Source organism: Cygnus olor, chromosome 1, assembly GCF_009769625.2.
Source record: "Cygnus olor isolate bCygOlo1 chromosome 1, bCygOlo1.pri.v2, whole genome shotgun sequence".
In the NCBI taxonomy this organism is placed as follows: Eukaryota; Metazoa; Chordata; class Aves; order Anseriformes; family Anatidae; genus Cygnus; species Cygnus olor.
This window is the reverse complement of record NC_049169.1, coordinates 110102040-110217279: the sequence shown is the minus strand read 5'-3', so window position 1 is coordinate 110217279 and position 115240 is coordinate 110102040. Positions and strand designations below refer to the sequence as shown.

Below are 115240 nucleotides of genomic sequence, written 5' to 3'. Positions count from 1 at the left end.
TTGACTGCTATCACAGACATTAAAACAAATGGAGAGAAATGGAAAACAATTACAAAATGATTAGACACCGTATCTTTATATTTATTGTTATGTGATTGAAAAAGGAGTTCTTTTTTTTTTAATTTATTTATTTCAAAATATGTTTTGAAGATCAATTTGTTTTTAAATTCCATATGGAAGTTTTATCTAGCCCAAACCTCCTGTGTAGGGACACTGCTAGATTCTTCTGTTGGCTCAGCCAAGACAGACAAAGGTTGCAGGACAGATTGACAAGTAAAGGTTGTCTGAAGTCAAATTTTCATCCTCACCCTCTCACCCTTCCTCACCTTCTGGCCCCAGGCCAGGACTGGTCTAATCAGTGCAAATCTCAGGAACCCAGCAGTTGCCCTTGTGGCCTCAAAAGACCTTTTTCATACTTTGAAATGACTAAACTGCAAAGATATTCTACCCACACTGTCTTTCCGCCTTTCCAGCAATGACCCGGGAGGGCATCAGACAGCTACACCATTAACTAGGTATCTGGTGAGGCCAGCTTTTTAACTGCACTGTGAATTCAGAGCAAGGTATAGGCTCTGGCCCAAAAAGTTACTCAAAAGCAGGCATTTTCTCTTCTCTTGATGTGTTTGTGAAAAAAAAATAAATAAAAAATTGAGGGTTCCTCCCTGTATGTCTCCTTTGGAAGGGGAAGGAAAGAGATTTGTCTCCGATCACAGCCATTATTGCTGATAACATTCTACAGCTCAATACCATCAGCAGTTGATGTTGATCTCCAGCTCTTGGTCCAACTACTGTGAAAGTATTTGTTTGAAGATACAGAAAATTCTGGGTCCACTGAAGTTAGTAAAAAATATTTTGCTTCTGTTTCCATGTAGCCAGGGTTTCCCTCAAATCATATATCCTCTTCTCCCTTGTGTGGACAGATGGTATTTAGATGGTATGAGAGGCTTCATTACATGCCATGACAGTAAAGCCTAAAAAAAGGCTCTCGATGTAAAATCTTAAGTCGTGCAAGATCTTCAATAGCCATAACAGCAAGGGTCTTGGACAGAAATGATGGCTGAATAGTTCAGGAGTGTTTTTCCCAGATGGCTCTGACACTCCACATTTCCAAACTGACACTTCAGTTGTACTCAGTTTAAACTGTATATGCATTTGGAAATCGAGTTCATAATCATTTGTATCCATTGTGCATATATTTTTTACATCGGTGTTTCTAGTTAAATCTGTATTATTATACACACTTTCCAAAAAGAAAAAAAAAAAAGATGAAATCACCTGTGCTTCACTTAATATGTGCACTCCTCTTCTAAGGAGGCTGCTGCTTCAGAAGACTGAATCATGAGCTAAGATACCAAAACTGCACAAACCAAAAAGCCCCTGATTTGCATTTAAATATCAGTTCCGTGCTTTACACAAGAATTAGTCACCTGTATGGAAGGTAGTGTATTTTAAGACTGAGAACATTATGGCATTCAGTATATAGAACATTAAATCTGAAACATCAGGATAAATGATTTGGCTGTAACCATTTTATCATCTGTTTACTACTGGGGATATGGTAGTAAAAATAAAAATATGGATTTAAACAGCACATTTCAAAAAGTTTTCTAAAAAACTTTATAGCAATAAACTGGGGAAGAGCTCTGTTTTAAGCAAGGGGGAAATTGAAGTCCAGGGTACTGCGATTTGCTGAAGCTAGTAGTCGAAGACATTGTAAATTTGGGGAAGACATAAATCCCACTTGTTCACTCTGTAGGCTAATTATGCATCTAAGAAACTTATTCTCCCATTTATCACAAAACAAAAAATACTTTTTATAACAGTCTGTACATACACCTGCTAGTCATCTTTGTGAAATTACAGGATGCTGTTAACTCCTTTATCTACAATTTTTTTTTTTTTTTTTTTTTTTTTTTTTTTAGTGCAGGAGCACAGTCTGCCCTGTTTCCTTTCCAGCATACTCTTAGTCATCAGATGCCTGGTACCCAAGCAAAATTTTTTTTAATCCTGTGTCACATTATGGAACTGGTGATAAACTAGAAGAGGATATGATGTTTTATTCATCAAAAACACCTTAAAAAAAAGCTTGTGCTAAATTAGGAACACTAGGACTTGTTGATATTCTGTAGCAGAAACATGCAAATTTGTAACAACTTTTAGGGTGAAGTATAAGTTACTCTACAGATGTAAAAAACCAGTATCTGCTGTCTAATAAAACACCTGTTGCCTTACTTTTTTTAGTTGTGCTACTCTCGATTCATCTCAGTTTCCTAATATAAGTGGTATTTTAGTAACATATGACCTCATTCATGCTAAAATGGTGTTTCACAGATTGTCAGTCACTATTTAAAAATACACTTTAAATATTCCAACATATGGAAGATGTTCCAAGGAGAAATTAAAAAAAAATGCTTTCCCTAAAACTGTACATAGAGTGAAATCTTCATTTTAATAATTCCCCTGAGTACTAACAGAATCACATTTTTGTCAATTTCTGATTTTGTTGCAGATTATTTTTGCAGGAAAAAAAATGTTTAAAACAAACCATTGCAGGAGGCATTTGGTCCACTTTACTCACATTGAGGCTGATCAGGGTGAAGCTCCTCCATGCCATAGAAAATTGACTTTAAAGGCATAAGCATTGGTGAGCTACATCCTTTAGCTTCACATTACCTGTAGAATTTCCAAAAACACCTAGATTGTAAAGGTCAGAATTTGTCAGATATTAAAATCTAGATGGTATATTCCATTTGTCTGTCATGGTAATTAAAAAAGTGCCTTCACACCAGCCACAAAAATAAGTTATTTGTTGATCCAATCTCATCTTGCAGTCAATAAGGATAACCATCTCAACTCTGCATGGAACTGAGTACAGAAGTGTTTTTTTCTTCAGTAGGTGTCATCCTCGGTGAGATCAGAACATCCAATATGATGAATTCAAACTACAATTTTTCCAGACAGAAATCCAAAGGCAGAGGTCAATACTTCTCTTTTGTCTTTTGGATGATAGGAAGGTATAGATAAAATATGCATTAGTTTCATCTCATTCACAACCGTATATCCCAAGTTCTAACGACTGGAGCAGACAACAGAATACTTCATTACTCTTCTTAGATACTGCCTCCAGTCTCCTTCCCTGGGTAGTATTTTAACGTGGGTAAAATAACATACTTTCCCCCAAGCTCTACAATCATAAATGTCTGAACCCTATCAGATGAAATTAATTAATTAAAAACAACCTGACGCAGACATTGAACAGTGACAAAAAATAGCACATAAATGTTATAATTAACAGTAAATTGACATGCAGTAGCTGAATTCAGTTATATAGGGTCATACCGATCTAATGAAGGAGATTGTTCCAGAGAAATTTAAAAAATTGGTTTAGTCAAGGTGATGTGGAATTACCGGAGCTTACTCAACATTTTTTCACCTGCTTTATGACCATCTGGAAATAACTGCATCTTGAATCATTTGAAAGTCTAACTGGTGAAAAGCTCTGTCTCTTCCACAGCAACCTCTAGAGAAAAACTGTGGGATGCTAATGCTGCTTACAGGAAGAAAACTTAAGACTTTGAGATAGGATGCTGCTTTGGCATCCTCTTATATCTCCTGGGTGGAAAATAAGATGAAAGCTGAAGTTAGAAATATTATTGGAAAAGGATCACTGTTGTCAGAAATCAACAGGTGCAAACTTACACACTTCACTCACATCAGCATAGAGATGCAAATAACCTTTAGAAACTAAATACAGGAAGAATGGTGGCAGGTCATCTCAACAGGGAATGATGGAGGATATGGAAAGACAGGGTGCAATGCACTAGGAGATCACCAGCCAAATGTTCAAAGCTAGCACTGGCTAGTACTGGTTAGCTGGAAACACCAGAACTTTCTTGAAAGAACTAAAACCAAAAGACATCAATTTTGTTTATTGATTTTGTCACTAAACCACATCCAACTGTTCTAGTACAGAAAGATAATTCTCTTACAGCCGCATAAAAGTAAAGTAGTCACTCCATTTCAATTGGACTTGCCATGTCCCGAAGGCATGTTTAGTTTACCTTGCATAAGAACTTACCGGAAGGGAATACTGCAAGACATTACAGCCTCACTTGTTGATGACGGCTGAGGTCATCATACTCTTATGGATATAGGCATGAGACTTCTAAACTAACACACTTTTTCATCAAACTTTCCTGCTATCAGGAAGAAATCAGCCTCCAGAAGAACCTGTGGCAAAATTCCCACCTGCAAACATGGAGGAGAAATTAAGAAACAATACACTCTAGAATATTTATTAGCAAAACTTGTTCATTATGAAGCACTGCTTATAATAGTCTAGAAAGTCCTCACACCTCCTCTAGATATTTATTTTCCCTCTCTCCTCGAAGAGAAAGCATATGGTACTATAACCAGCAAGAATACAGAAGACAGTTCTGCAGTGGTGTGCATGTATCAGGCCCAGGACTATCACACAATGACAGGATGCGTGTGCATGAATTTATCTGGATCTATAGAATGAGCTACACTAAACAGGATATCATTATTGTTACAAAGTCAAACACTTTCAGGCTTATGAACTGCCTGCCTATTCACATGTGGTTCAGAACCCTTGTGCATCTCTGATATGATCTTTAACAATGGATGTTTACATCACTTCCCCCCAGCAACCCAAATTCAGCCAAAATGGCTTGTTCCAATGAAAGGTATTATATTTTTAAAAAGGCACACTGGGAAAAAAAAAAGTGTTTGCTCTGGCAGATGAATTGTACAAGACACATTCAAAGGCCAGCTTACCTGGGGATGGCTCTTTCCCAGAAAATAAGGCTGTTTGCACTGGGACACTGGCACGACCAAGTGGGGTAAGGACAGTAAACCGCTTCTTTATTTGGTGGGGAAGAAGGTACTTGAACATCATTCTTCCTAAAAGATGACCCGTGTGCCTGAGGCTGACTCTAAGTGAAGGACCAACCACAACCATTTTATCATTATTAATGCCATACTCTTCCTCATCTCACCAAATTTTAATAATGAACAAGCAGAAATTTTTGTGATTTAATATAGAGGATTAAGCCAGTGATATTAATACTTCAGAATATTCCCATATTAAGACACCTACACAATACTAAGTATAACTATACTGCCAGGAAAGCTTGGCATTACCTTATTAACATTAGTCAAGATGACATATTGCTTCTAGAAATGACATAATATTGATATTTCTCACATGAGAGAAATGTGCTGGATCTGTCATCAGTTTCTCTTTCGCTCTCCATCAAAGATTAACAAAATACCCAAATTGCTCATATGATTGTGAGTACTCCACAGGTGAGAATGCCAATGGTTTTAGCACTTTAATTAAAACGTGTCTGCTACAGGATTTTTGTCAGATTGGCAGTAATGACCCCCAAACATATTGTTTACCTTTAAAAACCCACGGTTTCAGACAACGGAGAATAATCACTGATTTGGTAGTTATTCACTTACACCTACCTCTTATTACGAATAGAAGCCGACGTTTACGGAGAGATACCTGCTCTTCAATGCTGCCCCTTAGAGGACACATTCAAGAAATTCATCCATTTCCTGTAAAAGAGCCTATGAAGACAAGACAGAGAGAACTGTATCGAGACAACGTAATGTTGCACTATTTGAAACCTACTAATTATTAACCTATTAACCACTATGGCATATTAACTTGCAAAACTCCTTAATCACTTTTAGAAATTGTTTTTGCTACAGCTGTGTTTGTCAAAAAACAAGCTTGATTCCCCATAGCACTTTTATGCAAGTCCTTTAATGGCATCCCAGTTTTAACTTTATGATTTTCTTCATATGGTCATCCACAATAATTCAGGAATAAAATGAAATTTCCAAGCTAAACATGTACTGAGTCTTTTTCTTTTCGTTTTACTTTTTACTTTTTAAACTTTTTTCCCTTTTTCTCCTTTTTCTTTTTTTTCTTCTTTTTTCTCTTTCTTTTTCTTTCTTCTTCTTTTTCTTCTTCTTTTTCTTTTCCTTGTTCTTATTCCTTTCCCTTTCCCTTTCCCTTTCCCTTTCCCTTTCTCTCTCTTTCTCCTTCTCTCTCTTTCTCCTTCTCTCTCTTTCTCCTTTTCCTTTTCCTTTTCCTTTTCCTTTTCCTTTTCCTTTTCCTTTTCCTTTTCCTTTTCCTTTTCCTTTTCCTTTTCCTTTTCCTTTTCCTTTTCCTTTCCTTTTCATTTTCCTTTTCCTTTTCCTTTTCTCTTTTTTTCTTTTTCTTTCTTTTTCTTTTTCTTTTTCTTTTTCTTTTTCTTTTTCTTTTTCTTTTTCTTTTTCTTTTTCTTTTTCTTTTTCTTTTCCTTTTTCTTTTTCTTTTTCTTTCTTTTTCTGTTTCTTTTTTTTTCTTTCTTTTTCTTTCTTTTTCTTTTTCTTTTTCTTTTTCTTTTTCTTTTTCTTTTTCTTTTTCTTTTTCTTTTTCTTTTTCTTTTTCTTTTTTTTTCTTTCTTTTTCTTTCTTTTTCTTTTTCTTTTTCTTTTTCTTTTTCTTTTTCTTTTTTTTTCTTTTTCTTTCTTTTTCTTTTTCTTTTTCTTTTTTTCTTTTTCTTTTTTTCTTTCTTTTTCTTTCTTTTTCTTTTTTTTTCTTTTTCTTTTTTTCTTTTTTCTTTTTCTTTTTCTTTTTCTTTCTTTTTTTTCTTTTTCTTTTTCTTTTTCTTTTTCTTTTTCTTTTTCTTTTTCTTTTTCTTTTTCTTTTTTTTTTCTTTTTCTTTTTCTTTTTCTTTTTCTTTTTCTTTTTCTTTTTCTTTTTCTTTTTCTTTTTCTTTTTCTTTTTCTTTTTCTTTTTCTTTTTCTTTTTCTTTTTCTTTTTCTCCCTTCCTTTTATTAAGGTTTGTTGGTGGTACCAACTAATTGTTTTAATACCATGAACTATACACAGGCTGCCACAGCTCCTGCTTGAGCTCTCTAAATCCTGATTCTCTTGTGAAAGTGACAGCAATGCCACTTTAGCAGGGCAGCAGCAGGGAATACTCATCTCTAAATTATCTGAATTAGGAGATCCTGATAAAAATGTTTAAGAATCTCATCTTGCAGAATGCATGATCTCTATCCATGTGTGATGCTTCATCGTACCTTGAATACATACAGAAGAGCACAGTGAGATCTTAATATCTGGTAGCCATCCATTTCAGATGAAACATTATGAAACCCAAGACTGCAGTCTCAAGTATTCTCCAATGGCATCAAAAGAAAAGCTGTAAGGTACATGCTGTAGCACATTTGAGAGGACAAATTGCTCATTCCAGGTTACAGCTTAGATCATCAATCTGTCTACCATTTGAGCATTATGCCTTCAAACATAGTGCAAAACTAAAAAATTGCTATTGAAATACATAAAATGAAAATTACTCCTGTTCTATTCTTTTGGCTCCTACAGTTTTACAGCCATAAATAAAATGACACTGGTTTAAAATGAGTAAAACCAGCTCTCAATAGAGTCCACATTTCTTGAAATGTTAAATCCAGTACAAGAGTGTTCTTTAGTAGTACCAGACCATTTCCATTACCACAGCTTCGTGGTTGATGAGATTGCAATTTTAAAACATTACTTTAAAGAGTTACAAAAAATATGGCATATAGACGTGACAGACTGTTTTTGAATTTTAAAAATGCAAAAGAGTAAGAAAAAGAAACTTGCTTCATGTATTTGTTATCTTAAAACCATATTTACTAGACAAATTATGTCATTATTGCCATAGCAATTACAAAATACTGATTTTTTTAAAAAGATTGTCTAATTTCACTTGCTGAGAAGAATCCTTTTTTAACATTCTGAATATTCAAATATTACTAGGTTTTTGCTATTCATCTTCACATTGCCACTCACAGTTTTCACCATAAACTCATTTACTTCTCTTAAAACCAAGAAACACACAAAAATTTTAAGCAGTAAGCTTCTATGAGACTGTATGATGACAAAGGAGTCATTCTTTAATGGATTTAAGGGAGAAATATTGAAAGTATTTATCTGGAATCCTTTAGCACAGGCATCTAGTGATAAAGCACAATAATTTATTTTTATTTGTTTTTACAGAAAAAATGCTGTACTTGGCATCCTGAAAAAACATACACTCTGTGTTTTACTGTTTTTGTTTGGGCTGTGATTCCAGTATGTAAAATCAATTATTAGCTCTCAAATTCATAATGTTTCGTAAGTCTCATCAGAACAGCACATTTTCTGTCATAGTTCTTCTGTACATGCCAGTGATAATGGGAATTCAAGACTGAAGAGAAATTGCTGGTTAGACCATATCATAGAGGACTGGAGACATGGAAACATAATGAAGTACCCCATTAAGTGTGAGAGATCAAACTTCAGGACTCTGAAGGCTTGAAAAGCAGACATCAGGCTGTCTGTGAGAGCAAAAGAAGTTACACTTGTGTCTTCAAAAGCATTGTAGATGGAATCACATACTGCTGAATGAATACTATGTTTTCCATCTTTTCCACAGATTCCTTGCTGAACCCTTAGTTGTCAAATGTCTTCTTTTATTTACAAAGAAAATGAAATTTAAATGAAGCAAAAAAGTAGCACCGTGGTTTGGAGTCCTGTAGACTCTGCCTTCCACCACTCCCTTCTGTGAAGATGGTGTCTTCTGGGCCAACCTACCAAAAGCCTTTGTAAGTGATCAAACAAGCCAACTGCTTTCTCAGACCTTCTGCAGGTGTTTGGAAAGATGACTTCCTCCTAAATCCATGGCATGCTGATGTTCAAAGTAAGAGAGAAAGCGGTAGTATGGCTTGCTGCCATATATTGTCTTACTTCAAGCACTGGTTTAAAGTCTTCTGTTGTTTCTTTGCCAGTTGGCTGACAACAAGGACATCTGTTAGTGGATCAAAATAACCAGTGTGAAGCTTTAACATATGTTTTGGACCATTTTTACACAAGAGAATGATTAACAGAGAATCTGTTGTGAATCTCACATGTGGCTTACTGATGCCCAAATTTTAGTCCATAGAATTCAGAACCTAGACCATAAAGATTCATAACAAACATTTAGACATTCATTTCACTGTATTACATTTAAAAATGAATAAATGATAGAAAGGAAGAAGCTCAAATGCATCACAGATAAAATCAAGAGTTGGTAGCATATGCAATATCGGGGATGAAAAGAAGTGACAATTATCCTTCAAAAGCAAAAAAAAAAAAAAAAAAAAAAAAAGCAGAGATTTCTTTACTGCTTGATTACTGTTTCAAGAACCTTAACCCCAAAAGAGGATTCAGAACTAAATCTGAATGATAGCCAACACGGAAAACTACTGACACTGCTGAGTTGGGGATGTGTTTTTGCCACCTTTGCCTTGGAACTTCAATGTCCAGTAACATCCTTTTGCTTCCCTAAGCCTAGTTCTCTAGTTCTCATGTCACCCATTCATTGTGTAGTACACAAAGCTTCCAGAGACCAAATGTTTAATAAATACACACAAATCCATGTGAAAAAAGGAATTCAGTGTTTTGGTAGCTTTACATATTGTCACAACACAGTACAAACACTGGTTACTGCTGATCAGATGTACACTAGGGAGATTTTCTTGTTAAGTAAACCACCAGAACATTAATTTTGTGGACTATTACTTTTCTTTTAGATAGATTGAAGCACTGGACAATTGGCAACCTTATGAAGTTCCAGAAAGGCAAATGCCAGGAGCTGCACCTGGGACGGAGAAGCACTGGCCACAGGCACAGCCTGGGAGAGGAGTGGCTGGGGAGAGGCTCAGCAGAAAAGGACCTGGGGGTGCTGGTCGACAGCTGGCTCAGTGTGAGCCAACAGTGAGCCCTGGCAGCCAGGAGGGCAAATTGCATTTTGGGGTGTGTTAAACACAGCACAGCCAGCCGGTCAAAAGGGGCGATTCTCCCGCTATATTTAGTGTTGGTGTAGCCTCACCTTGAATACTCTGTGCCATTCTGGGCTCCACAATATAAAAAGGATGTTAAGTTCCTTGAAAGTATCCAGAGGAGGGCAACAAAGCTGGTAGAAGGGCTGGAAAGCATGTCCTGTGAGGGACAGGTTCCTTGCAATTGAAGCTATTCTATGATTCCATGGTTTAGAGATAACTGGGCAAGAAGTCTTCCATTGACCTGAGTTCTGGAGAATTTATGGATTTCTAAATGGGTATATTTGGATGATGTATAGTCAAGAAACCTAAGATTAATCCCCAAATAAGAATGGGGACAATACAAGAAACAAAATTTGCAGTTACTTGGACAAGGTCTTTAAAATTGTTTGGGTAGAGAAACAAAGTATAAAAAAATTGGAAAAAAACTCTGTCCTTGTTCTAAAGATCTAGTACTGTTTTAGACCATCCTTAGAAAATTCCAGGTTGGTCAAGGCATGACACAATGAAGAAAGATTACAGACTTCTGTGGTCCAAGCACCAGCAAATGTAAGTTCTGGTCTTGATCTCAGAATCCTACCTCTACATTTTTTCTACTTTGTGTCTGCAGAGCTGAAAGAAATGCAGATCAGGTGTAATAGTAACTTGCTTCTACAAGTCTACAAACAGTTGTGATTTCATTTACTCTTCATGACTTCTTTTGTGTATTATTTCTGCAGAAGTCTTTAGCTATTAGCTGAAAGCTCATATACTGGGGTAAGAATACACAAATGGTAAGAAGATTTTGCTTTCCTGTCTAGCTTGCTCCAACAAGTGAGATAAGCCCAGGATGCTAGCAGCGCTTAGCCCAGGAGCTGTGCACTAATGGCCTAAGAAGTATTCATAGTTTATTAGAGTGCTCCTTTTCACTCTGTGACAGGTGAGATAAGCACAATCTGAGAAAAGCTGAAGTAACTACTGCTGTTGTTACATACAGAATAATTTTCGTCCTGATTGCTCAGCCCTATGTGGTTCACACTTCCGTTTGTCAGGTATAAGCATGATTCTCTGCAAACTAGGTATGGTCCTCAGGCTTCCCTCAACATGGCACCCACATTTTTTCATTGGCCAAACATCAATGTTGTTTGACAAACACAATCAGATATTAGTTACACTCACAGTTTCACCAAATACTTTTCTATTCCTTATTTTTCCAATTGTTTATGTTCCCACTGCTGAATAAGTAAATAGAAATTAAGCCCTTTAACATTCTGTCCTTTGTACAAACTTCCCAAGACCTTGTTAAATTTTACCATCCCAGAATTTGACAAACATGTGCCCATAGACAAGCTGGGGATTTCCATGTGTACAGTAATAGATTTTGGCTGATGAAAGGACAGCCAACTGCCAATGGCCAACCCTCTGACCTTTGGATGGTCCTTTAGCATGGCAATATCTGTGCAGAATATAAATGGTGTATATGAATAGCTAAAAAAAGATCAAGGCCAAGTCAAAGTCATGCTTAGGCATCGAGTCCCAAGTAACTCCTGATTATAACAGAAGAGATGCTTCAGTGACAGTTTAATACAAATTAATATATGTATGTATATATTCATAATAATGCACATACGTATAGCACATACATATATATTCTAGCTTTAGTGGTATTCTAGCTTTAAAAAAAAAAAAGGAAAAAAAAGGAATCACTATAAGCTTCACTGAAGGCATTGTACCAACAGGGCAGTTCCTGAAATAACTGAAGATAGGGTAAAGCAGCACTGCCACAGAGAGACTCTGCCCTGTTTCCCTTCAGGTCTCCTCGTGCCAGCCCAAGATTTTGCACACCTATGTAAGTGAGCAGGAAAGCTGAAAGATGGCCAAGCTCTATTGGGGTTAGTTTTAGTGCAGATCAGTTCTCTAATTTGCTTCACTGCTTGGGTGATCAAAAATTTGGCAAGAGAGGATTTGAGTGGAGGAGAAGGGGAATGCAGAGGTGAAAGAAGCAGGCAGACATGGGACTGCCTTTTTAGCCATTGTCCTTCAAAATAATGGACCTGGAGTGTGAAATCATTGACCAGCAGCAACTTCCTTTAGGAACCTGCAATATTATAAGTAGAAACAAACACTGAATAAATTTTCTTCTCCAAAAAAAAGCAGCACTTAGGAAAATGCCTAAACTGAAGTAAACTGGACTGCTGAAGTGCTGAGTAAGAAAAGGGGTTTTCACCCCCAGGTTGCTTATTTAATTCAAGAAGAGTTGACCTAATAGCAAGCACCATGCAATGTTGCAACTGTGGGCCTGCATGAGCTGTCTTTGCTTTTTGCTGTAGTTCCAACATGACACAAGCTACACTTCCTGTATATAATCATAACATCACAGAATATCCTGAGTTGGAAGCAACCCACAAGAATCATCAAGTCCAATTCTTTGCTCCATACAGGCCCACCCAAAATCCAGACCATGTGTCTGAGAGCGTTGTCCAAACACTCCTTGAACTCCTTCAGACTCGGTGCCGTGATCAGTGCCCTGGGGAGCCTCTCCCAGTGCCCGACCACCCTCTGGGCGCAGAACCTTTCCCTAACTCCAAGCCTGACGCTCCCCTGTCCCAGCTCCATGCCGTTCCCTCAGGTCCTGTCGCTGTCCCCAGACAGCAGAGCTCAGCGCCTGCCCTTCCGCTCCCCTCGTGAGGGAGCTGCCGGCTGCCACGAGGCCCCCCCTCAGCCTGCTGTGCTCTGGGCTGAGCAAACCGAGGGACCTCAGCCGCTCCTCATATGTCTTGCCCTCCAGACCTTTTACCATTTTCGTAGTTTCCTTTGGACACTCTCTAATAGCTCTGTGTACTTCTTATTTTGTGGCACCCAAAACTGCACACAGTGCTTGAGGTGAAGCCACATCAGTGCAGAGCAGAGCAGGACAATCCTTTCCCTCAACTGGCTAGGAATGCTTTGCCTGATGCACCCCGGGGTACGGGTGGCCCTCCTGGCTGCAGGGTACACTGCTGATATATATTCAACTTGCCACTGACCACAATGCCCAGATCCCTTTCTGCAGGGCTGCTCATCCCCCACTCTGTATGTATAGGCAATGTTGCCCCCACCTAGGTGAAGAATCCATCACTTATTCCTGTTAAATTTCGTACAGCAGTGATTGCCCGGCACTCTAACTTGTCAAGATCTCCCCACAAGGCCTGTCTATACTCAAGGGAGTTAACATCGCCTCATATTTAGTATAATCTGCAAACTTAGTATGCATTCCAGTCCTGCATCCAGACACTACCTCCACATCGAACCTTTCCTTTGCAAAAAGAAACCCGCTTGACCCTGTAGAGAGGGGTGTGATTTAAAAGGCTTGGAGAACATCACTGATTTTGTTGAGTTGCTTCCTAAATTTCTAAAATATCGAATCAAAGCATAGGAACCAAATCAAAGAAACAAGGGGTTGTACATCTACCGTTTTATGTCATTAGCAAAATCTATATAGGTTTTATTCTGGTTGGACCTGCAGAGCAGCCTCTGGGAGACTGCTGGCCTTAAGGAGCCTCACCTGGGTACATAGCTACTCCCTTGCAAAAGCAGTGCTATGGAAATCACAGAGCATTTACAGGAAGTGGCAGCAAACTAGGAAGAGATTGCTACATTCTTTAGTTAACATTGCTTGGGAAACTGATTTCCCTCCCCAGATGGAAAACGCAGAGGGACATCAAGGAGGCCAGAAGAGAGCTATCACACAGGGAAGGGGAAGCAAGGTCTAGGTAAGAAGTGATCCCCTTTAAACACAGCTTTATGTGCTTCTTTTGAGTCGAAACACCCGCGGTACAGCACCAGCAACAAGTGCTGGACAGCAACATCTGGCTGTTCCACTGTGATGTCACTCTGACGACGTGTGGGTGTCATGGTGATGCTCAAGCATCTCCCACCAGAACGCCCAGGCAGACCAGCTGGGTCTCACTTGCTGACTGGCAGGACGAAGACTAAGCCGGCCACTGAAATGGCTTCAGGCGGAAACTTCAGTGAAAATGAGACAAAAGAAATTAAAAGGGAGCCGCTTCCAGCAGAAACTTCACCTGTTTCTGCTCCAGACAAGCTGGTTGAATCCTCAGAGTCCCCTTCTGCTGAGCCTCTGGGACAGGATAGAGGAACAGCTTGTGATGGTGCTGCAGCATCAATAAAGGAAGAAAAGGATTGCCCAGCTTCCACTGATAACTGTGAGAGCAAACCCTGTAGTTCTTCCGAGGAGAGCGCTGTCAAAGCCAATGTCTTCTCCTTCCTCAGTTTCCCAAAGAAACTGTGGCAACTAGTTGAAAGCAACGAGTTTAAGACCATTTGGTGGGGTCGCTGCGGAAGCTGTATTGTGATTGATGAGGAAATATTTAAAGTGGAAGTGCTGGGAAGGACCGGGCCTCAGAAAATTTTTGAGACTGAGAGCATGAAAAGTTTCATTCGTCAGCTTAACCTGTACGGATTCACCAAAATGCAACAGGACTTCCAAAGATCTGCCTCACTTCCTGAATTCCTGGCAGAAGAAGATGCATTTTCTGCTCACAGGAAGGTACATCACTTGCTCCACACACGAACCAACACTCACAATATTCTAGTGGGAGATACGGGTGTAGGCCTTGGCAATATAGGAGATGAGGATGACAGTAAATGTTCTAAATTTAATGTCTTTCTCAGGCTGGTGGGGAGGTATTTTTCAGGTGGCGTTGATGAGTGGTAGAAATGTGGATACAATATATTTGGGCTATACTCAATGAGTTTAAATTCATGGAATGGAAAGATAAATAAATCAGGCTATGATGAGTCTACTCAGTTTAATATATTCGCAAGAAATCTTGCTGTGCCACATCTGAATTCTTTTTTCAACTGTGGGATGCATATTAGCAGTGTAGTGTTACCTACATGTTAATTCTACCCAGAAGCATCTGAAAAGTTATGGTATCTGGGTTTCTTGATCAATTATTTTTTATTGTTTTTGGAAAATGTTAGCAACTAACTTTCCTCCTTTGCATTTTTTAGTTACTCCTCTACCACAACCCCAACTTCAAGAGAGATTCTCCCCACCTGCTCGTCAACTGCAAGCGCCGTGCTGCCCTGAAGAGGAAAGCCACGGCTGCCCCTGCAACGCAGGCGGATCTGTATGGAAACTGCCCCGGCAGCAGCCCAGGCATCCAGCATGGGTGGGGAGCAGATGCCGGGCAGGAGAAGGACGTGATGGCAGCAGCTCCAGCAGAAGACACGCAGACAGCAGCCCCCACAGGGTCCCCACTCCCAAAGCGCCAGGCAAAAGCCACCCCCCAGGCTAGCGGTGCCCATCCAGCCTCGTGCGCGGATGCTCCCTCCCTGCCAGGCCCCGCTGCAGACGCAGCAGGCAGGGACAAGCAACAGCCTCCAGCCTCCTCCCAGCTGCCACCACGCAGCAGCCAGAGCCCATCTGCCTCTCCTACTCCCACACGGTACTACTTTCTGCCTCTCATGGGAGCCGGCTCGGCACCTACGCACCAAAACGCGCCAGCTCCACGGTTTCCCTGGGCCGCCATACCTCCCTTCCGTCCATTTGCAATTCCTGAGCCGGCAGCAGCCTCCGCCACGGCCATGCCGAATCCAGCCGACTGGCAGCCCTCAGCAGCCCCACACTGCCCAACTTGCACCTGCAGCCCAAACAAGGCAGCTGCAGGCGATGGGCTGGAACCCTAGTGCAGGACCCATTGGAGACAGTGGGGAGAGCGGCACCCAGTTACAGGTTCCTAGTTGTTCCTAGTTGTTCCTAGTTATTCATAGTTCATAGGCTGATTGTTTTGAAAATAATTGTTTGCGTAATAAACCTTTTACAGTTCTCCTGTGTCTTTTTATTATTATTCCTATATACATTTTTATGGTGTAATCTCAGATTGAGTTTGTAGTTCATTTCTCAGAAGGAAGGAGAAGCAACTGTTCTCACATCAACGTAATGGTTTTCTCTAACAGTCAAGCTCCAGGTACTTAGACATAGAGAGTAAAAGACTGGGTAATGTCGGCATGCTGCATGCACCGAGGATGCTCTTCCTAATGATGACTTCTGAGGGCAAGTTGAGAAAGTCTAAATAACAGCATTTTAATTATAGAAGACTCAGACAGGGAACGTCACCTTCGTAGTAGGATGAATGCTCACAAGGGTAACACTCTACATTGCCAGGCGGTAACAACCTGTGCTGTAATTTCTGAGCTAACATTCATGAGGGTGCTGAGAAATCAAGTGCTTTGGAGAGGCATCCCTGAAAAGCAAGAGAACAGAGTTCAGAAATGATGAAAATATATATATTTAAAATATTTATGTTTATAGAAATGTTGGACCACTTGCTGGGTAAGGAATTGGCTGGATGGTTGCACTCAAAGAATTGCAGTCGATGTAACAGTACTGAGCGGTGTTCCTCAGGGGCCAATATTGGGACCAGTGCTTTTTAACATCTTTGACAGTGTCATAGACAGTGGGATCAAGTGCACCCGCAGTAAGTTTTCTGACGACACCAAGTTGTGTGGTGTGGTCGACACACTGGAGGGAAGGGATGCCGGCCAGGGGAACCTGGCTCAAGAGCTGGGCCTGTGAGAACCTCATGGAGTTCAACAAGGCCAAGTGCAAGGTCCTGCACCTGGGCCAGGGCACTCCCAAGCACAAATATGGACTGGGTGGAGAATGGACTGAGGGCAGCCCTGAGGAGAAGGCCCTGGGGGTGTTGGTTGATGAGAAGCTCAACATGAGCCAGCAATGTGTGCTTAAGGCACAGAAAGCCAACTGTATCCTGGGCTGCATCAAAAGCAGGGTGGCCGGCAGGGCGAGGGAGGTGATTCTCCCCTCTGCTCTGCTCTCGTGAGATCCCACCTGGATCTCCGCATTCAGCCCTGGGGCTCCCAGCACAAGAAGGACACAGAAGTATTACAATGAGTCCAGAGCAGGGCCCCAAGGATGGATCAAGGGGCTGGAGCACCTCTCCTGTGAAGACAGGCTGAGGGAGTTGGCGTTGTTCAGCCTGGAGAAGAGAAGGCTCCAGGGAGACCTTACAGCGGCCTGCCAGTACCTGAAGGGGGCCTACAGGAAAGCTGGGGAGGGACTCTTTGTCAGGGAGTGTAGTGACAGAACAAGGAATAACGGTTTTAAAATAAAAGAGGGTAGAATTAGATTAGATATAAGGAGGAAATTCCTTACCATGAGGGTGGTGAGGCACTGGAACAGGTTGCCCAGAGAAGCTGTGGATGCCCCATCCCTGGACGTGTTCAAGGCCAGGCTGGAAGGGGCTTTGAGCAACCTGGTCTGGTGGGAGGTGTCTCTGCCCATGGCAGGGGGGTTTGTTCATCATTATAAAAGAACTGATATTGTTGTGGCTCGTTTGGAAGTAATAACATTTATTTGTAGCAGGAATGGGAAAATAATTGAATTTTATCTACTGAAACTTGGTAATGCTTCAATTTAAATGAGTAGAGAATAAAATACAACCTAAGTACAAGCTTTTGAAGATTAACTTGTAGAGCTGAGTCATTTATGGACATCTAAGGTTGGCAGTCTTAAAAGACTTGATTTTCCACGGTTCTGTGCTTACAGTTTTCTGAGCATCCTTTTCAAGTGTTACCAAATTGGTCACCATTTTCTAGTCACCATTTCAAAGTTTTGACTATTTTCGTAAGAGTTAAAACATTGATTTTGCCGCTAAACTTTAAAATGTAAGTGCTACGCTGTTGTTTTTTCTTCTCTCCAATGTGAAACGTACCTAAAGTTCATATAAATTGCATTAGGTAAGATCGGAATAGAACTTGATGCCTCCTGAAGTTTTAAGAGATGCACATTTAGATAAATCTGATTCATTAACACTTTGTTAGCCTAGAAAATGTCGTTATTTTTATTAGCTTTCGCAGGTTTGCACTCTAGTAATAGATCCACACAGAGAAGGCTTTCACAACTAGGAAATTGTTTCATGACAAAATACGATCTTGACAATCTGAAGATGTGTAAAGACTTCCAGAAATTGCTTTGGAATGGGTATCAGCGATCCAGGGAAGCAAGCCACTGAAGGTATTGCATTTTATTTGAAGTCCATAACATAACACTAGAATGATTTTATCTCCAACCCTCTCCAGAATAGGGGCAGGGGATGAGAGGGGAAGGATGCTCTCCGTGTTCTCGTTAGCAGAACTGAAATTGGATTTCATGAGCTTGAACAAAACGCTGTTCAGGGAGAACAGCGGACAAACAGAATGAGATCTACACAGGCTTGAAAAGAGTTAGTTGTTAAGAGGGGGTGACAGGAATGTCAGTTAAGAAAGGAAATAGAAGAATCTGGAGAATTCTTATATACTTGAATTTGTATTTAGTCCAGTAATGATAATTATGTTGATTAAATCTCAGTTGTATTTATGGAGAAAGTCTTTACTGAACAGTTTATCTTCGATTGCTGATGTTGCGGGGGAGGGAGGTAGAAGGAGAAGATCATTGAGTTTAGGGACTTTTTTTTTATCTCAGCCTACTTTTAATTTTTTTCCGTAAAATTGTACCTTGTCTGATTGTTAGGATGACGCTAAACTTAATGAGGAGTTTAAAACAAAACAAACAAACAAATAATAATAATAATAAAAAAACTCTTCTAAATGAAATCAACTAGAAAAGATGAGAAGGAAAATGAGGTCACACCAGCCAGTTGTTCACCCATCATATAATATACTTGTCTATCTGTGTGGTGGGCATTTTGTCCAAAAAGGTTGCAGTGAGAAAAAGTATTGAAAGCATTGCTGGAATGCAAAAAAGACTACATCAACTGGCTTCCCTTGGTCAACTAGGTGGGTGACCTTGTCAAAAAAAGGAAATTCAGATAAACAGGACTTTTCCCTCATGAATTTTTGTTGGCTATGACCAATGACTGCATTGTCTTTCAAGTGTTTTTTTTAGTAACTCCCAGAATAATCTTCTCTGTAATTTTACCAGGCACTGAAGTGAGACCAATGGGCGTGTGTTCTCCAGGTCTTGGGCATGGGCTTGAGCAGCCTGCTCTAGGTGGCCTTGCTTGAGCAGGGGGGTTGGACCAGGTGGCCTACAAGGTCCCTTTGAACCTCAACCAGTCTGTTGTTCTATTTCTGGAAAATGCTCCTCAGTTCTGCGGCAGCAGTGCATGCAGCACTCTGTGCTGATGTGCGCCCACAAAGTCCTGCACAGATACTCAAGGACACTCAAGCGTTAGTTCACATGAACAATTTATCGGCATCTGTGCACAGGCTGAAGCTCCTGGTGGGAATGGACTCTCTCCAAGAGTTTGAGTGGTCACTGCCTCGGTGCTAACAGCTGTCTCTGTTGCAAACCTGCATGCACCATCTTCTTCCACTGCATGGAGTAAGGCTCCTCAAACTGTGGTTTGGCTGTGGAGAAAATGTGTGGGAGCAACTGCCACTGCTCGTTGAGCAGTGTCTTCTGCATGTCTGATGTGCCCAAAGGTGTACCCCTTGGGCACAGGATTGCCTGGCCCTCGGCAAGCACACCAGGGCTTATCAGCAGTACCTCTCGCTTGGTCCCTGCGCAGCCACAGCTGCGAGGGGAAATGTCTGAACCTGTGCAAAATGGCCACTCAGGCCGTGCCAGGCTGTGTGAGGGGAAGGCAGGGTAAAAACTGATGACTATGCTGGCTATAAGACCACAGCCATCACCAGCTTCTGCACAGGGGAGACTGTCCTGAGGAGAACGTTGCCTCTCTTGTCAGCAGGCTTCTGCACAGGGCTTTCCCTCTCCTTTCTGTCTCCCTTATCCTGCCCTCTTCTTCCTCTGGTAGCAGGTCATCATCTGCCACCAGCTGTGAGCCCTGCAAACCCAGCTCTATGTGAGAGGACCTTTTCCAATGTCATTGGAGGAGGAGGAACCTTCTGGTGAGCCCAGCTCCAGGAGCCAGGAGCTAGAAGAAGTTGAGTGGGCCATTTGATCAGAAGGCTGGGGACAAGACCATCTCCTCAGACACCCTTTCACTGCCTAAGAGCAAGTGGCCAAGGTGGTTCTTCTCCAGGCAAGAGCAGAGGTGCCACAGGAGGATCAACCAGCCACAAGGGGCAATCTCTCCTGCACCAGGCTTGACAGAGCTCTGCGCATCAGGTGGTGAATCCCAACCGTCTTCAAGGCATGGGGGGGGAAAAGCCTTTGGCCACCAGAATACAGGTGCAGATCTGCAGACATTTGAGGTGGAAGCAGTGGTGGGGGGCATGCCTGGCCGTGTGCTTGACAAATTGCATCTCTGCTGCAGAACAACTCTTTGGTGGCGCCGTGCTGCTCGTGAAGCTGGCTGCAGCCTACTCGATGCTCATGAAGGTGCCCGAGCCATCTAGCTGCACCCCAAGCATCATTTCGATGGAGTGCTCTTGGAGGCACTGATCAGCCTGAGCCTGCAGGAGCAGTGGGAGGGCAGCACCATCAGGCAGCAGTGGCGTGACTGTGGAAGAAGATCCTAGCTGCTTTCACTGAGGTCTGGAACCAGCAGATGGTTTCCTCCACATCCAGGTAGGAGCCGGTGCAGAGGGTGCGTAGCAGGCTGGGCTTCTGTCCTCTCCTCAGCTTGTCCTCGGGGTGGTGGAGGAAGTACAGCATGTCCCCCACCAGCCGCTCCCTTGGGCAGGCGCACTCCAGCTCCATGCGCAGGCAGGAGTTCCTCGCTGGCGTCTCCCCCGCGGCACCCAGCTCCGGGTGCAAGGTGTGCCCGGGGGGAGGCCTCAGGGGCATGAGCAGGTGGCAGAGGATGTTGTCCTCCCAGGCACTCCAACCTTTGTAGAGGCAGCCCACGCCGATGGCTGGCTGCATCTGTGGCTTGAAGGTGTTCCTGGAGAGCCCTCAGCAGGCACCAAGAAGCTCATCCACCAGCTTCTCCATCACCTTACATGTGTCAACCATGTATGGTGCTGGCCACTGGAGGCGATCAGCCCAAACTCTGCCCACATGACAGGTGTCATCACAGTCACTACATTCTTTGACCTCTTCTTCCTCCTCCTTCTGCTTCCCCTTACTTGTGGAGCTGCCCTGCTTGCTGCTGCTGCCCAGCTCACGGCTCCTCTTCCTGAGCCACCAGCAGAGCCCAAAGAGCAGGACAAGGAGGCCAGCAAAAGCCCAGAGCTGCCACTGCTGCAAGGCAGTGAAGAAGAGGGCTCCTGGGGCCACCCCGCTCTGCTCCTGGCTCCTCTCCTCCACCTCGTGCAGCAGCTGAGACATGTCCTGTCTCAGCAGCTCTGCACACTGCTGCATGTGCTCGTGCACATCCACATCCATGTGGTCAGCCACCAACCACGGCCTCTGGGCAATGCCCAGCACAGCTAGCGCAAGGAAAATCACTCGAATCATGGCCTGCAGGAACTGTGTGCCACACTCACAGGTGGCCAAGGCCACAGTGTGGCAACGCTACCAGCTGGTGTCCCTGATGACAGCCCCCCTGCTGTGACTTGTCCTCTGTGCTCTCATGGGCCCCACAGCTGCATCACACCAGTCCCTCTTGCCTCGCCTCACACCTGCTCAGATCACTTACATCCAAAACTGAACGTCCTCTGATGAACTTTTTGCTAATATCTCGGGTCCTGTGGCTGTCCCCAGAGAGCAGAGCTCAGCGCCTGCCCCTCCGCTCCCCTTGTGAGGGAGCTGCAGGCTGCCATGAGGCCCCCCCTCAGCCTGCTCTGCTCAGGGCTGAGCAAGCCGAGGGACCTCAGCTGCTCTTCATATGTCTTGCCCTCCAGACCCTTCACCATCTTTGTAGCCCTCCTTTAGACGTTCTCTAATAGTTTTATGTCCTTATATTGTGGTGCCCAAAATTGCACACAGTACTTGAGGGGAGGCCACGCCAGTGCAGTTATTGCAGAACTGATTTTACGTAACTTAGCAGCAATTCAGGATTTATTTTATACTTTTACAGTAAATAACAAGGTTAGATTGCATTTTTAACAGCGCTTAAACAGCATTAAATTATCAGCCAACTTACCACAATGATTTCGACAGGACTTGCTACAATAGGAAGAGCGACTTCTATTAGTCCTTCTATATTCATAGCCTACTCCCACACAGACATTCTGTATAAGCAGGTTAAAGAGTTGGTGTGTAGTAAAGAATGAGTATTTTAAGTTTGGTTGCAGAAGGGTGATGCACAGCTTGATCTTTCTTTGAAAATTTGTCCTTGACTTAGATTGTCATGAGAAGCAAATAAACTGTGGGAGAACACAGAACAGGGAAATGAAAAGAGAGTTCAGAGCTCTGTCCTGTCTTTCTTAACCTACTCAACTTTCAGACAAAAAGGCAGAAAATAAAATAATCACTAACTTACATCTCAAGACTACATGCATTTGAAAAGTTGCCTAGGTAGAAATTCTGTTACCAGATAGGCTTTCCTTTCCTGTCAATAGGCTGTGACAAAGCTTTTTCCTGGAAGCATCTATTATTGTGTACACTTATACTCAAAACAAAAAAAAAACAACTGTGTTCATAAAATAACCTTTAGGAGCCTGAGAATATTTAGAAGCTGCTTTTCCTACATGGTTCCAGATTCGCCTTGAGTGTGCACAGATTAGTCATAACTGTTCTAAGATCATTAATAACTTGTGTCACAGCTCACCAGCAGCTGTCATCTTGTACACTGGGGAAAGTGTGTTTTTCCTGTAAAGTAATAATTGCTTTTATGCTGGCAGGCATTCTTTCTAAATTTTTCCTGAACACTTAAAAAGAAACCAGTAAATAATAGAAAAAAGTTTCTAAGCAGAGTTGTTTAGGATAATAGCTAATGCTGCTAAAGCTGTTACAGTAAGTTCAGGAAAAAATCACGAAGTGACACATATATATTGTATATAGGAAAAGAAAAGTAAAGGAAATCCTAATTTTTTTTTTGTTTGTTTGTTTTGTTTTGAAAAGTTTAGGAAGTATTACAGGGAGGAATTAAAATAGAAAATTCATTTCTATATATAGAATTTTCCACTGAATGAAAAAAAGTTTGTATTTTAAGCAAGTATTTTTACTTGCTTAAGTAACCTGTAAACCTTTTCTCCAGTTTAGAAGTTTTCTAAGACTCCTTTTCTGAATTAGCGTTAGAGATGTGTTTGTTTTTTTTTTAGTGTATAAACTTCTGTTTAATCTTGTTTTCAAGATAACATAAACAAGATTGATTTTTTTTTTAGAGTTTACTGATGATTTATATTCTTATCTAATATTTTAATAGATAGAACTTAATGCCTTTTATTTATTTTTTTAATATATTTGGAAAGACAACACCCTTTCCTTATCACATGGCAGAGTTCAAGTTCCTTTGTGAGAAAAGTTTCCTGACTTCCCCTTGTGATTATCGTTCACTTTCAAATGTTTTTGATTTCTGGGCTGCTACTGTATTTATTTGTCTGATATCAGTATGGTCTTTTCCAGGAGTGATTTTTATTTTATTTTTCCCTCTACTTGCTATTCCCCTCCTCTTTTATATACGTTCCTCATAATTAAAAGTTTTCTTCTTTCCTTCAAAAGTTTTCTTCTCACCTGATAAGTTTCCAATTGGTTCTCAAACAACTGTCTTACAAATCAGTGATGAAATGTCTTTCAGTCAAAAACTTAAGCAAATGAAACTAAGATGCTGGCATGGAGAATGTAAACTTTATGTTAAAAAAGGACAACATTTTAAGTGCTGATGAATCAATAGAGACTTGTCTGAGGTCATTCAGGGTGTTAGTCGCAGAGAACTGAAATGCAGCCTGTCGTTACTGATCAGCCATCTAACCACTTGAACCATCTTTATTCTGTGCCCTAAAATGGATGTCTCTAACTAGATGCATACAACTATTGATAATAATGCCCCTGACTTCAGTCTCATAACTATGAAAAGTCTTCTGCATTGACTTAGTAGCAAGCGCCTCCTCTAAACTCCAGGGCTAAGAATATCTTACAGAAGTTGCTTTATAAAGTGCAATTCCTGGTATCTTGGCTGCAGAACAAGAATACATTCATTTCCTTATTCCCTAGCTGCACTGTGGTGTAGATACACTGGAAAGGGGAAGAAAGCAATAAATGGGGTGATGACCCTTTTGCCAAATCTGAGCATTTTCTTTTGCAGTGCCCACATCCCTTGCTCACAACAGTCAGGGCTGAATAGATCCCCTCTACTGCTTCTAGTGGCATCTGCCTTTAAGTACTTCTAGCAAAACTGCATATAGATTTTTGGAAGCTGATTCATGGGGTGCTTTATGTAGTTTTGCTTTCCAACACCACTTTTTTTTTTTTTTTTTTTTACTGTGCCATGATGTGTTACAAGTTAAGAGTGACTAAGTTTTAAGAATTACAGGATGGTGAAACTAAACGAAGTTTGTTCTCTTGAGGTTGCTTAAACAGCATGTATCAAGTGATGTCATTAACCTGCAGATGGTCTGTCTGTGCTGCAGAGGTGACACAGCTCTGTCTCTGCTGGGTTACAGGCTCATATATTGTGTGGCCTAAAGGCAGCAGTTATTAAATCTAAGGCCTTGAAGTTCTCAGCTTGAAAAAGCACATTTGATTTTGTGTGGCACAAACTTAATAAAACTTACCAAACCTAAAGCAGCTCCATACAGAAGCAGCTCCGCTGTCTCTTGTCTGGACACCAGCTACTTGTAGAGATGTCAAGGTGAGCTTCCATAGTACTCCTGAGTGTGTCCTCTAGCACACACGCTACCTGGGATTACCCTGGATAATGAGGACTTGACTGTACACACCCTTCCTATCAGTACATTTCCCTTTCTTTTGAACAAGTCAGATGTGTACCAAGCCAAATACAAGACTGGAGTCAGCAAAGCTGTATGACCAATTTTTGCCCTCAGTGGCAATGATGGGATGTGCCTCACTAAACGTGCTCAGTGAAATGCCTGGGAGGTTGTATGCTGATCTCAACAGTGAAAGATTCTAAAGGACCCACCACTCCAGTACTGCACATCACTTTACAACATGGACAACATTCCCTGGGAAAATCCACTGCCATGAAGCACCCTTGTGTAGTGGGTTTATGTGGCAAGGTTTGGTGGTGGTGGTGGGGGCTGCCAGGGTGGCTTCTATGAGAAGAATCGAGCAGCGGCCCCATGTTAGATAAGGACCAGTTTCAGTCAGCTCCAAAGGGACCCGCTGCTGGCCAGAGCTGAGCCAGTAGGCGATATTGTCTGCGCCTCTGTGAGAGCAGATTTAAGAAAGGGGAACAAAAAATCTGCACAACAGCAACTGGGGAAGAGAGGAGTGAGAAGCAGCCGTGCAGCCCTCAAGGTCAGAGCAGAAGGAGGGCAGGAGGTGCTCCAGGCATGCAGCAGAAGTTCCCCTGTGGCCTGTGGACAGGCCCCTGGTGGAGCAGGCTGTCCCCCTGCAGCCCATGGGTCCCACATGGAGCAGATCTCCACGCTGCAGCCCGTGGAGGAGCCCCCGGTGGAGCAGGTGGATGTGGCCTGGAGGAGGCTGTGGCCCATGGAGAGCCCCCGCAGGAGCAGGCCCCGGGCCGGAGCTGCAGCCCGTGGAGAGGAGCCCACGCAGGAGCAGGGGGTCTGGGGGGAGCTGCCGCCCGTGGGGGATCCAGGTTGGAGCAGTTTGCTCCTGAGGGATGGACCCCGTGGTACAGATCCATATCTGGACCAGTGCTTGAAGAGCTGCTGCCTGTGGGCAGCCCCCACAGGCTCAGTTCGGGAAGGACAGCATCCTGTGGGAGGGACCCCACGTGGAGTGGGCAGAGAGTGACCGTGAAGGACCGGTGGAGATGAAGTGTCAGGGACTGACTGCAGCCCCCATTCCCCGTTCCCCTGCACTGCTGGGGTGTCTTTAGTTTGCTTTCCTTGTTTCTCACTTCTGTATCTTGTTAGCAATAGGCAATAAATTTTACAAATCTCTCTATGCTGAGTCTGTTTTGCCCATGACAATAATTGTTGAGTGATCTCCCAGTCCTTCGCTGCATTTTCTTCCCCTTTCCATTTGAGGAGGGGGAGTGAGAGAGTGGTTCTGGTGGATCTCGGCTGCCCACCTGTGTAAAACCACCACACCTCTGCAAACGGGTGAACTGGAAATAGTGCAATGAACCAGGATACACTCTCCACTGTATTTAATAAAAATACGAATAGGGCTCTTTTCCTCTTTACGAACGCAACACAGACTTCAAATATTGTAAAAGTGAGATGAATCAGCTGTGGTTGGTTTAATTTATAAAGGCAACCCATGGAGGACACGCCAGCCCCTTCCAAGTCCCACTGCTCCCTCCCCTCACAGCACCGCCACCGCCGCCATGACTGGGGCTGAGCCCGCCCGGCCCCTCCCCGCCTCCCACCGCGCATGCGCCTGGCCCCGCTCCCGTCGTGCGCGTTGCGGCGGTTTCCGTCCTGATCGGAGCGGCCATGGCGCTGCACGTCCCCAAGGCCCCGGGCTTCGCCCAGATGCTCAAAGAGGGCGCCAAGGTAGCGGCGGCACCGGGCGGGAGCCGTTGCCGGCCGTTAACGGCGGCACCGGGGCTGAGGGGGCGGGAGGGGGAGGGGAAGGGGGAGGGGGGCGTCTCGGCGTGGCGGCGCGGGGAAGGTTCTGGAAGGGCGGGGCGGAGCGGCGGCATGGCGGGTCGGGAGTCCCGCTAAACCCCGTTAAACCCTGTCCCCAACACCGCGTCCAGCCTCTCCTGGAACACCCCCGGGGCGGTGATTCCACCACCTCCCCGGGCAACCCGTCCCAATGCCTGGCTGCTCCTTCTGAGGAGAAATGTCTCCTAATTTCCAATCCAAGTGTCTGGAAATGGGTTCAGGAAGGCATTTTGGCTGGGGAGGTTCTGTAGGTGGTGGTCAGCGAACTTAAACTGGACCCTGCAGTACTATTATGTGTATTTTTTGAGTATTTTTTGTTATTGGGCCTGTAGAAAAATATCCTTGTCAGTGCTGTAAAGCAACATGATGCTTTACCATATATAGCATTAATATAACGTAGGTCCTGATAGTAGTCAAGGACTGTGCCCGATTGAGGAGATGCTTTCTGCAAAAGAGGGAGCAGAAAGGAATTAGGTTATCTTTTTTTTTGTGAGGGAAAACGGGAGGAAAATTTGGTAGCTGCTGCTTGATGGAAAGTGAAGTTAAGCACCTTGGCTCCCTTTGCTCCTTTCAAAATCTTCCTTGTCTACAAGGAATGGCCTATTTCAAGTGTGGGGAGAGAGTAGGGAAGCAGAATGGCACAAATGCTGATTATCTAAAAGAATCAAGTCAAAGGCAAGGCCAGAATGTCCAGGGCTACATTCTCCCAAACAGGAAGGCAGCTGGTGGTCTGAGATGCTTGTTTTGCATTTAGAGAGTAAGTATTGTTAGAGAACATCTTTCTCTTTCCTATCATAGGGTATGAATATGGTGTACCTGTTTTTTAAGTAAGGCCCTTTTGGGGGTTCTGTTCTTACAAATGGAAGCTGGCTGATTAGCTTCTCAAACGCAAATCTTTTCTGAATCATTGTGCTTCTGAATTTTCAAACCACGTGTTTGAATGTAGAACCAAGTTAAATGATTTGGTGGAATACAGACTTGTGAGTAAAGAAGCACATGAAAAACCCTCATCCTCCCCCTCCATCACCAAGTTAATATTGGTTATTCTTTATCTACCTTTGGTATGCCACTAATATGTTTTAGAGCAGTTAAGAGGTGCAAACTGTTAAAAACTGAGTCTCTTCTAAAATGTTCTGTTCAGAAGCTTATTGTGCTTGTTGAGCTGACTAGTTCAGTAGGAGGACATGCTAGTTCTTGTCTTGTCTTTGGTTAAAGTTTAGTTTCCTTTTAAACTTTTTTTTTTTTGAAATACCAGCACTAAATCTATCAGGAACTTCAGTGAACTTGTTAGATTACTGCTTCTTTGCTGAGAAGTGAGTAGTTCATCATCTCTTGTGTTAGAAAGCCTAATTCTGATCAGAACGTTTTTTAATTTTTTTTTTAGCATTATTCAGGACTAGAAGAAGCTGTCTATAGGAATATCCAAGCATGCAAAGAACTTGCTCAAACCACCCGTACAGCTTATGGACCAAATGGTAAGTAAATTCTAAAACTGTTGTAGTGATGTTGATCAAAATGGTATGTTTAAAGGCCTTGACCAAGAATCATCCGTTTCTTTCTTGAGGAGACACATTGGACTTGCTACAGACTTCCTGATACAGTAATTGCAGCTATAACGTTCACAGGATTTTGTTGGGTTAGTTCTTAAGTTATACACAAAATACCTGCTTTTGCCAGGTTTTTGTATCTGCCTGGAGACAGTTACTGTGTCCTCTTTGCTGTCTTACTGCTAAATGGAAGACCTACAAAAGTTAAAGGAAAGACAGTAACTTGGTAGGTGGTCATAATAAGTGTAACCATACTACGTCCTGACAGATACACCAAGACAAATTGCGTTCTCCAAGATTGATTAATTAAATTATGTATCAATATTTATGAAGAGAAAACTGCTTATTCAGAAATGAATGTGTTCTCCTTAATGGAACACACTTCTAAGTGTTATTTCACAAAAATATTTTAGATTCTTAAGTTGTAAGCAGCGGTAACGTTTTGATGTGTGAGATAAATCCAAAAGCTATGGAAACAGTATTTCTGTGCAAAGCAACCCTTGCCTAATAAATAATTTTATTTCCCCCCCCCCCCACCCTTAGGAATGAACAAAATGGTTATCAATCATCTGGAGAAGCTTTTTGTTACAAATGATGCTGCTACTATCTTGAGAGAGCTGGAGGTGAGTGAATGAAATAGCTGCTGTGTTAAAAACACAGCTGGAAGGCTTAATTTCAGGCTTCTCTCATGTTGCAGAATGTGATAGTGAAACCTTTGCATGCTGTAAAAGTAGCACAGAACCAGTGAGAAAGATGTCTGATTTATGTTGTAGGGGAGCTGTTCAGTTCTTTGTGATTTTTTTCCATAGATATTTATAGTCGTGCTTATTACAGAAATTACCTAATTAAATTAATTGTACTGCTTTCTTTTTCATACTTTGTGCATACAGTGTATCTTTAGATAGAGCTTGGAGTAAGAGCGCTTATACTGGATGCACAGGAAAACCTGGAGCTGCAGTCTAGGTGGGATGTTAGTGACTAAGATGTGCAACTTTTTTTCTACAGGTCCAGCATCCGGCTGCAAAAATGCTTGTGATGGCTTCCCATATGCAAGAGCAAGAAGTTGGAGATGGAACCAACTTTGTCCTTGTTTTTGCTGGGGTCCTTCTGGAGTTAGCTGAAGACCTTCTGAGGATGGGATTATCAGTCTCAGAAGTAAATTCTGTTATTGCAGTTCATGGAGCTTGAGTTCAGATTGCTATTAGTCAGTGTTCATGGGTCGTAGAACTGTGAATAGTCTGCTTCCTTCCAAATTAATTTTTAGTCAGAGGTGTACAAAGAAGAACAATATATGCTTTGCTGCTTGTGATTGCTTGCTTCCCTTGCAAGCTTTTTCATTTGTTTATGTTTTATGTCCCTTTTAAATGGAGGTAGAAGCAGTTTGAATGCATACCTAGGTAAAATAGTAAGTCTGTTATTTGCTGCACAGGTGATTGAAGGATATGAAAAAGCTTGCAAAAAAGCCCTGGAAATTCTTCCGGACTTGGTGTGCTGTTCTGCAAAGAACCTTAGAGATGTTGAAGAAGTGGCATCTTTGTTGCATACTTCAGTAATGAGCAAACAGTATGGCAACGAAAGTTTCTTGTCGAAGCTCATTGCTCAGGCCTGCGGTAAGTGGATAAGAACACTTCTGTGCATGCGTCTAAGAAACTGAGTGGGTTTGCTTATGATTAACATCTTCATACAAAAAAAAAAAGGCATGGTTAGTTTATCAGGTTAAATTGGTGGAATAGATTAGCCTCTGAAATAGTATAGCCTTCTTTCTCATGTCGAACTCTTCACTGACGTAGCTGAGAAAAAGTCTGTGCTTTCTACTAAATGTTTATAGAAATAGGTTACTACTTTTATCTTTCAAGCAGAAAACTGTACTTTTTTTGTCATTAAGAGGATTGTTACACTTCAGAAAAGTCGTTGCTAGTCTCAGCTACAGAACAGTGAAGGCAAGATTGCAGTTGTATTGAGCTGTTGGTTTCTCCCTGTAAAGAAAAAACTTTAACATTTGGTTTAAGTGCTTTCTGAAATACTATGGGTCAAGCTTCACTCTTGAAATATGAATGTGTAAATGGATGTTTGAACTTTATTCAGGCCTGACATATTAATGTTGCTTTCTGTTTATTACATTTTAAAAACAATTTAAAACGGTAAATTAGAGAGAAAAGGAAACTTACTTGGTGCAAGTTATCAGCAGATTATTATTACCTTAAACTAAGTGGGCAGTCAAACTGTAAAATTCTAGCACTTAAAAAAAACTCCAGGCAGTATTTATGGTGTCATAGTTTTTACTTTATTCATTAAGCAACAAAAATACATTGTTTTATTTTCCTCCCAAACAGTCTCTATTCTTCCTGATTCTGGTCATTTCAACGTTGATAATATCAGAGTGTGCAAGATTGTGGTAAGTTGGGCATAGCTAGCTTTACTGTTTTCTAAAAAGTTTAATGAAAGGAGTTTAATTTTTAGATCTTTAAACTTTTGAAAGTGCCTTTTCATACCTTTTCATACGTCACATACCTTACTTTTGACCACCAACTGATCTTAAGATGGGAACCTGTAAGATAATGTTTGTTGCTAAATCAGCTTAAGACTTTTGTTGGTGTGACAATGAAGGTTGCCAGGCTCAGATGGATGTAGGGACTGCTTTTTGTAAAGGGTACTGCAGCTTTCTGGCAGTAAATGGTCAGTAATACGACTTCCACCCATTCCATCTTCTTTTCTGCCAGGGTGCTGGTATCTCTGCTTCATCAGTGCTGCATGGCATGGTTTTTAAAAAAGAAACTGAAGGAGATGTTACTTCTGTCAAAGATGCAAAAATAGCTGTGTATTCCTGCCCTTTTGATGGTATGATAACTGAAACTAAGGTATGTAGGAGCTTAAAATAAATTATGTATCTATATGTGCTTATATGTGGTTCTTAATCTCTCATTTTTAGCTTTAACTATAAATATTTTTGACACTTGGTGATTAAGATATATTTGATAAGATTGAGTTCATTAGTTTAAAAAAGTTCATAGAAAACTTCTGAAGCTAATTTTGCTTTATGGGGTTTTTGGAGGTGTGGGTGTGATTTTTATTTTTACTTTTTTTTAAGACCAGCTATGTGCTACAATGTCTGTATCTTATGATTCTCTAGAAATGCTAGAATTGCCTGTTTTTTTTTTTTATTTGGTTTTGTTTTTTTAACTTGTTTTACTGACATTGCCTGAGAAGGGTGGTGGTGTGATCAAATAGGATGACTTGAGGTTTACAGATAGGTTGTGAGATAAAACGGATTGTCAAAAACTTTTAGGCAAGTAGCTAACACCGAACTGATAAATGTATGTGTTTTACTAGGGCACCGTACTTATAAAGAATGCTGAAGAGCTGATGAACTTCAGTAAGGGAGAAGAGAATCTGATGGATTTGCAAGTCAAAGCTATAGCTGACAGTGGTGCAAATGTAGTAGTAACGGGTGGCAAAGTGGCAGACATGGCACTTCATTATGCCAACAAATACAATCTTATGTTAGTCAGGTAAGTACTGGAAGAGCATAAAACATTTGGTCTACCAGGTTTATGAAATTGGTGTATTGTTTCTTGCCTCTCAAATGACTTATAATACAGAGTATTGCAGACTGGCTTTCTAGTAGATCAAAACCTGAGCTGCAAAGTGGTGGTTTCATAGCTTATGTTTCTTGATAGTATTTCACCTCTATATGGAAACTAACTGGGGAGTAATTTGTGTATATGATACTGTTACTTTGGCATAAGGGTCTTTACAGCTTAACTGAAATGAACTGTGTCAAAATTTGTTGATTATGTGGCCACAAAGATTCATTATACCATAAGGGGTACTCCCTGGTCGCAGTTGTCATGTGATACTTTAGCAATGGTGAGGTGCCTGTTTTCCCTACTTATCACCATTACATTGATGGATGGAATAACTAATTCTTAATACTCTTCAGTCACTTCTGTGGGCCTTCAATCTTTTTGTGTATAAATAAGGCATATTTGAATAGCTTTGGTAATTTCCATGTATTTGGACTGCTTGTTTTAAAATTATTACAGAAATCATTGTATAGAGTCTTTTTAATTTGATGCAGTAAATTTTGATGGATGTCTTTAGTTACAAAATGCTTGCTAAGTTAAGGAGAGAATGCTTACTTGTGTATACTAACATTTGTTCTGGAGACCTGTGAATAGAAAAACTGTTTCTGTTTTTTAAAGGTTGAACTCAAAGTGGGATCTGAGAAGACTCTGCAAAACTGTTGGTGCAACAGCCCTACCCAGACTGGTACGGAGTCCTCAAATGAGGAGCAGGTGGGAGGGAACTGATGAGCAGGTTCATCTCTTGACCTTTCTTTTTCTTTTCAGACTCCCCCAACTCTAGAAGAAATGGGTCACTGCGACAGTGTATATTTATCAGAGGTTGGAGATACTCAAGTTGTTGTATTTAAGCATGGTACGTATGTATGTTCTATAGAAATCCTAATGCCACTGTTCTGCAAGTATGAAACACACATTTTTACATCCAAAAACTTAATTCAGTAATGAGCATCTGCCTCTTTAACAGAAAAGGAGGATGGTGCTATTTCTACTATACTCATTCGTGGATCGACAGACAATCTGATGGATGATATAGAGAGAGCAGTGGATGATGGTGTAAATACTTTTAAAGTACTTACAAGGGTAAGTAACCAGAACGTTTCAGTTACCAAAACTGAGATATGGACCAGTTAGAGGAAAGATCCCTGCTTGCTTTGGGCTCATTTGCTGTAGGGCTGTAACAGGTGCTTACATTGCCAGTTTTGGAGAGTTCCTGATATGTAGGAGAAGCTGTGTAGGGAAATGGCTGCAGATGTCCTTGTGAGCACAGTGTACGTACAGTGCTCAACATGCACTGAATTCAGTTTTTCAGGAATGAGGCAAGTCCTTGAAGATAGATTAGTTTGTACTGCTTTCTAATGGCGGTCAGCTCTTTGACCTCTTTGTAAGCCTTTTGTTTCAACATTCCTTGAAAACCAGGCACGGAAGAAAAGCTAGATGGCTTGTTTTTCTCTGGGAATCAAGAGGAAGTGACTGGTTGCAAACAATATTTTCTGGTTTATTAGTGACAAGATGCTTTCTCCACATACCACAGATATATTTCATAAATAGAGAAACTTAATTCATTTTTTTTTGTGATCAGCTTTTCTGTGTTTTTTTTGTTGTTGTTTTGTTTTTGAGGGAGAAAGGAAATGTTTGAATATTTACTTGGAACCTGGCATGCAAAAAAGAAAAGTAAAACTCTTGCCACTGTTTGTATCTGTATGCATCAACAGATGCACATTGATACAGAGTACAGAAACACCCATAAATTGTGCATTTATGTTCGTCTCCTGAAGTTGTCTGAAGATATACTTTGTGTGTCTGTTAAAAAGACTGGGTGTTCTTAAGCGAACACTGGTTTGCCGAAGGATATGCAAAGTTCTTAATTGTTTTTAAAGCAAAAATACTCCCCTTGTGATACCTGCTGATACATTAAACTTAGAGTAGATTAGTTTCATTCATGTTGTCTCCAAACTACTTAGCAGTTAATAGAAAAGGTTCAAAAAATAAAAAATAAAAAATAATTCAACTCTTGGCTTATGAGTAATAGAAGTGACTTCTATAAATAGAAAGTATCTGCATTGTTTTTTTTGATTTTTGATTTTCTTTTTACAAAAGAAGCTAATTTTTTTCAGAGACATTTGTAAGGAATAAATAAATTCTGTTAAACTGATAAAGTCTTCTAAAAAGTAAAAAATGAACGTGGTATTTTAAGCAAAGGTTCATTTTGGTGTGGTTTGCTTGCTTGCAGGATAAACGTCTCGTTCCTGGAGGCGGTGCCACAGAGATTGAATTAGCCAAGCAGATCACATCTTATGGAGAGGTACAGCAATTTTTTTTTACTTTATATATAATGTAATTACATATATTTTAATTTATATAGATACACGCACTTTTATACAAAGATATGTATGTATATTAGTGCATATAAATCAATAGTAAAATGTGAAAAAAGTACCTTCCTATCTTACTGTTTCTTTCAAATGCTTATGTGGTTTTCAACTTCGCTTTAGACTTGTCCTGGACTTGACCAGTACGCCATCAAGAAGTTTGCAGAAGCATTTGAAGCCATTCCTCGGGCACTGGCAGAAAACTCTGGCATAAAGGCTAACGAAGTCATTTCCAAACTTTATGCTGTGCATCAGGAAGGCAACAAAAATGTTGGCTTTGATATTGAGGTAAGAAGTTCCTCACATTACTTGCTGCTCAGCAGGGTTATATTTAAAAGTACTTCTATTGCAGTACTTATAGATAAATGCAAATCATCGAAGCTCTGTGTTTCACAGGGCTAGAAGAATACTTCTATTAGAATTCTAATACTGAAGTTTTTTTCATCAGCAGGCAGTTAAAGCGAATATAGTATAGCAGCTTTATGTAGCAGGTGGAGAGAGGTACTGAACTAGTATGTTACAGAACAAATCTTCAGTGATTACTTATTTTGACTTCCTGCTAATGGATTAGAAATGAAAATCTTGTAAAGAGAGAAAACAAGATCAGAAAAGTGGTACTTTGTTGTAAGCTTAAAAACCTAATAACTTGTTAGGTAGAAGCCTGAGAAAACTTAAATAAATTCCTCCTGCCTGATAGGCTGAAGCTGCTGCTGTGAAGGATATGTTGGAAGCTGGTATATTAGACACATACCTTGGAAAATCCTGGGGTATCAAGCTGGCTACAAATGCAGCAGTAACCGTCCTACGGGTCGATCAGGTAAGCATAGAAATAATTTGGGTGAAAAACTGAAACCTCTGCTTTAACTCAAGGTTTAGAACACTAATGCGAAGTATGCGGATGGTCTGGGAATACAAAGCATAAAAATTGATGTTGGAATGTTAGCTTAGAACTAAGAAGATCAGGAATTTAGGTTTTTTTTTGGAGCTCATATTTTGGAATATGAGTTGTGATATTGCTGCTTCCATACAAGTGTTACAGTGTTCATTTTTTAAGATTTGACAAGGATAATTGATACCCATGCCAATAAAAGAACTTCCTGTAGGAGCAAGGTTTATCACAACAAAACCTTCTCATGTATGTTGGTTTATTTTTAACATGGAAAATCCCACTTAAGTAAAATGGGGGTTATAATCTTAATGGCAAAAATCTTTTTATATATTTTGTGGAATTCCAGCAAAAGTGTATTTGCATGTAAAATTTCTGTAGATTATTATGGCAAAAACAGCAGGCGGTCCAAAAGCTCCTAAACAACAAGGACATTGGGATAAGGATGACTGGAAAGATGAGCCTGAAAAGTAGTATGCAGTAAGCTGATTCTATAGCAGCGAAGTATCAGTGTGTGAGTGCATGCATGACAATCACGTGTGGCAGATCTGCGTTTTTCTTGAGGGCACATAACACTGCTGGTCTTGTGCTGATTGCTGCATTTCTTACTGGTGCCACTGCAAGTTAATCTTACTCCTAAAACCAAACTTTCATTGCAGTTTGTTTCATTGTACTCAAGAGTTCGGTTTTAGTTTTACTTTGTCACTATAACAAGTGCAGAAATGAGCCTCTAACAAGGTAGGATTAGTGGACCTTGTGCCTTAAATGTGTGATGTCTAGGCTGGAGTGCAGAACAACAGCTCTGATAATTCTGCTTTCTGTTGTATGCATCCTGTGCAGCAGTCACTGGCTAGTTTATTTAAGCACTCACTTTTTCTTAGACTAACTGAAGTCATAATTTGCATGCAAAGTGAGGTAAAGTCCTTTGTATATCAGGGCTCAGTTTCTGCCATTTTCAAGGGGAAAAAAAAGGACTTATGAATTAACCAGACGTATAATAATAATCACTGGTTTAGGTTCAGAGCAGGGAACCTGCATGATTTTAGTGAATGTTGTCAGTCAGCATCGTATGACTATAATAAGATGTTGGGGGAAGAGTGATTCTGACCATATCTTTTTCTGCTTCCCTATCACCTTCAAGATCATTATGGCAAAACCGGCAGGTGGCCCTAAACCTCCATCAGGAAAGAAAGACTGGGATGAAGACCAAAATGACTGAACAATTTAACTGTGCTTTTTAAGTTACGTGATTGAGAGTTTTGTAAGATTCCGGGTGGGGCCTGTCATGATGTTTTGGTCCCTTTAAGTTATGAACTGTCCACTAGGGTGAAGAACTTTGAACACTTCAATAAATGTACTTACTGTTAAAATGTTAACTCTCGTTTTATTTGGACTTTGTATAACATGTTTACTCCCAGTATGTGAATGTGCAGGGATGTGCTGCGTTGGGGTGAAAGTGTGTGGGTGCGGTGGGGTGACCTTGGCTGGCTGCTAGCCACCCACCCAGTTGCTCTCTCCTTCCCCCTTCCTCCACAAGATAGGGGGAGAAAAGATAAAAAGCTTGTGGGGACATCACTGACAGTTACAGTCGTGGGAATTATGTGATGCGGGGGCTGGTGAAAAACAAACTAAAACACCTTTCCCCTACCCTATCTCTCTTCTTCCTGGGCTCAACTTCACATCATTCCCACCTCTTCTGCCTACCCTCAGTGGAGAGGATGAGGATGGGAGGCTGAGGTCATAGAATCATAGAATGGCTTGGGGTGGAAGGGATGTTAAAGCTCGTCTAGTTTCAACCCCCGTGCCATAGGCAGGGATGCCACCCAGTGGATCAGGTTGGTCAAGGCCCCATTCAGCCTGGCCTTGACACCCCCAGGGATGGGGCATCCACAGCTTCTCTGGGCAGCCTGTGCCAGTGCCTCACTACCCTCATGGTAAAGAATTTCCTCTTTGTATCTAATCTAAATCTACCCTTTTTTAGTTTAAGACCATTCCCCCTTGACCTCTCATTATCTACCACAGTAAAGAGTCCTTCTCCATCTTTTTTTATAAGACCCTTTTGACTACTGAAAGGTTGCAATGAGGCTTCTCCAGAACCTTCTCTTCTCCAGGCTGAACAGCCCCAGCTCTCAGCCTTTCTTCACAGGAGAGGTGCTCCAGCCCTCTGATCATCTTTGTGGCCCTCCTCTGGACCTGTTCTAACAGCTCCACATCCTTCTTGTGCTGAGGGCTCCAGACCTGGACACAGTACTCCAAGTGGAGCCTCACAAGGGCAGAGCAGAGGCGGACAATCACCTCCCTTGACCTCGTGGCCTCTCCTCTGTTGATGCAGCCCAGGATGCAGTTGCCCTTCTGGGCTGCAAGCACGCACTGCTTGCTCATGTTGAGCTTTCTGTCCACCAGAGCCCCCAAGTCCTTCTCCACCAAGCTGCCCTCAGTGAGTTCTCCCAGTCTGTGCTCATGTCTGGGATTGCCCTGACCCAGCTGCAGCACCTTGCACTTGGACTTGTTCAACCTCATTAGGTTCACATGGGCACACTTCTTCAGCCTGTCCAGGTCCCTTTGAATGGCATCTCTTCCTTGGGTCAGTTCCTAACATTTATTCTTCTGTTACTCCCCCTTTTGTACCCTTCTTCCCTGCTCTAAGATCCCTCCCATGGTTAACAGCTGTCCAGGAGCTGTTCCAGAGGTTATGGACCTTGATGAAAAATTGCTCCAGCATAGGTTCCTCTCCATTGAGGGCAGTTCCTTCAGGGCACCTCCATCTGCTCTAGAGCCTGGGCACCTCCTTTCCCTGAGGTGTCCATAGGACTGCTCCTCACACTGCTCCCCTCACTGCCCCTGCTGTGCGGTGTTTGCCCTCCCTTCCCCAGCCGCTGCCATCTTGGTGCCCTGTGGTGGGGCCCTTGGGGCCAGCGCGGGGCAGCCCTGGCATCACCTAACGCAGCGGCCCCTGCTACCTGAGCTGGGTACAAGAGGTGAGTGACCGTAAGCTTGTTGCAGGGAACAGGTAACTTCTGAAAGCATCATCTATAAACACTGTACCTCATTGGGGTCCTTACCAGTATTTGAGTGTAAAAAGTCAAATGAGGTTTGAGGTAATTAAGAACAGCAGCCAGTACGAGTCTGTAGTCTATACCTAAGTTCAGTGTTACATCATGCATCTGTTGCATCCTCACACTTTAAGAGGCTCCATACTCTCAAAATTTTTGTCAGTCTGACAGTGGTGAAATGCATCTCATCCTAATAGCCTTAAAAATAAGAGCAGAGAATGTTAGCTGTTGAGAACTGTCAAGCACACCACTTGCAGAGCACTAGAACTCTTGCGCGCACTTAAGGGGAAAAGCTGAAGCCCTGTGTTAAGATTCCTTGTGGAAAATAAACAGCTCACGTATCTCAGTCATTTTAAAGAAGAACTGTGCTTGAAATTCAAGCCACTTAATTAATCCTTTTATTACTTGCCAGTACTACTCTATTTCACAGCCAGGAGGGAGTGGAAGGCTAAATCAAGTCTTGAAGTATCGTATGCCTAAATAAGGCTGCTGTACAACATCTACAATAGTGCTTGCTTTATGGCCTGTAGCTGGCATGGTTGAAAAACTCAGCAAGTTTTCTGAAGGATTGGCATACTGATTAGTCAGCTGCACAAGTGCTGCTGCTGCTGACTTTAAGGGTAACAAGAACACATAAGGATACTCATTTTCTTAGTAAGGGTGTTGTGAAAAATTCTTTGAATGAAAACAGCTGCTGCTTTAGCACAAGTAGCCAGAATTTTATTTATGTGAAGCATCGCGTGAAGCCTAGCCTGTGGAGAGGAGAACTTAAAAACCTCTAAGTCAGTGGAGGACCAGCTTTCTTAACTCTCCAGCACAAAAAGGCTGAACTGGAACACCTGTACTGAGAGGGAGAGAGAGACAAGTTCTTAGCCCCATCAAAATATCACAGTAAGATTCCTATGCCACAGAATTCGTAGAGTTTGCAAATTGAGGGTTTCCATATAGGAAATAAACCAAGAGCAGAAAGATGGCCGATACTGCATTTGTCTCAGCTCTGTGAGGTGAAGAAAGAAAGAAAGAAGTGGGGTCTAAGTGTAAGAGGCTCTAAAATACATACAGATGTAACTGAGATAACTAGTTCAAAATTATTGCTGGTCACTGTAAAGTGAAAGAATTGCTAAAACGTATGGCACTTGCAAGAGACTAGGAAAGCAGCAGTTGCTTGTCTGTAACAACACACACCTTACTCACTAGAAACTTGAAGCTGTAATTTTGAAAAAAAGACTTTTATTTAAAAGTAGTGAAAACACTGGAAAAAGTATAAGTTAACCATTTGTCAGTGTGTCTAAGAAGCACAAAGTATATTCTTGCAGTTGTATACAGTAGCTCCAACATGTTAACATGATTTGTAAGTTCCTGCCTTCTTTCAGGCTGCTTAAGATGGGTACAAGAAGGCTTCTCAGATGATTTACAGCAGTCGCTCATAGAACAGGAGATAGGCTTGTGAACTCAGCACTTTTGATACAGACACAGCTTGTACATGGGTATCACTGATGTGGAACCACTGTCCTTTTACTGGTTCAGTTTCTAAAGCTGTCAAAGTAAGAATTTAGGAGCTACAGTTATTACAAAGTTATTACAAAGAACTGAAGTACTTAATCCTGTTACTGTTTGGCAGTAAGAAGTAATTGGTAAAGATACTTGTAATTATTTACCTTGAGGAGATTGTCCTTTAAGGACAAGATCAGAAAGATGTTTGTTCATATTTCTTGTTTTAGCATAAGCAGTGTAGTGCCCAGACCTCATTGTTCCACTGTGCTCAACAACTCCATAGAGAGAGTATAATACTTTTGTACTCCCTTCAGCCACATTCTGTAAAAGTGAAAGTTAAGGTACGTCAGTCAGGCACTGGATTTTAAACATGCTAGAATATAAACACTTCCATTTGTTTGCCAGTGAAAGGGAAGTTGTCATTACACCTTCATGCGAGGTGCTACAACTATGATCAGTGGAAATACACTGACAGGCTCAGGTACAAGTTGCACGTAGAAGTTAAATTGTATTATCACACAATAATGTGATAAGCATTCTACACAGATTCCGCTAAGCAGCTTAACTGTGAAAGCATATTAAAACACGGGAAAGGAAAATCTGACTGTTTTTCCACTTACTTTACATTTAACTGTACAGAAAGGAGCCAAGTCTATCACTTCTGGAAACTTGATATGCCTGTTAACCTTCCGTAGATTAAAGCCAGCCTTAAACAGACAAAGTAGAGGAAAAATCCATAATGTTAAGTGTAGCACATTAAAACCATTTTTGCTCAATAAATATTTCAGGTTAACTTTTTAACACTGCAAAGTTAGTTTTACATTAGTCAAAACTGCAAAGAAACAACACTGTGTTTTTTCCTCAAATGCCCAAGGTCTCCTGGCAATACCTCCTTGCCCCTAGATGCTGCCCCAGTTAAGATGGCTCTTCAACTCACTCTTAAGGTAACTTCATGGTAGCAGATTTGGAAGAAGAATCAGGCCTACATACTCATGTAATTATGAAGACATCTCTTGCTTTTCGGATACTGTAGTATGCCTGATCTAATTTTAGATTGTCAAAACTGACAAAACTTCTACTCCCACCTTATTCAAATAATCTTCCAGTAACAAACTGGAAAAGCAAAGAAAGAGATGACAAATGTTTTTCCTTAATTGTATTATAGTCTCTTGGAATATTCTACACATTTCCATTTTCCCTGTGGAATGCTTTTCATCTACTGAATTACCTCCCTTATTTTATTTATTTATTTTAAGCATTTCAGTCAAAATACTTAATGACTTTAAACTGAGAAACGGCAATGCTGTCTCCCAACCTTATTTATTTCCTCTTTTTCTTCTTGAGGAGTTAAAGCCCTAAATTTAAAGTTTTCCAAGAACTTGAGGAAAAAGGTAAGTCACTTTACTTTGGTGTCTATAAACAGGACTTCAGTTGTATTGTTTTCCATTCAACTAGCCTATTTGTTAAATTCATTTAGTAAGGAATCCTATTCTATCTGCATGGAAATATAAGAGGTTATGAACTGCTGTAGTTGCAGGAAACAATGCTAACATACTACTTAATACAATAAGTAGTAACCACGGTGAAGGAATACATTGCAAGTAAGCTCACAAAAAATGTTGCCTCAATTACTACTAGACTGTTTTTTCCTGGAAGAAAATCACCCCAGTCCCTCCCACCACAAAAAGAACCACAAAAACCCACAAACAAAAACAACCCTGCACACAACTACCTCCCAAATGCTGAGAAAATAAACAAACAAAAAAAAAACAGGTTATAGGAAAATGGAAATATACTAACATTAGATCTAAGTTAAGCTAGTACTACATGCATATATACATATTAAACACACACATTTTTGTAAAAACAACCTGTTTGTTACCTGTTGAAATCTCTTTAAGTGAAGAGTTAAAATTGGAGGAGCAAGAGAGATTAGCATTTGCTTCTTAGCATTAGTATAAACATACTTCTTTTCACCTGCAGAACAGAAAAAACATCAATTGATTAACATCTAAAGAAATGTTACAACAAGAATTTGATTATTTTCACTATTTATACTGTTACAATGTCATCCACTACAATGAGTGTGAAACTGAACATTCCCCTTTAACATGATGAACTGTGAAACTGCCATCCTGCAGCTCCCATATCACAAAAGTAGCTGCTCACACTATGTCTAAGCACCATCAGCAAAAGCAGCATGAATTCTCGCATGCTCTCTACGATTCAGAAATTGCACATAGCTTTCATTGGTCTTCAACATGATTTCCCTATGACTGTTACAACAGAATTTTCATATTTGAGAAAGGAACAAAAGTCATCTGGTAAATAACCACTTCCTACTTTCATTCACATAATGAATTTCTAGATTGCAATGACCGTGCTACCCCAAAACCCAACCCAAACCCACTCCTCTTTGACCACTCTTCTTTTCTAGTCCTCCATTATTCTGTACGCAAGCTTGTGAGCCCATTATTCTGCTCAATTAAGAACTTGTATTAGTTTGTGTGAAAGAGGTTCTCACAATCTGCACAATAAATACTGATGCAAGCTAAGTTTGAAGTTACATAAATACTGTTTTAGGAACAGCCCCGCCAACCACCCAAGCACTAGACAGGAACCCATATAGGAGTCGATTATGAAATTTGTTAAAAATAAAAAATGATAATTTATCATACTTCTCATGTTCTTCGGTCCACAATGTCTTTGCGTACACACATCACAGAGTAGTTTATTCTTCTCACTAAGTGTCTCATTATGGGTAAATTGATACAAACAGTGATGTATTGAACCTTCTTCTGGGTTCAGGTCTTCCCTGTTTGCAAGAGTACAAAATGCCATTTCGGGATCTTCAGTCAGTACTTCACATGTCTTGGCTGGAACAGTTTGAAGGTCATCTAAGATGCTCGTATCAGATTCAACATTATCACTCAAGTGTATTTTTGAGAAGTCAGTAGCAAGCCCTTCCTCATCTTCGTTTTCATCATCCTCATCTTTCAAAGATAGGTTGTCAAGGCCATTGACAAGCTTCATAGGAGAATCTAAAACTTCTGTAGGGAGATCCATGAGAGACTCCTTTTCTGCACACTCTTGTTCTGGTTTTCCTGTATTTTCGAGCATGTTCTGAACTTCTCTTTCAGTTCCCTCTATACTTAAGTCTTCATGAGTTAAGCGGTGATCTTTGCAATCATTTGATGATTCCTCTTCTTGCTTCACATCAGGAGTTTCAGAGTTAATTTCTCCCTCTCTTTCCTGGTTATATTCTACAGCTTTTTCTGACTGTTCAGTAGCACAGATATCTCTCAACTGAAGTACCTTTCCTTGGAGCTTCTGCTGGCGGCGCTGGCTCTGCAAATTAGTAGAAATAATGTATAAGCATATAAAAAGTTTCAATGATATTTAGCATTTCTAGCCATTTCTTTATCAAATTCTGTGTTGTACGTCATAGGTGTCAAAGGGGGAAGTTATCTATGATTTAGTAATCTGAGGTCAACAGTTTAACTAATATTGAATTTATCCTATATCTAAACTGAGGAAGCAAAAATAATTTTTTTTTTTTTTTACCATAAGTTGCAAGTGCTTCATAAATAAAAGTGAAATATTTATCAAAACCAACCTTGGCTTGTTTTTTGGCCAGTTTCTTTGTTTTTTTCTGAAGGTGCTTACTTGTACCAAGGGGCTCATCTCTCTGTTTAATGTAACAGCCATCATTTTTATCTTCTTCTTCATCTTCAGATTCCTTTTCTTTGTTTTTTTTTAGCATTTCTCTCATTTGTGTTTTTTATTTTCTACAAACAAACAAAAAACCAAATAACAATAATAAAAAAAAAAAATCAAAGAACACATAGCCACAGAAGTAGATATGTTACTGTCCTGAATAACACACAGAATTTCAGAGAAAACTGCAGGGATGTTATCTGAGTTTTCAGCTCAAAATATGACATTTCATTGACTCTAACATACGACTAACACATTGATGCCAGCCACCCTAATGCTTACAAAAGAGGCATCTCACTCCAGAAGGAGTCCATGTGAAACAATGACTTGCAGAATGAAACAGTATCAAAAAGTACGTCTATCAAGGCTGAATTCTGAACACATAAAAGGACATTACCTTTGCCTCTAACAGACATAAATCTAAGTAAATTCACTGAGGAGTAGTATTTCACTCAAGTGGAGACATTTTCAGTTGAACTGTGTGCCGCACTATTTGTAGTATTATCCTTTATTTGCTTCTGTTAAAGCAAAATTTGTTCATTGCAGACAACGTGAGGGGTTGAGGTTGAGGGGATTTCATTTCAAAAAGCATTTCTTAGTTCTTGTGTGAGCAGTGCTACATGGCAAATCTGACACATTATATATGCAGATTGCCAGTATGAAACCCAGAGAAATCAATTTTTTTTGAGTGTCAGTTTTTGAGATCAATCACGTAAATCAAAACATGATCAACTTAAACAAATAACTCTCCTGAAAATCTTATTTTCTACCTTTTGGGGGCAAGTTTATTATTTTAACTTCTGAAACACACATTTAGAAAGCTGCATAAATTAATTCCCTCATGATTGTAGAATAAAGGTAGTTTTGTTTGCTTATATGAAAAGAAGCCAGACAAAGCACGTACAGTTTCTTACCTGATCATCTGATATGGGAAGTGACAAATCAAGGAAAGATTCATGAACCAAGGACACCTTTAAATGAACATTGAACAGTCCAATTTAATTTTTTGGAATTGGCTGGCTTGCTGTCAATAGACTTATCTGTACATATCCTCATTTGCATTCAAAGCATCCTTTTTACTTGTGCATACAAATGTAAAACAAAGCTGTTGGTAAATGTAGATAACTACCTATGACCAAAATCTACCAGTTACATTACTCCAGAAATAAGAAATGCTTTCCCAAGTTTCGGTTGTCTTGAAGCCTAGCACATGGGAACCCAATTTAGTGCCTATGGGATTGATTTTGTGATCAGTTGGGATATGCATCTAGCCCACTCACTAATATCTGTAATTAGTTTGTTCTCAGGATGCATTATCCTCACAGTGCCTTCTTCCTTATCTATTTCCTCACAATCCCACAATCATTCCCATGTGAAAAAGGGAGACCTAATTGTCTGAGGGAAAAGGAAAAAGTTCCTAGTAGCATACTGCTGAAATAGAACAATTCATCCACTCTACAGTTGGCACCACTGGAAGGTGTTCACCAGGAATCTGAGTAAATTTTTTTTGGCAGAGGCAGCTTGCTGATGCTGCTGCCCTCTTTTTTTTGGGAACTCTTTTGAAAGGAACTGGAAGATTTTCTTCCCTTATGCTATAAAGCTAGATTCCAGTCAAACCATGCCACTCTTCAAAAAGCATGTAGCTAGTCAACTCATAGAAACACATTAACTGAAGCAAATCTCTTTAACTCCACTTATTTCTACAAATAGTTACTCTGGAGTTCTGCAGATTACATAAAATCATGCTCTGGGGTATTTAAGGCAGGCAGTTTACTTACTGTTCTGCATTCCTCACACATAATTGTACTGGTTAATTCTCCACCAAAGATTCGATCTATGAAACTTTTTATTCCCTTTTTCTTCTCATATTCTGAAAATTGAGAAAGTATATAGTAAAGTTAGTAATATTGCATATAATATACTCAACCAATTTAACTATGACATACCAAATTAAAAATGCAGTACGTAAAACGTACATAGCATGTGTCAGCGCCTGTTCTAGTTTACTTAGGAAGTACAGAAGATTCTTAAATTAAGATTCTTTTATATATTAAAGGAATGGGTGTGAAAACATTTACAGAAGACACTTTGACTGAACTGACAACTTCGCTGTGTTCTCAAGTCAAATGCATTTTTTATTTTCTCGGAATTACCACATCCCAGTAGGAGCTCCTCTTTTCTCCCTGGATTTAACTCAGACAACTGTCTGAAGCTAAATTAAAAAAACAAGCAACAGCTTTCATCAGTATATGTGCTCTACGAACTAACACGATTTCCTCAAGTTATATCTCCAGTGTAGCGCATATTCTGAGCTTAAGCTTGGTCTTCATCTTCTAACCAAAACCCAAGTCACGTTGAAAAGTTTAAACATTCCTCTGTTCAGTGTTTTTTTTTTTTTTTTAAACAGCAATAAAAATCCAACAAACTTGTTTTTAGTAACACTGATGACTAATAATGAACTATAAGGATTGAGTAAGTTTTTACATTCATGTGCTAATACCTTAGCTTCTTTCGTAATACTTGAATAACTAAAAACTACCCAAACATCTTTTAATGTATAATGACTGTAGAATCAACTCTCTTTTACTCCGTTACAGAAGAAATGCCACTGAGGTCAGTAAAACCTTTAAATAGGCCATTTAACATTTTCAAGCCTTATGCTCTAGATACACACATATTCAAGACGTAGCATAAAGTTGTTTATTAAAAATGTATCTTTTAGTTGTAACTGTTAACATTAGTTTGCATACTTGAATGAAAAGAAAAATTTAGTTATCACATCATCAAAAACACATATTTTACCTTTAATTTTCTTTTTCAGTTCTTCTTCATTTTGTTTGTTAGAGTCCGTCAGAGCCTTCAGTATTCCAACACTTACTCGCTGAAATTTTCAGAACAAATTGACACTGCACAATTTCTTAAACTAATTCAGTTAGCTTTACAAAATGATTTATATGGAGAAAAAAAATCTCTACTAATTAAGAAAATCAATACAAACAGCACAACTGCTTATAAAGACGCAAGTTCCCACATTTTGATATTAAAAAAGCCAACCAATCAATAAATACACCACAATATTGCAATTAGTACATAAGAAATATTTCAACATCCTTATGTTAAAAGACTTTCAACATCTTTGTTGACAACATGGACAGTGGGATCAAGGGCACCCTCAGCAAGTTTGCTGATGACACCAAGCTGTGTGGTGCAGTCAACATGCAGGAGAGAAGGGATGCCAGCCAGAGGGATCTGCACAGGCTTGAGAGGTGGGCCTGTGAGAACCTCATGAGGTTCTACAAGGCCAAGTGCAAGGTCCTGCATTTGGGCTGGGGCAATCCCAAGCACAAATACAGGCTGGGTGGAGAATGGATTGAAAGCAGCCCTGAGAAGGACTTGGGGGTTCTGGTGGATAAGAAGCTTGACATGAGCCAGCAGTGCACAGCTGCAGCCCAGAAAGCCAGCCATGTTCTGGGTATCCATCAAAAGCAGTGTGGCCAGCAGGGCGAGGGAAGCGATTCTTCCCCTCTGCTCTGCTCTTATGAGACCCCACCTGGAGCACTGTGGTTCAACACTGGGGCCACAGCAGAAGGAGGATATGGACCTGTTAGAATGAGTCCATAGGAGGGCCACGAGGATAATCAGAGGGCTGCCGCACCTCTCCTGTGAAGACAGGCTGAGGGAGTTGGGGTTGTTCAGCCTGGAGAAGAGAAGGCTCTGGGGAGACCTTACAGCAGCCTTCCTAATGGGGGCTTACGGGAAAGCTGGGGAAGGACTCTTGATCAGGGAGTGTAGTAATAGGACAAGGAGTAACGGATTTAAACTATTAAAAAAATAGGTTTAGATATTAGGAAGTAGTTCTTTACTATGAGGGTGGGTGGTGAGGCATTGGACCAGGTTACCCAGAGAAGCTGTGGATGCCCCACCCCTGGAAGTGTTCAACACCTGCTTGGATGGGGCTTTGGGCAACCTGGTCTGGTGGGAGGTGTCTCTGCCCATGGCAGGAGGGTTGGAATTGGATGGTCTTTAAGGTCCCTTCCAACCCAAGCCATTCTATGACAAATTAACACGAGGATGAAATACTTTTCAAAATTAGAACTGGACAATTAAAAAAAAAAGAACACCATGGGATTCCCACAAGCATTCTTTCAGACTTTTCAGAAATGAACACAAAAGGACGTGATTTAGGATGACTGCACGTGCTCCAACTTATTATTTCTATGGTTTTGGACAAGTCAATCTACTTTCTGAAGGTCAACAGACATTTATACGAAAAATGTTAAATTAACCAAAGACCCTTTAGAGCAAGCAAAACTGAATCTTTCTACTTGATTTTACTGGAAAAGCATAGAGAAAAGCCAGTACATTGCTTTCCAGAAATGCAGAAAACACCATTGCCTTTGAAACTTACACAACAAGGGCAACCTTTAAGAGATACAGGCCATAAACAAATTTCTTTCTTTGAATATTCTTTTGTGAAATTAAAATAGCAATACTTGTGGTTGCTCCTTTGCAACTGTACTACTCAGAGGCTGCCAGGTTTTACACCTCTGTTGCAATACACTGCAAGTGCTTATGGGCAGCACAAACCACTCTACAAGGGGTTGACTTCTCTGAGAAAGAATGCTTTTTCTCCCCTCAGAAGGGGTTAAAGTCTTGGTCTAGGGTAGGAAGAAGAAAGTAGTATAGGCAACTGTGGAATTACCACTCACTTGGATTTCTTCTGCTCTCATGCCATCAAGTAAGTAACGAAGCAATTCTTGACTGTCTTGCTGCTGATAACCTTTAAATCGTATTGCTCTGTTAAATGAAGTGTAAATTGATAAATGAAAAGTATAATTGACCTTAGAGATACACAATTCATTCCAAACATACAGGACCAAAGTCTCAAGCATTCATGTATACAAGAGCAACAAATGTATTATGGTAGTTTCCAAAAACATAAGGCTAGCCAATCTGAGCATATCACTGAGTATCGTTCATTTTACTTCTATTCACTTATATTTGGGCTCTTTATAATTTTTTTTCCAAAAGCTTTTTACGTATTATGGAAATTTTACATGTTGTGATGCGAGCTCAAGAAAAAGAAGAGAACTGACCTTTGTTTAAACAACTAACATTTTTTTTCCCATACTCACTATACCAAGCAATTATACAGATACTCACTTTTTACAAACCTGAGCAAACAGTTCCTTAGGGGTGAGTACCCCTTTCTTTGTCTCTTGCATTTCTGTCAGGAACTGATGCATGGCTAATGTCAAAGGACCTGGCGGATCTAGTTTTATTAGCTGAGGCTCCTGTTTTAAACAAAAGCAACAGAATTGTTTCGCCTTGATTTGATGACAGATCCTTCTGGAATCAAGTTTTTCCTTGTCTGAAATTCCAAACTGATTAAATTCCAAAATTGCAGTATGTTAAACTGACAAAAACAAACAAGAAATGGTTTCTCATCGCACAATGTAGAAACACTGGGCTAAGAGTCCTTAACAATTTGTTGCTTAATTGCAACTCTGGATTTCTTGCTTTTATTCAGGAAAGTACTACAATTTCTTAAAATGCAAAACCCTTCTTTCCCAGCCAAATCTGTATTGTAATGATACGTGCATTATTTAAGTTAGGAAACTAGAGGATGTCTTCAGCACTATGTTGCATTTAGACAAATTACACTATATTAAAAGTTTCATGTTTTCATCACTTTAGAACTGAAAGGGCACTACTGACTTCAGTAGTAGCTCTATTAAATTCAATGGTGAAATTCCCACTGATTTTACATTTTAAATACTAACAATGTAAAACATTTTAAGTTAAATGGTTTTAAAATATAGAGTACTGTTTGTTTCTTTAACAGAATCGGGAAAAACAAAAACAAAAAAACACTATGGAGGCTGAAGCTTATATACCATAGATAACTCAGGTGACTCAATTTTAACTGTCGTGTCAGGCATTTTAGCTTCTTTAAGCAGCTCCCTCAGGACTGGAGTTTGTGATAAATTCTGTAGAAGGAAAAACACAGAAAAAGGATTGGTAGCCAGGGAACAAGACGAAGGGCAAAGGAGTTCCACTTGCCATGGAATTTGTGGCAACCAGATTAACAGCAAGTTATTTTTGCCAAACAGGACTAAAATGGTAACTTCTACCCTGGACACAACTCTGGAAATTCTAACAATGCTTAACAGCTAAAGATAAATTACATAGAGCTGATGGGACTCGCAACTCTTTATGTATTACTTTAGGTTGCAGAAACCCTAAACGTATTATTTTTCTGAAGACATTCCTATTGACACAGTCTACTTACTACTATCCGTTTTTAAGTCAAAAGGTAAAATGTAACTATTTCCTTGGTTTAAAACACGTTAACAAATAAAACCGAACTGCGTTTACTAAAACCTGGAAGTACAATAGGAAATTTGCTCAAGTAAAGCTTCAGTATCAAGAGCTAAAAAGCACAAGAATGCATTTTCTGAATGAATACATACAAAAAAAAGGAAGTTCATTTTATCCAAACACTTCTTGTCTCATATCCAAGACACACGAGATGGCAATGCAGTATGCTCATGCAGTTAATATTTACCTCTATTTGATTTCCTGTTGCTGAGAGAGAGTATTTTGTTTCAGTAAACACCCATAGTCTTTGGTTTTTAATCTCTCACATTCTAAGAGGTCAGTGAGGGTGATGAACCAGACTGTATATTTTTTAATTTTTTTTTTTTTTTTTTTTACTAAATTAGGAATTTGGCATGCTTAATCTCTATAAAGAAAAGATGCTGTCCTTCAAAGACAAGGCAATTGATTAAATCTTCACTTAGTGCAAGTCTGAACCTGCAGCTCCATTCCTTCATACTGCTCTGAGCCAATACACTATTTTTAAGATGAACCCATCATTCTTGGCAGATAAAAATCATATTCTAGTTGTGCCATTGTACAATAGAGTAAAGAAGGTGCTTTTTTTTTTTTTGGCCTTTTTTTGCAACTCCTTTTTTATTCTACTTAATTATTTTTAAAAGCAGCAGTAACTACTGTACCTGCATCACTGCATTAAAGAAACATGTATTCCCCAAGTTACTAAGTCCTTTAACAGTCACTTCTGAGTTAGTACTTGAATGAGAATTCTCTTCTTTGAGCAAGACTTCTTTTTCTTGCTCATTTCTGCTGTCTTTTTCTACCTTTTTATTTCCAAAGTCTTTATTCTCTTGCTGTTTTTCTGCTGGAACAAACAAACAAACATGTATTAACCCACAAACAAGGAATGGGCTAGGAAAAAGTTTTTACAGGCAGCAGCATCTATGATGTTTAAAGTTTAAACATTAAAATTAATTCTGTAATTCTATAGCTGCAACACTACTGGTTTAGCTTCCTAACTCCTAGCACTTGGTCTAAAACAAGCAAACAAACATTTGACACCATTTCAGAGCAGCATAGAATTTAAACATAACATTTAGTTCGCAAGCCATTAACGCCAACAATTTCTGAAACTCAGCATGTGTTATCTGAAATTTCATTCTTGTTGCAACATCCTCTGTGTTAGGGGTTTCTACAATATCCAGTAAGATGACATCTGAGATAATATCCCTCTTGACATGGCCTTATTGTTTGAAATTAAACACACAGGTTTCCCACTGTCAAAGAACTCTTATGTTCACTACATTAAATAGATGAAACTGGGAGGTTCATGCTCTTCAGGACACATTAGATATTTCCCCCCTTATTACCTTATTGTACAGCTCGGAAATTCAATGACCTGTTAAACAAAACCATAAACGAACTCTAGGTAGTTTTCAGAGTAACACCTGTAGTCGTTCTACCACTTTGACAGTCTAGTCTTGATAAGGTTTCCAATGTATGGGGCTGTGAGCCAAGACTGACTTAAGACAATGTAACAATAGCTCAGAGAAAACAAGGAGAATGGACAATACAATCTTTGCAGATGAACAAGAAAACAGCTGGAACACCTGAAGTAGACAACTGCATCCAGGTATTCATTATCACTCTAGTTCAAACCAAAGAAAAAAAATTATTCTGGCAACCAATTTAAGTTCAAATTTTAAATGTAGAGAAACCACCTATCTGGTAAAGGCTGACGGAACACACCCAAAGATTCTGATTCCTTGTGGTAAAATTCCACAAAAAAAATCCAAAAAAAAATTCCTTGTGGTAAAACCTCAGCTGATTCCTGAACAAAATACTCAGAGATGACTACTAAGATGACTACTACTTGGATTGGATGTGATCTATTTCCCAAAGAGCCTAAATTTTGGTAGCCTCGAGTTAAAGTATTTATTTTGATATGCAAATACTTCCAAGTATTCCAGTGGAAGTGCCTTGTAGACAGAGTTTTGCAGAGCACAGCATGTTGTGGTAACTATGGGAGTTGTTTAAAAGAAAAAACAAAAACGATGAAAAAACCACAGCAACAAAAAACAGCCATGTTTTGCAGACAGACTGCAGGCTGAAAACACCATTTTAGAGAGTTCTCAGTGCACTACAGCTAAATATACTAAAAAGAGAATTTGATTTTTGTGGCTACACATCACTCTTCTTCCATTAGGAAATAAGCTGCATCAGCTGGAGGCCTAACCATTCCAGCTGGCACATTCAAAGTGTTTACAGAAATACCTAAAAAATAAAAATCAAGTTATCCTTAAGCAACAACTTTTTTCCCTCAAATCTCAAGAAAGACTGAGCAATATTGATGAATAAATATGACACTTCGGAATACTGAGAGTCAATTCCTAACTCACAGAACAGCCCAATGTCATACTTAATTTTTTTCCCTTCCTATTCCTGTATTTCTGGTTTGTAACAGATATGGGGACACAAAACAAAATCCTGGTCAGATTAAGTGGGCTAGGATGTTATGATTTCAGAATCATAAAAACACAAAAAAAATCACAAAGAAAAACATAAAGGAATAAATTTGCCTTTTAATTTACCATAAAGTGCTCCAGAAACTAATTCTTGCACATTCTCGATTTACAGAACTGTATGCTGCACTAAAGGGACTTTCTGATTTACTGTCTATATACTATAGTTACTTACCTGAACGTGATGAGTCATGACAAACTTGTTTTTTAACATATTCCACAGTCTGGCCCAACCGTGTTGAAGTATTGTATGGAACTTCATTATCACATATGTAGCACCTGTATCAGCCCACCCACCCCCAAAAGAGAAAAACAATTAATCCTATTTTTTCTAGTACAATTCCTCAACTATTTACTTGTTTGATTAAATTTATTACACAAAGTTATAAAATTACAAGGTTTGTTTTGTGTGTGGTTTTTTTTGTTTGTTTTTGTTTTGTTGAGATTTTGAATTCTTACAGAAGTGTTCAATTTACTTCTGATTAAGAAAGTAAGTTAAAAATCATATTCACTGAACAATTTCAGTGATTGGAAGTGATGACCTACAAACATAAATTAGACCCTTAAAAGATGTTCTTACAAACCTATGGTACATGCAAAACAAGTGCTGGGCAGATTTTGCCCACATAAAGAAACTGAGATATCAGCCCCATAGGAAGCGATGTACCAATTTTATGGCATGGAAAAAAAAAATCTGTTTATTCTAGCCAATGAAGTGTTTCACTGTATTTAAACTGGATAAGTGTTCTCCATTAGTCCTGCATGCCTTTTTTAAAATTTTATTTTGCTCTTTTGTTGAGGATATAAACCTGTTCATCTTTTTACGGAAAAAGAAAACATATGGTTAGACCGCTAATTTGTTTTAAACAAAATTGTGAGAGAAGCTGCAGTAATTAAGGCTTGAGTAAGAGTTAAATTCTGCCAGAACACATACAGCATAAGGAGAGTTGTATGTACCAATTTTGTAGTTCTGCCCAATTGAATCTGCCCTCTTTGAAGAGGTCACAAAAGGTTTTGAAGAGAACGCAAATACTTCTGCACTTTGAAACATGTCAATTACAGTTATTAGGCACAAATGCATTTAGCAGATCTCAGGATTACCTTAAGTCAGACTCGTTTCTGATCTTAAAAGCAGCAGAAGTCTGCAGTAAATTGCCTTCCTATATCTCTAGCATCCTCAGTATTCGCTGAGAATATTCCTGCTTTTTCATGTCTCAATGAGAGAGAAAAAAAAAACAACAAAAAACTGGCAATACCCGTGGAATCCTTGAGTATGTATGTATGTATTTATGTAATAATTAACCAGACCGACATTCTCACTCCTGGAATAACATACAATAGTTATTTCCATGGGCAATTTTTAACAAAATAACCTTTCAACTGTCAACTATTTTTAATTTAAAGACTTGAAATTATTAAGGGATTGAAAAGATGATGGTAATGATGCCTGTTTGACCAATGGGTAAAAGGCACACTGAAAACACGTACAGTAGCACTTGTAACCCCAGAATAGCAGAACTTAATGAATTACTAAAACTCTCCTCTTTCTCTCCATGCTCAAAACCATTTCTTTAGCAATTTACAGGTATTATTCAAATACAATTTCAATCATGTATGCACGCACACTACAGACATTTACTCATACATTCGCAGAATTAATAAATTCTGATTAAAACTGCTTTTGGCTTTTGCTTTTATGTACTAATCCCAGGGTGAAATATAGTTCTGGATTGTAGTACTGATTTATAACAATAATTTACACCCAATATACCATCCTGTGAATAACCTCTTGGACAAGTCTGTACAAATGAAAAATTCTAGAAGGAAGCAAAATACCTTGCTTAAATAGCTTCCTCTCATTCACAAGGAGGCTGATTTAAAAACTACAGCCATTTTAGAACTGAGAAAATAAAGTGTTTAGAAACCGTATTTTTAACAGTGATTTAAAAAATCACAAAAATAAATTAATTAATTCATTAGCAATATATATTTCTGGCAATGTCCATTTCCATTCCAGAGTACAATGGAAACACTGGTCATCACACATACATGCGAAATATGATCAAGTAATGAGATAATGTTATATAAAATGAACAAACAGTCAATTTAGAAAAAGGTGACCTTAAGCAAAATCAAAACTACGTCATATACAATATTTCTGCATGGCACAGTTTAGAATATTAAGGTTCTCCCTTACATAGTAACACTCTATTCCTTTTAAGAGAAGGAAATACTACCAGGGAGATAGCATTTGTAATGACAGATCCACTGGCACCTTGTAATTCTACAGCTGTGCTTCTTAACTATACCTATGGTATGATGAGGTCATAATTAATGAAAAACTTGATTCATTTTTTTTTCTCAATAAGTGTGCATCAGGAAGAGTTTCCCCAGAGGACGGAAGTTAAGATTTAGAGCTACATAACATGCTTCCATTTGTCAGTATTCTGATCAAGCAAAAGCAGTAAAATACTAAACCAACAGTATTTACTACTTGCTCAATTCCAGGTTAAATTATAAAAATTTTCTAGTTATAATTTTTACAGAAGAGTAATATTTATTCAGCAGATCTTAACAAAGACTGCTGGCATTTTTGTGTGTGGAATGCTTTATATATTTCTAGAGATAACTCCCAGAAATTGCATCGAAAACACAAATTATACCCCAACCTCTGTTGCCTTCTATGTGTTACCTGTTGCCTGACAAACTCACCACACACTCCAGTTGTCCAAACTGAGAACCAAACAATGGGGATCTGATCTTGGCGTTGTGTAATGCTTTAAAGCATGCTGTTCTTGAGAATTTCTGCCACAGCCCTATAATGTTGATAACCAGAAGTGTCACAAAATCCAGTTGACTATCAATGAAACATATATAGTCAGTGTATAAAGAAAGTATTTAAATGAAAACTGTTTAATTATGTTCAATTAATTAGGATAAATAGATGGCTCTATTTCAGACATTTATTTCTGCAGAGAGGAAAGTACCTTACTGGGTGCAAAATAATCATAAAGTTGTCTGAGGACTGGAAATCTAATTTCCAAATTTCAGTTTGAACCGCTTGAAGAATGCAACAGAAAAAAACAACAACAAAAATAAAAGCTCTTCAGCATGCAGTTCTAACTTTAATAAACTAGTGTTAGCACAAGATAATACGGGAAAATAAAAAATTAGGAGCATTAACAGAAATTTATATTTTCTTAGAGAAATAATTTGGACTTTCTAGGAAAGTAAGTCCTCAAGATTGTATTTTTGCCTTAAGTCTGCTAAATGCCTTTGTGCCAACCTTCTAAGTACTGCATTTCTAAGCACTTCACTTGCAATTCAGAGCTGACATTTTTCATAACACTAAAGTATATCAAATCATTCACGTAACATCACCTTTAAAATAATAATAATCAAAACATAGTTATAACAGTTTAAGTAGAAACTCTGTTGCTCCGCTATATTAGGAAGCACCGAAAGATCTGAATAGAAATTAACAAGAAAACAAGGAGATACCCTATGGCCACATTTTAGACATAACCATATTGAAGGGCTTTCGTCGGTCTCCTCCTCGGATTTCTCTTGTGTCTTATTGTCTGCCTTGCAGTCCTGGCAAACATGCCATTCGACATTTAGCAGGGCCTTTTTCAGATGACCTTGTTCCAGTCCTTTACGAATATGCTTGCACATAGGTTCTACAAAATGAAAAGCACAAGAATACTCTAGGTACTGTAACAAATGTGTCTAGGCTTCAAAGACACAGGCTGTAACCCAGAAGCTATGATGACCTTTTCAGAGTCAAAGGAACATTGATAATTTAGCAGACACACAAGAAAACTTTTCAGAAAAATACTTTGTTACCCTCATTCACAATTGGAGGATATTGTTGCTGCATCCTAAGCTATTACATTACTTAAAAAAAACAAACAAACAAAAAAAGCCCAAGTATCACTCATATCTACATCTGTCAGAGGAGCTGTCAAAGCTTTTGGATACCTACCTATTGTGCCCAGCCATGGGCTTCTACTATTGTGGTGTTACATTTCCCACACCTCTGAGGGAGCAGCCACAGCCCACTGCCATGGTTCCCAGTCTCCAAGGCAGCACCTGGTTGCCTACAGAGGTGGAGATTATGTTTCCAGCTGAGCTGTCTCTGTGAAGTTATGCTGCAGACTACCGTAGAAAAGAATAGCAGAATCACCCTATCGATATCACTGTCACTTTGCATTACAACTCTACACCCTACTTAGAGCTGCATCTTCTGGTCCTGATGTGAACTCCATCTATTTAACCAAACTGCTGAGAATGGTTATGCTGAGAATAGGCATTTGCTGCTAAGACTGACAGTTGAGAATGAAGAATGAAGAAAAGCCATCTGTAAACTTTTCCTACGCAGAGAAATCAAGAGTGACAGACAATGCACATGGCAAGCTGATTCAAGTTCCTCAAAACAATTAACGAGGAACATATTTTAAAGATTTGATTTTTTTTTAATACAGCGTAGGTTCAAATGTTTATCATCAGCAGCCTACAATTCTTCACTATTTGCAGTTACAAATGTCTACATTTCCAAATACAAGGTCAAATATCTGACAGTATGAATAGTTATCTCAGTGAAAAAGCACAAAGTAAAAAAACACATGCTAAAGGAAAGTGTCATATGTACTTAAATATGTTAAAATCATATTTTTGTCAAACTTTTATTGAGAAGTTACTTAGCTGTTTACATAATTCAACAGTCTTAAGCCTTAGGTCTACAGAGGTATTTTTATGGATTAGATCAGAGACTGCATAACAGCTCTGAATCTGTCTGTTGAGGACTGTATTCACAACTACAGCCTCAAGATGCTAAACTCTTCTTCACGTGAGCTAAAACAAGTATAAGTTTTGTACCTACCGTTCAATTTCTGACCAAGCATACAGGATTTTATCTCAGTACAAACACTAGCCAGTAAGAGCCAAATGCAGATATTTAGATGCATTATTTAAGCTGTTAAAAACAAACAAACAAAAACCCACAGGCTTCATCTTCAATTTCAACACTGTATTTTTTAAACAAAGGTTTGTATCTTGGCTGCTGCTCTGCAGTGGAGTTACAATACTTTCCATTTCCAGCTTTCCAGGACTTTGTCAGGGTAAGCTAGCCTGTTATTAGCCAAAGAAGTGATAGGCCATCAGCAGTTGCACCATAACTGATTTTTTTTTTCTGGAGAAAGATGAGGAACAGTCATAGCAGACCATTTGTCTTTTTTTTTTTTTTCTGGTGTCAAGATCAAAGAAGTTAAAAAGCCATAGAACACAGAAGCTAACACAAGACCAGGACAAAAAGATCTATGTGTCAGTTAAGAACAGGGTAGCGTCTGAGTAATAGTTTCCAAGGTCTTATTACTATTTTACAGCACACTTAAAAAGCAGCAACACTAAAGATTCTTAAAAGACTTCAGTTTCATTTATACGAATCCACACTTTATAATCACGTCTTCAAAGCCAGTGAAGCTACCTAGTGTAAAGGCACTCTGATATTAAAGAGTTTGCAAGCCTTCTTTGAAGTCAAAACAAAAAATTTTTTTTTCCTCTGTTGGACTACAAGACTTCTCTGAAGAAACATACCCAGCATATCCAGAGACTCAGACTGTGCAGTTTTGCCTTTGGTGCGTTTCTTTCCCATATTTGTAGCCTGTGATTTTCTTTAAATAGAACAGTGACCTAGCAAGGAAAAATAGGAAATTGGAAATTACATTTTGGTTTTACTTAATAGTTGCTAAACAATAAATTATTTCCATGGTTGAGATGGCCCTTGAAGTGAATTAACTTGTTTGACATTTTCAAAAGAAATTAATTATACTTTAACATGGAACAACCGTAACTGTGGTAGAGACGATGCCAGTGTGAATTACAAAAAAAAAAAGGGTTAAGACCTTAAATCAAAAGCATCCACCTTGTTCCTCTTGTATACTAAGTTATACATGAAAATCCTACACGCTTTTAGGACTTAGACTCTAAGTAACTGAAAACAGAGGGATTTTAGGAAATGGAATTGGGTTTGTCCTCATTAAATCCTCAAGTTTTTTCTTGCAATTACAATCATTCAGTTTTCTTTACTGCAAATCCCTTCCATCTTTTTAAAAGTCTGACACATGCGAGTACTCTTAACATATTTAAAAATCCAAAAACAATGTGAGTTCCAAATTTTAAATTTCCTTTTTTGGGGGAAAATTTATCATTGCCTTCCCACTATAACAAGCAAATATGGGGGCTGGTATTGGGTATGACTGTAAACCTTTCTAGACAAGAGTGACATTCCAACAGAGCCCTATGCCAAGTGATTCCCTTCAAAAACTCGGCTACTACACACGCAGCAGGATATTCCGCCCCCCACCTCTGCCCTTGTGAGGCCCCACTTGGAGTCCTGCATCCAGGCCTGGGGCCCCCAGCACAAGAAGGACATGGACCTATTAGAACAGGTCCAGAGGAGGGCCACGAAGATGACCAAGGGGCTGGAGCACCTCTCCTGTGAAGACAGGCTGAGGGAGTTGGCGTTGTTCAGCCTGGAGAAGAGAAGGCTCCAGGGAGACCATATAGCCTGTATAATGGCCTTCCAGTCTAGCAGCCTCCCCTCTAAAGAAGGCCTACAGGAAAGCTGGGGAGGGACTCTTTGTCAGGGATTATAGCAACAGAATGACGGGTAATGGTTTTAAACTAAAAAAGGGTAGAATTAGATTAGATATAAGGGGGAAATTCTTTACCATGAGGGTGGTGAGGCACTGGCACAGGTTGCCCAGAGAAGCTGTGGATGCCCCATCCCTGGACGTGTTCAAGGCCAGGCTGGAAGGGGCTTTGAGCAACCTGGTCTGGTGGGAGGCGTCTCTGCCCATGGCAGGGGGGTTGGAATCAGATGATCTTTAAGGTCTCTTCCAATCCAAACCATTTGGTGATTCTGTGATTTTTATCTTTTAGTCTGTATTCTCTAAGGCTCTGTGACTTATTTCACAAATATTAAAATTGGCATTTGCAGTACACTGAAAACATGAAATCTAAAAAGGTTCCAAATTGAGTCTCTGCAGTTTTATGCAGCCTTTGCAGACCTGCTTAACTCTGTTCTCCACCCCTCAAGTCAGCTTCATGTAAATGTGTCAGCACGCCACTCAATCTGACTTGTAACATCCATCCTTTCAGAACCATTTCTTACCTTGAACTCAGCACCACACCTGCCCCAGCTGAACAGCTGCCTGCTTGGAGCTGTCACAGCCAAAAACTGAAGCCAGCCCATGGGTATCAAAGAGCAAGTAAGCCTGTGAGAGTGATACCCACAAAGACATGATACCCACAAAGAACTTTTTGTAGGAAGAACCTTTTCAGAGGTGTGCTTTTAGAAGAGATAACCCAGTTGTTAAACGACAGGTAGGCAGCCACATCAAGAGCAGAAGTTATCACCTTTTACAACTGAGCATTCAACTGGTTTGGAGAGAGAAATGACAGCTCATCCAATAAACTCCCTCTACAGCCTGTCTTTCCACACAAGCTACAAAACTCAATCTTTTACAAGCAACTCTAAAGCATTAATCATAGAATGGCTTGGATTGGAGAGGACATTAAAGATCATATAGGTCCAACCCCCTGCCATAGGTAGGGACACCTCCCACTAGATCAGGTTGCCCAGGGCCTCATCCAACCTGGCCTTGAACACCTCCATGGATGGGGCATCCACAGCTTCTCTGGGCAGCCTGTGCCAGTGCCTCACCACCCTCACAGGGAAGAATTTCCTCCTAACCTCTAATCTAAATCTCCCCTCTTTTAGTTTAGAATCATTACCCTATGTCTTGTCATTAACAGATTGATCAGAGTCGCTCTCCATCTTTTTTTATAAGCCCCCTTCAAGTACTGAAAGGTTGCCATGAGGTCCCCCCGGAGCCTTCTGTTCTGTAGGCTGCCCAGCCCCAGCTCTCAGCCTTCCCGAGCTGCCTCACCCCTGGCAGCACGACAGGACAGCACCAACACTCAGCGCCGTTCACTTAACCCACGCCGCGTGTGGACGGACTCGTCCGACAGGCTCCACTCCAGCTTTTCCCACCACACTGCTTACGCAGGGAAAAGCACGGCGGGGCTTAATTTCGCTACCAGTTTAATTTCTACCAGCCGGCGGCCTGACACATCACCCCCTCCCTCCCCCCCCACCGCCCACGTGCTGCCCGGTCCCGCCGCGCAGCCGGCCCCGCCCCGCCCGCTTCCGATTGGCCCTCGCCCTCCTCAGCGCCTTTACTGACAGGCACCGCAGCCAATAGGAAAAGCCGAGCACCCCCGGCCGTGAGGTGGCCCAGCCATGAGCGGAGCGCCGCGGAAGCGAGCCGAGGGGGAACGGCTGCGCCGGGAGGAGCGCCGCGGGCACGGCCCGGCCCGGCCCGGCCCGGCCCACCACGGCCCGTCGCCTCCCGCCCCTCACCTGCTGCCGGCGCGGCGGTGCGGGCGGCCGGGCGGCGCATGGCGGCTGGGGGCAGCCCGGCTCGGACCGGCTCGGCCACTTCACCCCAGCGCCGGGCAACGGTCACCGGCTGCCGCGCGTACTTCCGGCGCGCTGCATGCTGGAAGCGCGAGGGAACGGTAGGGCGGAGGGGAAGGCGGGGAAAGGGCAGCGCATGCGCGGTGGCGTAGGGTGAAGCGGGGAGGCAGTGCTCAGAGGGGGCAGGGAGAGTGGGCAGAAATAGGCGGCGCATGCGCAGTTGCGGGCGGTGAAGCGGCCGTGCCCTAAGCATGGAGGCGGTGCTGGGGGGAGGGGAGGAGGAGTCAGGTTAGTGGCGGAGCGTAATGGCGGCGTCCTGAGCTGCCACCCTGACCCAGAGCCTTTAACGCCCCCTAACGCGGCTGTAAGGCCCGGTGCGGTTTGTTGTAGGTACACGATGAACTCCTTCCCATAATAAAGCCACTCTTTTCTCCCCCTGCTTTCTTTTTCGCTTAGGAAGCCGCAGAAATGGCCAGCCGCGAGGAAGCCGAGGCGCAGGTGTCGGAGCTCGACTTGCTCTCCAGCATGTTTCCCCGTGAGGAGGAGTTCCTCGTCACCGACCCGCTGGCTCTGGCAGAGCTAAAGCTTTCTGCTGAAAGTGAGGCCACAGAAGTGCCCTCTTCAAAAGTCCAGTTTATACTCAACGTAAAGCCCGAGGTCCCTGGTGCCTTGATGGTATCATAAAGATGTTCGTTTGGATACTTTGGGGGTTGGCTTTTTAATTCTTATCCTAAAAATAATATTGTGGGATTTTTGGGGTTTCCGTGAACTTAACATTTGATCGTTTTTAGGTGGAATTCTCTATGGTCTGTGCTTTACCGTTTAAATATCCAACTGTTCCACCAGAAATTACAGTGAGGTATGTTATGAAAAATACAGATATAATACCCAAATTAGTCTTTTTTGGTTAGTTTTCTGTTAAATTACGCCAGATGGACAATGATGCTGAAGAAAAACCTACAAGGATATGATTTCTTCTGTTGCTTCAGCAAATAACTGAGAAAAATAGGAAAAGCAAGGAGTGCCATCTTCTGTACAAAGCGGTTACATGTAGCTGTTCATAGGTTTGATGCTCAGTAAGTCTGTTTGTCAGTTTTGACAAGGCTTAACACTACTTAAAAGAGTAACAAGTTACCCAGTAGTTGTATTCTTCCCTTGTCAAAATGCTGTTACTCCCAGACTATTTTTGGGGGAACTTTTCTGTTTAAAGAGGTACTTTCTATCATTCAACATTATATAAAATTAGTTCAGTCACCATGCTTACTTCTTATGTGCCTTTGTCTTGATTCTCATGTACAGATTGGTAGTACTATATGCGTACTCAAGAGTTAGCACAATAAGTGTTATCTATGATCTTTTTGTAGCTAATTTGACTTAAGTATCAATAGTAAGTGCATGTGGCCTGATTTTACTTCAAGCTGCCAAAGAAAAAAAAAACTGTTTGAATAACATGATAAATCATAAGCATATTACAACTATACTTTTTTTTTTTTTTTTTAGGTCACCATTATTAAGCCGCTCTCAGCAGATTCAGCTGAACTCAGATCTAAAAACATATTTGATGCAAAACTGCAGTGGTGAGCCTTGCATGTTGAGTGCAAGAGAATGGGTTAAAGACCATGCATCTGCTTACATTGACAGAGAGCTTTCAACCTCCTCAGTGATGACATCAAATACCACGCAGTCAGAGGACGTCGTTTTCACTAGATTGTGGATCTATAGTCACCACATTTACAACAAGCAAAAAAGAAAGAATATTATTGAATGGGCGAAGGAGCTCTCTCTGTCAGGGTTTTGTATGCCGGGGAAACCAGGCGTTGTTTGTGTAGAAGGTCTACAAAGTAATTGCGAAGAGTTCTGGTCAAGGTTAGTTTTTCTTTATGCTTAAATGCCATTACTAGTTTGAATGTTGTGTTTTTATGTGTTGCATGTGTGGCCACTGGTGGGATGCTCAACCACCTTCTAGCCTTTAAAGGTCTGCAAAGAACTTTTTTTAAAATCATAATGTATTTGCAACTATGAATATTCACAGTACTGCTCGATACAGCAGTCAAAGTTACTAATTCTTGCACATTTGTTTCTGTTTTATCTTCCTCTGTATGTCAGTGGTATAGCAATGGACTACAGTAACCGAGGCTCGTTACATATTTATGTGTTTATATTGCCTTACATTCATATTTTATTCTACTCCCATCATTTATGTTTCTGTATGGCAGAGACTAACTAAACATTACTGTTTGATTATAACAGTTAAGACAGTGTGACAACGCATGATGAGAACATGAGAATTAGCACAGGCAAGGCAGAAGTGAGCAATGAAATTGAAATTGCATCTTCATCAATTATTTTGTGACGAAAAGCGTTAATGTTTTTGACAGAGATAAAATGAAACAAGCTGCTGCTTATGGGAATATTTGCTTGTGGGTAGTATTCCTGTGACCAGCTAGGGAACCATAATCTGAACCATAATCTCTGTCCAGAAATTTGTGTACAAATTAATTGTATTGATTTCTGTGATAATAGCTATTTCATAGTGTTTTCTAAAACAGTCTGTATTTTATGGATAGACTTATATTTCTCCACTTGCTTTCAGAGTAAGAAGACTAACGTGGAAAAGAATACTAATTCGGCACAGAGAAGATGTTTCTTTGGAAGGTGGAGGACATGCTGAGATTCAGAAGCAAAGAAAGTTCTCCGCTTTGGAAGAAAAATGTTTTGATGCGCATGGTCCCAGAGGAAATCATATGGATTTGGGGCAGCTATATCAATTTTTAGAAAACAAAGGATGTGCTGACATTTTTCAAATGTACTTTGGGGTTGAAGGGCATTAGGTCACCATAGGTCCAAGTGCCTACATGTGTAAGTTAATCTTCATAACAGATTCCTTAGCTGTTCTGCAGCTGTTGATCAGAGAGGGAATTGATTATCCTTGCTTGATACGACAAATCCAGTTTTCTAGGAAAACAAGTATTCAGTTCGATTTGAGTAATGAAAATGACTGAATGAATGCTTTATTGCAGGGAATATAATTTATATAAGGGAATTTAGGGGAAGTAGCTAACTACGAGGAAAGAAAATAAGTTTGATAACCTACTGGGCAGAGTTACAGAACATGGGGTTTTCGTGAATGAGTATATGAGTAGGAATAGACAAAAATGAAGTGTGGACATCTGAGGAGAAGAGATGTTTACCTGACATTATTGTTTACATACACTACATGAAGACTTTTTGTTAACAATCTTTTATTGTACTTTCTACCTAAAAGTATATTAAGTGATGAGATTAATATGTTTTATATAAAAATGAAATAGGAGCACCTTATTCATGCAAATAGGGTGAGGTAGGACGCCTTCTCTAAGTAAGGCACGAGAATTTTCCCTAGGTAAGCGTGTGTACAGGTGAGGGATGCTGCGGTGGCTCCGCTACCTCTGTCTGCACATGGTACAGTAGGGGCTGGACTCCCTGGAAGTGCTCTCCAACATAATAAAGGGTACCCTGTTGACTTCAGGAGTCCGCTGACTGTTTTTGTACCCGGTTTCACCAAACCCGCGTGTGAGATGCGAATGCCGATTTGCCGGCGTGTGCGATATCTGCTAATACCGCACGCAGCCCCGCCCCCCCCCCGTGGCCCCGCCTCCCCTTCCCCCCTTGACGCAGCGGCGCTCCCCGTGCCGCCGGAAGCGCCGCCGCCATCATGGGGGGCAAGAACAAGCAGCGCACCAAGGGCAACCTGCGGGTGAGCGCCGGGACCGCGGCGGCCGCCGCCACGACATGGCGGCGCCGGTCGCACCGGGAGCGACGGGGGCAGCGCGGCCGGGCCCCGGGGGTGCCCTCGCGCCGTGCCGGGCCCCGGGGGACTGCGGCCGCCTTGGGGGAGCCGTTCCGTAGTTTGGAGCTCGCCTAGGTGGGGGAGAGAGGGGTGTCCTCGGTGCTGGGGCTTCCCCCGCGGAAAAAACGGGTTAAAAAGAAAATGGGCACGTAGTGAGCTTGAAAGGTGGCTTACGTGCCTCGAGGAAGTTGGAAAAGGCGGTGAACTTCGGCAAGTTGGCGTTAATTAAAAAAAAAAAAATCGAATCTATGGCTGTCATTAAGAATTAATGGGTATTTGGAGTGTAAGGGGTGACGGAGAACCTTAAAGCATCGTTCAGCCCTAGGACAGACTTCCAAAAAGGCTGCTCGTATGATGATCAAGGAGTCGACTTAACTGGGACAAACTGGATTACACGTTGAATTGCAAAGCACTCCCTGTAACGATGATGGGGTGGCATTACGCGGTGTTACACACATACCCTTTTGCTCCGTTCCTCAGAATTCTTCTTGGCCCTTTAGAATCACAGAATCATTAGGATTGGAAAAGACCTCCAAGATCATCTGGTCCAACCATCACCCTACTACCAATGTCACCCACTTTGTGGCATGCTATGAAGCATGTTTTAATTGTCCCCCATGACAACATGAGCATTCCTTGGAAGCTGTATTTCAATACACAGTAACACAAGAAGAACTGGAAAAGTAGTGAAGGAGGATAAATAGTTTCTTAATAAACTGTTAACTTATGGAAGGGCTTTTCTATTTTACGTTTTCTGAATGTGTGTAAAAGTAAAGTAGCTTCTCGTAAAGTATTCATGCGTTAAAGTCATGACAAAGAAATGGAATGCTGATTCTACAGAGAAAACTAATTTTCTAGGTCAAACTTCTATCTTTAAAGTATGGATGGCCTTTTTTGTGAGGCTTTGTTTTAAATAGAAAGCTAATTATGTAACGTAATGATTTACATTATATATTTACTAATCATTATTTTGAATGCCTGATGCACACAAAAGTAAATAAAGTGACTGGCAAGTGTAACTGACGTGTGTCCGTTTTTTGTCAGCCTTCTAGCAGCGGCCGAGCCGCAGAGCTCCTCGCCAAAGAACGTGGAACAGTGCCTGGGTTTATTGGCTTTGGAACGTCTCAGAGTGATCTCGGATATGTTCCTGCAGTTCAAGGAGCAGAGGAAATAGACAGCCTGGTGGATGCTGATTTTCGAATGGTGTTGCGAAAACTCTCTAAAAGGGACATCATAACAAAATTAAAAGTAGGTGTATCCTTTGTCCCCCATAAAAAAAGTATTTTTGTTGGAAGAGCATTCCTTTTTTCTTAAGGATGGCAGAGGAATCTAACATGGTAGCCAGTTGTATGTTTGTACCAGTAAATTTACTAGAGTTGCAGTACAGAAGGTGCCTTGGAGGACTTAAAAGGTCTGTCAGGCACTGCTGACAGAGCATTCATAAAATTAACTCTATGGATAACCAATTGCTAGAAATGAATTGATTTTGGAAAATAGAGGCAGTGTCTAGTAGAAGCTGGTAAACTAGAGAATGTGTATATCTGACACTTCTTAAATCATGCTGTCGATATCTTGGTTTTAGGCTATGCAAGAGTTTGGGACGATGTGCAAAGAAAGAGAAGCCGAAGTGGTTAAAGGTGTCCTTCCGTATTGGCCAAGAATTTATTGTAAAATCTCACTAGTAAGTACTAAAGTATCTAAATTAAGAACTTTTCTGGATACTTCCTGTGAAAACCTGTAATGTGGTCCTACTGATATATCTAAGTTTGTTGGAATTGCTGGCTTATTCTAGAAGAAAATTAAAAAAAAAAAAAAGACAAAGAAAAGTAGCATTCTTTGTTACTGAGATGTTTCCATATAGGCAGTGAGTGGAACCTTGAACTGTTGATGCCTGGGCTGTATGTGCTGTTTATTGGGTCTTCATCTTAAAAGGATTATAAAATATTTCTTCTCTTGAAAAGTTCTTTTATGTAGATACCAGAACAGATAAAGAGAATGTGCTGTTTTATTAAGAAAATTGTATATCTTTTTGATCTAAGATTAATATCTGGCCAGACTTATTATATTATTAAATATATATATATGTAGCCAGCTAGTCCATAATTTTCTGATAGAATATTTAATACATCTGCAAACTGTCTGGACTGGATACTGTTCTAAACATGATAGTGGACAAAATGAATCACTATTCTGTTCATTAAAGCAATTCCTAATGTTTCTTTTGGGAGCCAAGAGCTTAGACAGTTATGATGTTGTAAATGCATACACAAATAATGGATGGCTGCAAATAAGTGATACACAGTTTGTGTAGGCTTATGCTTGTTTTAATCCAAAAAGCGTCTTCAAGGCTTTCTGTTTTTTTCTTCCTTTTTTTTTTTTTTTTTCCTTTCTGTTAGATGGTTGTATAAAATGGAGATAGCAGCTGTAGTTATGGATATCAGGAAAAGGTAACAATTCTGGATGTGCAATATATTGGGAATATGTTGGTGCTAAGCTAGGACTCTTCCCTTTATGTAGGGATACTCGCGTATTTTCAAATCCGCATAGCTTGATTCATTGCAAAAATGGCTGAACTAAGAGACAGCTTTTTTGTTTTGTCATTTCTGCTTTGAACTACTTGGCATTGAAAATACACTTTTTGCTTTAACAGGATCATGATCGCCGTGTTCGAGAAGCAACGCAGCAGTCATTTGAGCAACTGATTCTTAAAGTAAAAAAACACTTGGCACCGTATTTAAAAAGTATCATGGGATACTGGCTGATTGCTCAGTGTGACACTTACTCCCCTGCTGCTTCTGCTGCAAAAGTAGCTTTTGAAAAAGCTTTTCCTTCAAGCAAACAACCCGAAGCCTTAGCATTCTGTAAAGATGAAATTCTTAATGTAAGTTAGTATGTCTTTAAAGCTTTGTGTGAGTATATGTCAACTTTTAATAGGAGTTTAAAACTCATCCTGCCCCCACCTGTTCATGGTTAAATTTCAGTAAGGTAGTTTTTTATTTCCGTGTAAGGATGCTTGGTCATCAGATAATGTTGCAGACAGATGGAATAACGATGCAAGAGTAGTTTGTCTGCAGTGGTAGGTGATTAAAGAATGCTGAACACAGTTTCAGAAAGCCTCTACAAGTGGTGTTCTTACCAGGGTTAATGCTCTTCTGCCAGTCATAAGTGAAACCGAATTTAAAAAGGTGAAAGTTTGCATTGCTGGCCCATCATACACAAACATAACCATCTTGTTTTGTCTCAGTTTGGCTTCTTTTTGCCAGAAGCATGTCACCACAGGACTGCAACTTACAAAGTATTATGAAGTTCTGATTCAACCAGTACAGTACCACAGGTACTGTGTTTAACAGAGGTCCATTAAATTGTGTCCTTTCTCAGTAGCATATCTAAAATATGTTTAAGAGACTTGACTCGGTTTCTGAAATTTTACTGTAGAGCTGTTTCTGAATAAACTTACAGACTATATTATTCACATGGAAGTATTAGGTTCTTTTGTATGTGTGTATATTTATATATTTTTTTTCTCCCCTCCAGGTTCTTCAAGATCACCTTCTGAAGGAAACACCTGATACACTCAGTGATCCCCAGTATGTTAACCTGCTTTAATGTGTGTGGTTTAGGTCTTGGTCTGTATTGGGTTTGTTCTTGTTCCTGGAGGCAGTGGATTTAGTTCTGTTTCAAAAGACGGAATAGTTACGTGAGTCCAGATCCCAGTAGCTTTCTGTGGGACTTAACATTTCCAAAAGCATTTATACTTATGAGTCATCCAATTATGTTTTCGTATCTTTTAGAAATAGTATTTATGAATAGCTAGAAGACAGGATGACTTGAAACTCTTTCTAACACTTTATAAAGTACTTTGGTACCCTTAGAACCTATGGAATGCCTGTTGATTAATTTGCAATTTGCTTTTGTTTTGTTTTTCTTAGAACTGTACCAGAGGAAGAAAGAGAAGCCAATTTTTCCGGATTTTGACCTGTTCGTTGTTAGCTTTAAAAAAGTTGCTTAGCATGCTGCCAAAGAAAGAGATGCAGTCATTGGAGGAAAAATTAATGTCAGTTCTGTCTCAAAACAAATTTTGGAAATATGGCAAACACAGCACACCACAGGTAATTCTGTTTTAATTATTTATTTTGTTGGATTTTAGTTGAAGATAATGCATTGAACCTAAGCAGGTACTAATTCCTTCTGTTCTCCACGAATGATCTTTGTAGTTTGCTGGTTTATGTTTGAAACAGTCTTCAGATTTCTAGGTCTTAAGTAGACAACATTGTTTTAAAATTTGTCTAATAGGCTAATATATTATTTCAGTGTCACAATCATCTTCTTAGCAGTCTGCAGTCCTTTCAAATTCATATAGAAGAAAAAAAATTAGTTTACTGCATGTGCTCATAGTGCTTTTAGATTTTCATTTTTAACTGTTTTATCTTGCTACTGCCAAGACCAATAGCTACGTAGAGTGTTGAATTTATTTTGGTAGTTATTTATTAAAATGTTTTAAGGTGCTTTTGGAAAAAATGTGCCTTTCCAGATATATATTATAAAATGAAATGTTTAACGTGTCTTATTCCTGAACAAATGAATTCAAAATTTTAAACAGGTTTATCAAATATTTATTTTTATTAATATTCAAACCTTTGCTGATGTGCTAAAATACAGGGCTGCCTGTTGTAAGTTACTCTAACTTTAAAAGGACTGTTATAAATCTATGTGTAGTGGCAATGTATTGTCATTTGCCTAACATTTTTATTTTTCTTTGGCCTGTCAGGTTCGTTCAGCTTTCTTTGAGCTGGCTTCTGCTTTTTGCCAGTACTTGCCTGAGCTGGTGAAAGGTGAAGCACCAAGAGTTTGTCCTGCTGTTCTTCTCAGCATTGACGACAGTGATGCAGTGGTGTGTCCTGCTCTTTGGGAAGCTGTGCTTTATGTTATTGCCACTGTTGAGGTAATATAATAAACCTGAGGGGCCGGTGTTTTATTGGAATGTCACACTTAACTTTTGAGTGAGCGCCAGAGTTCTTTGTGCAGGAAGAATAAGGAAGAACAGTTTGACTGTTTTCTTCATAATTATTAACATGAATTTATCAATGGGACACACTCCATCCTTTCAAAATTCCATTGATTTTAAACAATACTGGAACAATTTTATTGCACTAGCTTCTTAATATTCACAAGCTGAAATAGGGAGAAAGTAATTTTTAAAAATACCTGTATTCCTTAAATATTTGAAAGTCAATTGAAATTTTACAGTAACTTTCTTCAGCTACAATTTAGGGAGGTAGATTAAATGTCTAGGTAGGGAGTTCTTCTAAGTCAACGTACTCTCATTTAATTTATAATAAATATGTTTCTTTCCATAGGACTGTTGGAGTCATGTAAATGCCAAAAAGGGAGTTCTACCAAAGCTATGGACAGTGCTTCGTGAAGGTGGACGAGGCCTCGCTACTGTTATATACCCAAATCTCTTGCCGTTCATTAGCAAGGTACCTCCTGGCATCACAGAACCAAAGCTGGAATATTTCAGAACTTTTTTCAGCTCTATAATTCAAGGGTATGAACCACAAACTGTATTTATTTGTTTATTATAGGTCTCTTTCATGTTTGGGAACAGAACTAATCTTCTTTTAAGCATTTTTATCCTTTGACTTGGTATGTCAAGGATATTGACATATCTTGATATGTCAATCATTTGATATTAACTAAATATGCATCATTTATTTTTGTGGCAAAAACTCTTTCCATTATGATATTTGAAAACTGTAGTTTCAAAATATTTTTATCCAAAGCTAGAGTCAATCCTTTGCAGCTGTCCCTGTCATCTTAAACCTTCAACCTTCTTTTTTTTGTTATGTATCCCTTGCCAAAAACATAAAACTTTGACAAGGAAAGATAAGAATGTTTATTCCATAACTTTTAAAATGGAAAATGAATTTAAAGTTGAGTGACTTTTGAGATACCAGGCACCTCTCAGCAGTGCAGAGGTCTCACTTTTTATTACAGAGGTTAGTGAATATTAGCATGGTGGTTGTGAAATTTACTGTGTGCAGGAACTTGAATTCTCATTATATAGATTTTAAAGGATTTGAACTGTTATCATATTTTGCCTTTAAAATGTGAAAACCAACTGTCTATCAAATGTAATTTAAATATTACATATTTATGCATTATATACTCAAGCATATATGCATCATTTTCTGAAAGACTAAAATACAACTTATTTAAACAAAATTCAGTTCTTGATTTTTGGGATGGTCATTAACAGAGTTCTTGGAGAAAGTAGTTATGTAAGGATTGGTTTTGAAGAGCAGATAGAAAATTGCAGATGAGTTTTAACAAGTAGCTGAAAGAGTAGACAGTGTACTTAACTGTGTAAGTTTCCTCAAGTTACATAGTTCCCTTCCTGCACTGAATGCTAAAACAAATGAAAAAGTTATCTTAATATAGTTTATATTACATGCTTGGATTTACTGTTTTTAACTCTTCGAACATGTCCTGTTGCATTTGTTTCAGTCTGACACGCTTTTTAATATTGGTGTTGTCTGGATAAAAGCAACATACTCAAGGTTACCTTGTGCATTGAAGTGCACATGTACTGGGCTTCTCAGAAGCACAGGTAACTGAGTGTCTTCCCTCAACCAATGTTACCTTTCAACAGGTTGTCAAGTGAGCGAGCAATAGCCAGTCCTTCAGAAAGTTCAGCAATTATAACAGCATTTATGGAATGTTTGCGCTTTGCCATACTACAGAAAGTAGACGAAGAAGATGACCAAAGACAAATCCATCAAATGCTAATAAATGACCAGGTATTTATTAAATATTTGTGTGTATACATTTAATAAAACAAAGTTAAAGAAAGGTAAACATACATTTCTGTGAAGACTTACTTCTCTGTTGAAAACCTCACTGGATTTTATGGAAAAAAATAATACTGAAGTTGTTCGATGTTTTTCTTGCTATAAAATCAGCCATACCTCTGCACTGTTTAAATTACATGAAAAAAGGAAAAAAAATTGAGTATTTTTATTATGTATATAAGCATGATTCTTTCTGAGGTTTTTGACACTGGTTCCAGAATGTTTTTCAAATTGTTAGTATATCCTGGTATTACAAAGAACAAAATACTTATCTAGTTGGATCAATGCTCTTTTTTTTTTTCTTTTTTGTCTTTATAGCTAATTCCTATAATCAATGCTGTACTTCAGGAGCCCAGGTTACAAAATGGACCGTTATTTTATCAAATAGCAGAAACACTGAGCTCCTGGGAAGCTAAAGCTGAAGTCTCCAGTGATGATGGTACAGAAGAAGTTTTCCAGAAACTATTGTCAAATTTTTGGGACCGTCTTTTAAAATTGTGTGTGCTTCATGTTGATAAGTTGGATGCTGATGAGAAACCATTGTTTGCCTTATCTGGTATGCTAGAAGTTCTTCAGAATCCAAAGACTGCTACAAAACCAAACAACAGAAAATCTGTGAAAATCAAATTTAAAGATGAGGATGAATCTGAAAGGAACACAGAGAATGGAAAGCTCACAGAAGTGAGAAAGAATAGTGACTCTGAAATTCAGGCTGACCTACAGCATAGTTCACTTCTAAGGAAAGAACCACTAGAAAATTTAGTCTGTAACCTTTCTGAATTGAGTATTGTGTATGTCAATGAACAGAAGTCAGAGCAGCATTTGAAATTCCTTTCTGCCCTGCTCAGTTCTTTTTCTTCAGACAGAGTTTTTCAAGTACTTTTAGAGCAGGGACATGACACAAGCTCTACTCCTGCTGAATCCCAGAAAGAAACAAAAGTTCATCATGAAAATCCATCTGTACAATTTCTTTATATGAATTTAATAACTTGGCTGAAAGAAGACTGGAGGAAAGACACTCAGTTTCTGGTTGATATTTTGTACAGTGTGCTTAATTGTTGCAGCAGTAATGATGAAAGGAAAGTCATTCTTGATGATTTAACAAAGGTATTGTAAATTTTCTTACTAGATTTTATTGAAGTTACTACTCTTCATGGACCGTGGTTGATGAATCTTTATTTTGGGGATGTGGAATGGAAGGTATTCTACATGAATTTGGGCATTAGTTCAGCCTAATGAAGGTAGACTTAGAAAAGGTTGACATTACAGTGTTGGAGTGAAAGCTTATGAGATATGTCTCATATATACATATATTTACAAATATATAAATAACATCAGAAATTCTCTATTCTTATCTGCTTCTTTATACAGTGTGCTTTTATATCGGTCGTCAGCAACCCTCCTCTTAAGTACCGTCCTTTATTGGTCTATGTGGTGGAGAGAGACTTGAGAGGCAAAATAACTAATCAACTAATCATTCTAGTGGGGGGTGTTCCTGCCCGTGGCAAGGGGATTGAAATTAGATGGACTTTAAGGCCCCTTCCAACCCAAACCATTCTGTGATTCAATAACTTCGTTCCTGCAACTTAGTAACTCGTGCTTATCTTCTGCAGAAAGTGAAGTTGTAAAACAAACAAACAAAAATAAAAATATTAAATGCTTCCAATTCAGCAAAGAATTTCTGTTAAATTTTATGCAATTTGTTTTCCTTCCAGATGGATCTGAAATGGATTATTTTTCTTCAGATAATTCAGAAGGTACCTCTTCTTTATTGTTTTGCATGGTTTGGAATATTTCCCTGGTTTTAGCTTTGCTTATATGGGTTAGAGTGACTTTTTTTTTTTTTAAAGTAATGATAAAATCATGTAATAATAGTTTCAGTGTGTTGTTTTAACCCCATTTACGTCTGGGGTTAGTCTTTGAAATTAAATGATTTTATATATATATACATATAACAATGTATTTACATATAAATATATACTTTAAAAGCATCTTTTACCTTCTGTTTTTGATTGATTTGCACTTTGAACCAGATTTCTGATTCATTTCTGGTCATTCCTTTGAAGCTAGAGAAAATGGGGTTGGGTATTAGACTGATAATTTTAGATATATCATCTATATTAGTCATCTGATCATCATTCTCCATTGACTATCACTGTGTGCATGTTTGCTTTGAAAATGGGTATGTATGCTCATGTATGTTTTTTAGAAAGCCATAAAATAGTGGCGGATTAGGTATCCATCACTATTTTAGGGGGGGAGGGAATTATCACAGACACATGCACTGAGAGACAAGACTTTTTGTGACGTGATACAATTCCCACTGCTTTTGTAGGTTTTATGTATTATTTCTGATGCCTGAATATTAATCCTATGCTTAGTAATAGAAGTTAATAACCTCAAAAGATTATTAGAATGACTTTCCTGTGATTCAGGCATGTTCAAGTACAACAAAACTTTCCTTAGTCTCTGACTGGCTGAAAGGAAGTACGCTTGGAGAAAGACTTGTAATGCTGGCAGATGATCTGTGTCACCTGGGTTTAAAACCCGTACCAGCCTCAACACAATCAGCCTCTTCAGAAAGGTGGACCGTCCTGAGCTTGGTGTTGTCACAACACTTTAAAAATGGTAAGCATATTTATTCTTTGGACTTCATGAAATGTGAATACTGCACTTACATTTTGTAGAACATCGTAAGGAACTTGAGATCTTCCAGAGTACTTAATTTGTAACATCTAGTCCTCCTTCTATTTTTTTTTTCACATTTTTTTTTGTTTTTGTAGGTAAACGAAGGTCAATGTATAAAGAACAGATTCAGATTTGCAAGTCTGAAAAATTGAGGAGAACTTCAGTAGATGAATTTATTAGCTGATGTGCTGTAAAATAATACTGGCTTTTAAACCATACTATCTAAAATTTACCATCAAAAATAGGATATAAAAATTGGTGGTTATGGACCCATGTGTGCATTGGTTTGCTTGTTAAAATGGATTGCCAGAAATTAGGAAGACATAAAAGGGATAGAGGTATCACTCTGTATGTACTCTATTGACATGCCTTTTGTTTAAGTTGGTTTAGAGAAAGGATATTTGGTTATTTGGACCTTTGGCTATGTGATCTGAAATGGCTGTTGAATAAGAACGAGAGTTTAGGCATACTTTAGACTGAAACTACTTTGTTGCTTGATTTTTACATTCAATATTAGTAAATAAAAAACAAGTGCATATTAATATGATGTCTTTGAGTGATTATGTTTGTCAGGTTATCAAAGCACACTGTCCTTTTCTTATTTCTGCTAGAATCTTTGATTGGGGAAACTTATGTCGAAAAGATTATTGATAAACTTCAAGCGGCTCTGTCTAAAGCTAGAGACCTTTCAGAAGCTGGAAATACTGAACCTTCAGTATCTTTCATCTGCGATGTAGCCTCCAGCTTTTTCAGCTCAGTTAAAGGGTGTTTACTGATGCCGTCCTCAGAAGACTTGCTGCTTACCATCTTCCAGCTGTGCGCTCAGAGGCAGGATGCTACACACTTAACAGGTAATTTGAAAAAAAAAAAAATTATATTTCTGACCACCATGAGTTTAAAATTGTTCCACAACTGGAAACCTACATATTTGCCTGTATGACAGTTACCATACGTAATGGTACAGAAAAGAGAATTCTCTTCTTGCTCTAGTACCTTTAGACATGTGATTATTGCTGTAGGATATAATTTCTTACGTTTTTTCTATAATAGATTTACTTGTATGTAAGTTAAAACACACTTGGATGTCTGGTGTAAAGTCACTTGTCCGTCAGCTTCGGAGTATGCAGAAACAGAGCAGCACCTTTTTGCTTAAATCTGCACTGTGGATCAAGAATCAAATTCAAACTTCCACTTTGGATGTTAAAAGGTAATTGTAATATACATGTCCATTTCATAATACACAAGATGTAATATATCTGCATTGTTTACTTTTTTCAGCCTGTCAGAGGTGGGAACTGTGGCTTATACCATAATTAAAACAGCATGTAAATAGCATTGTATATAAGGTATAAAAGAGCTGGATTTTACTGCATAGTGCCAAACTTGTTTGCACCGTTTTCCCTTTTTCTCAGCCTTCAGGTTCTGATCTCTGCAGTTAGTGATTTATTGTCTACACTTCTGGAAGCTGACAGACAGTCGGGATGTCTGGTGGGATCTTATGTTGAGCATGTTACACCCAACAGAACTGAGTGGGTGAAATTGCGCGAGTCTCTCTCTGCTGAGGTATGAAAGTGATAATTGACTTTCACACTGTAGTCAATCTTACCTGTTTCTAAGTCTCTGTCCTTGACATAGCACTGCAGTTATGATAATACATGTATCTGTCAAGTGGTTCTTTTCAGCCTCTACCCATGCTGGAGGACAAAATCTGTATTCTTATGCGCCCATTTCTCCCACTACTGGAGAAAATCAAAATCTGTGAAATTATCTTTGTCTGCATGGAATACCAGCAACTTGCTTTACAACTCAGAAATCTTGTCTGAGAGAATATACCCCAGGAGGATGTTCTTATCTTAATTATTCTGTAAGATTCTGTTTTGCAAGACACTAATATCTGCAGAAGAACATGATGTGCTGACCTTAAACAAAATGCTGACATGAACAGATTGGGAGAAAGAAATAGTTTCCTGACCAACTACCAATCTTTAGTAACCCTGCTACTTTTTGAAATGTTGTAGAGAGTTCTAAGGGTATACACTTATTTCTGAGGCAATGATGCAGTTTTAAGTTACTGCTGTATTTTTTTATATGCTGGAGTGGGTGATCCTCGTCATTATGCTTTCGGTGTAAATTTGTATCTTTCATGGTTATTTTTTTTGTATAATTGTGAATTTTTAACTACTACTTCTATGTATTGTTAAAATGTCAATTATCTGTTCACATGCTTTTTATGTACATATTACAGTGGATGCACAAACCTCTTTTGGAAGGAAGGCTGAGTATGAATTGTGAGCATTTGGGATCCCGTGTTAAGCTATGTGGCACAACTAAACTTCCAGGGCATCTGTGTACTTCAGCCTTATTAAGTAAAATGGCATTGCTTGTATTGGAAAATGGTATGGACCATGGAAATGATGATGCTGAAAGAAAGAAAATTGACAATATAAGTAAGTTATAGTGATAAAACTTAAAGAAATTTTGATTTTATACTAGTTCTAAATCAACATTAATTGATAATTAAAAACGAATAGGTAAAGTTTGGCATTTAACTATCAGAAATCATTCTTTTTCCCTTTACGTATTTTTTTCTTAAGTTCTCCTTTGAAAGTATGAGTATGTGTAGTGCTTACATTTAAATTTAGAGCCTTTTGCTAGTATATACATGCTGTCTCAACACAACTTTGAAGTTCGTTGTAGATTCAAGCGTCTCTAAAATTTAAGTTGTTCATTGCCAAAGCCTGTGTGGTGCATTGGAATGAATGGGCAACAGGAACTGTGTCCATGCCATCAAATAATAGCCTTGAGTGTTTAGCTGTAACATAAAGATATTTTGAGGCAGCCATTTTTCTTAATTCAACGAGGTGGAATTTAATTTCTTTTTGTTTGAGAATGCTCAGATTAGAGCCAGCATCTTCAAATTAACAATTCTACCTCCAGAAGTCTCACTGTGAAGAAGAGTGTAATTGTTCAGTGTAGGCCTGTGTAAGCTGATGGAAAAGAAAAAAAAAACCCTATGCTAGCTCTTAGCATCAGATTTTTTTTTTTTGATTTAGATCTTGATTGCCTTGTCTGCAAGAAATGTATATTAAAAAAATAAAAAGAGAGGATTTAGGGTTTAAAATTTCCTGAACTTCTAGAATAGATTATTGTAACTTTTTCTTTTTATTTTATGATGCAATTGCAGATACCCAGTTCATGCTCTGAAGTACCTGAAGTTGTGTGTAAATGTCATCTTCTTAATGCATTAAAAATATATTAAAAACAAAACATAACCAAAAAAAAAAAGCTGAAACTTCTTGCATATTCACTGAGTATATTCAGTAGTTATTTTTGCTGTTTAATTAGTTGCAGAGCTGTTGTATTCATTACAATGGATTGAAGAGTTGGAGAATCCTCCTTACCTGCTTCTTGAATATCTTCATATGTTAGAAGAAATGCATATCACATATGAGAAGTTCAGTATGCTTAGTAATACAGCTGACCTTCAGCAAACAATATTTGATAGGTAAGAGCAAGTAAAACCTCAACTGAAATACAACCCTGAATTGAAACACAATTCTGTCTTTGTATTTTGCCTTGTATAGAGTATTAAGTGCTACCATATTTCCTTTTGTATATTGATGCTTCATAAAACACTGTTGTGAAACATCGTTCATCTGCAGTTATTAACCAGGGTCTTTCTTCTTTTGAAGGTCAGAGGAGCATGGAAGACTCTGGTCCTTAACCATGGCCAAACTGATTCGTGCAGAAAACGCGATGTCCTGTGAAATGAAACATCTTTTTAAGACAAGTGAAGGGTATCTAAATGCTGTTGCCTGTGACCTTTTTGCAAAGTTTACATTGCAAATATTGATGATGATAAATGATACTGATTCTAATGAATGACATGTGAAGACCAAAAACGTGGTAGTATATGTATGTGTTGTGTAAAAGTGAAACACTAATGTATGGAATTAGTTACATCACAGGATATTACGTGGTTGTGTGTTCATTATGAACCAGTTAACGTTTTGTTTACTAGTTAAACTTTTGGGTTTGTTTATTTTTGATATTCTGCTTGCATGAATAGGTTTCTGCCATTAACAGAGGGCAGATTGCATACACTTCAGTGCTTATCAGCCTTTTTAACTGAGGAAGAAAAGAAAGAACTGGTCTTCCACTGCGTGGCCAAACTTATGACATGTGCACAGACAGAGCTCTCCAGTACTGATGGTCAGTATGTTTTCTACCTCAGCCCACTTCGTTAGAATTTAAGAATGTCACCTTGTAATAATGTTTGCTTTTAGCTAAGATGTGTTAATTATAATTGTATCAATTTTACTAGAAAGAAGTGTCTTTTCATTTTGCATATTTCTTTTAGACTGTTTGGCATAGCGGTTTTCTGTCTTACTAAGGAAGTACAGGCTATGCTGCCTGGTCCAAAATTAGAACTTAAAAGATAGATCAAACAAGGAGTGAGGCAGTATCAAAATACTTTTAGCAATATTAGTCTTTCTGATTTAGACACATTTGTAAATATCAAAGTTTTCAATTAATCATTTAGGCTTTACATAGCATGCAAATTATTTCTGCTGCCTACTGGTAGTGTTGTGATTGATTTTAGATGCTTCAGCATCCAAACTCTTTCGAAGTTCTTGTATAATTTTTGAACAGTTCATCCAGTGCATGGGATGATATAGTATGCTCAGTCAGAGCTCCTGTGCATGCACTTTTAACAGCTTTTGAAAAATTACTTAATGAGGTGATTGAGATGTGTTACAATATTGCTTTGAATGTCCCTTAGAAAAAGTGCTAATTTTCACAAACTCACTGCTTTTCAAGAGTAGTCTTTGGAAATAATTATACAAAGTCCTTCTACATTTTTATTATGCAGTTAAAACAAACAAAAACACGCACACCTTATATTCTCTCTCTCAGTACTGCTTTCATGGTTTCGTGAACATACTTCATAAGTCTTACAAAAACCTGAAAACTTGCTTGTTTTCTTAACAGAACCGTACTTAAATTGAAGAAACTGGTCATTTTAAACTGTTGTCATCTGTCCCTTTGCAGTGTCTTCGTGTTTTCAGATGAGCTCTTTCAAATGAATGTCCTCAGAATGTGAAAATTTTCAGTATTCGTTTCATGCAGCAGTTGAGAGGAATCTTGAATCTTACTGCAGTTATAATTTCCCTAACACTTGTTCTTCAGACTTAGTTTGTTAAGCTGTCCTGGCTCTATGTGTGAACCAGTGAACCAACCAAATGGGGCCTTGAAACTTTTAACAGAAAATAGGAAGAAGAACCCTCACTGTTCCCTTGCTACTCTGTTCCTTGTACTCTTGTTTGTAACTCTGGTCTGCATTTTCCTTTCTGCTGCTTCTCATTTTCCTAGGGGTTCCTGAACAGACAATATATTCGCAATTTTTCCCATTAAGTGTGACGTAGGATGTGGGCTCACCATTCAAGGTTTAGTTTTTTTTCAGATCAGGAAAGTGCTGGTAAATTTCTTGTAAATCATTGCTGCTTAAGTGAAGTGTGTGGTTTTTTGCTATGCATATGTGGTACTTTACCTCAGTTCCGTGTTATCGTGCCTGTAAGAAACGTTCTTGTTCTCCAAGAGATCTGGGTGCATGCGGTTTTCCTTAAAAATGGAAAACGATGCTAATACAACGGTAGTATTTTACTGCGAAACTAAAAGCTATCACTCTTGCAATAGTATTGGAATTCATACCTTGTGTTTACATTTACTTAATTATCTGTCCAAATTATTGTTTGGGATACTACATTTTTAATAGCACAATTAAATTTAAATCTTACCAGGTATTTTTCCTTTTTAATTGTGTAAACCAAGTATGACTCTTATAGGAGTTTTTGGTTTAGTGGTTTGAGGGTTTTTTTTTTTTCTTTGTTTTTTTGTTTTTTTAGTTTCGGTTGGATGCAGTAATTTTGATTTAACAAGGGCATCTGTGGGCTAAGTATTGAAAGAAAAAAGCTTAGCTATTATCCAAACTATGTCATGATATTAATATTAAAGTATCCAATCAATTGACACACATTCTAATGTTTGTCTGCCCTGATAATTAAGACCTACTGAGGTTGTTTTTATTATGTCATAGGAGCATTTGGGTGTCTTTCCATTTTGAACTCCTGCTTGAATGACAGTAGTATTGATTGTGATCATCTATTACCTGGGATACTAAAAATCATAATGTCTTGGAAAAACGATAATGAGGACAGCTTTCTCTTTAGCTGGTGGGTGCAACTTTGAGACAATTTGATAATTTTATTTTATATTTTTTCAATTTCTGAAGAGTTTAAAAACACAGGGTGGTTATTAACTCAAAATCAAATTGTAAGTTAAAACTGTCATCTGCTGCATTAATACTACATTTTCAAGCCTTTGTAGAACTGAACTGCATCCCTCAGTTTAATATACCTGTCTCTAAGTATCTAATTAGTTTACTGAAGGGAATTATATGAAGATAAATAGGTGTAAAAAAGTTGGTCTGACATTAAACCTGTAATCAAGGGTGGGAAACCAGGAGCTTGTTTATGCATCCAGATGATAACTCTTTTCCAAAGCATGCAGAACCGACCAGCTTTGCATGTGCAGCTGGATATTCAGTTCAAAATTCTGATTCCTTATTTAGCTAGCAGAAACAAAACTTGGGTACCAAACTTAAGTGTCTGTTTTTAAAATTTTGCACCTGAAAATGTAACTTGGAAAGCTAAACTTTCAATAAGGAGTAAAAATACACCGATGTTTGTTTGTTTGAGTGAAGTGAGAAAAACCCAAGCAACACAATCTGAAAATAATATACAGTACTGGGGCATTTGAGAGCTTTTATTTTAAGTCAATTTTTAATTAAAAAAAAAAGATTTTTTTTGTTGTTGCAATGATTAAGTTAAAATTGCTAATTTTCACAGTTCATGTAAGTGTTACAATTTTAGGAATCTGTTAATATAACATGCAAATGAGCTAGTACTTCTGATTATCTGTTTTGTACCTGTTGACTGACTTATTTAGGATTGGTAGCTAAGGTGGGATCCTAGCTCTGAAATACAGTGTCAGAAGCACCTAGGTCAAAGAGCCTGGTACAAGACTAATTTGTCCGAAGAGAAGCAAAGGCAAGAAAATAAATACTTGTGGTTATAACATGACAATACGTTAGCTTCAGCTGTATTTTTATTTCAGCAATCTGAAAGAAACAAGTGCTCAGTTGCTGGGTTTCAACATAGAGATGATCCGTTACCTTCCATTGTTGCTGAAGTATTCCACAGCTCCTTTGGCTGATAATGAATGGGACTTTATCATGTGCTCCATGCTGGCTTGGTTAGAGGTAAGATGAAAGAGACTGTTACTAACCATTGCATTGCAGTTCCTAATACAATCCCCTAATGCCCTCTGAAGGTTCTAGACTAATTTTGGCTAGGGCTAGTGGTAAGGAAGGAGGAATTTCAAAAGAAAAAAATAGGCTAGAAAATAACTCCATTTTTATTATCTTAGTGGGCTCTGTGATCAACATTTTATCCTCAGACTTTGAAAGCTGTATGTTAAAAGTTCACCTGTTCATGTGAACATGTGTACAAAATGGGAAGGTGGATATCTGGATGATGCAGTGAAACATTGTAGAAGCTATGACATATAGCAGTTAGGTTTGAACAAAGGTACATAAGGATTGCCAAGAAGAATGGAAATCAGAATGTCTTAATGACAATTGTCTTAACAGTTGTAACTTTTGGCAACCTGGTCTGGTGGAAGGTGTCCGTGCCCACAGCAGAGGGGTTGGAACCAGGTGATCCTGAAGGGTCCCTTCCAACCCAAACCATTCTGTGATACTATGAATTTTGTTTCGTCTAGGGTGTGTTAATTTCCTAGTACTTTTAAGTAAGGATCATTTCAAAGATAACTTGAATCTCAACCCCAGAGTGAAACTAAGAATATAAACTTTACATGCCAGGAGTGCTTATGTTGCATTTTCAGTATTGATACAGCTAATTTTTTAGATTATTCCCTGGATGTGGCAGGAACGTAGTCATCTCAGTTTAGCAAATATTTGACATAATGTTTAAAAGAATTTTTAAGAAATTCACAGAATGCACAGAATTCTTTTTTTTTTTTTCTATTGAGCTTTGGCAAAGCTCATGTGTGGTTTAAAAGCACAAACAATACTAGTTTGAGGTTTGCTGCTATAGAGAAGGATGAAATAAGCCTCTAGTTGTAAGACAGCCAGATCTTCTGTTTCCAAAATCAAATCAGCAAGACAGTGGAAGATACCACCAGGGCATGGAAACTTTCATGTGGTCTTTCTTGGTCTCAGGATTAATCTTACCTGTGCAGTATGTGCCTCAAAACTTTATTTTTGTAAAAGAACTACGAAAAAGTTGTTGCATAGATCAAGTACTTAGGAATATTTTTAAGATTTAATGATACTCCTGTTTTTTTTTCAGGGGATGGGGGATGAATTTAGTAAGTATAAAAATTAAAAGGAGCTGCTTTAGGATAAACAAAATATTCTCCTGATAATCACTTCCATAACTTCCAGTTTCCAATAATGCATTGTCAGTTTCTTTCTACAATTTGGAAATACAGGCATAATATGGATTGTTTTATATTTGGGAAAGAAAAGTGAGCTCACTTCATGTGGAGTTTTGGCTCACTTGGCTCTACAAGTGCAACAGATTGTCTACAGTTGCATACATTTCTATTCAAATCCACTTGGTGGCAGTTTCTGTCTGTCATTATAAAGAAGGTCACATAAGGGAAGCAATCTAGAATTTGAAACATTGGTGGGACTTAGAAATTCGTTTCAGCATGTTTTATTAAAGTACAAATTACATTTTCAAACTTTTTTTTCAAATAGTTATAAAACAGTCTTTGCAGCTGAATCTTCTGTGAAATTACTCTTGGATATAGACGGGGAATGTGAAAAAACTATTTCAAAGCAGATTTGTGATTAAGAAATGTTCCTCTTATTTTTTTTTCCTCCTAGACAACCTGTGAAAACCATTTGCTCTATCATATCCCACTTGTGCAGATTTTTGCTTGTGTCAGTTGTGACTTGGCATCTGCCCTTAGTGCTTACTTTGAATCTGCAGCTCCTGAGACTACTGAAAACCTTCCTGTGAACTTGATCAGTGAATGGAAAGAATTCTTTTCTGAAGGAATTCACAATTTGCTGTTACCTTTGTTGGTGAAAGTCACAGGCGAGTATATGGTAACTGGCAAGGAGGCTGTTAGTTAGTGATACATATCAGCCTATTCTGAAATAGAACTTGCTGGGCCATATTTTTCAATTTCTAGGAATATTATTTTAACATAGTTCATTAAAAAATAGTGCTTTCCTGAACACATGTTAATTAGTAAAGGAATTATATTCTTTGGCTCTTAATATTAGATGAATTCTTCTAAACACAATGTGAGTTGTTTCTAATTATTATTGTTTATGATGTCATCTGCATCATTCTGCATCACAGCTTACCTGTCTCTGTTTTAAATAGGAGAAACCAAAACTGCAGCTGAAGGCTCTTTTCAGAACTCTGTATTAACATCTTTGGGTGAAGCGCTAACTTACATCTCAAAGGACCAGTTGTTAAACCATAAATTGCCAGCGAAGTTTGTTGCAGGCCAGAAAACAAATCTTCCAGATAAACTACAGACTCTGTTAAACACACTGTCTCCATTGTTGCTTTTCTGGGCTAGACCTGTACAGATTTCTGTCTACCACATGTTGTATAAGTAAGAATCAACAAATTTCTCACTCCTCACCTCCTTCCCCTGCTTTTTTTTTTTCCACTTTTTTATTTTTTTCTCCAGTATACCGTAGAACACACACTTACGTTTAGTAAAGTTTTGTGTCATTATGGGAGAAAATGCTTAACTGGGCAACTTGTATTCTGGATCAGAGTATAGGCTCTAAAGCTACAAATGCTAAATTTAATTATAAAAGCAGATTAAATATACACTGAGAAATTTTACTGCGGTACATGAAAATACAATTTTATTTTCTGTACCATAGTTACAGATAGATATCAGTGTTGTAACTAGCAGGCTATTTCTTTAGCACCTATTTTAATGCTCATAAGTCCTGAAATGTAAACTGAAACATTCCAAGTTTGATCTGGTAACCACAATCTCATTAAACAGCATGACCATTTTATTTTCACTAATTTAGGTAAGAAAGTGAAAAAAAATATGTGGTATTCTTGTGAACTTTTTTGGATATCTTTAATTACGGAAAGAATACAGAATTTGAAAAACAGTATGCATTTGACTTCTTAAAATGCAGGCTGCAGAGCAGCAGACTTGAGCAGAAGAAGCAACCATTATACTTGTAACAACTTAATCCCTCAGTATAGCTTTGTTCTGAGATGGGGAAATTTATTTTAGCATGACTCGGGATGTTTAAAAGGTTTGGAGAAGAGCTGAGCAGGGCTACAAGCTCTGTGGATCTGTAACCAACTTTGCATGACATGTCTCTTAAAGATTCTTTACTTAACAAAAAGGTGTTAATAAGTATTTGCCTGATTATATTGATTATCAGTAATGTTGACATTGATAATCAAAGAACTGTACATTACACCCATACTATGAACATAGTAACAATTAAATTTCATTTCTTTTCTGTGTTTCTGTAGATTAATGCCTGAATTGCCTAAATTTGATAATGAAGATCTCAAATCTTATGGTGACGAAGAGGAAGAATCAGCATTGTGTGTATTTTTTCCTCTTTTTTTTACTACCGTTTTCCCTGTTTTTATTATCTGTTAGAAAAGTTGATTTGCAGCAGAGTAGTGTCTGTCAGAAGATGTTAAAATAAAAAATTAAGATGGTTATGACAGTAGGGGTATAAATATAGAATATATAAAATAAAATTGATTAAATCTGCCTTTGTGCTAAAACTGGAAATAACATTTTTAATGTTTAATAGTTTTGTGGGTTAAGTTACTAGAGTAACTGGAGCATATATGTTCCATTGTACAATCTCAAGAGTTTTTATATGGGACTGCTGTATTGAGAATATTTCAAGTTGCACAAGTAACTTCAGTTTCCTGGATTATTCCTTTTAGACAAACTTATCCATGAATTAAATTAAACGTGAAGACCTCCAAAACTGACCTGGGTGTTTTATACATCTTGAATCTGATAAAGTCAACAGTTTGAAGAGGGAATACAATAATTGATTTAAACAAAAACAAATAAAAAAAAACTTCGGCCCAGCAATTAATAGCATGTTTTACTACAGAGCTGCAAAAGATGTTATAATGCATTGCTAAAACCCACACCCAGCACATTCAATGGTTAGGAGATCCATTGTTCAATTGCTCTTTTGTTGGTGGCTTGACAAAGAAGAAATTGAAGCATTCCCTGACATGGGTTAAATCAGCTCAGCCATAGACCAAATTCACATTTTCAGATTGGGATCAGCATTCAGTTTATATTCTTCTTCTGAAAGGTAAAGAGACCAACGGTCTGTTTCAGGAAAAAGAACTGGTAAAATCTAGCACTAGTGTGCCAATCTACAAGTAAATTTTTCCTGTAATAAAAGACCTCCTTAGATGTTCTACATACATGCTTTTACTAAAAGGTTGCTAGGAAGGCTGTGAATATAAATTCAGTTAATGCTCTACTGAAGTTTTGAGTTTACAATGCCAGATAACATCTTTCCATAGATCGCCTCCAGCTGCTCTTATGTCTGTCCTTGCCACTCAAGAGGTCTTACTAGAAAACATCCTAGAATGCATTCCAGTTGGAGAATTTGCAGTTATTCAGCCCTTGAGTGATGAGTTCTGCCTTGTTCTTGGATATCTTCTCACTTGGAAGTTAACGTTAACTTTCTTCAAAGCGGCTTCTTCTCAGGTATATACTCAAAGCATTTTCCTTTAAAGTGAATTTCTTAATATGCTCACGTGGTTTGAGCCTTGAGGTTTCATTCAGCCTGTTTATTCTTTTAATTGTGCATCTTCCTACCTCCGTTTTTTGTGGAATTAGTGGGATTCTGAAAGCATCAACAGATCTATATTTCTGTATGCTACAGTTAGGGATGGCAATATTAGCGTTGATAAAAATTTAACATTCATTAATAGATGTTTCTTTTTGCCATTTTCAAACAAGTTTGCTATATTTTATGCTTTTCTAGTTGTTTAGAAGTTTGCAGAGAGCTAAATTGTTCTTAGCACAAATTCCAAATCTCAGGATTGCTCTTCCTCCCTACAGAAACGTATTTGTATTATTTGCAGAGAAAACTATTTTTATTAAGTCTCATCTGCTTTTTGTGTTTTTCTTGGTTTTTTTTTTTTTTTTTTTTTTTTAACACTATCAGCTACGAGTTCTCTATTCACAATACCTTAGAAGAACAAAAAGCTTGAATAAACTGCTTTATCACTTGTTCAGGCTTATGCCTGAAAATCCTGTCTTTTCTGGGCCAACTTCAGAAGTTCCGAATAAGGATACAAAGACCTTCTTTACTGAAGAGCTTCATTTAGATGTCAAAGGTTAGTAAAAAATGGCATTTGTGCATTTGAACGAGTTTTGATACTGTTGAGGCTTAAATATACTTTTCTGTTTAAAAAAAATAAATTGAAAATGCTTCATTGAAAATGCTATTTTATGTACCCTTATAAATGTTCATACAACTCTTTATGTACCTGCAAAGATACTGAATTTTCATTTTTTATTTTTGTGCTTGAATATCATTGTATGTTGCAGAACTGTTTATCTGGATGACAGTAAGAAAGGTAGAAATAGGGTAGTTTGGGGAATTACTAACACAGCTTCCCAAGAGAAGGATGTTCCTTATCTGTTTATATACTTCCATAGAACACTGCAAACCTCAAATGTGCTCCAAACATCTTACTGCTTGATCACTCCAAAGTGAGTAATTTGTAATTTCTAGAATGTAAAATTATTCTTGATTTCTGGTAGTCCACCTAGAGTTCATCTCTAAATTAGAAGATGCATTTCCAGCTGTGAAGTGTTAATCTAAGAAACTAGAGTCATAGAGAAAGGTGGAGTCAAACAACCAGTTATAGTAACAAAGTTAGAAGGAGCAGGTAAATTAATTTCTTATTACCACAGTTTTATATATATATATATATATTTGTATATGTTGTGAATGAAGCAACATTTGTGAATAATTTGTTAATAGTATTTCAACGTCCTTTTATTTCTCTCACAGGAACAGGAGCCCTGTCATCCCAAATTCCACACTTGGCTTGTACTGTGTATCATATAACTTTGAAAGACTTGCCAGCCATGGTTAGGCTTTGGTGGAATAGCTGTGAGAAACGTGTCTTCAATGTTGTAGATAAATTTACAAGCAAGTATGTCAGCAGCGTGCTTTCTTCACAGGAAATATCTTCTGTTCAAACTAGCACACAGTTATTTAATGGCATGACGGTTAGTGAGACTTCATGTTATTTTTTTTATTTTTTGCACATCTATAGAGAAATGTTGCTTCTCAGAACAAGACTCTATGACAGTATTTTATATGATTTCATTTTTGTTGTTCTATATGACTGATGAGAACGTAATTTAGCTTGCTATCTATATAGTAAGTTGGTGTATATTAGAATAAGTTGGAAAAAAATTTTATGAATGTTTTCATTTTTCATTCAAAAAAAAGTTTTATGAATGTTGGAAAAGTGGAGGACTCCGGTAAATGCAAGATAGTTTGGTTCATTAAAAAATATAATCAGCCACTAGATTGGAAAAAGGGCTGTTAATTTCTTTTGTGTGTGATTGCCAAGATATGAGAACATTTCTACTTTCTTTGAGAAAAGTGTTTTCGTAGTCTAAGAGAATTATTTAATGTAAGGCTAGAAATGGTATGTAAATCTCTCTGGTTGTGGAGATTTTTAATACTTGCATTTTTTTCATAGGTAAAAGCTCGGTCTGCTGCACGGGAAGTCATTGCTACCTATTCAGTTGATGATATATTTATTGAACTAATAATACAGCTTCCAACAAATTACCCACTGGGGTCCATAACAGTTGAGAGTGGAAAGAGAGTTGGTGTGGCTGTTCAGCAATGGCGCAATTGGATGCTACAGTTAAGCACATATCTAACGCATCAAGTGAGTTTAGAGAAAGCCCCTAGTTTTGAAAACGTAGTCCTGATAATAGAAAAATGTTCCTAATAATATAGCATTTAGATTTATATAACGACTCTCATCACATTTCAAATGTGACTTTATAGATTTGATCACTCTTATCATCTGCTTTTCTCCAGATGCTAAAACAAAGAGGCAGGTAAAATTACCTGCCTAGTAAGTCCTGATAAATCCACAGCCAAAGATGAGAATCTAGATCTCATAAGGGATGGGCCAGTGTTCACCTTATGCCATTCCAACTATACTTTGGAAAAGAAACACAGTACGTGAAATTCTAAAAGTTTGGTGGTTGTTAAGTTGCACATCTTTGGCTAGAACAAAACAAAGAAAATGTTGAATGAAATTTTTGAAATTAGAAGTGTATTCCTTTTGTTGTGAGAATTACTTGCATTTCTAAAGGTTAAATTACTATCTGTAGTTCATGAGTTGGCTTTATAAATTACTGCATGTAATTTCAGATTTTAATGTATAGAGGCTTTGTTTCCTTTATGTGCTTGTGAATAACAGTAAGAATACTCTGAAGGAATGCTATAGTATATTAATAACTGTTTTTTCTCTGTTAGAATGGAAGTATTATGGAAGGCTTATCTTTGTGGAAAAATAATGTGGATAAACGTTTTGAGGGTGTAGAAGATTGCATGATCTGTTTTTCAGTCATTCATGGTTCCAACTATTCTCTTCCCAAAAAAGCTTGCAGAACATGTAAGAAAAAGTTTCATTCAGCTTGCTTGGTAAGTACCTACACTAAATCCTTCTAAATAGGCAAACTATTTATTAATAGTTTGAACTAGATACTTCTAGTGAAATGCCATCAGTTTCGCATTTTGTTGTTGGATTATCTGGGATTAAGTGAACTCCTAAAAATTTGCACGGATTTTGTACTAAGCTGCAAAGGCATGTAATGAGAGAGGAGTTTCTACACTAAACAGATAATAACTATTTTGTGTTCTAAGATTCAGCCATTACATCTATGTAGGGTGTAGCAACAGCATTTTGATGTTAGCAGCTCAGATATGGGAACAGAAAAGTTTAAATTTAGTTTACACAGCATGCTCTTCTGTAAACCCTGCTGATCTGGATAATTTACAGTTAACTATATCCAAGTCATCATAGGCACTGGTTGTGTGGTTACTGAGTATGCTGGTACAGGCTGGCATCTGTATTGCCATACAATAGAGGAATTCATGCTGCTTTGAAAACATTACTTCTGTCTGAAATTAGACTGGACAAGAATTTCTTTGTTTTTCTTTCGTTTGTTTGTTCAGTATAAAACTTTTGTGCTTTGTGTACACACACACACACAAATACATAAGAGGAAAGGATTTTTAACTGTTCTTTGTTTTTGTTTTTTGTTTTTTTTTAAGCAAAATGAATATTTTGATAGTTAACTTTATTGGCAAGTAATGCTTTGTTACCAGTGATAAATCAATGTTCTTGTTAGTCAACTTCCATTCATATATTAAGCACTAATACTTCTCTTTCAGTACAAATGGTTCACATCCAGCAACAAATCCACCTGTCCGCTTTGTCGAGAGACATTCTTCTGAAATAAAACGGTCTGCCTTATTTCTGTGAGCTATGTCATAAATGAAGAGGGGACAATAAACAGTATGTTAAAAGAAGCAAACTACTTGGAAATAATGTCAGTTACTTTAAATTCTTGACTAGTGGGATATGACACATATTTACCTCTGGACTGTTTTTTGTAAAAGTTTGAAGATTCTTCTTTGATATAAAGAAATATATAAGAATAATTTATTTTAATTTGTATATTTTTAAGGTATTAAGGTATGTTAAAAATTCAAAAGTAATGTAGAGTTATGTCTAAAAAGTGGTGTTTAAGCCACAACATAGTTGATTAAAACCTCTTATTTTAGGTATATTCTAACATGGTGGTATGTGCTTAAGCCAGATCATGCCTCCTAATGTAACAGGTGAATTTAACATAGGTGGTATAAAGACTTGAATTTTTGCTGTTATATGTTAAGGCATGGAATTAGGGTGATGACTTTCATTTAAAATATAAAATTTAAACATAGCATGCTCTAAATCAATGTTTATAAATTGAGCTTTCACCTTTAACCATCTTATATTCTCAAAAAACCTGAGCCATCCAGCACCCTAAAAACTTGAGTACTCTGAAGCCTAAGTGAGTAGAGAGCCCAATCATTCCTGCATGACAATGAAAACCACTACCTATGTAGTGCAGACCGGCCTTTAAGAAGACATACAATTCTTGTGTTCAGTTGTGATCAATTCTTGTGTTGCCATTATTGCAGTTAATGTCTTCATTAACTGGCACATAAAATACCACTGAATTTACCCTCTACTTCCAGTGTCCCGTAATAAGGGTTCTAAGCAAATATGACAGATATATCAGAATTTAACATTGTCTTCATTCCACTAGTCTTTTTTTTTTTTTTTTTTTTTTTAAGCATCAGTAGCGTACTAATATGTTCTAACTCGGATAGTATTGTTCTGTGGTGGATTTCTTTGAAAAGTCAATAAAAGGGAAGGAATAAATGAATTTTGTCAGTCTTTGTAGTCTCTGGATTGTTTTCTCTTCCTCTGTGTGGCAAATTACAGAAATTAATAGTACAAATCAAACTACATCTTAAAATTGTCTTTTGATGTTGTGACCTTTGCACAGCACCCTAACTTCAGTTATCCTTCTAGAATTGTCTTAAGGAGGAGCAGCAGTACAGATATAACACCAAAACCATAATTCTTCATAAAAGCAAAATCAGTGAGCAGAAAACCTCCTTTCCTTATAGTAAGGGAGAATTGAACAAAACCAGAAGTGTTGCTTAGCAAAGGGTCTGCTGTCAACTATAAAAGATTCTAGAGTTAGGGGGCTGTTGAACTGAAATGTAACTTATAATTGACCAGTTGGTAAGTTGCAAGAACACAAACTGCTTAAATTCTTCACTGGAAGTAGACTATGGAAACATTTCATTCACAGATGGCCACAAGGTTTCATCTCTGTTTCTCACCTTTGGCAGTCCTTGGACAAGGTATTCTGAAGTTAAGAATCAAAGACTTGAGCCTAGCCTCACTTTGGTCAATAAAACTCACTTTGTTAGACTTAGTTCCAAGTAGCAGGGAGTCTGGTATGTAACAAATATCAAGCAACAGCCTATATATGACTGAAACTGCTTTCTAAACCCTCCTCCTGGGTGTACGTATTCACGTTCATATGCATCTATATAAAAACATACTGCCAAAAAAAGTTACTGAAAGGGATGTACCAGCTCTGCTTGAATTGCTGAATTGTCGTGTTTGGCAGTGATCTGAGCTGGAAAATGGTGACCTTAGGCTGTAAAACAATAACGAGTGCACACCTTCTGCTGTCCAATGCTTTTTTGTATGTTCTTCAGGCTAGTGTAAGGAATAACCTTTATGCCAGAAAAGCATCAACTTTTGACCTGTATCAGTCAAAAGCAGCTTCTTGTGTTACTTTGCAGTATGGTATCTCAAATCCTCAGATGATCCCGCTATGCTTGCAGTCACGTGTTTCTTCTAACAGGCCCTACACTTAAATTTCTTGTGTGTTGTTCTGCCTGTCTATAACCTCCTTTTTTTCAATCTCCCAGATGAGTTTTTTGGGTGGTCAGTTCCAAACGTGGAAAAACTTAATGTTTGTGCAGGCTGGGCAAGTAGACAGTCATATGTTTAGTTCTGAAGTCCTATATGGAATGAATAGTCTTTCCAGTGCCCCAGCATCCTACACAAAAACTTGTGACTTTAGTTCACATGAGAAGAGAGAGCTAATCATTTAAAGTTCTGTTGCCACAAAACGTTAACGAAGAGTTTCTTTGAAAATATTCTCCAAGACAGTGTTAGCACTGCTGTGCGCCTACGCTGGCTCTAGCTTTGTGTTGCACGTGAGCAGTGTCTTCCTCCTAGGACTGTGCCCACCTCACATCATAATGCCCCTGGGAGAATGCTGAACCTTTTGTGGGCACTTCACAGGGAGGAAGCTGCAGAGGAAAGCTCTTCGTAAAGATCTCACGTTCAGCAAATAGCTTCCTGTTTTGTATAATGATTTTTCAGAGAGGACTCATTCTACTTCTCTCCGTATATTCATTGTTTTCAGGTACGCAGTAACTAGCCTTCTTAATAGCATCTCATATGTTTGTTTTTTTTCCTCAATGCCTTCTCACAGATGAGAACTCTACATCTTTACAGTGGTACGTACCCTCCTTGTAAAATGGCATAGAAGGGAGCACAATCAACCCATACAAAACAGCAGGAGAGCGGTAGCTTTTTTTTCAGCTCTTGAGACGAACTTCCTGCATCTTTCTGTTCAGAAGTATGTGGTTTTCCTACTACAGAAACAAACTCAGTAACTGTGCTTTAGACTTGCAAAAGTGCCTTCATACTACACCAAAATGAGTCACACCAAATATTTAAACCCAGCACAGGTACAGAGTAACTATTAAAACAGGTAGCATTATATCAAGTATAGCATTATATCAAGTACATTCTTTTAATAAGCAACAAAGACAAATATACAAATTCTTATTTACAGAGGGAAAAAGTGGTGAAGTGGAAAATGTGATGGGGTAGGGTATTTCACAGTTCACCTGCAACTGTCCTGTGGAAAGCCAGAGGACAGCTGTACCTCTGACAGCAGGTAAAAGCTGGTTGACCTCTAGAATAAAAACAGTCTTGATCAGTTTCACTGCAGTAGTCAGGAAGTGAGGATACACCTTAAGAGTGTGAGAAATGATTTGACAGCTTCAATGGTCTGTATTCAACTTCCTGTACGCCTGGTATATGTAGTAAGAACAGTTATCCAGGTTTCCTAAATTTGAGGATGGTAAGCATCTCTTGTCCTGCTTGTCTGGAAAGCGCTCGTGTGCCTTCTAAGCCGTGTTTCTTCATTGTTTCCAGAATTTCATCTGTAATTGAAAGCACAGTGTTACAATAAAGTTCATATAGCTATAAAAGGCAATGCTAAAGTGTCTGCAAAATATACAGTGCAAAGATTATAATTTGTCATTTTACTCTTTCAGACAGTAATTTTTTATGCAAAGTAGTCTTCCATCTGGAAGAAATAAAGTTTATGTTACACTAACTGTGGTTCAGTATTTTGGTATTATAACAATGAAAAGTTCATTTATGAAGCTAATTTGTAGGAAAAAACTGAAATTCATAACACCTTCTCCCAAAAGCTGCCTAATCAATCAAAACAGTGAAAGAATAATCACTGTCCTTGCAACCACCTCATAATGTACAACCTATTAAGCATTAGATCAGGAGGAGCAATTCTGAATCTCTACGCAGGTCAGAAATAAATGACATTTCCAACTGAAGGCTTTTTTTTTTTACCTATAAGTTTACAACACTATTCTCTTTTGTAAGAAAGGGTTGGACAGGCTTCATTACCTAGTTCAGAAGATTTCAGACTTTGAAACTGTCAATCTTAAGTAATACAGTATTGCCACATTAGATTAAAATTACATTGGGTACTTGTTTGCTCATGTTTACTGAGGTCTGATAACCTCCAGAACATTGCTGTGATCAACAATTTGATGAATAGTGTTAAATCTAGTTTGGCACAGAAGGGTCAAAGGAGAGCGATGACCTGGATTATTTTCTTTAATTGTGACCAAGTAGAATAATCCTCTTGGTGAAAGCAAGTCTGCCACTAGTGGAAAAACTCGATCCATTACTTCTCTGCCCCTTTTGCCACCAGCCCAGGATGTCTCTATTCCATGGCTTTTCACCTAGGAAGAATGAAAGCAAAGACCATCTTACTCAATACAGAATAATACGAGTGTTGGTAGAAGAGAAACATCATCATGATCTCTGCCTTTGGGCATCTGCCATTAGAACTCTGATAACTTTGATTCGGCAGATTGGTTTATAAAGCAAAATTCCTTCAGAACTACTCCTTGCAAGATGAATGCATTGGTTTTGTTTCAAGTTCTATTTATAACGTTTAATTGAAAGAGATGCATTTTGTCACATGCTTTACATGTATTTTCTTGTAATCTCGTATGATCTCATTTGCCAAGTGAAAGGTGGCCAGTGAACCCTTTGACTCTTTCAGAATCAGACTCATAAACACAGAGTCTGAGGAAGCAGAGGAAAAACAAAAATGCTAAGATATTTTTATAGAAGGTTTTCAGTGGAAAATGCATGTCTAACAAGTCTTGATGGAGAAACTACCTCCAGCAATCTTTATTCCCATGTAGTGTTACTATCAGTTCTAATAAATCATTTTCACTAAAACAGTTGTTACAACTTGTACAGTTATTGACTGGTTCCACAAAACCATTTACTATTTTGAAACAAACAAAGAGCCTACACTGCAAATTAAGAAAAGGTAATTGAACAACTACAAGCTGAGTATTTGTACCACAGCTTATTTGATTTGCCATCTCCTCTGACAGCAGAACTATTCTTATTGTGGATTTTAAATCTATTTTTTCTTACCTCTTCAGAGGGTGTTACCACATATGGAGGATTAAAGAGCAGTAGATCAACCTTCCCATTTAATCTTGGTGACAATCCGTTGACCTACAGATGAAATTAATAACAAGGAATCATTATTTACATTTTTTTAAAAATAGTTACATAGTCCTGGATATCTTTCTATTAATTTAAATTGCCACACAGACCAACCTAAAAAAAAACAACAACAACAACAAAAAAAAAAGTGTGGCATTAAGTTGCAAAACACTTAAGCATTCATCAGGTAATAATGGAAATCAGACCTACAGATGACCTGGGAGTAACCAGAAAGTATTTAAGAAGTTTCTTTAAATTCTGAATAGTTAGTTTTATATATGACAGTAATCTAAATTTGAAGCCTATCTTCTGTTATGCAGCTACATCACCATTCTAGAAAACAAGCTATTTATCCATCTGTCTATGCTGCATGAGTCCAGTAATACTGGATTAGTTAAAAGTACATGTAGATCCTTGTCTACTTTTTTTTCTTCTTGAGTGCAATGCACTGTCAACTTTGGTTTGGTTCCAAACACTTCAGCCTGACTCAGGAGCTTTCTAAGCGCAAGAGAAACTGAACAATTTAAACAGTCTTAAGACAACGTTACATGAAATGTAGAAGAGCGAGAGAGACATATTGCAGACACAAAGGTATTATTTTATTCTTGCCCTTTGGTCTTTCATCATTTTTTCATCTGTCCTTATCAAGAGAATATTTGTTTTGGACTTTATGGTTACTTTTCAGTACCTCTAAAAAGCAAAATGAAAATTATGAAGAAGGTATTACTGAAACATCTGTCTTACCAAGTCAGTAATGACTGGCTGAAGGTGAACATTGTTGAGCAGAGCTGTCTCCAGGGTGCAGTAAGCTGCCATCGGATTGATATCTGTACATCTTAAATAAAAATATTAGAAAATGTAAGTTAACGACTACTCATTCTGGAAGTTTAACACTGCAAACTATATGCTAGCTAACACAATCTCAGTGAATACCCTTTACTTTGCAAGTAATAGCAAAAAACAGCCAGGAAAATACAATGTATCAGCAGTTATACCACTCAACACCGCCCTGGAAATTCTTTAATGACTGTCTGAAACCTGAAGTATGTGAAAATAAACATTTAACAGGATGTTTACCTTTTCAATGCCAGCTCTGTGTAAGTAGACATGCATACAGTCACAAACAAAATTCAGTTACTGCCAACAATCAGGTAAGTAATATGTCATCAAAACTCAGTAAGATTACTCAGTGGCTAAAATTTAGGATTCAACATGGAAAACACAAGTGTAAGCTCAGCAATTTGTCTAAGAAGTGGAAAAATTGAGTTTAACCACACCACTGCTTACTTGTTACAGAACCTGAAGGAAATAGTTTAGGCTCCTTTCACTTTGATTTTTTTGTATCTGTAGAACTGAGCTAGCATTTCTTTGTGAAAAGTATAACTTTTGACTGTAAAATGGAAAAATATGTATTTTGAGGACAAAGTGTTCTTTATTATTGCATGCAACAGTTTAAGTAAGTGTTGTTATACTTACATGTAGAGTGCACTGGATCCAATAATGGAAGCTAGAAATGTTGAAACCACACCGGATCCAGACCCTATTTCAAGGCAGATGTCAATTCTAAAGACAGAAAATTCTGGGTGAGTGTTTTTGCACCATATAAAAGCATCTACAACACACAGAGAATTATTCTTGACAGCGTGATGAAACCTGCTGCCAAAGTGCCCTTCTCCCAAACATGCTGAAATACTCGCTGATCACAAGGCCCTCAAAGCCCACCTCGTGTGGTCTGCTTCATAATGACTGCCAGCTCTACTTGTGCCTATATAACTAATTCCTGTTTATCACAGGGCAATTTGGGAAACATGCAAGTTTCCCTGTGCCTAATATTAAAGTTTCCATTAACTACACCATGTCAACAGCACAGGCTGCATTTCTGCAGCACCTATTACAGATTTACTGCAGCACAGAATCACAGAATGGGCAGGGTTGGAAAGGAAGGACCTCTGAAGATCACCTGGTCCAACCCCTCTGCTGAGCAGGGTCACCTAGAGCACGTTGCACAGGATGGCATCCAGGAGGACTTTGAACATCTCCAGAGAAGGAGACTCCACGGCCTCTCTGGGCAGCCTGTGCCAGCGCTCTGCCACCCTCACAGCAAAGAAGTGCCCCCTCCACCGCCACGACTGAACTCCAGGCCCCGCCCCCTCCATCAGCCCCGCCCCCTCCCTCAGGCCCCTCCCTCAGGCCCCCTCCCTCAGGCTCCGCCCCCTCCCTCCCATTGGCTGCCCCGCCCCCCCAGCGCTTCCCGCCGCGGCTACCCGGCGTCCCGCAAGCGCGCCGCGTCGCGCTCCAGCGCGTCGAGCAGCAGGAAGGTGTCCTCGGCCGGCGCGTACACCTCCCCGAACCGCCCCACGTGCTCGTACCGCGGCGTGGGGAGCGCGGGGCCCGCCATCGGCGCGCATGCGCCGACCCGCCCGGACGGCCCTGAGGAGGCGGATGGGAGAGGGGGCGGGGAGCCACCCGGAGCGCCGCCGGAACAGCCAATGGGAGGGCGGCGGCGGCTTCGCCCCGCCCCTAGCGCGGGGGCGGTGGCCGTTGGGCACGCCTCAACGGCCGGGGTGGTCACGTGGCCTCGGCGCCTCAGGGGGCGCGGGGGGAGGAGCCGTGCCCGCTTGTCAGGGCCATGGCTGCGGGTCAGGCGTGTGGAGTACCTCAGTAACGTTACAGTGTTCTGTGGCCCGCCTTCGGCACCGCAAAATCAGCAGCCTGCTCGTTACCCTCAGACTCAGTGCTTTCTCAGGCAGCCAACGGAACTTATGGGGAGTCATAATTAGTATATTAGCAGTACACACAAAGCAGCGTGGTCAGACGGTACTGGGCATCTCTCCTGTGTGTCCCCTCTGTGGGGGTAAATCAATGCAATCAGCCAGAAATCCATAACCAGAGATCCAATGTTGAGTTTATAATTCAAGGATCATTTTTGTCCTAGCACAGAAATGAAATCATCAGGCTTTATCTTAGACTTTAGATTCCTTACACCACTGCCTAGCACAAAATGCCAGGTCTGAAAATTCAAAAGTTCAAGCAACTTCAGTTTTCAGAGTAAATTTATTCCCGGACCTGACCTTTTAATTTAAAATGTTCTTTTCACTTTATTACTGAAAGGGATGTTAGGCATTGGAATAGGCTACCCAGGGATGTGGTTGAGTCACCATCCCTGGAGGTCTTTAAAAGACGTTTAGATGTAGAGCTTAGTGATATGGTTTGGTGGAGGACTTGTTAGTGTTAGGTCAGAGGTTAGACTCGGTGATCTTGGAGGTCTCTTCCAACCTAGATGATTCTGTGATTCTTTGATTCATTCCCCCTAAAAATACATTTATGAAATATTGTCATAACCCATCCCAACCTTCATTTTGCCAACAAAATTAACTGTTGTTGCCTCCTAGTTTATCTCCCAGTCGTGCTCTGTCCCAAATTCATTCTGGTAAATTATTCCTTCTTTCAACATGGTGTCTGCAGATAGGCTAAATAAGATCCTAGCCTACAAGAAAATACTAATAGCTTCCTTTCAGTGGAAAGTCCTGGACTGATGCACAGTAAAATGATCATATTTGTGTCAAAATGGAACATTTTAACAGAGATTAATGCTGACCTGTTTCTTCTTTTTAATTTCTCTTCATCAGCGGAGAAACGCGTACTGCTTCAAGGAGCAGTAATGAGTAGGAGCCTGACTGGAGACAATAATGGGGTTTTTAATGCAACAGGAAATTCGGTAGATACTCTTTTGTTTCATCCATCTTCCCAACGATTTGCTTCTGCTCCAGAAGAACAAGTAGTTATAAAACATATTAAGTTTGCATAAAATTCCGTTACTTCGACAAAATCATGTTAAGCGACAGAATTTTGCACTCTGTCCTTATTAGGGAAATTAATTCTTTGGATATATATCTTTTTTAATCTCTACAGGTGGTCAGGCTTTGGAGTGCAGTAGAAGGAATGACTTCACCATCTTCAGCTGTACGAATTGTTGGTTTTGGCTGTTTCATAGTTCATGAAAACTGGTTAATTATTATTGTTTGTTTTAATACTTATAAGTCCTTCTGGGTGAATTTTATAAAACATTTATTTTTATTGCTTGTATAACTACCTAAAATGTTTTTCTTGGTAGACAACTATACTGTTTTTGCCAAAACAGATTCTATTTCAATTTGGGGAAATTGTTGGAAAGTTAATAGTCCCATTTTCAATGGTGCCCGTGCCATGTTATTAAACTAAGTTTTATGGAGATGAAAAATTGTTCTTGACAGGAATCATAACCATTTGTTTACCCTAACTGAGCTGTATGGCCCTGTCCCATTTGGAATTCAGTGCTGATTCTCTCACACAGCGAGGTTTAACCCATAACTTCCTGTCAGCCCTCAGAGACCTCCGTCATAAACTTCTCAAACATTTCATGGCTGCTTCTGGCCCTCTGTGTCCTGGAAAAAGATGTAGACCGGTGCCGGACCTATGAATACTCTTTTTTTTCTGTGCACATGAGGCAGTGGTGCCAGCAGGAACACTGCAATGAGAGAGCTGCTAAGAGTGATCTGGAAGAAACCGCTTTACCTATGGAGTTACCTATGGAGTCCAGCAGGCAACTACATCGTAAAACCTCTTTTGTAAACTGAGCAAATGCCTTCATAGAAGTAGCCAGGTTTCTTACAGTCAGTATTCCTAGTGAAAGGCTGTTACAACACTTCAGTGCCGTAATGATTAGAAACCTTGTAATTTTCAGCCTTAATGTGGTGGTGATAGGCTTTATACTCATTTTTCTGGCAACTGTGTCAGCTTAAACAGGTCCTTTCACAGTTTTTGTTTGATGGATTAGTAGATGAAGAAAGGCTCTGATCAGCCTTTGTTTCGCTTCACTATGTAAGACGTGCTCTTAAAAGTTTCCTGTCATAAGACATTCTCTTCATTTCTCTTACCATGTTTTCAGTCTTTCTGCCTGTGGATTCAAGTCTGACTTAACCCTGAATGTGACTTCTACAAAACATTCCCAGTAATGCCCTAGTGGTGCTTTGCAAAATGCACTGGTTTCTTTATCTGTCCCAGAACACCACAGGATCACGTTTGCATTCTCCTCACAAAAGTGGTTTCTTACCATTTTGTGCTCATCTGTTTTTCCTTAGGCTTTTCCTCAATGGTTTCCAAATATAAAGTTGACTATAAAGTGAGAATTCTGTAGCATTTTATTATTTTTACTAGTCCGCTCTGCATGTCTGTTGCTCGTGTTCTGGCCATCTTGCTCCTGGGGGCGTTGTCTCCTGACTTCATGCCCTTATCAGAGTGGTGGCAAGGATAACAATAAAAACACTAAGTAAATTCAGCCCCAAGACCGATCTTTCAGGAAGCCACCTTTAGCAACTTCTTTTTAACTTGATACTGCCCCTTTTCAATATGATGTATAAGTAGCTCATCTGTATTCAGTTCCTTGTTCACTTCACGTTTCCTCTGCCAATACCATCATCTCCAGCTTAGTGTATACTTTTCCACATAACACCACATCAAAAGTTGAATGGAAGTCTGAGTAGCTTCATTGTGTTTCATTTTTATTACTTAAAAATGGAGACAGACACTGCAGTAATGTAGCAAGATGTACTGCCATTGCCATCATAGCCAAAATCATCACCTGTCCTCTTGTTTTTAATCTCTATCCCAGCTTAGTGGTACAGAGGTCCCGCTTCTTTCTTTCTTGTCTTTTTGAAGATGTGTGCAAAACTTTTTTGCTCTATTTTTTAATATCTTCATTAAGACTATTTCAAATTGATTTTAACAATTATTGTACATGGTATTTTCTAGCTTTTAAGGCGTAGCTTTTTACTTATCAATCTTTCTTTTTCTTTTTATTTTCTCTTACTTTTTGACACTGCATATTAATAATATCTTACTTGAGACAATTATTTAACCAATTAAGCATATTCCTACACATATACATTCCCAAGACTTGGGATAATTATTGTTTTTTCCCCCCCCAAATTACATTTGCCTTTCTAATTGCATTACTGAGTTCCCTGGCCATACCAAAGGCCAAACTCTGGAGTTTATACTCCAAGTAATCTTCTCCACAGATACTGTTACATGAGTCAGTGTTGTTTTTTATATACTGCTCTTTCTTTTGTATTTCTGCAGTGAGTAGATTGAATCTTTGTTCACGTCCTTGCTTCCCTACTGACTGATGAAAATTCTTGCCCTTACATCATGACATTGCTTCAATACACCGTGGCATGGTAATGTTTAATCACAGCTGTGGAATTTCTAAACGTGCTAAGAAAGGTCCAGAGATGACATACTAGAGAGTAAGAATGATGGATACTTGTTTGTAGCCCTTCCTGAAAAAATCCCAGAGTGCATACTAAACTTAACAAACCAATTACAAACTATTATATTGAAGGAATTACATCACTCATCATTGAAATGCAGCTACCTCAGGGAGAAGGCAGAAAATATTTTAATAGTGTACAGAAGTATTTCAACACTTCAGGAGAGAAAATGAATAATACCATAATCAACTGAGCAGAAAGAGAAGGTTTAGGTAAGTAGTCATATATAATTATTTTAACTGGATTTAAGCCAGAAATCAAGGAAAAACCTTCTGCTAATGCAAAACAAACAAACAAACAAAACCTCGGGATTTTGAAGTCACAAGTTATCAAGTCCTTTGATTTACATTACATCTTAAAATACAACACTTCAAGCAGTAGAGTTGCAGTGGAGCTTTCTTTTATAACTGAGTTACCAGCGTTGCCTCCTTTAGAGGTTAGGAATGATGTTTGATCTCCCCAGGAGACAGATTGGCTACTTCAGCTATTTTAAGCGTATTTCTGCCCCTGCCCCCCCCCCCCCCCCCCCCCCCCTTTTTTTTTCTCCTTTTTAGATTGTTAGTTTTGAAAGAAAAACAAGACTAAAGATGTTTTGTAGAACTGGTATCTAAAAAACAAACCAGCAAGATAAGAAATTCACTTGCTTCCTGCCTGCCAAATAGTAAGGTGCTTGATCATGATTGGCAATTTAGCCATTGCCTTCTTATTTTGTCTCTCAGGACCCTGAATGGAGAATTCAGAAAGAAAATGGGAAAATAATGTGCAGTTACATGTCAATATATTCATATTCCTTCATGATTATTATAAAAGAATGGAAGTCTTTTTAAAACAGTTAAAAATAACATGGGTTACTCTAGCCCCCATGTTAGTCTGTCAGTAGTAATCATGGTAGTCTAAAAAGCAACTAGTATTCCTTGTACATTTTTATCTAGAATCACCACCTACAGGAAGATTAAGAGGTTCATTTAGCATCTCTTGCAAATAGCAAAACTGTAATGCGGTCATGCTCAGTAGGCAAGGAATTTACCAAAGAAATAGCAGTTTTGAATGTATGCATACATAAAACAGACTTTTAAATTACATTATAAATGAAATGTGTACATCCGTAAGGACCAATGTGACACGGGAGAAAAACATACCTGCTAGAAGGTTATTTCTTCTAAGGCTGTATACAATAGAAAAAAATCTTTTAGGCTACATATTCAGCAAGCACATTTCAGAGTGAATTAGTTGTCACTCTTCAGATCAGTTGCTGTCGTGGAGAAATCAGTGAAAATCTGTTTAACAAATGCAAGAAATTAGCATTTAACAAAGCTAATATATGTGCATAAGAATAGCTTAGGTTAGAATAGGACAGAAAAGAAAATCAGAAATATTGTTATACTATTATATATTGGTGTTTGTATATATGCACACATATATAGTATGTATGTAATTATATATATACACATGTATGTTATCTGATGTATATCTATACATATATAACATTGTGTATTTTTGTAAAGAAGCTCATAAATTGATGGAAAGCTGTTGAAGCTAGGGAAGAACTGACTTTCTGAAGAATAGATTAGGATGCGTGAGAAGGGAAGAGTAAGAATAAAATGTGATTGAAGCTTATAAAACTGGATGCTGAAAATACATTGCAGAGACTGAAGAAATAGGAACTTTATGTGAGTTCTCAGGAACCCATAAAACTCATAAGAAAGACTTTTTTTCTCACGTAATTAAATAATAGAACTAATTTTCAAAATATGTACTTGAAGCCAATATTTGGAAGCAATTTATTTAACGAACAGGTATTTAAGACACCAACCCTTTTGCTTCAAGGCTTGCAGCCATCCACAAATGGTTATTTAGAATAAGATATATTAAACAGCCAGGTTATTAGAAAAATATGCACAATTATGCACTTAGCTTTGATTCTGATGGGGTTATTCTACATTAAGAATGACTACTGAGAGTTGTTTATACAGAACGAACATTTTCTGATGATTTGACGAAGGAGGTTGCACCAGGAATGTTGGGAGAAACTCACTGGGCAAGGTGATTCAATTTGAACTGAGTTATCTTAGCTATCCTAAATTATTCTTGGTTATCCAAAGGACATCCAAACATTGCGAGAAAGTTTGAAGTGATATTTTTTAATCTTGCTCTTTTTGTTAAAAGGCTTTTGATTACCAGATGAAGGAGTGACTTTAGTGGGGGAGGAGGTCTCTGGTCCCACCTTCTGCCCTGAGCTGACCCAGCTCTGGAAGCAGACCAGGCTGCTCAGGGTGTTCACCAGGCCGGTCTTGAAACCCTCTGAAGATGGAGCCTGGACAACCTCACTGGCAACCCGCTCCACTACCTGACTCTCCTCAGGGTGACAGCTTTTTTCCTTATACCCAGCTCAAGCCTCTCTTGTTTTAACCTGTGGCCATTGCTTTTCATCCTCCCAGCACAGAACTGGTCCCCCCAGTTAGCTGTCATCTAAAAACTTGCTTGGGTGTCCTTTATTATACAACACACTTGTTAAAACATAAGGGAAATACCCACCCTGTAGAAAATTGTACTTTCCTCTGGCTGATACTGCTGGTACTGATTGCATTGACACCGATCTTAGATTAACAGGCTGCGATTCTTGTATTTCTGAATGTCATGTGTCTTTTTATCTTTTTGTTTGGATACATTATGAACATTTTGCCAGCACGGTCTTATCCATATTATTTTCTGGACAATGTTAATGTGTTCAGATAGTCAGCACGACTGTTATGAAACAACACAAAATCTGCATGTAATTACATTTTGGGTGGTAGTTTTCCCTGTGTGTATTTTAATATGAAAATCTAATAAAGAGATATTAAAAAGGATTTTCATTTCAAAACAACCTTGAAATGTCTTTCATAATGACTCCATTAGACTAATGATTCAAAAGGGGGAGTTTAGACAGCTGTCTACCAAAATTCTGAGTGTTGATATAGCAAGCTTAATAGGTACTAGATAAAACATTTCATCAGGCACATCAGAGGAAAGATTTTCTTGAGGGTTATGTAAATAAAACATCTTGACAGACCATAGGAAAAAAATTAATGTGCAAAATATATGTTGTCTCTATAGCTGTACATACTGTAGACAGTTGATGAGTATTCATATAAAGCTATTTTAGTAGAAACATTTGTGAAGTCACATGTTCAGTCAAAAAAAGAATCAGAATTTGGCCCATAATGAAGGACTTCATCACAGCACAATGCAATCAAGACAAGATTGCCACTAAAATATTCTAACTTAATGCTAAGGGCTATGGATTTGACTCCACACTTGCGATAGCTTTCTATAGAAACAAACATCTGCTAGCACTTTATAAGTTATGACACAATCCTGTATTTCATGGATTTTGCAGGTTTTCAATTAACCTTACATTTATTTAAACACATTTCCCTTTTTTTTTTTAATTATTATTATTTTTAAGGAAAAGTAAAAGGATAAGACAAAAAAAATGACAGAAGGAAGAAACTAATATATATTGTGGGAAGGAGCCTGAAGATTAGCTTCTTTCTGGCTGAAAGAGCCTGATCTGCAGTCAAAATGTGAGATATAAGGAATGGGGGTGTTTTTTTTTTTTTTTTTGGGGGGGGGGTGTGTGGTTTGTAAGGTTGTATAATGTAATATTTTCATTGGACTGCACTCAAATTGGGTCTTCATCCAGCAACAACAGTCTCCTTAAGCTGTCCTTTTTTTTTTCACATGCACACCTGTTAATATATTTTAAAGGAAATGCTAAAAATATGTTACTGACATGTTATGTCTCTACTTGTAAGAATAAATGAGGTGATTTAGAATTGTATTAAAAATCTTCAAGGTGCCTGGCTGGTAAGCCACGCTCTAAAGCATTGCATATTGACCTCATCTGGAAACTGGATGTAGCCGACCAAGAAAAATGGCTGCAACTGATCCTTGTCACTCCTGCTGTCTTTGTGTAGCACGTTACACCTTGGCTTTGGTCTTTCACTGTGTAGCTAACATTTGTAAGAAATGTTGGAAAGCATTTTGTGGTCTATGGTGAGTTGGGTCAAATGCAGTCAAAGCTCTGCAGGTCTGTGCCTATTGCACAGTTGCTTGTAAACTTGAGGGACTAAACTCAAAGCCCCATTTGGTCCCTTTCAACAGGGAATCTCCAGCTGGGAGAAAAGAGGAAAATAAGAGTGGGGATTTAAAATTGCAAAGGCTGAGAAGTTGAAAAGGAACTTACAGGGACAAATTTTCTAGCAAGAGGAAACATTTTAAAACGCTAGGCAAACTCCACATTGAAACAGGGAAATAATTATTTGCTTTAGAAAGATCCAAATATTTTTTTGTATGGTATAAGATAAATGACAGTTTGTTTTCTTTTTGCAGAGTCTTTTTGTGTGTTCTTCAACTGCCACCTATATCGTTAATAAATCAGAATGTGCCAGGAGAGAGGCATTTAGGCACATTTGATCTCCTAGGGTACCTTTGTTGCCTAAAGACAAGGCCTGGCAACATCTGCTTTTTGGAGACTTATTTCCAGAAAGCATGGGGAAAGTTTGCACTCCTGAAGCAGGACACTGAGGCCAACAGCAGAGCTGATGGCTGCATCCTACCTAATCGAGGGGAATTTAAAGACTTCTAAGCCCACCAGATGTGCACAGACATACAAATTAGATGAGTATCTATAAAGATGATACAGAAAATGATACAGAAATGGCAGTGTTAATTTATATGCTAGGCTACCATAAATGCAAATGTGAATAGTAGTTGTACATCAAAATTGCCATTACTTTTTTCACCTAAAGGGTGTAGTGCACATCTTGAAGTAAATGTTCCCTAAATTATAGACACTCTGTAGTTATCTATAATACCCTCACTTTACAAAGAACAGTTTTTTGAAACATCACTTTCAAAACTCTAATAAATTTAAACAGATGTTCAATCAAACAAAAGTTTTGAGAGATGTTAATAAGCTCTATGAGATAAAATTAGGGATGGGAAACAAAGCCTGTAAATGGATACATAAACAAGCTCACTATTTAATAGGTCTATAACAATTGCACATCGAAGAAGAGCGTTATAAATCCCTTCTGCCTGTCATAGCTCAGTACGTACGTTAAAGAAGCCAAGACTAATCAAACTCTGAAAGATGGGCCGGTGGTCTGATTACCTAATTCACCTGACTATAATTAATTTTTCTAAAATATCCTAGACATTACAGTTAAAACTATCAAATAAAAATCCACTTGGCCACATTTTTTTCATTTACAGCTTAAAATAACAATACTGACCTTGGTGTGAGGTAAATTCTTGAGATTAATGACCAGCTTGGGTTAATGATCCTTGGCTGTTCTGCTGACCTTCATCTCCTCCCAGCCAGTCATTAATTCTCAGGAAATTTACTGCACCTTGATTGTTATTACTTACATAGCCCACATGTAAACCTCAGGAACTGTGAGTGAAGTACCACTTACATATTTGCCATGGAACTCTTACAGCAGAAAAGAAAGCAAAAACAGCTTCCAAACTTCTAAGAAGCAGAATGACAAAGCATATGACTTTGGTCAAAGTTAATAAGAACCTTGCATTCATTGTGTGCTGTTTTCTCTGTATGAGTCCTGGAGCAATTATTGAAAAATACTAGTGTAGCATTTGGCATCGACTGTTTAGTTCAGGCATTTTTAAAACAGCTATCAAGTTTGTATTTAGAGGCTAATGTAGTTCTTCAAAGTACCATTCATTCTTCTTTCACTGGAAATAGTGCAAACCAGAACGATGCATTTATAAGCGTATAAAATGAGTAAGAAGGATTTCAGGTATTTGCTCCTCACTTATTTTTCCCTGTCCACCTGTCACATAGTTAACACCTGCACTTAGCTACAGTTTATAGATGGAGGTTTTGAGGCAGAGAGAAGATATGATTTGCCTAAGACCTTACAAATATCCCCATATGGAGTTATAATTGGAAGATTAGATTTTTTCTAGTTAATGCTGAAGCAAGTGTTCATTCCTGATGACCATTTTGCCCTTTCTCTCTGTGCTAAGGATTGTGTTCCTGATGACAGCATGAAAAACTGAGATGCCTTTCCTAGCATGAAGGACATCAGAGTTCCAGGTTTAGTAACAAACAGGAAGAAAAAAAAAGTGATACAACATTCCTTTCTAGAGCTTCTTGAATGGGCGGTTCTGGAAAACAAGGAAACAAGCAAAACCCAAAACCATTGCAGCTGAACTTGAAGACATAAATACTTCATGATGTCAAAAGCCTTCCCCTTAGATTTGGATCTAGCTATGCTTCCTTTTCCCCCAAGAAATGAACCCACTGCTCCTGCGGTGGAGGTGACACAGCCAAGCCCAGTGGTGTCACAAGCCTGATGACTGTGCCCAGGAAGCCCGAGCACGGCCCCTGCCACTGCATCCTTCTGCTGCTGGCACAGAGATATAGTTGGGAAAGAAGTGAAGTAGCCCCAGGCTGTGTGCCTCCTGCTGAAACAGCTTGTAAATAGATACCTGTGTGCAATGCAGTGTGGCAGGTAAGGATAAACATGAAATTTATCCTGCTGCTAATGCCACAGTAAGAAGTCATGCCTGGGGAGGGAGGCTTGTTCTCCATCTACAAGCATCTCTGTGGCAGGAAAAGCAGGAAAAAAACAAATTCCACAGTCATCAGCTGGCTGTGAACGCATGTATCTGGTAGCAGTCAGGGGCCAGGTGTGGTATGGGCCACTGCAGCTGGGATAGTTATGGGCTCCCTGCAGGCCTTTTGAAGCTGGCTACTCTGCACTGGGAGCCAATGAGGCAGCCATTGGAATAGGAAAAACAACAACAACAAACACCTGTGTTCTTAACCCTTAGGTATTACTGGTATGTTTGTAAATGGTTTTGCAAAGGAGACAGAATCTTATTCAATTTGTAATTGCATATCAACTTACATTATCTTCCATTCTTTTTGCCTTTCTCGTTTCATTTGTCTACCTAACTAGGCCCTGCATTGCTTACCAGCAGTGTTCTGGCTAAAGAAAACTGGATGAGAAGATGTGGAGAACAGTGGTACTTTAACCAGCTAGAAAGATAACCTTTGAAAGACATTTTTTTCCCCCATAAGCAATTGATTTCAATGTCTTCCCAGCACTCCTAGGTCTGCCAGTCTGAAAACAAAACAAAAAACCAAAGCTAGGAGTAGAAATAAACCAGCTACTAAATGTTTTATTTCCACTGTAGTTTCTGGCTCTGTGCAGATGTGGACTTAGCAAGCAAAGGAGTGGTTTTCCCAAGAGAAGCAAAAGCATCAAAATGCAGTTACTTTATAAGGACTGTTGTTACAGCAAAAATATTTTTTAATGAGAAGGAGAAGTCTTATTTCTTCACACACTATATATAACTTTATAAACCCTTCCTTTGAACTATTTGCATGCAACATAAGCTGCATCCAAAGTTAACATTTTATTAAAAGTTTCCCTTCCATGTTTTCATAATACACAACTTAAAACCATATGACTTTTCTCAAGGTCTAGGAGAACTTTACTGAGATAAAATGAGAAGAACTTCAGAAGTTAGTCAAAAGTCTGATTTTAGTGCAGATGTAGTTCCTTGTAATGGACTGGAAGAAAGAAGGGAAAAGATCAAGAACTGACAGAGTTTATTTCTGCAGGCCCTGTGACCTGATGAGGTAAGGACAAAAATCTTCCATCAGTGGCAAGATGTTCAGAAAAAGAGATGGATTCTACTAAGGATGTGTTTTCTGAGGACAGCAGTGGATGCTGGTGGGTCAGCTATGTGGCAGCTGGTTGCCGTAACAAGGGATGAGAGGCTGAAGATCTGCAGGAGTCAGACAGCCTGGCTGCTGGAAAAAGGAGGAGTGAGTGGATGAATGAAGGAAGGAATAGACAAATAGATACACTCCATCTCAAATAAACTGCAGCACCATTACAGTATACCAAACAGCTTGATGCACATACTGGATTACCAGCTAAAATGCAGATTTTCTTTCAGGGAGACTGAAATAACTTACTTAAGAAAACATGCAAGTAGCAAACCTTAGTTGTCTCATCTGTTCCATAACATAAAGAGAAATGTTTTTTCTCCATATCTTTTTTTTGACCTTATGACATTTCACTAACATAAAGTTTATCTAAAAATTCTTTTTATTTTCAAATATTTTTTTGATGTCACACTGAGATTGTAATATGAATAACATTTTCAGAAATGTCAGTGATACAGACAATAAACATTAGTGACTTCTCTAAAAGTCAAAATTATGCATGACTTGTCACCTTTTCAATGCTTTTCCATCTCTGTCCCAATATCCCATATCTGAAGCAAACGTACTCAAATATTTGGTCATTAATTAATAGCAGCTAGCTTGAAAAGACTTCTAGAAATGAAGAGCTATTTAGACAAGCAGACGATGTACTATATACTTTTGGTTTCACAACAAAGATTTCTTTCTTTCCTCCTTGCAGAAAAGGAATATGTGAATGAAGAGCTTTGGTTACTAAATACATGCAACATAGATACATTTATTACTGGCAGAAGTAGCTCAGTGCCAACTGACATTTTCCAAAGTCCTTACTTACAAAGTCTTACTTAAAGGACTGTTTTGTGTAATTATGCATTAATGGCAGCAATTTGATGATGTTTATTAAAAGTACATTAAAGGAAGAAGATGCAGAAGATAGAATAACTGTGGTTTTAATAGACTAAAAAACAAACAATCCAATATATTTTCCCACGAGAAAATACAGTAAATGATCATGCAATTAGACAACAAATATACATAGTGTTAGGACATTGAATTAAAATTGCCTAGATGAAATTAAATTTTATATACCTTAACTTTTGAATGCTTCACTTCATAACCTTAATTTTATTTTAGTGTAGTTAAATTGCATAATGCAAATTATAAGGAAGAGAAGAAATTTAAAGGAAGAAGAAGGTGTGTGTATATAAGTTACTATTTGTGTGTGTGTGTGTATATATATATATATGTAAATTACAAAGATCACCAAAAACCTGCCATAAAGGTAATGGATATCCCTGCACTAGCAGTAGTTAGTCTGAAGATCTTCATGTTGATATTTTTCTTCTTTGTTACTAGTAATGTTTTACCGCTTCTGAAAGCCTGCTCCAAACAGTACAGATAGATTTCATATTCTCCCTATTATCATCTTGTTTATTATGCTTTGCTGCTGAGGAATTCACAGAATGAGAGAGCAAAAATATGGCAGGAAAGAAGATACAAAGGAATAAAAGAGAATCTCCCCTGACATCTGAGCGTTAAAGCTGCATTAACACTAGCAATTTATTCTGGAACTGTAGTGTGTTTTTACAATGATCTGATTGCCTCCATTTTACCATGCATTGATGCAGCTTGTGGAGAGGTTTCAGTATGTATGAATGGGCATCACTTTAGAGGAATCTAAACTGGAAGCTCCTCATCAGCATCATGCCAGTCCTTGATGGGGATACCGTAAGTTGGGGTGTAGGCTGCATCCATTTGGGAGATCCTCCAGGATTCCTGCTCCCTGCTCATGTCCACTACTGTCCTGTGCCAGTGCTCCTGGGAAACGTGCAGATTTCTGTACATTTCATACCTTTCACTTGCTAAGGTGATGGGGTAGCAGGGGAGCACTTGAGGGTTATGGAGAAGGGCATTGGGCTCATAGTTCTGGAGAAGTGATGCACATTGCAAGTCTGGCTGCAAGGACTGCCTTGCCTTTAGAAATAGTCCCCCTGGGGAGGACTGAACTGATGTGGCCCTACCAGGTATCTCTTTGCAGATGCTGCTCTGGGGCCTCCTCCTTGCCCTGAACACTGGGTGATGGCTAGGGCAATGGTGCCATGCCCAGAAGTGCAGTGCAGCTCCATTCCTGCCAAGGCATGTGAAAGGCATGCTCGGGCTGAAGGGTCTCTGAGTGTTCAGTAGTCATCAGCTGAGGAAGGGCAGCCAGTCATGGCAATGCTCTTCTCCACCATCACCTGCATTCCCACAAGCACAAGTTACATGGCCACCCACCTTCAGTGCCAAGCACAGCAGGGGTGCAGGCCTGCCCCTGGATATCTTTGGCCCAGGCCCTCCATGGAGACCTAGCATGGCACTGAGCTCACCCCTTGACTTTGAGGGACTGGAGGCTTGCAAGAGCACAGCGGTCCATGTGTAGGATTGCTGTCATTCCTGGTTTCAGCAGGCAACCCTTGGATAAGACCTGGCAAGGGTTATGTCTTCCCTTGCTTTTCTGGGCCATCGATGTTGGGCTGTCACTGCCTGTTGGGCCCTGGGCCCACCATGCTGTCTCCTCCACTGCTGTGGTGAGATGGGTGGGAAGCAGCTGCCGGCAGGTGCTGCAGGTAGCTAGCTGCATGTTATCCTGTGGGAGGCAGCCCGTGGTGGTCAGCACCACCCTGATAGCACATAAGCTCAGACCATGCCTTGGTCTGGATGGGCAGTAGCATGGCACAGCTATCCAATAAGATGCCCCCACTTTGTCTGAAGGCACTGTCAATTCACTGGATCAAATCCCTGTCTCCAGCTGCAGACAAGAGGAGATGCCTGGACAAGAGCATAAGAACAGGACAAACATGAAGAGACATTGCTAATACATCTTCTCATCTTCCCATACCTACAAGTGATGAAAGGAACTGTAGTTTTCTGACTGACTCCCATTGCCCAAAATTACCTGCCTGAGCAGCATCCGTCCAGAATACCTAAACCAGCCTTTCCCTTCTGATGGTGGGAGAGGAGGACTGTTGCAGCTCTGGCACAGGGAAGGGCAGCTTTGGGCTCTCTCTGGATGACCATCTGCAAATGTTGGTGCACGGGAGCTGTGGAGTGGGGAGGGAGAAGTAAGGGGAGGGTTGCACATACTGCTGAAGACATCCAAAGATGTGTGGAGTATTTGACACAGTCTTGGAGAGGCCTGTAGCATTATGGCCTGTACAAGGGCCTGACTCACTTTCTGGTGAAGCAGTAGCAAAGATGCGTAAACCTACCATTACTCCCACTTCCATCAATATGAGGGGATTAGGCAGTCCATTCCCTCATCTACAGCAGGATCAACAGCATCATGGTTGTTCTTGACAGATACCTATGTGGTGTGTCCTTAAAACATCAGTGATGTAGACTCTGTAATGTTCTAGGCAATCTATTACACTTCCATGTTGTCCTTAAAATTAGGAAGCACTTTTCAAAATGCCTACCTGTTTCATTTCAGTTTAAGCTTGTGACTCCTTGTTGTCTTCGCCAAAGACACCAAGAAAAAAGATTACTCCTTGCAATCAAAGATCATTATGTTTGTCACTTACATTACCTACCTTTGAGTTATCTGTTAAGGGTTACATATATATATATTTAAATATATTGTCTTTAAATAAATAAACACTGAAAAGCATTTTACTCAAAGAGTCCGTGTTAAAATCTACAGCAAGGGCTGTACAAAAGCTCCTTTGCAAATAAAACTATTATTTAGCGCTTAATTACTTGCTACCAGTTTGAATAGATGCTGCAGTTAAATATGGTCACACCCCATTCACAACATATGTGCCAGAACAAGAGAAAAACAATTAGTCCTTCTGTTCTATTCAAATCACATTTACTGTGGAGAAAAAAAGTTTCTTTCTCCATGCAGGAAGAATCCTAAAAGGGATTCTTTTTCTCTCTAGCTATGCCAACATTCCTTTCACATTAGGAAACTTGAACAGATTTAAGCCCTCATTCAAAGCACAGTTTGTAGTACAAACATGCTACAGTTGTCAACACATAATGCACAAACACACAGGGGCAAAAATAGACAGAGTGGAGCGGACGCGAGCCCTTATTGCTAAACTGCTTGTGGGAGGGGGGAATAAAACTATTTTTATAAACAGCCAGCCAAGCTCTTCGAATTCTCAAAAAGTCTATATTTGGAGTAATTATATGACTATGTTACATCTTGGCTAATTGTAGCAGTCATGTTAAATGACTAAATTATTCAGCCATTTCCCTTTGTGTGAGAAATGGCCCCAGATGGTCACCCTCATCCATTTCATACCAGCACAGTGCAGCAGCACTGCTTATTAAGAGCATATGGTGGAAATATTTTAAGTGCAGTGTAAGTAGTTTTATACTATAGTTCATTTTAAAGAAATAAACAAACTGCAGTAATGCCTTGAATTTTTTATTCCACAAAAGTTCTATAAAATTCTTGTTATATCCGGGCCCTTACAAAATAATTTGAGAAGCTGGCAAAAGAAAGAAGTGTTATAAAAACAAATCACTGTTCTGTATGATTCACAACATAAAAAGTGGTTAAACTAATGTTGCCTATAGGATTTAAGGTATACACTCAATAAAAAAGTTCAATCTCTATAAAATACAGTTTACCTCAGCACACTTTTGCTTCATCTGCTTGGATTCCACAGGTTAGATTTATAACACAACCAAGGAGACAAGAGTTATTATTGAAATTCCACCTGTCCCCAGTGGTATGTACCCGAAAATGATGCCAAGACTAGCATGATGTCAAAATGAATTCCCTCACACAAGAGCAGAATTAGCCTAAGTGCAACCATTTGATATTATCCAGACACTCTTAGAAAAGGGAGAACGACTAAACTGGCTGAATTGTGATCAGGGAAAATATTATGTAAAAATGAGGTGCTAAGTTTTCTGCTGAATATTTATCTCTGACAAATATTTAATCAGACTTCCCATTTAGTGCTTAGGTGCAATGGTGCACTGTTTGTGGGTGACAGTAATATATATACAAAGCTATCTTATTGCATCCTAATCAAACAGTACAATAACCTCTAGATGGTTATGCAAAGCATTAAAGACAATATTCATGGAAGAGCTCCTGGAAGTCTTAACATCAAAAAATGACAGAATAAAGCCATACGCACACAGTATTATTGCAATACCAGTCCCAAGCTGGTATTCAAAGAAAACAAAAGTCTCTTTTCTTTACTCATCCATTGGTGGCCATGTGTACTACAGTATTCATGTATGCTATTTTTTCCATAGCATGCCTGAAATAGGAACCATTTGGAACACAGTTCTGGATTAGATTTTTCAAGTTGCCTTACATTTATCCTTAAAAAAAATAAAATAATAATAATAATTAAAAAAAAAACATGTTATCTACATATAGTAGAGGGGAGTTTGAGTGTTTTTTTTTGAAGAAATATTTGGAATTTGGTGTCTTTAAAAGTATTATTTCCTGTAACTGGATGTTTAATTTCAAGAAGATGATCCGTAAAGACTACAGACTTAGAAAGTCATCCCCTAAGGCCCCCTGGGGAGGTGAAACTAGCCTTCCCTGGGAAGAGGTCTCTCTGCATGGGTGAAAGGACACTGAAGGAATTAATTACAAGGGCAACGTGGGTGTATATGGTGAAACTGCTTTGTGTGTGTGAGAGACCTTGCAGAGGGAATATCAAGAGCAGGAATGGAAATACATCAGGATGAGATTTGAGTTAGGAGGTTCAGTAGAAAGTGTGAACAGATCTTGAAGAGGATACAGCCTCTCTAATGGTAATTAAGGGAACAGCAAGGGTGCCAACCATTAGCACAAGAGTCTACAGTACTCTTTAGTGGCAGTTGTTCCCGATATTAATGGAGAAACAGGTAACTAATTCATGGAAAAGCTGTAAATAGCATGGTGCGCACAAATCTTTTGCAAGACACAAAAGACTGTCACCACTAAGTGATTTAATGGATGACTTCTGTAGCCTATTGTTTTGTATTCAATTGCTGAATCATCGCTTTTAGTGTCCATGAGGTTTATTAAGGTCAGTGTTTCTTTCTGGTGTCTTATTGCAATTGAATTAGTTAATATAATCCTTAATATACAGCTTTTGAATGGCTATTTTTTTGCCCTGAAAAAGACATTTAGGTGAGGATTCTTAGTATCAGCTTGGGCAGATTTGTCAAAAAGACACAGAACATAAATAGAAAAAAAAAAAAAAAAGGAAGAAAAAGCTCCAGTATTCCTTGGCAGATGAATCTATAAAGGCAAAGTGTATCTGATGGTTGTAAACAACTTTTAGTGTTCTTTTAATGCACTGATTGGCAGAACACTGTTGTTCCTTGAGAACATAGAATACATATGTGTAAATATTGGAAACATATTGTAATTAAAAATGATGCTTTATTAATAGGTGGTTTGTGGGCTATGTGATTCTCCACCCCAGCAAATTACAAATAGTACAGCCATGCTTCATGAACTGAAACGGTACCAAGAAATTCAACATAAGTACAATCCATGACACATTCAAATTGGGAAAAAACATCTGTGTGGATAAGTGTACAAACATGAAAATATATGAGATTTTGAACTGAAGTTCCAAGAACCTTTATTTCTAAAAATGCAAGTTTTAGACTGAAATCTACATAATTTCCTTTGTAACATTGTACATGCAATCGTACTTTAAAACTTCTTAGGAAGGCTCTGGTGAGACTTAATGTTCTGAGGGACCTGCCTTTGTAAGATTTAGCATTCCTAACACAATGCCATTACCCAGGCAGTAGAAGGTGCTCTTGTAACAGCAAAAGAGGTTTCTTCATTTGACCAGTTAGAGCTTAAAATTATTCTGCCCCTCATGTAGCCCAGTATTTCAAAAGCAATGGAGC

At 38.9% G+C, this 115240-nt stretch overlaps 6 protein-coding genes and 1 long non-coding RNA gene across 12 annotated transcripts; 5 read left to right on the top strand and 2 right to left on the bottom strand.

The window, feature by feature from the left end:
- The first annotated feature begins 13400 nt into the window (after positions 1–13400).
- LOC121079402 (heat shock transcription factor, Y-linked-like) lies at positions 13401–15698 on the top strand. Its single transcript, XM_040576598.1, has 2 exons — positions 13401–14400; positions 14868–15698. The coding sequence occupies exons 1-2, from the start codon at positions 13744–13746 to the stop codon at positions 15543–15545; spliced, it is 1335 nt and encodes a 444-aa protein (XP_040432532.1). The 5' UTR covers positions 13401–13743; the 3' UTR covers positions 15546–15698.
- Positions 15699–26091: 10393 nt separating this feature from the next.
- CCT8 (chaperonin containing TCP1 subunit 8) lies at positions 26092–36116 on the top strand. Of its 3 annotated transcripts, none has more exons than XM_040576572.1 (16): positions 26092–26252; positions 27751–27841; positions 28457–28536; positions 28919–29068; positions 29343–29523; positions 30247–30308; positions 30634–30771; positions 31244–31422; positions 32116–32182; positions 32263–32350; positions 32462–32577; positions 33728–33799; positions 33990–34154; positions 34564–34683; positions 35134–35232; positions 35894–36116. In XM_040576572.1, the coding sequence occupies exons 1-15, from the start codon at positions 26193–26195 to the stop codon at positions 35224–35226; spliced, it is 1662 nt and encodes a 553-aa protein (XP_040432506.1). In that variant the 5' UTR covers positions 26092–26192; the 3' UTR covers positions 35227–35232; positions 35894–36116. The 3 variants fall into 3 exon arrangements, with proteins under 3 accessions (XP_040432506.1, XP_040432497.1, XP_040432517.1); XM_040576563.1 differs by having other exon boundaries at positions 35134–35264; XM_040576583.1 differs by lacking the exon at positions 35134–35232.
- A 2902-nt stretch (positions 36117–39018) lies between these two features.
- USP16 (ubiquitin specific peptidase 16) lies at positions 39019–60447 on the bottom strand. The gene is given in 19 exon segments (XM_040576486.1): positions 39019–39341; positions 39464–39620; positions 39920–40006; positions 41182–41276; positions 41978–42647; positions 42916–43059; positions 43061–43087; positions 43931–43987; positions 44795–44886; positions 45819–45897; positions 47726–47813; positions 48180–48310; positions 48914–49006; positions 50036–50217; positions 52050–52153; positions 54587–54690; positions 55376–55554; positions 57470–57565; positions 60300–60447. Coding segments are annotated over 18 exon segments (2472 nt in total). The 5' UTR covers positions 57528–57565; positions 60300–60447; the 3' UTR covers positions 39019–39216.
- Positions 60314–63858, top strand: RWDD2B (RWD domain containing 2B). 2 transcript variants are annotated; one of them, XM_040576500.1, is made up of 5 exons: positions 60314–60457; positions 60813–61031; positions 61148–61215; positions 61857–62222; positions 62950–63858. In XM_040576500.1, the coding sequence occupies exons 1-5, from the start codon at positions 60338–60340 to the stop codon at positions 63185–63187; spliced, it is 1011 nt and encodes a 336-aa protein (XP_040432434.1). In that variant the 5' UTR covers positions 60314–60337; the 3' UTR covers positions 63188–63858. The 2 variants fall into 2 exon arrangements, with proteins under 2 accessions (XP_040432434.1, XP_040432440.1); XM_040576506.1 differs by lacking the exon at positions 60314–60457 and adding an exon at positions 60567–60720.
- A 146-nt stretch (positions 63859–64004) lies between these two features.
- On the top strand, positions 64005–90355 carry LTN1 (listerin E3 ubiquitin protein ligase 1). The gene is given in 31 exon segments (XM_040576472.1): positions 64005–64092; positions 65230–65433; positions 65768–65866; positions 66836–67066; positions 67720–67772; positions 68115–68140; positions 68143–68294; positions 68954–69127; positions 69543–69733; positions 70838–70985; positions 71355–72143; positions 72752–72793; positions 73472–73664; positions 74336–74575; positions 74775–74931; positions 75137–75287; positions 75970–76171; positions 77070–77229; positions 77417–77521; positions 77794–77936; positions 79822–79957; positions 80901–81045; positions 82699–82912; positions 83207–83444; positions 84344–84418; positions 85379–85565; positions 86029–86200; positions 86884–87104; positions 87587–87781; positions 88381–88548; positions 89302–90355. Coding segments are annotated over 31 exon segments (5316 nt in total). The 5' UTR covers positions 64005–64050; the 3' UTR covers positions 89365–90355.
- A 1937-nt stretch (positions 90356–92292) lies between these two features.
- Positions 92293–96818, bottom strand: N6AMT1 (N-6 adenine-specific DNA methyltransferase 1). Of its 2 annotated transcripts, XM_040576520.1 has the most exons (6): positions 96601–96818; positions 95813–95899; positions 95081–95171; positions 94262–94345; positions 93408–93549; positions 92293–92721 (listed from the first exon to the last, which is right to left on the bottom strand). In XM_040576520.1, the coding sequence occupies exons 1-6, from the start codon at positions 96732–96734 to the stop codon at positions 92612–92614; spliced, it is 648 nt and encodes a 215-aa protein (XP_040432454.1). In that variant the 5' UTR covers positions 96735–96818; the 3' UTR covers positions 92293–92611. The 2 variants fall into 2 exon arrangements, with proteins under 2 accessions (XP_040432454.1, XP_040432462.1); XM_040576528.1 differs by lacking the exon at positions 95813–95899 and having other exon boundaries at positions 96601–96784.
- Positions 96733–109397, top strand: LOC121079385. 2 transcript variants are annotated; one of them, XR_005825006.1, is made up of 5 exons: positions 96733–97190; positions 100457–100859; positions 102814–103009; positions 104096–104213; positions 105022–109397. It is a non-coding gene; the product is annotated as an uncharacterized LOC121079385 (long non-coding RNA). The 2 variants fall into 2 exon arrangements; XR_005825003.1 differs by lacking the exon at positions 96733–97190 and having other exon boundaries at positions 100198–100859.
- The last annotated feature ends 5843 nt before the right edge of the window (positions 109398–115240 follow it).

What these genes read in the sequence shown, in the direction of transcription:
- LOC121079402 (XM_040576598.1), top strand. Translation starts at nt 13,744, where the DNA reads ATGGTGATGCTCAAGCATCTCCCACCAGAACGCCCAGGCAGACCAGCT. An exon ending in CATTTTCTGCTCACAGGAAG is followed by an intron (nt 14,401 to 14,867) that starts GTACATCACTTG and finishes TGCATTTTTTAG; the next exon opens with TTACTCCTCTACCACAACCC.
- CCT8 (XM_040576572.1), top strand. Translation starts at nt 26,193, where the DNA reads ATGGCGCTGCACGTCCCCAAGGCCCCGGGCTTCGCCCAGATGCTCAAA. An exon ending in GCTCATTGCTCAGGCCTGCG is followed by an intron (nt 29,524 to 30,246) that starts GTAAGTGGATAA and finishes CCTCCCAAACAG; the next exon opens with TCTCTATTCTTCCTGATTCT. An exon ending in CCGTCCTACGGGTCGATCAG is followed by an intron (nt 34,684 to 35,133) that starts GTAAGCATAGAA and finishes AAATTTCTGTAG; the next exon opens with ATTATTATGGCAAAAACAGC.
- RWDD2B (XM_040576500.1), top strand. Translation starts at nt 60,338, where the DNA reads ATGGCGGCTGGGGGCAGCCCGGCTCGGACCGGCTCGGCCACTTCACCC. An exon ending in AGGTCCCTGGTGCCTTGATG is followed by an intron (nt 61,032 to 61,147) that starts GTATCATAAAGA and finishes GATCGTTTTTAG; the next exon opens with GTGGAATTCTCTATGGTCTG. An exon ending in CCACCAGAAATTACAGTGAG is followed by an intron (nt 61,216 to 61,856) that starts GTATGTTATGAA and finishes TTTTTTTTTTAG; the next exon opens with GTCACCATTATTAAGCCGCT.
- N6AMT1 (XM_040576520.1), bottom strand. Translation starts at nt 96,734, where the DNA reads ATGGCGGGCCCCGCGCTCCCCACGCCGCGGTACGAGCACGTGGGGCGG. An exon ending in GGATCCAGTGCACTCTACAT is followed by an intron (nt 95,172 to 95,812) that starts GTAAGTATAACA and finishes TTTTTATTTAAG; the next exon opens with ATGTACAGATATCAATCCGA. An exon ending in TGGTAACACCCTCTGAAGAG is followed by an intron (nt 93,550 to 94,261) that starts GTAAGAAAAAAT and finishes CATTCTTCCTAG; the next exon opens with GTGAAAAGCCATGGAATAGA.